General features: G+C 41.8%; 1 protein-coding gene and 1 long non-coding RNA gene across 25 annotated transcripts; both read left to right on the top strand.

Annotated features, from left to right (window-relative positions):
- Positions 1–2,375: 2,375 nt before the first annotated feature.
- On the top strand, positions 2,376–15,662 carry LOC126648428 (uncharacterized). The gene is made up of 3 exons (XR_007630803.1): positions 2,376–3,809; positions 10,710–10,772; positions 11,291–15,662. It is a non-coding gene; the product is annotated as an uncharacterized LOC126648428 (long non-coding RNA).
- Positions 15,663–33,542: 17,880 nt separating this feature from the next.
- CD96 (CD96 molecule) lies at positions 33,543–137,029 on the top strand. 24 transcript variants are annotated; one of them, XM_050332422.1, is made up of 27 exons: positions 33,545–33,961; positions 34,496–34,571; positions 34,811–35,061; positions 48,980–49,222; positions 59,936–60,114; positions 61,080–71,396; positions 72,883–73,006; positions 75,027–75,197; positions 92,268–92,396; positions 103,035–103,754; positions 104,131–104,446; positions 104,693–105,082; positions 105,164–105,362; positions 108,068–108,285; positions 111,234–111,659; positions 115,130–115,239; positions 116,727–116,949; positions 121,027–121,082; positions 123,313–123,403; positions 123,761–123,937; positions 125,158–125,211; positions 127,036–127,080; positions 127,968–128,042; positions 132,079–132,159; positions 132,919–133,008; positions 134,107–134,227; positions 135,278–137,028. In XM_050332422.1, the coding sequence occupies exons 14-27, from the start codon at positions 108,228–108,230 to the stop codon at positions 135,384–135,386; spliced, it is 1,716 nt and encodes a 571-aa protein (XP_050188379.1). In that variant the 5' UTR covers positions 33,545–33,961; positions 34,496–34,571; positions 34,811–35,061; positions 48,980–49,222; positions 59,936–60,114; positions 61,080–71,396; positions 72,883–73,006; positions 75,027–75,197; positions 92,268–92,396; positions 103,035–103,754; positions 104,131–104,446; positions 104,693–105,082; positions 105,164–105,362; positions 108,068–108,227; the 3' UTR covers positions 135,387–137,028. The 24 variants fall into 24 exon arrangements, with proteins under 24 accessions (XP_050188385.1, XP_050188379.1, XP_050188373.1 ...); XM_050332416.1 differs by having other exon boundaries at positions 73,188–75,197; XM_050332419.1 differs by having other exon boundaries at positions 73,160–75,197.
- The last annotated feature ends 5,559 nt before the right edge of the window (positions 137,030–142,588 follow it).

Here is a 142,588-nt window from a genome sequence, read left to right as displayed (position 1 = left end):
AAAGCTACTTGGTGAATTCTGGACCTAACAACGTATATTAGCTATTTGCAATTTTCTCGCTTAAAGAAGAGGGCACTCAGTATAAACTAAACTGAAGCCAGTTAAAATGATTTATGTGCCCATTCTTCAGAAGAAACTAGGATTTATGTTTCTGCTGTGGTTTAAACCCAGCTGGCAGCTAAGCACCCCACAGCTGCTCACTCACCTCCCCTCTCTCCCTGCCAGCCTTGTCAAATGGAGAGAAGAATCAAAAGTACAAGTTGTGTGTTAAGGACAACTTGCTATTTGAAAACAAGGTAAAATATGATAACAATAATAGTAAATAATAATGATAATCAAAAAGGGGAAAGAAACCCAAACAAACAAGTGCACAATACTGTTGCACCCCACCTGCTGACCAATGCCAGATCCCCTTCCTGAAGCCAGAGTGGCCTCCCTTCTGGGTAACTTCACCTGTTTTCATATTGGGCATGATATTCTGTGGTTTATAGTATTCCTTTGACCAGTTTGGGTCACTTGTCCTAGCTATACTCCCTCCCAGTTTTCTTTGGTATACCTCCTCTGAGACACACATAAAAAAAAAACAGTCCAGCAAAAGCCAAAACATCAGTGTGTTATCAACATTATTCTCATGCTGAATCAGAGACACAGCACTGTTCCAGCTACTGAGAAGAAATTGACTCTCCCAGCAAAACCAGGACAGGTTCACGGTGTTCAGCTTGGTATCTGACACAAATGGAGCTTGTGCCAAGAAAGCCGTTATGTAAACTAGAACAATGATCACTGAAGGTGGGACATTAATTAATCCTGTGGAGTGAATTTGCTCCTGCAAGTTGTTACTCCGTGACTTTATTCTGTAACTTTAAGGAAGTCACAAAAAAGTCTTAGTTTTATCATAGCTTAATAAATACTCAAACATACCTTTGTGAGTGTGATCCCAGGGTAGTGTTCCTGTCATGTCTTTCATGTGCAATGAGAGGACAAGAATCTCTTTATTAGATTCCAAATTAAGTGTTTTGGGTTTTTTTTTTTTAGTAAGAGATTATCTTGTCCAGCTTTTCAGCATCCAGGCAGAACAACATTATATTTTTGTCACTGATAGAACATATTGAATATTTCAAGCATTTTTTTACCTGTGAATAGAACATGTAGCTGAAGGGCTCTCAAAATTTCCTCTGGTAAGAGGTTAAATAGGGAATGGTCATGTCTTATTTGGAAAACAACTGAAGTAGATGATATATTGCAGGTATAGAACTGTGTTAATTTTCAAATTCTTTGCTGTTAACCTTTCACATTCAGTATTCAATGTAGATCAGAGCATCATTTAATGTATGCTACAGATATTTTACAGGGAACAGTTTTAGTGCAGCTAATATGAACTATTCCAACTGTGCAACTTTTTGATGAGCCTGTTGATGCAAGTTTGAAATAACTGGGATTGATGATTTTTAAATCAAAGTGCTAGCAGGTTTTTCAGTTTTGAGACTTAAACATTGAATTCCAAGCAGAGTGAAAGGAGTGACCTTTAAAGACTGACAAGTGCATTAATTCAGTATGAGAGTTGTTAAACTTTGGATTTGACAATGCTAAGGTCAAAACAAAATGCTTTAGAAGGAAAAAGACACCTTTTTTCCCTCCCCTCCATTAAAATTTATTTATGAAAATTACTTTCTTGTAGCGTGAAGTGTTAAGTCCCAGAGATGATAGGTGGCCTAAGTGGTTGGTTTTATAAGTGCAAGCCAAGTAATTAGTAAGTTTGCATATCCATTGCTCCTAGTAGTATATATTTTTTTCCTGATTTTACGTTTTCCTTTTTACTTTCTACAGACTTCAATGTCTTTAAAGAAAGATTACCAATAAAGCCATAGTTGTCTAGGTTTTAGCTCATGCAAGTCCAAAGCATGTGTTCTGTAATGTCATCTTGCCTTGAAATGGAAAATAAAAACATGCAGCTTTATTTTTTAAAGCATGAAGCTTAACCTATTAAAAGTGGTCAATGACACTTTTGAAATCAGGTTATGGTTTCATGAACTGTCTGAATTCAACCAGCTTTTATCTCTGTGTGTAGAGTCAAAACTGCAAGAGTTTTACATCCTGCTAATACAGGATGAGGCTTTGAGTTTGGTGGTAGAAGGAAGCAGCATTTCTCAGAACAAGGCTGAAGTAGCTTATCTGAGTATTGAAAGTATGTGAACTTCTTAAAGGTGTAATCTGTGCTATCACATTGCAGATGTGCCATTTAAGCAGACATCTTCTGTTGCTGTAGCAGGGGCTGTGATTGGAGCAGTCCTTGCTCTTTTTATCATTACCATCTTTGTGACAGTGCTGCTGACCCCGAGGAAAAAAAGGCCATCCTATCTTGACAAAGTGTGAGTATGTGTTGGATTTTTTTTTCAAATGAAAGCAATATATAGAAAGCATTTGTTCTATACAGGAATGTAAATGTCCGAGTTTACTTAATAGCTGTTCAGCTGTCATAATTTCAGGGCTGTATTTTCAGAGTAGAAAATATGAAATCTTATTTCTGTAAAAGAAATGAGATCATAAGAGTGACTTCAGAGGTAATATAATGCTTTATCTCTTCAGAAGGGTGTTTTTGTTTTGGTTTTGTTTTGGAAAGAAAATTTGTAGATTTAACTGGAGGGCAGGGGAGAGTTCCCTCTTGACTGATGCCACAGACTACTAGTTTGTTGTACCTGTGGGTCTAATTTGAAAGCAAATTGACCATGCTTTGCAGAAGTGAAGGCCTGCTAAGATTTATTCTGATATATTTGTAAAATTAAGCAAGCACCCACAGACACGTACTTAGAAATTACAGATTTAATGTGCTTTCTGGTTGTTTCTTCGAGTCGCTGGTGCAGACAGATGATTTACTTCTCTGAGCATCCAAATGGTCAAACAAAAAAGTCTGAAAAGACTTTATCAGTTAAAGTGGATGATATCTAGACCCTGTTTGGAGCATACATAAGAAGTGATGATGGCTTTAAATATCTTTAAATACAAGTCTTTTTGCACATGCAATACGCAGTGAACACTTAATGAGAAATGAAAATGTCTGTCATGTCTATAGATATACTTAATGAGGAGTAGAATTAAATAACTTAGGACCTTCAGCATAAAATAAGTTTCCTCATTTGCACTAAGCTAGCAAGGTGAGTCAAGTGTTAACTTCTGAGTAATTTCTGACAGGGTTAGAAATTCCATTTTCTTGTTTATTGGTTTGTCTTAAATTCTGTAGCTGAAACATATTTATATGAACAGTCTTAAACATTTAAATTCTTTTAGAATAATTTGCTTTCACTGAGAAGGTTACAATGGAAAAAGTCTTGCATGCAATAATTGATAGTAAGGCTTTCTCAAAGGCTTTTTAAAGAAAGGCTGTACTTAAAAAAGTTGCTCAAACTGTATCTCATAACCCAGAAAACATGATAGATAACAGTAGTCCCTAATTCTACTTAGTTGGAGTGTATGAGGGGAGGTTCAGTCTACTGTATAGGGTAAAGAGTAAATTACAGGTGGTGCTTTCCTGCAGAAAGTGTGTGGCTGAATTATTGCCAGTGGTGGATGTGTTACGTTACAATATTTCACGTCTGTCATTGATGAGTGAAAGGTGTGTGTTCCTGAATATTGAGTGTTGCTTGATTTGGCAGCTAAATAAATAATATCTGACTATTCAGTTGGACTCCACAAACATGACATGTCGTATTTGATTGTTTCTTTACTACAGGATTGATCTTCCACCCACTCACAAACCATCTTCATGTGAGGAGCGAGCATTCTCAGTCCCACAGAAAGAACCTGTGCTTCAGGTGAGTAAGTGGTTATATGCATTTTAAATTGAGGTAGGGAAAGCGTTAACTTTGTTTTATTATGTTTAATTTAGTCTGAATCTGCTTCCCAGGTCATGTATGGATCCTTTCAGTTGTTTTGCAACCAAGCTGTTTCCCCACGTATATGATATCTGAATCTCTTATCCTTGGTGTCCAAGTCATCCTTAAAGGTCAGGAAACAGGTAGACAGATCATTTTCGTATCCCTAACAACATTTGACAGACACATCTCCTTTTGACGAAGAAAAATCTATAGTTGAAATTTCATGGTGATTAAGAGAATATACATAGAATATAAAACAGTCTTCAGGGGGAGGGAAGGGGGGAAATATACTTGATAAACTTAAATAGTTACTTCATCATCACCTTCCTTGCTTGTAACAACTGACATTCTTTCAAGCTGTTAAGGTTTGAGTGGTAGGGTTATATTGGAATTTAGGCTGTGGCATAGCTAATTTACCAATGTATGGGTTTTGATTCTCAGTGAAGATCACTAAATCACTTTGAAATGCTTGCAGTTATGCAAATTGTAATTTTATCCTTTTTTTTTTTTTTTTTTTTTTTTTGCATTTATCAGCAGCAAAGGTTCCTGTACTAAATCTGAGACAAGTACTTGAATTTTTAGTATGCTTTCAGGGATGGCTTCATGTCATCTAAAGTAACACTGTCCAAGCAAGACAGCAATAGGTAGAAAAGTTCCTTGCCAACATCTAGTGTTTGTGTGGGTGTAGTCTGATCAAACAGGACCATAGAGGTGATACACGGGAGAGCCAATTCTAGCATATGAGACAGTTAAAATAAGTGGGGTACAAGGAAGGATAGGACTGTCCTTCTTTGTTCCAGCATGGTTTTGAGCTGGATTGGACTGTGAAGCTCCAGATGAATTTGGAAGGCATTTCTTGCTCTAGGCAGCATAGAGGAGATCTGTTCATGGGAGGTGGCTTCAGCTAACATCATTGATTATTATACTTCATAAAATAAACCAGTCTATTCATGAAAACTTGTGAATCCTGACCGTAGCCTCGAAAGCATCTTTTATATATATGTATAAAAATCAGTCAGTCTGATTTTTTAGATTTCTGGTTACACTGAAGAAAAGTTCCATCAGCTATTAGTACTTGTAAGAAATAGATTGTGATTGTTTTTAGTGGGATTTTTGTTCCATCCTCAGTACGTCATATAAATATTCCAACCACTGTTGTGCTGAATTATAAGACTGAGGTAGTTCAGACAATCATTTGTTTATAACAAATACCATTTTTCCAATACTCTGGTGTAGCTTTGCAGTTTTAAGGACCCATAGAAGTCTTTTTTTGGTAGAAGGAAAAAAATCATCCCCTACCTTCAAGAAGGATTTTGATGGCATTTTTAATGTTGAAAATACTCCTGCAGACTTTCTTTGTGTGATTGATGGTTACTAAAGCTCACAAATATCAGTTGCTGATAAAAAGTTTCCTCTTTCTCATGAAAGGAATGCATGAAATCAATACTGTGTGTTGCAAATGTTACAGTGAGTAATACTTTTGTATATTACTGCTGAGAAAAGCAAGAAACTCTTCTGAGATCCATTGCTACTTGATGATTGTAACATTATGAAGGTAGAAAACATTTTGTTGGCATAAAGTGTAGTAGGTTTTTGTTGTCTTGCTTTGAAGGTGGTACAACACCTAAGACAACACAAGAGAACCAGTGCTTTTCTGTGCTCAGGTTGGGTATCTTGTGCCAGCAATGTAGTGACTATTTGTTCTGTCACTACAGTATGCAAGAAATGCAATTTTTGATGAATTGTGCCTCTGCTAAGGCATTCCTATGCTTTAGGTACTTGTAAAAGATTGTCTTCTAGAATCAAAAGATACGGACTATTATGTTATTTCTGCATCAGTAGTGCTGCTAGATGGGAAAATGACAACAAAATGCAATTATTTATCCTTTATAGAGCTACTCGTAAAGTGTGTACTTTATTGTTTTCCTCTTCGGAACTCTGCGGCCTTTGAATTCTTTCTTGATTGGGATTATTGTAGCTTCTGTAAGTGAATACTTAAGAACCAAGAAATAGTAAAATGTTTTATTTAACTGTATTTTGTAAATAGAGAAAAAAAATCCTAAACAGACTGAACTGAATATTCATTTTCCTCAAGCTAGATAAATACAGTTTCAAGTTGTCTTGGGAGAGGAAGAGGAAAGATCTAGTTCTTCAGGCTGGATGTTAACTATGCTTTATTTAAAAATAATGGATGTTGGCATAACATTGTTAGTGTACCTGTCCTTCTCTCTCTGTGGAACTCCAAAACTGAAAAGAACTGGAGCTGAAGTCTGGGTCTTCCCATCTGATAGTACTTATGATCACATGTACTCTGTTAGCTTGAAGCAAAAGCTTCTGCTTTATCGAGCAGAAATGAATGTTAAAATAGTGGCTTTAGTTAAGAGGTGATTGGTTGCATTGTTTTGGTGCACCAAGTTGACACTTGGATAGCTGTAAAGAGGTAAATGAAACAAATTAGCAGCCTGTCTTGTCCTGTGTGACTGAATGTGTGTACTAACCATGTAACTCGTGTTCCAAGTGCTGTTGGAACTGTGTACTCTACCATGAATGAGAAGCATTCTGGTGAGCCTCTCACTAGGGAGTTCAGGTGTAAGCTTCTGGTTACACTGAAAACACCTGTAGGGAGAGTGTCACTGCATTGTCAGCAGCAATAGATGCTCAGCTCAGTCTGAGTGGAAATAATAGGCTGCACAGAGGTGCAAAAGTACTGTGAAACTGAGCACTCATAGTTGCTCTGTACTGGTATTTGCAAATACCAATTCACATATACAGTGAATCACTTCAGAACTGAGAAGAACTGCCTCACTGGGGCTGTAAAAGAGTGAGGCAAAAGTCCAAAACACAGGGATATTAAGTGGAACATGGAAAATACAACCTTATAGTTTAATTTACTGTGAAGACTGTTGGTTCATCTTTGTCACCTTTTTTATCAGCAAAGCTACTGCTTTTGTCTGGGTGTTCTTTTAATAATCACTGTCATGGAAATGCTACTCTGTTACTCAGAACTATTTATTGCGTGTAATGTGAAAGAGCAGTGAGCAGCCTGAAGGTTGGTTACGTCCTTGGTGAGAGAGGAATCTCTGCTTGGCAACTGAGTTTTTGAGACAAATCAAGAAGTTGAGCAATGGAAGAATTCCAGTGGCTTAAAGAGGATTTTTTTCTGTTGCGTAATATTTAAAAAAGCAGTGGGAGAGGGAGGGTGTACTAATTCAGGCAATCCTTGGAATCATTAAATTCACTGTTTCAAAGAATGTATTGCTTAGAAACAAAACTTCTTTACTTGCCTTGAAACGTGACTGAGATGGGTAGTCTTTGACAACGGGAAAGAACTGAAGCTATTAGTAGCTTGACAGGTGTTCCTGAAGGAAAGAGGAAAAAAACATTGTTTTGCATAATGCAATGCAAAATTCAGAGTTCTTGAAGGATTCAGAATGTAACAGGGCTCTTCTGTAGCAACAGAAAATAAGAGCAGATGAAGGAAAGTACAGCCCAGTAGGTAGTTCTAGCCGTGAGAAGACTGACTTTAGACTTGCAGCTTGGAGGAATGCCTCACTTATTTAACCACACAAAGAGGTCAAATGCTAAAGCTCTTTAACAGTAATATTTGTGTTCCTATTCCAAACAGGAAAGGAAATGGTGAAATTGTCTTAGCACAGTTAAAAGCATATAACACCATTTACCAAATGACAGTATTTCTGAATCAGACTGGAAAACATCACCCACAGTGCTCTTAAACCTAGCATAATGTTGATTCATTTGTAGACTGTGGTTCCCTTCCACTCTTCTAGTTCTTTTCCTAATGCTCTCCATGCAGATTAAAATACCTCTTCCTTGATGAAAAAGGCAGTATTATTGTTGTAATTTACCATAGACTGAAGAACTGTTTAACCAAACGAGACTGAATGAAAGGAAGCACAAAACGTTCATAGATAAAATCATCAATATTGATAAAGGGTCTTACAATAGGGGAAATGCCCAAAATATTGCCCAGATAGGGGTTAGAATGAGGCACAAGCCTTTTTTTTAGTGGATGCTTTTGTAATGAGATTTCTAAATCGGAAAGGTTGAGAAAAAACAGGACAGAATTGTTGGTGAGATAATTGGTTTAGGCTTTTAAAGGACTGTTTTAAAAGGAGCATGCTCAGAGTAAAAGTGTTTGTATGAAACTCTGCATAATGTAAAGCTAAGACGATGCTAACTACTGTTACTATCAGCACAGAACCCCAAGTACACTATCTCCCCTACACAGAAATAGTGTAGCTCAACACCAGTTTTGTTTGACAGAACCTGATGATTTTGGTTCTATCACTTGCTCCATGGCTGTAAACTCTATTCTCTGGCAAAGGTCTTGTCTTCTCATGCCATGTGAGACGATTTCCTTTGTCTCTAGTTTTAGTTGAATAAATGAACTAACTGGAATTTGCTCTTCCACTTTCCAGTGTTTGTCTTAATCATGTCTAAATCCACTGTTGGTAGAATGTCTTGAGCAGGAAGTTTGTTTTTTTCTCACAGAACATTAGCCTTCGGGGAAGATGGGGGGTACTTGTTTTCCACGTGTGTTTTGCCTTCTTGTGTGGTGAATTCATGCTCTTAGCTCAGATGTGAAAGAGCAGTGTCTCCTGGTGAGTAGTAAATCACATATTCTCAGAATTAGTCTGCAAATTGCATTTTAGGACTTGAAAAGCAAAAGCAGTGTGACTTTAAGGGCAGGAGGGGACATTTTGAAATGGAATTACAAGGCAAAAAGTTTAACAAACAAAATTTGGAATAATAGACCTGTGAAGATGGTGAATAATAACTGTTGGAGAAGTGGAGAAGGTAGAAAATATTAGATGATTTTAAAAGTAATTTTACAATGCATTTGGAGGTCATATTAAAAGTTACATAACTCAAAGCTGCTTCAAAACTTGAACTAAACAAATGTGGAAAAGTAAAAAGCTAAGGGAAAGGAGGAGAAAAGAAAGAGAGATGTTACTGAGATTGGGTTCTTTCCAAAATTATTTTTTTGGGTGAGAACCCCTGCAAATGTTACCTACCTGTATGAATACTTGTTGTGTGAGGGTTCTGCTCTAAGACCAGAGCTTTAGGTACTTTGTATTGTTGCTACCAATGTGAGACTGATGGGAAAAGAAGGAATTACAAAACAAAAATTATAGAATTGTGCAAAAATTGCCACTTTAGCCTGTTGTGCCCCTTTACTAAGTGTGGCATAAAGGGAAGAGCTTAATTAGAAGTGATGATACTGTAGTGTAAAATGTATCCTAAATCATAATTCTCAGTTGATGTTGCTTGGTGTGATTAAGATTGGCCATTAAGTCAGGCATGGTGTGATTAAGATTGACCATTAAGTCAGGCAGTTGGTGATTATCTGGATATTTGGAAATAGGCCAGTTTCACTCATGAAGTTGCTCCTTCATAATCGTGAAAAAAAAAAAAAAAAAATGAAGAAGGGAGATTTTGAGTCTTCTGCATTAACTAACTTCTCATCCACCAACAGCCCCAGGACGTCCTCAGGACTGCTCTCAACCCATTCTCCACCCAGCCCGTATTTGTGCTTGGGACTGTTCTTGCTCAGGTGCAGGACCTTGCACTTGGCCTTGTTGAACTTCATGAGTTTCCACCTCTCAAGCCTGCCAGGGTCCCTCTGGATGGCATCTCTTTCCCCCAGTATGTCAACCACACCGCACAGCTTGATGTCATCAGCAAACCTGGTGAAGCTACACTCAATCTCAGTGTCCATGTTGCCAACCAAGATGTTAAACTGCACCAGACTGGATGCCAACCCCTGAGGAATGACGCTTATTACCAGTTCCCACTTGACGTTGAGCCCTTGACCACAACTCTTCTGAGTGTGACCGTCCAGTCAATTTTTTATCCACCAAGTGGTCCGTCCATCACATCCATGGCTCTCCAGTTTAGAGACAGGGATGTCATGCAAGACAACGTCAAATGCTTTGCACATGTCCAAGTAGATGACATCAATTGCTCTTCCTTCATCCACCAACACTATTAACCCTGTCATAGACAGCCACCAAATCTGTCAGGCACAATGTGCCCTTTGTGAAGCCATGTTGGCTGTTGCCAGTCACCTCCTTATTTTCCATGCACCTTAGCATGGTTTCCAGGAGAATCTGCTCCTTTATCTCTCTGGGCACTGAAGTGTGACTGACCGGCCTGTAGTTCCCCAGATCATCTTTGTTTCCCTTTTTAAAAATGGAGGGTTTATTTCCTCTTTCCAAGTCAGTGCAAACTTCACTGGACTGCTATGATGTCTCAAATATGATGGATAATGGTTTAGTCACTTCCTGCACCAGTTACCTCAGAACCTGCAGATGTATCTCATCTGGTCACATGAACTTGTGCACCTCCAGATTCCTTATGTGGTCTTGAACCTCATCTCTTACAGTGGGTGGTTTGGCTGGGGAGGAGTTGATTTTCTTGGCAGTAGCTGGTTTGGGGCTGTGTTATGGATTTGTGCAAATAACAGTGTTGATAACTCAGGGATGTTTGTTGTTGCTGAGCAGGGCTCGCACGCTGTCAGGGCCTTTTCTGCTTCTTGCACTGCTCTACCAGAGAGTGCACTGGGGGTGTGCACAAGAGGTTGGGAGCGGGACAAGAAGTTGGGAGAGGGGACACAGCTGGAACAGATGACCCTGACTGACACTTATCTTCTTTTCCACCAGCCATTGGTTTATAAAAAGGATTCTAAATGGTTGTCAGTTAAGACACTTCCCAAGGAAGAGTGTATTTGGTGATGGCTGGTATTTTTGTATAAACCAAACCTGTTCTGCAGTGTTGAATCTTGACTTGTTTCCACTGTAACTTTTCTTCTTTCAGAAAGAACATTTTCCTTTGCAAAGCCAGTACAGAGAGAAAGATGCTGGGAACTTGCAGCACATGGTAAATAATAAAACGGCTTGAATTTCTAAATAAAGCTTTCATTTCATTTTATTCCTTAAAATAAGCTTATAAAGATGTTTTTCATGAACATAAAACCTTTGTCCATCCTGGTCAATAACTGTTGGAGGTGTGGGTTTGCTATCCATGAAGTGGGAAGTGACTATACCGTTTTAATTTCCTGTAGTAGTTTCACTAATTGAAATACCTAAACACTACAGCTTTGATTTTTTTGTTGAGTAACGTAACAAAGCACAGGAGTTGCTGACAGACATTTTCATAACTGGTGATTTGCTCATTAGATTCATTGAGCTTTAAATTCTAACTTCCTTTGGAACAAAAGGTTGAGCTTAACTCTATGTAGTTACTAATGCTTCTGTCATGTCTGTTAGTGATTCAAATTTTTAAGTTTGTGTTTCTTTATTCATAGGACTGTTTTGTTGCTTAAAATTTTAACAAGAAAAGGAATTGCAGGTTCTGTACATGAAATATGAAACTCATTGATTCTTGTGTGTGTTTAGAAAGCTGTGAATGGAAGGCAATTCACTTACGAGGCTGAAGAGCCAGAAGAACAAGAAGGTCTTCAGCCTACGTATCCTGTTTATCAACAAACTTACCACAAAAATTGGAGCAGCAGATACCCACAAAACTCAGGACCTGGAAGAGTCTACATCAATCCAAGGGAGCATTATGTATGATTCTGTACCCAGATGTCTCTAACAAGGGTTTTATTACCTGTTGACTGTATGACCCGTATGTCTCGTTGGCTTTCATCTCTAAAATAATTGGTATTTTTTCCTGTGGGAAGAAATTGCACTGGAGAATTTTATTATAGGTAAACTGCAAGGAATTTGAGACCTAACTTGCTTCTAGTCTTGGGCATGTGTTTGGTTTTGTAGTTTTATCAACCTGCCAAAAGAGGAGAGCCTTTTAGCTTTAGTCATAAGATGCATACCTAGATTAATTGTTTGACACATGCCAAAACGTAGCTAAGCTTTTTCCTTGGCTGTTTCTTGGAGCGTTCTCTCCCTGGATGGATATTTTAGAATAACTTTACCTATGTAAAAGTCAGTAAATATGAGCAAGATGGCTGAATCCCTTGTGACATTACTAATCTCAGGCTGAGAGTCATTTTATCACATTTTAGAAAACTTGGGAATCATTTTGACTGGCCTTAGCTATTGATTTCTCAACTAGCTCTACCTCTCCCAGTCAAATGAACAACTACACTACCTCTCAAATACTGACTGGCTGTTTCTATAAAGTATGCTGTGTGTCTTCCCACCTTGTTAAAAGTGAAGCAATAGCCTTACATCAGAAACTTTTTATTTTCTCTTGATTCTGCCTGTTGATGTCCATGCTGGTTTTGGTTTTACAGTTAGGTCTATATGAAACTTGGTTGGAGGAAGTAGATGACTAGACAGAGAGAACTTTCTGTAAGTGTCTTATGTGAAGCTACATCATACCAATCAGTTCCTATTTAGCCATTTTTCCAAGTATGACTCCTATTTTAAAGAGTTTACCTTGCTTGGTAATAAATACACTCCTTGCTTTCTTCTCAGTTTGCATTAGAACATCCTGGGATGTGTTATGTCTTAGCAAGAAAAGAAAGGCTTCAGTCAACCAGGTACTTTTCAGTAAAAAAAAAAGAATATACTTTGTTAGTGCTGAAATGAGCTCACAGGACAATCTTGAAATATTTTAAGACAGCAGAAAATAGGTTGGTGTCTAAAATTTGCTGGAGAAAATTAAATGGCTTGTGTATTCTCTAAGTACATGTACACTTAAGTACAGAATAATGATTTTCATTAGATGACCTGAAGACAAAATGTTGAGAAGAATGGATGTGTCATACTGAACTGGGTATTGTACAGAACTGAACATGAATTCTATGGTGTTAGTGTGTTCCTCTGCAGATGTTTGGGTTTTTTAGAGGCAAGAGTCAAAGCTGTAGAAGCAGCAGAGTTGAAAGGTAGCATAGTGAAATGTGCTGCAGGCAGGAGGTCGTTGTTAAACCTGTATTCAACCTGCATTCATCTCCAGCGTTGTAAAAGGTAATGAGATCCCTGTCCATGATAGGGCGAGGTAAATTAAATGTTTCTAGCTTGTTACAGGTAGCAGCTAGAAGATTATGGCTTAGTGCCTGTGTTCTTGATGCTGTAGAAGCAGATATTAGCTGTTCTCTTGCTACGCAGCTTTCTGTTGACAACTGAAGGGAAGGCAAAGGAAAAGGTTGTAGAGAACCTGTTTCTTGGGAGCTACCTTTGAACCACTGTCACCTTGCTTTTCTTTTAGGAACTGAGCACATTCATGTAAACTGAGCAGCTGTTTTAAACTTTAAAGCTACCTGCTGCATCTGAGGCCTAAAGAAGGACTCATATTTTTGTCCCCCAAAAATATGTTTTCCCACAATGTCAGTTTAAGCACCTACCTCTTTCCATGAGCATTGCCTCACCTTATCCTTATGTTACTGCAGCTCCAGAAAACATCAGCTCTCAAAACATGAAAAGAAAACAGTGTCTTGGCCAAACATTAAAACACATGGAATGGTAGACAATTCCATGAATGAACTATACCTCTTGAGATAATTTGATCAATATTACTGTGGAAAACTTCACACCAAAAATATTAGGATATACATTATAGAGTGGTTCAAACCTGTTGTTGTGATAACACTTCCTCTGCCTTCATCAGTACAATGAGCAGGTGATCATTTCAGTCCCTGTTATGTTGGCAGATGATGTAAAAACCAATTATTTTTGGTTCACACCTTTTCTATGGCTCTTTATTCTTATTTGCAGATACATTTTTGTGTGAAGAATTAAAACTTTGGGGCAAGGAGAGAGGGAGGAAGAATGCTATCAACAAAACTCTAGCTGGTTTTTTGAATTTGTAAAACTAACTTGAAAATGTAGTCCAACTGTGTTACCCAAGTTATATATCAACAAACTGCAGAAAGCTTGACTTGCAAACTACCCATCAGGATGTAATTTGCCCTAAAGTCATTAGCAAAATATATTATCACCTACAGGTTTATTACCTGTGAGAAATGGTTTCACTGTAATCTGTTCAGGGACATTTAGTGTGTTAGCTTTTTGAATTATTGCTTGTAGTCTTCAGTGTGGCTGGATTTTGGGGGAGGGATTTGGCACAGAATGCTCAGAAGAGAACAGAAAAAAGTCTGCTGATTAGGACTTCCCACAGAAAGAATTGTACATATAGAAGTAGGTTTGATCTGCTTTTTCAAGATGTAGAAAATGTCCTTTTTTTATTTTTGTACATTTTCAAATGCTTGTATTTGTATTTTGATTGAAATAAAAACATTCAAAATATAAAATTTTCATATGTCGTTTAGATTTGAGATTGCTTAAAGTATGGGAAAATGGATCCACTTTTTTGGTGATATGTTTCCTTCTCTCTAATTGCATATACAGAGTATGTGTTTTTTCCTAACAGTGCCACTTTTGAATGTCTGTGGTGTTGTCTGCTGAAATCCTTTCTAATATTTATTTTACATTACAGGAAGCGTATAGTACTTTGTTAAAATCTAGCACTTAGGTAAACTGAACACCCAAAATCACTGGTGAGGGAGGTAGGAAAGGAGGGGAAGAGTAGTAATTCACATCTCTAGCTTTGAGAAATGTAAGTTGTCCTCTGCTCAAGTATCTTTAAATTGTACAAGGTAGTCCAATTATAGAATGTATAAGATTTAGTATTTGGAGTATCGAAAATGTTTGTGCATACAATACAAGTGAAATCTAAGAAAATGTACTATTAAAAGAAGGGAAACACTAAATAAGATATTATTAAAGGACTACTACTGTTCAGTCACAAAAATTATCTAATGTATTGGGTACCCAGCTCAAGGAAAGCCCAATAAAAGGGGATGATTGTTCATGAAGAGCGGAGGCAAGGTTTTTACCTTCAGAGTTCTTAACTTTAGCTTCTTTCTGGCAGTGTTGCTGCTATTTCCATCTCCGAGTGACACAAATTCAGGTGCAGAAAACTGTACTGTTGAATAGATAAGTGATTAAAATGTATCATAATAACTTTTCTGATGCCACAGACATGAACTTGTTCTCTCTGAACCACTGCATTGTTTGAAGTCTCTGCAGGTGAGTGCTGTAGTAACAGATAGCAGAGCAGTCGAAATTGTTTTGACAACTAAGGTCACTTCAGAGGTTGCTGAAGAGGAGATCTAAAGCTCTGGGTGAAAAAACCCTCGAAGTATCTGTGGTCGTTAACTGCTCGATTGCCCTGTGGGAGGTAGCCTAGGGTTTTCTGTCCACCTGTGGCACTTACCAGAGTAGTAGAAGACTAGGTTTGACTTTTGGAAATGCATTTATTCCCAAGAGCAAAGCTAGTGCTTCCTTGCAGTTTACACATATAACGTATCTTACCAGTGTCATGAAAATATTAGGCTTGACGTTAATCAAGCAGCTCTGAGGTTTTCAGTGGTGTTCCAAAGCTGTTTTCAGCAGGGTTTGTGCAGTTGGTGGCATAGATCTCTGCAGTACTGTGGAAACTTAGAAGCACTTGCTTGACCAGTTGTTCTGAAGGTGTTTAAAGATAGTTTAAAGATGTTCTAACGATGTTCTAAAAAGATATGTCAAAGTTACAGTAAACTGTGACAACTAGTAAAAAGCAAAGGCAGAAGAGTGGTTGAATATCTCAGCAGGGTAACACGTAATAGAATTTCTGGTGTATTTGGTATATTGCTTAAAAAATTCAATGGCATTATAACCTACCAGCATTCATTCATTCATTCATTCATTTTTGTTGTCTTTGTATGTCCTGATGTGTAACTGAGATGATATACTTTGAAAATACTTGTAAGCAATGAAGAACTGCTAGGTAGGAGTGTCTTTTCTAATAAACCAGTGTGTGAAAGGACCTCATTGTGGAGAGTGCTTTCTGAAAGAACTTTGATTTTTAAAGTTTAGGCAGCTTCTAGAAATTGTTCTTGGTAATTAGCTTAGTACCTTTAGCTGAATTATACTGAATGAAAATGCACAAAAAATAGGTTGCGAGTCTTAGTAATAATTATTCAAACAACATGAACTCAAGTAGAGATGTGTTAGGCATTTTAATCAGCACTGACAACCCCTCAGTGAAACTTCTTCTAGTCTTTTGTGATCTTTACTTGATTTTATGCTATATCTAAATCTAGATCCTTCAATTGCCAGTAGAAAATTAATTCTGTTTGGGAGCCTACAAGCCAAGCTTGTGACTCTTTTACCCTTTGTATGACTAGTAATCAAGACTGTAAATTGGAATTTACCTCACAATTTTGGGACCAATTTGGAAACCAAGTAGACTCCAGCTTCCTCAACAGCTGAGAAGAATTTGAATTTCTGTGCAGGGCTGCACAGAGAATGCACAGAGTATGTGAAATATATTAAAAAGTCCTTTCCATTTGACTGAGGTTAGCCACAGATTTATTATATTCCAACTTGAAATGTACTCTTCCACTAGGTTATATTAGAATTATAATCCAACAGAGATTTACAGGAAATAACTTTTTTAATACTGACTGCCAGAGGAAGAAGTTTGAATCTTTGCCATTGCACCACACTTGAATTTGTTCCTGTTCTAGTAAAACTTTAGTGGGTTCTGAGTTTTTAGGATGCCTGGGACCATATATCAGGTGCTGCTCTTAGTGTAACTTGGTAAATCTGATGTCTTTGACTAAATCCTTGTCTGCCACTTTTGCTTCTGGTTCCACTCCAGTGCCATATGACTTCAATATCAATACTGTAAAGTAACTTCATTTTGCATCTGTGAGAAAACAGTGATATGGCTGTATTGGCTAAGGATTGCAAGTGAAGTATTTAAGACATGGCATGAAAGATTCCACTGTCTGGTTTTTTTCCCTTTGTCCTTTTCCCAGTGTTCAATTTTACTTGTTTATTATCGTCTTGGATCTCTGAATTCTTGTTCCTGGTGATCTTGCTGCATTAGATCCTGTCCCTAGGGATGTGTCCCTGCAGTTTCAGTCTCCCTAATACTTCATCTTGCCTGTCTCGTTAAGAAGTGTGTTATAGTCTTCTGTATGACTTCAGATATTCTGTATTCTTGAACAGCTCCTTTTCTTGACAGCAAAGTATTTAGGGCCAGTATTTGTTCACACAATTCAGCTTGTAGCAAACTCCAGAAAATTAAGTTTTTCCTGGTGATTTATGGCTTTATGCAGTATTAGGTCATGTGCAATGCAGCAGTGGACCAACAAAAGACGCTTCAGCCCTTCAGACCTCCCTGCTGTCTGGTCAGGGGAGAGACAGACACCTGTCTAAGCCTGGTCTCTGCTGCCACCATTGTATTGTACTCACAAGAAAAAGAGTCCACAGATCTCTAACTTTCCTGAACTGCTCTAATAATTTGGAAATAATTACTTTCAGGCACTATTTGTGGCAAAAGCTGAATTCCTTGTCAGGTGTGGTAGATAAAACATAGAGCAGTTGTATTTCTATCTTTTGAATAAACTGGCTCTTTCAAGACCAGACTTCAGCTGTGACTGCTCCTATTATGTGTAAAAACTGAAGCAGCCTGACTTTAATCCCACAACTAAGTTCTTTCCTTCTTTGACAGGAATTGAGAGGAAAGAGAGAAATGGCTGTGGGCAAATAAAGTGCCTTTGTTTTAGCTTTAAAATCCAGATTGATGGATAGAGTCAGTTGGAGATCCGTTTACACAGGTAGGCTAAGCAAATGAGCAAAAGGCTTAAGGTGGCTGGAGGAAGACACACACTGTTTCAGAGTATGCTACTTTCTTACTAATGCTTGTGATGTCTAGATGTGATGCTTACTGTCAGCTGGATCTGTTTCCTGTGGCCAGGAATTTTGCTAGAAGCCCTGGATTAGTAACCAAACACCAAATATTGGTTAAGGCAAAAAGTCTCACCTGTTCAGATGTATTTTGTATTGGCTCTTCAGGCAGTTTTAAAATTGGCTACTAAAAAATGGGTTTGTCTCCCTCTGCTCTGGCTTTTCAGGACAGTGTTAATTACTTTTCGACTTAATATGGAAATGTTTGAGAATCAGTGTTGCATAATTTTTTTCCTCCACTTTCATGTTGTGTAAAGACATGAGGGATGTGGAGTGTGCATTTATGTTTAAGTCTGAGGAGTTTTCCAAGTGGAAAATGGGTAACTTATCAACATCAGCTATCCTTCTTATAGCTGGAAAAATTACAATGATGCAACACTGCAGACGGTTAAACCACCTTACTTGCAAGTGATACATGACACAGAGTAAGCAAGAAAAAAGGCAAACACAGAATGGTGCTTGGAGGAAATGGTCCTGCTTGTACCAGAAGGCAATATTTAGACTACTTGCCTATTGCCTTCAGATACGTCCTAATAGCAGGAAGAACCTGGTTAATTTGGATGTTGATGCTACTTAGCTGATTGTCGTAGGTTATCCCAAAGCCAGTTTCCAGACGAAGTGAGATTTAGACTTGTCACTTTCAAATGTGTTACTATGTAACCACATCCAAGTTTCACCATCTGCTTAACGTTGGATCTAAATAGCTTTATTAAATTAAATAGCTGCATAGCTGCGCCCTAGTCTATCAAAAGATTCATCTAGAAAGCCATAGATAATTGAATTTCTGGTGTCACTGATCAGGCTCGAGTGCATGATTTGCACAGCAAGTGTAATTGACCCCATGGATATCTATGTGAAATAAAATGCCCAATGGATACTTGTGTCTAAAAGCATTGATTATACAGTAAGTGGTTTGAGTTACTATATTGGGAAATAATTCAGTCATTTTGAATTAACTAGGAAAATCTGTTCTTTTTAAGAGGACTGAGGGAGGGGGGATGGAAGAAGCTGCTGTCAAGACACAAAGTGGCAGCTTCAAGTAGAAAACAACGTGGACTACAATTGAATAGCCACAGCAAGAAGTGACTTTGTCTTCTCAAGCTTCAGCTTTCAGGTAAGTCTTTCTCTTGCAAGAATATAAACGAGCTTACCTGAAGACCATTCAGAACTTTGCAAGCCTTTGCTTGAAACAGCTATCAGGCTTTTGTGTTGAAAGACAAAGCACGATGGAGATGACTGAATGCTGCGGATGCTCACTGCACCTTTGACTTTCTGCCCTTACCGAGCTGTCTCTCTCTGCCTGGGAACCTCAGCAGGAGTGCTTGTGCTGCAATTCAGCTTGTCTCGACATTGGCAGTTGGAACTGGAACCAGATTTAACTCTGGACTTCTTTCTGCCTGTCCCCTTGCCCCTTTCTCCACCCCATCCCCTCTACCGAGACTTCTAGCAGTATTTTGGGAACTTTTTTTAATTGTAATGTTCTAGAGTTAAAGGACCCAATGTCAGTGTGCTTCTGAAATGTTGCTTTTAAAGAACCTGTGGCAGACCACAGGATGATTATCTACTAGCAGGCTAATGGATGCCCTGAGAGTGTTTGGAGCTGCTTTGGACTGACTCCAGCACCATTTGACAAGTGCTGTCTGAAACAGTCCTGACGTGCATTAAAAGGAAGAGCTTCCTTATGAAACCACACAGAGTCATAGAGTTGGTAGTGCTTTCTTTCTGCTGTTGAGGTTTTATTAGAGCTCACAGCATAATGTTAATTAGGCAGATAGCATCTTTATTTGAATACATGTAACTCATGTCTTTTGGTTCCCGGGAAGACATTCAGTAAAGAGGGAGGGGAAAAAACCAAAAAAAACCACTTAAGTGATATGCAAGTAAATTTGAATTTGAAATGACCACATTAAGGGCTATGCTTAATGCAGTTTATGTGGGAGCTGACTCTTTTATACTCGGGATATTTTAGACAAAATGTGGGAAGCTGGGCACTTACCATTATGCACCCGGGTATAGAGATGCCAAAGTTTGCAAAAAAGTGGGAGGACACTTTATTAAATTACATACCTTGGAGTTGTCCTAACTCTAGTGGACCAAGTTGCTGCTAATGCAAATAAAAATATTTCTTGTAAGCTTCCTACACAATACGCATATGACAAGATGCATGTTGGTTGATGTAGTTCAGGAAACCGTCTGTTCCCTGTCACAAACTCCATCTTGGCATTTCTCATAAGTTTAATTGTATCAATTAAACAGCATTCTAACAGCAAATGTTTTCTGGCTTTTATAACTGGAATTTTGAAATCCTCTAGGAAATCTAAATATTTTTCATATTTCTTCTGAAGCCTATTTACTACTTCCTCTTACAAAAACATAGGCTTGCTGCTCCTCTGGATTTAACTAAGCATTATTTTCTTTACTTGGAGGTGGAAATTTCACTTTGAAAGATCGGATCATTGTTGTACATGCTTGACTGACAGTAATTAACAAGCTCTAAACAAGAGCCCTTTATTAAGGGCTTTTTAATAACCCCTCCCCTTCCCATTGTGACTTGGAGTCTGAAGTATTTTTACTGAGTTTTGAGTTTTCTGTATGTCTGTGCATTTAACAAGTGTATTTTTTTTTTTTTAGTTACAGTTGATTTAGACTTACTAGCACGCCTGATAGTTTTGAAGATGAAACTGAAAAGAGGGGGTGGGGGGAACCACACCAAAAAAATTACCAAATTGGATGCTGGTATGTACTTCCACCCAAATGTCAAAAGTCCATTTTAAGGACTGCCTCTGAAGTCCCACTTGTTTACTGGAGCGCTAAACAAATGAGGCTAAAGGGAATAGTGATTGTTGAGGACTACTGTGCAGCTGGATAGCAGTCACCCTATCTCAAGATAGCTTCTGTTGTATTAAAGAACTTGTATCTCACCCTGATTAGTACCAGGAAGTAATTAAAATATAATCTGGCTCTCTTCATTAGAAATGTCCTTGAATCCTTTGAAAACTGTCAAATAAGTGTCTTCAGTACTGAATGTTCCTATAAATAAAGTAACAGAATAATATGGTCTATCAGATACTTTTTTTCATACATATTTGACTCTAATGCCAGCATGAGCACACCCCAGTTTTGTAAATGAAGAAGACTGAAAAGTTTGGGATATTTACAGACTAATAGGCCAGCAAGGCCTTCTGTAAGGCTGAAATTCCAGAAAGTCACCATTTGAAGTCAGCTGGTGAAAGGATAACGATGAAATCTTTATGTATGTGTACAGTCTGTTTAACTCTGAGCAATTGGTACATTAATACAAATGAGCTGTTTGCTCTGCTGTTTGGATTTCCCCTGCCTTGGGTTAGTCCCCAAGCTCAGGTCTTTTATTTATGCCAAAAGTATCGAAGGTACCTTTTTGCATGTTTCCCTCAGTAAATTGCTTTGCTGTTATTGAAATACTTCTTATTCAAAAAAATAGGTTGAGTGACCACATGGGGCTAATTGCTGTGACTACCTGTAATTGGTTTTATTTCTCTTCAATTAAAACAATAAATACTGGGACAAAGTGATGATGTCTTTTCCCTTAGGTCTGTACAGGTAGTAAAAGAAGGCTGATGGTTACTTCCAGGTATGTGGTCAGTGCTGCTACCCTCGTTAGGTCTGTGATTGCCTGGCATAACTGATGCTCAGTTTAACATTTGTGCAGTCAGTTGTAAGATACAGAGGATTATAAAATGATCTGACCCTCATGATGCAATGCTGCTGTGCCCCTTCAAGTGAATTTTCTTTCTTGGACTGTAGCTTTTCCCTCCTTTTGCCTATTTGAGAGAACACTGTGTGTTCAGTGAAGTTGCTTGGACCAAACTGAAACAGTCTTTTGTTTCCCAAATGGCAAACCTTGGAAAAAACACAGATGAAATTCTGATTTGAGATGATGCTCAAATTTTTCAAGGGAACCTAGGCTTCCTTTTAGCCTTTATGAAATCTGAAGTTACTTAGTTTTATTGTGACATAAAACCTAGTTCCACTTCAGGGTCCTGCTCAAATTCTGCATACCAGATTGAAAGGAAAAAAATGTCCTGCAAGAGGAATAAGTTGCATTTTATTTTTGTACTGTGTCAAGTTTGCATTCTTCATCAGTATCCTCTGTCACTCACGTCCTTGGCCCTCGTAGCCGTGTCTCAGAAATTTTTTCAGCTGTGGTATTTCCTAATAATTCTGAAATCTCTTTTTCTGAAATTTCCCATGGATTTTTTTTTCTGGTAAGTGAAAGTTACAGTCTAGCCAGAGTATAGATCTCCCTTTAATTATATATTTGTTGCTAATACCTTTTCTCTCCATTTGTGTGAGTGCACCTTAGGACAAAAGAGCGAGCTGAGGAAAGAAAATCCTTTAACATCAGGATGGCACACCTTCAGCAGCTGAAAATAATATTGCAAGGGTCTCTGTGCATTAAACATCCATGTAGTGTGGTCCTTCACAGGTATAGTGGCTGTGAGACAGCGCACTAAGTGTCTCTGTGTGGAGCTGGTGGCTTAGCAGGTGATTTTGGTTAGTGTGCCACCAGCGTGAGCCATACTGAGTGCAGACTGTGCATCCCACAAGTCCCTGCTGAGCACCGAGATGGGCTGTCAGTCCTGTCAGGCTGCTCCTGTGCCTTTGAAGCTAACCATATGGGGTGTGAGTGCAATTAAAGGACTACTTCTTTTGCAGTTGCTTGCAGTTCCAAGTGACTAAAAAAGCCCTGAGTACTTAAGGAATTGCTTAAAATATAATGAAGATATCTTAGTGAGCACAGGAAAAAGTAATGGGATGCTTTTCTCAGATAGAATTATACATGGTGCCAGAACAGCCCCTGAGATGAACTGATGGTCTGAATTTACAAATGAGGAAAAAGTTCCCTGAAAAAAAGTGTCCCACTTTAGTTGCAACTGTACACTTGCTTCATTTTGGAATTCTGGAATTTTTTGTCACCCTGAGTCCCTGCAAGAGACTTGGCCACTGCTGTCCTGTATTGGAAGGGCCAAGATAATCAGGGAGGTTCACATTGGGCTTCACAAACACAGAGAGCATCTGACTGTTCCCCTTGGCCTGCTGGCCGTGCTCTTACCGGGACAGCCCGGTAGGCAGCCGGCTGTGAGCGTAGCTGTGAGGGTGTGCTGCTGCAGGCTGGTATCCCCCAGGGCACCCAGACACTTTTCTGCAGAGCCCAACTGCTTTCTTGGTTCCTGCGTTTGTTTCCCATGTGGCTCAAGTCGAGCTCCTGTGACCGAGGAATTGAATCCTGCTATTTATGTGCTTGGTTTGATACCTACATGTGCTGTGCGTGTAGTTACAATGGGTAATGGTCACTAAGCTTTGGCCTTGATAAATGTGTTGGCTCTGTATTTCTAAAGTGAAAATTTGCTTTGTGTGTTTGGCCACGCTGTGGGTTTGTGCTTTAATTGTTGTCACACTGCAGGGGCATTTTTCGCTCTTTGCTGCCATGGTTATAAACCAAAGGTTATCAGCAAAGCAAACAGTTATGGAAGGTGCAGCTGCACTACAAGCTCAGTCTCTTAATACTGCCTTTAATACTACTTAATCAAGTCCAGAGACCTGCTCCAGCTAAAATATTGTATTTTTAAAAAAAAATTAAAAATTAATTATTTGTGGGTAGAAAAAGTTGAGCAGTGATGCTGCCATTTATTGCCCCTGTTTCTTCATAAATTCTGTTGTAAGGAGAGAATCACTGTAGCGAGTGATCACATAATCTACCACATTGTAGGAGGTAGCTTCCTAAGAGGATAACTTCTAGTAAATGTATCTATTGAAGAATCTAGCTAGTTTGTTACCTTTCTCATGTTTTGGGTAATTAATTTTTAACTAAGACTTTTTGCAGAGCTTTTCCCAGTTTTTGGGAAGCTGTCTCTAACTTGGTAGGTGTATTAAATTCCTTGTACAACACAATCCTCTTTCACACTGCTGTCCTTGAATCTACTTGATTATTGTTTTCAGATCTGGAAGGTGGAAGTCCTTGAAAGGAAAAAACATATGATATATATATATACATATATATATATACATATATATATATATACATATATGATACAGTGAAGTCTGCTGTTCTGCAGGTGTCCTTCCCTGTTGGCAGAACCTGAATGTAATCTGGTTTAGGTTAAGTCACAGGTGGGTTTTGCTCTCGGAGTTGCTGGAGCACCCAGATTCAGAGTTTATGGAAGAAGAAGTCCTGTTGAGGGTCAAGGATCATAAGTGAAAAAGGGCATGGCATGCTATTTGTCAGAATAAAGACTGATGTACCTCTATGTACGTGTCAAGTCTAGGTAACAAAAAAAACCAAACAAACCCCAAAATAGCAGCAATGCACTGTATACACACTGCAACCCCAGCTCCCAGAAAACAACCCTGGAACAGCATGGTGGGGTTTGGGGACAAATTGTTTATTATTTGGCTTCATAAGTTATTAGGTCAAGGTGTTGGCAAGGGGGTGGAGCAGGGGGATGACACACACTATGGTCCACTACAGAACTGTATAATTTTATACTCTGCTTTTTTATTCTTTTCTTAACTGTTGATCCACTCTGCGCTTTCTGAAAACATGAGATCTGACCAGCAAGGAAAGAGTAAAAAGTGCAATTTGCTACTTGGGGTTAGCGGCTCAGTCTAAGAAGACATTTCCCTCCCATCTGTAATGCTAGCAGTGTAAAGATGACCGTTCCCAGACTTTACTAAGGCTGCCTGAAACTGACAGTGCAAACAAGCTTGTGAATGATGTGATGAGCAGTGAAAGAGGGACAAGGATTAGTTTTAGATTGCTAGTTAAACATCCTAATGTCCAAGCAGACTTCTGTTGGAAACTCACTTAGGTAACATTTATGAACCTGGGGACAAATGCTGTCTGAATTGCCAGCAGCAAATGAAATCCTGGCCGCTGAATTACCCAAGCTGTAAAAGAAATCAGAGAGAACATGGGTTACTTGTTGCTTTAAGTGTAACAGATCTTGCACTATGTACCTCTCCAATCTTGTTAAGCACTTATTGTAAGTTTGAAATTTTTTGTGTAGTTCCAGATATTTTATCTGTAAAATACCTAAATAAGTAGTGGCCCTGCTTCCCAGAGAGCTGAAATACTTTCATCTCCCTGTTTTAGATGGTGAGTAGATCCAAAGCCTAGAGGGTGAACTGTTTCCCTGTTGTTAAACTCTTGAGCTCTGAGACAGTGGTATCTGGGGGAGGTGAGTGTGTGAAAAATGTCCCAATAAATTTGCTGGGACAAATGGAGTACTGAAGATCTTAAATGTAAGACTAGAAGGATATCTCAGGCTGTAAAAGTAAGCTTCCCCACCATCACTTGTAGTTGCTCTTATATTCACTTTCCTTGACTGTCATTACTTCATCTGTAAAGCTGTTGTTTCGTGGAAGGTTAAACAGGCAATGTCTGTGCTGGCTGGGGACATCCTGATTTCCAGCTTACAGGTGTATCTGGTAAATCCATTCTCTTTACTCTTACGGTGAGTTGTGTTCAGTTTGAGTTTTGCCTTTCTGGTGTGGCCTCTTAGTGCCTACGTACCCAATAGCTGTATTTTCCCCTTGCCCTTCACCTGGCTGGGTTAAGGAAATTGAGCTCTCTGCAGTAATACCAAACTATTGGATCTAACCCCCTAAGAGACAGATAATTCCTCAACCTTCAGATGGCCTGCTTTGTTGTGAGCACTTGTAAATTCGACTTTCAAATCTCATGCCCAATACACCATCTAATTTCACACATCTGTATTTTAGTTAATAGTATTATTTATTGAAATGCAGGGGAGTGTGGGATTTTTTTACTATCCAGACACATGGGAAACAGCATGGGGTTCTTTAGCTGCATGTGGTTCCTTTGCCACATGTGGTGGCATTATAAGTGTTCCCAGTGGCTGGCAGAGTAATTAACCTGGCTTTAATTATTTGAAATACTATATTTGGAGGAGGAGGATACATAATACGAACAATGAGGCATTAGGATGAAATTAATTCCATTAGAGTGGCCAGGAAGTCCTGTAGAGCAGACTTCTAGTGCACTTGAAAATCCTACCAATTAGTACCATGAGCTCCTTGGGCATTGCTCATGTCACTGGCCGGTTAAGCTGCTGGTTCAATAGAGCACCTTAAGTAAGTCAGGCATAGCTGGAACTGTAATTGCCTGTTTGCTCCCACCCAACATTCTGTGGCCTGCAAGGGACCTGCTGTTGGGGGCTCAGTCAACGATTTGTGCTGCTTTTAAAGCCTGATTATTTTTATTTTTTTTTAATAGATCACAGATCAAATAGATACTTTATTCACTAACAACAGCAGTGGGAAGGTGGTGGTTCTAACAGCAGTGCTGTCCCTGGAGGAGACTTTATTTCAACAGTGTGCAGCAGATACTGAAACTTTGTGTTTTACTGTAGCTCCTTCAGACAGTTCTGCTGTTAACAGAGCACAGGGGGTCTAAATGATCCACCCCAACCCCCCAGCATTTTGCACAGTGGAGCTACATCCAGTGGAGAGCCAGGGGCTGCCAACCTGTGCTTGGAGGGACTGTGGGGTTCCTGTGGCTCCCCCTGGCAAGATCAGGAGAGGAACCACAAGGACCACTGAAATAGGAAGGTTTCTTCTGGTGGGGATGTGTTATTTTGGACAAATAATGAGGTGTTTGCTGTACAGGCAAGAGAACCTAACCACTCTCATTAAGCTACATGGTGGGCAGAAACAGCTCCAGTTAATTTTTCAAAACAGCAAATCTTCAGTAGGGGATATTCAGAGCCAGACTAGAACAGACTGAGCAGCCATTACTTAATCCTCATGTTTAGCAACCCTGTACAATGGAGGCTAAAGTTGCCTGAAGATGAAAATTTGGATTTGGCTTTTTTGACTCCATAGTAGGTATTCTCATATTACTTATTAGTTCTTGTGAGGTTTTGTGTCTTAGAAAATAGCAATAGGTCCCCAGGTCCTTGAAGAATGAGGAAATACTGGCTACTTAAAGCTTTTTCAACATCAGTGACTCTTTACAGCCCACGTAGAGTCATGGTAATTCTGCCTGATTTTGCTATGTGAGTTTAATGCTTTGTGGCAGCTTTGATGTTGGCTAAGCATGTATTGTTCTGCAACTCAGAGGGTTTCACTGCTGGGCAAGTTATTAGATGTCTTGAGTGTGCTTCACCAAATGTACAGACTGTCTTGGGATTTTCCAGCATAGAAAACAGTCTAAAGCCTAGTTGCTATTTCTTATTATTAGGGCAAAATAGTAGGTGTCAGAGGCATGGTCAAGCCAGGCAAAGGGAAAATTTTAAAACAAGTTCTTCTGTAACATGGCAAGAAATAAATGGCATTTCCCCAGTAGCCTGGCTCTGTTTAGATGAGGATGGAACCTGAAGTGTTATAACCCTTGGTTTTGGCTGGTTTTCTAGCCAATAATGAGTCTGAAATACTGAGTCAACACATGACTAATCAGCTGCAAGCCCCACAGCGGAGGGCCAGGGAGGCACTGGGCAGTGCTCAGCCTGCCAGTTGCTGAAGCACAGCACAAGTTGGATAAACAGCTCCTGTCTCGTGGGATTTGCAGCCTGAGCGCTCCCGCTCATGGCGTAGCCAGCTATGCTGAGATCTGGGGGTTTGTGCCTTTCTTCCCTTTCTGAAACTAAACTTGGCAAATCAATGTTGCCATGGAGAAGCGCCACCAAATCATCAAGGGCAGACGATGAACTAATTAAATGTAGAAATCTGACTGCAGTGGTGATAATACCCCTGGGATATAAAACAGTTACCATTAAATTCAAATGGCCATTTTCAGGGAAGCAGTACTTCCTTCAATATAATGGAGTGCTGGCTAATCAACTATGATATGAAAATTTAGACACCCATGGGTGCATAAGCAAGGATGTGGATGCTCAGCTACTTATGAGTGAACAGACACATCTGATTTCTGCCTTCTTTTGCATAAATGTGGGTATAGGAAAATGAAGAAAAGGTCCTTTTATGCCCAGAGACATGCAAATGCTTGGATCACAAACTGAAGATATGTAAAGATTTTTTTTTTCTAGGTCGTTTTATTATTGGTCTAAACATGATACTCTGATGAAAGGAACTTGCTGATTGCCATGGGATTTCTATGTGACTGTTGTCCCTCTTTCTTTTCTTGTCTACCCTTTTTGGTTTTGTCTGGGAAAGTCCTTAGTCCTGTCTTCCTGTCCTAGAGGTGCTTGCTGAAGAGCATTATTATGGAGCAGAATGGTACATTTTTAATTAGAAGTATTACTTTACTAGAAGTGTTGAAAAATAGATAGTTGACAAAATACATAACGACATTAAACTAGTTTTTTAAATTAGTTTAGAGACTGAATTCTAAGGATTTTAAATTTTGGTAACATGAAGATATTCGTCAGTCTCATCAAAGTCACATCAAAAATGCTGGAAGGCTGAAGAAAGAAGTAAAAGATCAAGTTGCTTGTATCTCGAAAAGGAATTTTTAGTTGTTAAGGAAAGCAGATAGGCATGGGAGACAACCTGCCTTAGTCTGCAATGATTGAGGGAAGAGGAAAAAGGGAGACAGCACAAACAGCATAAGGGCTAGTGTGTCAGAAGGGAGCTGGGATGCCCTTTCAATGTACTCTTCAGCTCAGACCGTAGAGGCTCCTCAGTCACAGCAGAAAAGGGCAGAGAGCATTCCTTTACCTCAGGTTCAGAAATGCTTTTGAAGTGAAGGTCTGGGCTTTTTTAGAAGGATGCAGGGTTAATCCTTTGTGGATATAAATCTAAAGTGGCACATGTTGTTCTTGTCCAGGTTTGGTTAGACCCCCTGCACATCTACTCCTGCACCTCAGGAAGCAATGTCAATCTGTAGTTACAGTGGAGCCCAAATCAGCAGCGTGGAAGAATCTGGAAAGCAAGCATCTAGACCTGTTACTGAATAATGAAGAAAATTTCAACTAATCAGAAGACCTGTGAAAAATCCTTCACAGTGCCATGGCATGTTGAGCAGGATGCTTGTAAGGCTCTTTCAAGTGCTGGGTAAATTGAGACTTTGCCCAGACTGGCTGAAGATGCATTTCTGCAGCTGCTTTAGTGTTTGAGCTTCACTTTGGGTTCTAAAGGCGGATTTGTCAAAGCCTAATGAGGTCTCTCTGATCTCCAGCTGTGTGTGCTGTTACAAACAGTGCTGGCCTGTCTCAGTTCTCTGATGGCTGTGAGGAGGAAAGCAGTGCACTAATGAGGGGGCTTGGCTGTGCTTCCTGCCCCCCTCCTTCCATAATTAGTGGACTCCCTGACCAGGAACAGAGGGGTGCTGGGTGCTGTGGTTGGTGTTAGCTAAAGGCACGTGGAGAAGGTGCTGTGGGTAGACCTTGAATTGTAGGGCATAGGATGTTCTCCTGGCTAACATCTCTGGCAGGTGCCTTGATGAGACTATTGATTTTGGGGAAGTATATTCAGCAGGGAGTGCAATTCCACTATGTGCAGCTGTGAGCCCAGGACTGAGTGCACGTGGACTGGCTGACATCAGGTGGCAAACCTGTTCTGCTTCTGCATGTATCCTGCACTGAGAGGACCTGGGCTGTCGTTGCAGTGAAGTTCTGGGCCAGATTAACCAATAGTTTGAACCAGTGAGGCAAATGCTGCTTTCTCAAGACGTATTGACATACCAGTGCTTGAAAAACTAGTCAGTTTGAAGTGAAGTAGGGCTAAGAGGACACGTGAAGAGAGCAGGCATTTGCAGAGCAGCAGACCTTCCTATTTGTAGGTCATCTGATTTATAATAAATTGCTTTTAGACTGAAAAAAAAGAACAGCCAGATGCCTCTTTCTCATAGTTTTCTACTCTTTTTGCCCAGTTATTGTAGTGGTGCTGAGTGGAACAGTGCAGATTGAAGTGCATTTACATAGGATTCCTTTTTCTTATTTTCTGTAGCAATGAGCTCAGATATTAGAGTATCCATTTCTTGGTAGAACTCTGAGAAGGGTAGTGCTTGGAAATGAATGGAAAAACTCGTAGAGTCATTGAAACACTTTGAGGGTGTTTTGGTCACATGGCAACAGTCAAATGCAGATGAGTAAATAGCAGAACAAGAGATTTGTGAGAGGCTGCTGCTTGTGGCTAAGGAACAGTGAAAAGTCAAATTAGCATAGAAATAGGAACACATGGAAACAAGGAAATGAGGAAATTAAAGTTGCACCTGCACTGAACTGAACTGGTAGGATACAGTTTGTTTCTATGGACTGAAATAAAAAGGAGTTCCAACTAAGGTTGTGTTGGAAAGCACTTACCCAGAGGCTAATACAACCTTTGTGCTGCCAGAATAGCTCTGTTGGATTAAAAGCCGGGAATTAGCTGCCCAAGGTGAGCTCCTTATAGAGAACAGCAATAGAAATGCTGAATTCAAAAGTCATACACTGTCACATGGTAATACAGCAACAAGGGGAGGTAACAGTCACTGCTGTTGTCCTGCCCGATTAAGACGGAGAGGTTTGCATCACACTGACTTCTGGAGGCTAAAACAAGTTCACCACTACCTTGCTGCACACCAGAGGGGTCTCCTGGAGACCTTTCCTCCTTACCTGTGTCAAACCATGTCTCAAAGCGGCCAAGGCAGGTGGCAGGCTCATAAAAATCTGAAAGATAAAAAAATTGAAAGACCTCCAGCATGCTTTAGATCTGGCCTTGCATCATATATGTTTTTCAAAGACTGTTCTCTGCACAGAGTAGATTTGTACCAGCAGGCAAGAAAACCTGAAGAGAGTCCTGGTCTACTTTGTCTTAGCAGAAAGAAATTCTTCACAGGAACAGCTGGAATCAAAAAGATGTTAAGGTACAGATGTGGGGGGGTTTCCCCTGTTAACAGAAGATTTCTTTTGGTTCTTGGCATATTTTCGTAGTCAAGTATCATCCTTAATTCAGTTATGATCAACCTCTCCTCACCCCTTTTCATGAAAAGCAAAAAAAAAAAAAATCTTTCTCTATAGAGAGGAAAAAGATATTCAAGTGGTGTGTGAATAAGCTTGAACCTGAAACATTAGGCTATTTGTCTCTGTGATGAAGTGGTGGTTTCAGAGTTCTGGTGCTCAGTATTAATATATCTATCCCTGTTTCCAAATTCTGCTTATTTATGACAAGATACCCTCATCTCACTTGACTGTGTGATACAGAAGTTTCTATTTTTTTCATTTTGAAAGCACTGAAGTTTTTGGTTTTGTTTGTTTTTGTTGGTTTGGTTTTGGGTTTGTTTTTTTTGTATACAGAGTATAAGCTTGAGCAATAACTCTACAGAGTTAATCTAGTTAAACACAAATCTAGTTAAACTTACAAGTCCTAATCTATTTCTGCTAGAATCTGAAAATACTCCAGTAATTCTTTAGAGGGCTAAAAGTGGAACTGCTTCTCAAAGTAAATAGACTTCATTGATATAGTGGTTTGTTTGGGTTTGTGTTGCTGTACCCAAGATGAGAATCTGGCCAGGCTATGCCTTGTGCCGAGTGCAATCAGAAGAAACTACACAATGCACAGATGGGTGGAAATAAGACTATGAAATGGGAAGAAAAAGGAATTTTTCCATGGGCAGTTCTGAACCCCATCAGAAAATCTGGTCCATTTTCACACAGGGATCAGTGGCAGAAAAGTTAAACATGTTTTGGTGGCTGAGATTTATTCCCCATGAAGATATTAAAGCTCACTGGAAATTAGAGAAAAGCTCCTTAAAGGACAATAGTGCCATGAGGTGACGTATTCTGCTGCGTAGATGTTGGGTTTGAACATAAGCTTGCTACCTGTAAAAGTTTGATTTAAAATCTTCCCTCCTACTAAGGAAACAAATCTATTAACTTGATTTGTTTAGGCTTGAATCTGTAACTGCTATTATCTCTCCCAAAGCTTAGCATAATGATCTCTGAGCTCAAGGCAACCTGGTATGTGATTGATGCTGCACAGGACACGGTGGACTCCGTGAGTGGTGCTCATGGCAGCAGTGCAGCATTTTAGAAGTGTGAACATGCACATTAAAGAGCCCCTTCTTGTCAACAGCTCTAAAACACGAGTCAACCAATGCAGTCCTTGCACAAATCATTGGCAGGTAGAAAAAGAGGTAGAAAACCTGTCCCCGAAAAAGTTTTCCCACAATCTCCAGTGAACGTTTTTCTTTCATAATAACATTAATCTTACTGAATGGCATATTTGCCGTCTTTCCTACTGAATTATTTATTCAATTCCAGCACTTAGTTGCTCATTTGAAATCCTGTGCTGCCGTGCATACATCAAGGAAACCATTCAGCCTCAGGAACTGCTCAGGCGGCCCATATTCAAACAGCTTACTGTCCCCTGGAAAAAGGGTATTTTGGAAGAAGTGGTCTTCCTCCTTCCCACCTCCTTTGGAACTTATGAGTAAAGCAATAGGAAAATATTGTGTGGAAAAATGATGGATTTGGGCTCAGAATGGAAATCACAACTGTACAAGTTTTGGATCCTGCAAAAGGCTGAGGAACTGATAAATCCGTGTGTGTCGGTGTTCTCATAACATGATTATGATGATTGCATAGGATTGTCAAGAGAGAAACATCTATGAAAGATAAAGTCTGGCATGTGAAAATTCACTCACGTCACACTTGAAGTCATGTCTGAGATTTGGCTGACAGTGATGGTAAATGTGTTACAGGAAAGCTTTTCAGGGTAAAATTAATGCTGCTGTTGTGAATCCTGCTGTCCAGTGTTGTATTACTGTGAGTTTGTCCCAACAATTTTTGGACTGAAGTCTGAAACCGCTTAGTACTTTTCTGTTTTCTTATGACTTGATATAAGTCCATTTACTGCCATGCTGGCTGTATTTTTATTTTTTCCTTTAGACACTATCTTAATAGCCCAAGTGTCTGTTCCCGGATCTGTCATTTGTGAAAACAAATATGATGTATTTTCCCTGCACATCAACCACATCCATTCTGTTTCATTTCTCTAAATCAGTGTGTGGGAAGGAGGGATAAATTTTCCATTGTGTATATATATGTCCCAGAGGACAGGGCGTGTCTCAAAGTAAGGTGTTCAGACTCTCACAGGAGTGACATTGCAATGTGAGGCCCTCAGGGAGATGCTCTGATGTTCTAGGGAGTAGTGTGTCATAATCTGTACTTCTGTGTTTTGCAGGTAGGTCCTCTTTTTCATCACCCTGCTACTGAGTTCTGGACTACCATCAACAACTAGAGTAAAAGCAGAGCTTAAATGGCATTATTTAAAGGGGAGTGGGGGGAGGAATTAAAAAAAAAAAAAAAAGGAAGAAAAAACACCAGGCTCTATGTTAGAGTTTTTGTGCTGTCATTTGAGCATGAGTGATGATTGATGGCATTTAAAACTCACATGGGCTCAGGACACTGGCCTGGGGAGGCTGATCTGCAGGCAGAGGACCCACACTGATGTGAAGCCTGTACATGGTCCTGGCTTGTCATGGTATCACAGGGTGCCAGGGATGCTTGTAGATGAAGTTAGTACCATGTTGAGCTGACAAACAGCAAATTCTGTATATGAGTTAAAAACATTAATAACCAATGCTGTCAAGTGTGAAATATTGAAAAATTATATATTTCAGAATTTCTATAGCTTTGTTGGGAGGTTTTCTGCCTTGTTGGTGAAGATACTGCCATGAATTAAACTTCACTGGCACTCTGAAGATGCTGCTTGGTATGCTGGGCTTGCAAACAAAGATGTATTTGTTAGGATGCTGGTTTAATTGCCATTTAAATTGTTCTGGAAAGATAGTAGGGTGATATATTTTTCTTTGCATTGAGCTTTAAAATTATACCCTGGTAGAAATGGAAATGAGGAAAAATTATACTGACATAAAAGCATTTTAAAATAGCTTCTACCTGGAGTCAACAACCTTTTTGACGTGCCAGAAAACAATTTGTCTTGCCAAATTGTAGGTGAAACATGCCTGTAAACAGCACTGGAAGCTGGAAGATTGCCTCTTGGTGGCAAAATGCCACCCAACAGCCGACAAGCAGCGTGTTAGCCCTAAAAGAAGGCAGGGCTCCTGGCTAACCTGACTTCAGAGCGTGCCCAAAGCTGGAGGATTCTGCCTCTCCCCAAATGCCACAGCTTCCACCGGTGTAGTATGTCACTCCAGTCTTCTCACAGGCTGTGCTGGGCAGACATGTCGGAGGCAGTAAAGTCCAAAGATTGCACTGACTGATCTCTTGTGAAGTTATATCAAGAACAAATTGCAGGGGAGGAGGACCTGCCAAAAGTGCTGATCATGGAGCTCATACGTGCAGTTGCCCGCATGGCTCCAAAATCAAGTGGATCTGGACACTTTAAGAAACTACTCAGAGAACTCTTACTCAGGCTGAGATGAATTTTCCTGGGAAACCTTAAAATTAACATTTTGGGAGAAAGGTAAGCTTTTCAGTTAGTGTAAATCATGATACAGAAACCATAACAGGTAATTCCAAAGTCCAGGAATGTGTTAAAAGGGATGACTCATTGTGTCTGGTTTGTTAAAAATTATTGTGTTAATACTCAGTGTGTATTGACATAATCTCCAGGAAGTTTTCCAGTGGTGTTTTATCTCTAGCATTTTGGGATCAATAACACAAAATTACAAATGATAAAGCTTTTTATCTAATGGCTACTGCTGACTGGCTCAAAAAGAATTCCAGTCAACTAATTTTATTCAGAAGCCATTGTCTCTAATTGTAAGATGCTGATTAGTTATAATAATATGCTGCCAACAATTGATGAGTCATGCCAATATTCAGATCAAGAGGTTTGAACAACAAACCTAAATATAGCAGATACAAACAAACTGGAGAGTCTGAAGTCTATTACCAAGGACATTGCTAACACAGCTGTTGGAATACATGAGGGAATATAATAAAAATTGTTTGCAATATGAAAATGTCAGTAAAAACCTGTTGTTGCGTCTTACAGGGGCTGATCTGACGAACAACTCAGAAACTTCTAATTCAAGCAAGCCTTTACCTGTGCAGTGCACACTGGTGCCAAGGTACTTATTGCACATGAAGTTTAATTTTTGCTGGTGATGATCAGATTGGATTCTTCAAAATTTGTCATCATGTTCCCCTTTCCATTTCATTTCCGTTTCTCCTTTCCATTTAATTTTTTCCACTAGTAGAATAGGGCGTGAAGACTTCATCATGAGACTTTTCACTCTCAGAGCATGTAACATGAAATCTCGTATAGAGCCATGAGCAGTCTGTATGAGGATTCTTTGTCTTTGTTTAGATGTTCAAAAGAGGGACTGCAACTGGACAACAACTCTATAGAGGAGCAGAGGACATGGCCCAGGCATACAGATGTCTTAGTCAGCTCTTGTAGCTCACAGTGAGATCATGGAGGGTGCTGATAGATCAGTCGCACACCACCTGATAGCCTCTACTGACAGATGAAGGAAGGAGTGCCAGCTGCAAAAATTCAAGCAAGAAGCATGGAAGAAACAGAATCCAAATGTAACTTGGTGAAGAGAGGAGGAGCAGGTGAGCTGCTGGGCCATCTGGTAAATACAGAGGGGAGGGAGAGTCTGGAAGGACTGTGACTGGTGATAAAGGCATACTTGTGGGGGCAAGAGGCTGGAACATGGACATGCACGGCTTCCTCTAACAAAACCACCCAACCAAATGTTAGGGGACTGTATATATGTAAAAATGTTGCATCTATTCCCTTAGCTTTATCTCCTGATATTTTAAGTGGAGGGGGTTTGTGGATGTAGGTGATGCCTTTGATCCCAGTGCAGGAGAGAAAATATTAAAAAACTTCGCAAAATACAATAATGTTCCTGTTCAGAGTTTATATTTGAAACTGTCCTGGCAAGTAAAAACATTGCCAAACAGTAGCCTCACGCTGTTGCTTATATGGCTGCAAGAGAAATATGTAAAAACTTTGCTGTGAGCACGTGTTAACTCAGGTTATCTAGCATGTGCCAGGGATTTATGCAACTTGTCTCAGAGAGCTCAAAGAAGCCTCTCTTCCTTAAGAAAATAAGCTAAGTGTTTGACAGAGCAGCTATTGTTTTAGAAGAAAGGGTTGCATCCCTCTCAGCTTCATTTAGAGAATGGGACTTGCCTGAATTTGAGCCTCCATTTTTACCGCTGGGGAGTGGTGTTTCCATGCCTGTCTTCCCTCAGCTATAGCAGCTGAAGAATTAGGGCAGGATCCCAGAGGAATCAGAGGGCTGACATGAACCTATGTCTGGAAAAAGTGTGTCTCTTCTGTGCCTTGATTGCTGCACAGGAGCCTGACTCAGTTATGTGAATGTGAGAGGATATGGAGCACCATGAGCTGGCTGGTGCTCAGAGGTTGAGATGATTCTCTGAAGAACTTGTGGCCCCAGGAGAGATTATGACTGATGTACTGAAAAAAAAATGCTGTATTATACTGTAAACAGCAGATGAAGCACGTCCCTTGGCATTAAAGCAATGGGAGGTTTCCTTGCTCAGCCCGCTGGTTACACGCCAAGTAGGTCGATGGTTTGTTGTAGCTGTCTCATGGCATGTTGATCAAACAACTGGGTTCTATGAGGGGGATGAGAAATGATGACAGCTTTTACAAACTTGGTATAGATCATGCAGGAATTACTTTGGATGTCATATGAAGTTAAAGGTTCGGAGGACTTGTGGGTGGAAAGTGTGATTATTTCAGCACCAGAGCTAAACTGAAGGGAGAGGAAACACGCTCATTGCATATCCACATGCCTCAGTAGGTCAGAAATACATTTGTTTGATGAAGATGATATTTAGCTTTGGGGACGAAAGAAAAATGAGTAATGAAATATTTTCTTTGAATGTTACTTTGTACACACATGTTGCCTTGTATAAAGAAAAAAGGAAGATGTTAAGGCAATAAGAGAAACGTTAATCATAGTTTTCCTTCTTGGATAACTCTTAAGCAGCTGTCTTATTCATTGCTTCATTTCCACTAGAGGCCCATGAATTGGAATTACAGTACTTTTATAGCTGCATCTGCCTGAGCCCACTTTGGAAATCTTGGCTCATTAGCAGGAAGCCACTCCAAAATGCTCCACCTTGTTTGTCCCTGGCTCAGCACAACTAGAATGCAGAGAAACCACAGATTTTTCTCTCAGATAAACTGAAAGAAAGGACTGCTCTGTTGAGTTTTGTGCACATGGGTCATGCAGAGCAGATTCAGGTCCCCAGTGCGTGTGGTGGATTGCAACTTGGTTGCAAACAGTCCTGGAGGGTGAGTTTTGTGAGTGTGTGGGAGCATCCACAAAACTCGACTGGAAAAATAAGATCAAACTGTTTCATTATGTTTCTGTTGTTTGCTTTTTCCAGCTGGGCTGTTTACACTAGTATCTGTTTTTTAGCATTGCAACATGTGCGCTTCCCTCATTATTTTCCTCTTCTACCTCTCTGAATCAGCAGTGACTTGTACAAAGATGAAAGGGAAAACAATTCGGCAAGTACTCAAAGGCTCTTAAGGTTGAAGAAGGTATGGAAGCGGATACTCAAATGTGACTAATCCTGCTTTTTGTCCTTTGTCAGCAAGGGATGTTTTCAGCCTGATGCTGAATATGAGTCTAAAGCACAGGAAATAAACACAGTGTAGGCATGATGCCACACCAGCCAGGGAAGTTTTGGCTTAAATGCACCCTTTAAGGATTCTCAGGTTTAGACTATAGATTGTTCCAGTTGCTGTTGGAAATTTCAAGACATGTTCTCAGCTTCTCGATCAAGAGCTCATGTTACTGCACATAAACCAACCATGTGGACAGCCAGGTGTTCTCAGACCCACTGGAAACAGTAGTTTATACAGAAGACTATGGGAATAGTATCTGAGCTTTAAGGGAGGATCAACCAGTCAGTTGTGTTGAAAAGCTTCCCACCTGCTCCCTGCCATTCTTGGGAGGAAAGTAAAACATGCCAAGTATCTCGAGGGCGATGAATGAATGCCCGTACAGGACACTGGCTGGTCCAGCCACCTTGTGCCGTTATCCCAAAGTGGCATTTGCACATCTTCTGGGCACAGGTGTTCACTGCAGGAAACAAGGACTCTCTCCTGCACTTGTGTGTGTTTGTAGGCTCAAATCACAGATCATGGGGTTCTGCAGACAAGGACCTGGGAGTCCAGGTGATGGCCAGCCAGGAGTGCACCCTCATGGCAAAGGCAGCCATCAGCATCCTGGGCTGCACTAGGAGGAGAGCTGCCAGTAGGCTGAGGGAAGTAATCCCTCCCTGCTGCTCAGCTGGCAAGACTGCATCTGGAGAGATGTGTCCAGGGCTGAGCTTTCCAGCAGACAAAAGACAGGGACACACTGGAGAGAGTCCAGCAAAGGGTCACAGGGATGACTAAGGGGACAGACCATAGAGATGACTAAGGGGACAGAGCATTTTCACATGAGAAAAGGCTGTGAGAGAGCTTTGACTCATCAGCCAGGAGAAGAGGAAGCTTGTGGAGATCTTATAAATGTGTATAAATATCTGATGGGAGGCTCAGGAAAACAGAGCCAAACTATTCTCAGTACTACCTAGTGGCGGGACAAGAGGCAGTGGGCACAACAGAAACACAGAAAATTCCATCCAATTCCTTAAGAAAACACTTTTTTACTGTATGGGTGATTGAGCACTGGCACAAATGATCCAGAGAGGTCTTGGAGTCACCATTCTTAGAGGTATTCAAAGCCTGACTGGACTGTGTCCATATATGCAGTCCTTTGGAGCAACCTGCTCCAACTGGCTCTGCTTGAGCAGAGGTTGAACTAGAGGATCTCAAGGGTCTCCTTCCCCCCTCAACAATTCTACAAAAGCAGAGTTGGATTGGTCTGACATGAAAGCTTGAACAAAGACAGCTTCATTCAAGTATAAATTGGATTAAAGTGAATAGGCTTAGCTCAAAATGGAGCGACTGTTCTGATTTTGTAAATATATGTAACAGTAGAGGATCTCCTCACAGTCTTCAGTCTTCTACAAGCTGCACTCTGTGTGGTGCCTGGCATAATGAGGATGTAGCACTTCAGACCCTGCTGAGCATAGAAGGGTATGTTCTTCAATGGCTTTCTTCTTTCCTTCAAGGTCTCAAAAGATAGCTGTAGGCAATTACTTGCTTTCACAAATTGGACTTTTCTGGATTGCACCAAGTATTCCACTGTACAGGCTTTTCAGTATGTATTGAGGGGCTGTTTTGCCTGAAAATGTGGCCTTTTTTCTCTGCCATAAGGTGGTAACATCTGCTTCTCTAAACTATATTATACTTGTGGCAGAAAAAAGCCTATTTTTTTTTGGTTTATGCTGTCAGGACTTGACTGACTTTTTCACAGCCTTGTAGATTAAGATCCACTATATTTAGTCTCTGTGGAAGCCAGTTAGTCTTGGCAAATGAGAAGAAGATCTGCAAATACTTTACAGACTTCAGATGTTGTCCATGAAACACTGTGTTCAGGAGATGAAAGTGGACCAGCAGCTTCCCCTCCCACTCCTAGCTGGAGATGGATGTTGAGGGGATGCTTGAAAAGTCACTGTTCTGTGCTCTGCTAAAGCTGCAGTTTGTTTTCACCTGGTATATCTCAGGAGAACTGATGACAATTTTGACTGAAATTTGGTGGTGAACTTTTGTAAAGTGAGGCCATAACCACAACAAAGTGACAACTTTCATAGATGAAACCTCTATCATAATGAGCACAAATGGTAAACACGTCAATAAACTTGCAAGGTCTTGAATCCAGCAGAAAAGAAAAACCATAATTGGCTGACTAACAAGTGTGATAGGTGCCCAGCCAGGAATAGCATAGGATTGACTGACTGGTACTTGGTGTGTGTAGGACACCTTCTATTGGGGAGATGTACAATTTCCACCTTTCCAGCTGCTAAAGCCATGCTCTCCATCCCTCTCAATTTGATCTACACTTACAGAAGCAAAAGCAAACCAGAGACTGTCTGGAGCAAGTGTTGCTAATTAAAGAACCTGATGCATTTGCATCTATTTATAACTGGATCTGGGGTGGTAGAGTTCTGGGGTGTTTTTCTTAAATCATCTTTAAATTACCTCCTAATCATTTTCTTTGCCTATGAAGGGATGTAATTGGCCATGTGGGACTGGAAGCAACACAGACAAGTGCCCACTACATTTCAATGGCTTCAAGTACACACAAAGCTTTAGGACACTGAGACTTGAGTTATGATGCTCTGGGAAGAGTGGGATATCTTGGTCACTATGGCCCTATAACCTGCCTACTTTGTAAGGCCTCAGGACTGAAACTGCTTAGACTTTGTCTGATTTTGCCTTAGCCATCCTAGAGCTTTAGTTTTGTTTGCTAATCAATGACATTTGTTTTTCCTCATGATGAGGAAGCTGTTGCCTAATTTGTTTTGCTCTTGCTTAATTTTGTATAAGCATTAGGAATTACCTTAATTCTATACAGTCAATTATAAGAAGTAGTTATTCAAATGAAACATTTATTGCTGTAGCATAGAGTCACATGGGGTAATGTAGGTGTGGTATGACAGTAGAGGCCACAAAAAAAAGTCAGAGGATGTGGTGTCAAGGAGTAGAGACATGGGATGATAATGAAAGGGGCAAAGAATAATACTGGAAACTTAAGGTTATTGATGGCTCAGCCGTGCTCAGTTAAAGAACTGTAGAGCTGGACAAAACCAGTTTTAGTGGTAACAAAGAGAAAGGGAAGAGCTGTTCCATTTCTGGAGAGAGTTTCTTACCTATAGCAAATGTGGATGCAATAGCAACTTGCACATCAGTGAAAATAACATTTAAGCGTACAATTATCCTAGAAAATCTATTAAATTACTCAAATGTGGGCCCTGGAGGGAGAAGGTAAAAACCATTGATGGCATACTCTTCAGAAAAGGAGAGGAAGAAACCCCATCATGGACATGATGCTCCTTCTAGCAAAGGACTGGGGATGTTAACAATTTATTTCAAACTTGGGGATGTTAACAAATTATTTAAGACCCTGTCCTTCTCCCCAAGCTGATCTTTGAGGCTGACTTACTGTCCCACTTGATAGCCAGAGGGGCAGGATAAGGGAGAGCATAATATCAGAGAAGACTTTTGTATAACAATCTTTGACTGTATTACTGAGCTGTTCGTGGTATTGTTTAGATAATTGGGACTCCGAAGGTTGATATCATTGTAACTGCACTGTAATAACAGCTTAGTGTATTTTAGTTAGGCTGTTAAGATTTTAATTAGTCTAACATAGAATTCTTGGCTTCCCAAATGAGTTGTTTCCCCTTTTGCCCATAACAAGGCTTTGAGAGCAATAACTTGTCACGTGGGTACTACGAGGATGGAAGAATGATGAGTGTGTTCACAGAGCACAAAGGGCTGTACTGATGCAGCAAAAGAAATCACGGAGAGAAGTAGACAAAGCCAGAATGATCTTCAGCCCTATGACTAATGGTAGAATACTTGTGCTGTATTACTTATGTTATTTTAGCAATCTCCTGAGCAACCCAGTGGGAGGTGTTCCTGGTGATGTATGAAAGAAGCCAAAAAAAATAGCAGCTGTCTGAAAGAATTTTTCTGCCTTAGGTAAAGCAGGGATATGGTGAGGGGAAAAAAATGTTCAGTTGAGATAGCTTGCATAATTCATGCCAATTTCTGCTCTTAGTTTAGTTCACAGTTGATTGGCTTCATCCCATTTGCAGGGAGGGGAAGCACTAGATGTTCCTAGTATAGTCTAAGTTTTTTTTTCCAGACGGGTAATTTCAGCCGTGTGATAGAACTGAGAGATTGACATGAAGTTGGCATCAACTACAACCAGCCACAGATTTCCTCAAAGCCAGCTGACTGATCAGGTACAACACTGCAATAAGGGAGCAAGTAAGGAGATGTGAAGGACACAGCACTGTCCGTGCTGATTCTGACCTCCTTGAGAAGTACTCCAACTCCAGAGCATGCATCTTTCACATGAAAGCACTACTGTAAATAACTTCCAGTAGCTGTGATATTTTCGGATGATTTAGGTCCTGCACATCTGTCTTTACCTGGTACTGGCACCTGGAATTACTGAGTAAACAATTATGTTAAATAATTTAGAGCTACATATTGTGACTATTCCTAAGGAGCAGTCAAAACCTGATGTGTTTATTTGGATTTAATACCATGTCTTAGGCTTCTCAGAGAAGCTACTTCTATGCTTTAATGCTCTACTAACTTTCACTGAGACACTTAGTGGAAACTGAGGGTTGTTACTCAAGGCTGTGGAGAGTGAAATGTTCCTTGTTTACCTTGCAAATATTTGGAAACTAATTATTCCTTATATTCTCAATATCTCATTTTGAATTTGGGGAGTGTTTTATCTATAGGGTAGAAACCTAAAGAAAACAAACCCCAAAACCCCATAACACACCTCCCTCCCCCCTTCTCCCAAACCCCAAAAATACCAAACCAAACCAAAAATACCACCACAAACAACAACAAAAAAAAAGCCAACAAGCCCCAAACAAGGCAAATGTAAGCAGCTGAAGACTATGGACAATGTATTTGAGGTAAGTGGAAAGGGTAAATTCGGTGCTGACCTGGGAGGCTCATGCTCAAGGTGTCAGTGGTCACTTCTTGAGCAGAACACTGGGCAAGGCATGAGGTGCCCGAGCGCTGCCCTTGGACACGCACGATGTGCAGCTGGGACTGACCCCAGGGCAGCCCTCAGTGGCTTGGCTTCACAACGTGTGGCAGGCTGAGCCCGAGGCAGGAGGTGCTCCTGGTGTGCTGAATCTCCAAAAGAGAGCAACTCTGGATCAAATGTACCATTTGCATTGCTGAGGCTTACAGAATTCACTCTGGTTAGTACAAAAACCTGGCAAAGACCCCTGTGCTGTGACAGAGCTCTGCATCACGTAGCACCGGGCACCCTGTTTGCTGGGGAGACCTGAGCTCCACTGTCACAATGGAGACAACACTTCAGGCTCCATTCTTGGAGCAGGAGGGCTGCTAGGTTATAAATTCTTTCTCTTTGTCTACAAAGCAGGCAGGAGGAAATTGATCTGATCTAGCAGCAGGAGTTGGTACATTCCTGAGCTGAACAGCAAAAATCTTGGTTCAGTGTGTGTGGAAGAAGATCAGATAGTCCTGGTTCACTGACTGGTAACAAAAAAGAAAATGCTGGTTTCCTTTTATGCTCCATGACATCGGGGTTGTATTTTTCACCTGTTTATTTTTTCTCCTAATGCAAAGATGGACTCCCAGGTTAAAGCTGTGAGATAAGTACATGCTGCTCTTCTCCTGTAAAATGAGTTGATGACCTCAGTCTGGTGTGAGGAGATCCACAGTGTGCCCTTCTCATGAATTTTCTTTAATCTAGAAAAGAACATTTTTCTTCCAGTGATGCATCTGTTTTACTTTCCAAAGTTTACAGCGACACTGATCGAGTGTATTATTTGGTGCTACAGTAATGCAGTTTAAGAGAAGAGGAAACTTATTAATGATTATTAATCCCTTGACATCCACAGGTGCAGGTGGGTGGTAATTTGTTCTCCTCCAGTGCATGAATTATTCACAGATTTTTTTAGAATTTGTAGGTAGACATTAAATGATTCTTCTGTACCCAGATGAGATGAAAGATGGAAACAAACATAAAAAAAACAAGAAACAAAAAAGCATGCCTCTGCTCCAAAGTGAAAAGTCAATACATATTCTCATAATGATTCCAGGGGTTATATGCTAGAGCTTTGGGTCACGATAATCTGCCTAGTGAATCTGAGCAAAGGGAAGAAGTGGAGAAACACTTATGAAAAACATAAAGGAAAATTTAACAGGAATTAATGAACTCAGTACTACTTGGAAGCTGGTCTGACATAGATATATATTCCTCCCTCAGACAGTTTCTTGGAGAGAGAGTCTGTTTTAGAGGAGGTGGTTAGGCATAAAGTATAGCATTAAGTCTTCAGCCTTGGAGGTATGATTGATTTATTTGGAAATGATGAGTGATTATGTCCTAATGATGTTTTGAAAGACATGAAGTGCATTCCACTATGTGAGTGACCCTTGGCTTTAAATTCCAAGAGATGACAGTTACTGGGCACGTCAGTGAAGGGACAGAGGGAAACTGGCACACTGTGCCACTGTAATCACTGTGAAACTGTGTCATCTGTTTGATTTCAGTAGCCAATTCTCTGAGAAACCTGAGAAATCTGTAACTAGGGGGTGGGTGGTTGGGAATAGATTAACAGAAATGCTTTCATTGTTCTTTATAGTAGTAGTTTTGATTTTTTTTTTTTAATACCTCCTGGTCTTTGGCTGAGAAGCTGGATCTGTTTTGCTCTATAGCCAATTTTTGTGATTAATTCTTTCTGGTTTGTGGTACCTGGGTAGTTTGGTTATCCACAGTTCCATTGCTGTGTTGTGTTGTTGTAAGAGAATCCACTTAGCTTAACAGCTCTGGGGCTGCTTCTCTTTCCCACCTCATTTTCTGAAGGTAAAGATGCCAAGTAAGCAATAGTCATGATTCTTGGAGACCTCTGGGGATGTGTCTGATCAGAAACATCCTTAAGACATGGATTTTCCTTTCATAATAGTTGCTGAACACAGTATAAAAAAAATCAGATGTACTTCTTATAATTCCATCCCAGTAGTGTGACAACCAGTGGCAAAAAATCTGGGAAGTCTTTACTGTTGGAAGTCATCTCTCTCCAACACAAAGAGAGAGCATTAATGAATCATCTTGCTGTAATACTGAGAGTCCTTTTCAACTGTGAGGCTAAGAGCTTTTAAATTTAATTTATACCACGAGATCTGATTTCCAGCTACACAGACCTGTTGTGTTCTCGCTCACACTAATTGCAGCAAAGATGTAATAGTCAGTAGTGTAACTGGAAGTATTATCTATAAAGATGTTTACTGTTAGCTCATGTCTCAACTTTGCAACATAAGTACTGTATAAAGATCTGAGCACCACACTTTCAGAAAGAGAAAGATCAGTCAGAGGGATTGATCTAATGGTAGCCTTCAAATACCTAAAAGGATATTGCCATATAAAGGAATTTTACTTTTTTCCTTCATGTCCTTGGTGCACAGCATATACTGCAACACAGGAGGTTCAGGACTTAGGTAAAGCTTGCTAATGATAAAGGCAGCAAAGCCTCAATGAAAGTGGCATAGCTGTGGAGTCTACATTAATGAAAGTTAAAAACAAGCCAGGAAGGAGTCTGTCTGGAATAGCTATAATTAATAGGTGATGTTATCTCTGCCTTGCTGGCTTCAGTCCCTTCTTACGACACAAAATGATATTTCTCTCTTATATGTAATGCATTTTTCTCTTAAAACATGGTTAGTGGATTGTGTGTATTCAATTATAGTAATTTGTCAGTAAATTACCCTTCCATGTTCTGTTATTAACAGTACTGTGCAGCTCTAATGTGTGAAGGCCATAATGCATATTGGGAGTTTTAGCAGGCTATAAAAGCCTGTAGGAAGTCCTCATGCTAACAAGCCTGAATAATAACCAGGTAAGAAGTGTGAGATGGAGTATAGTTCTTTTTGCAGAAAGCCAAGTTTTCCTTAAAAAGCTATGACCTGAAAGAAGTCTTTTGAGTCCAAGTATCAATTTGGTCTTTGAAGAACTTAAGTAAGGCTGGAGATGGCAAGTTTTGCAGGATTTCTTTCTGTTTAGCCATCTTAGCAAATTTGAGCTCGGAAATTATCTGTTGAGAGAGATGAGAGAAAGAAGAACAATGCAACGCAGCCATATGGGCTCTGTTCTTACACATGGTTTGACTCTGCGGGGACATCATTCTCCAACCTGTCAAAGCTCAGCATCCAGCAAAAAATTCTGATGTAATGGATATTCTTTTTATGAGCAGTCAATTTGTCTGGAGCCCAGGCCTTTAAACTTGGCTGACAGGAAAATTCTCTATTGAGAATTGACTGGCAGACAAACAGCACTGGAATTCTAAGTATTTCTTATATCTCTGAAGAATCTGGGTTTCCTTTATAATACCTTAATTATAAAAGCTATGCTTTTAGGATTGCTCTTAATTGAATACACTTGTTTATTTTCTTCCTGGCATGTGGGTTTCCCAACTCCAGCCAACACTGTCTAGCCAGAGGTGTTCCCTGCAGACTGAAAATCATTTAGATGGTTTATTTTATTGTGTGCCTAACTTTTGTATACTAATACATGTATCACCTGATTGACCTGAATCCATCCAATGGATATATCAAATGTAGTTGGATTCAGTGGTCTTTATGGGTCCCTCCCAACCTGAGATATTCTATGATTCCACTGTTTATATGGAAAGGTCAATAACAAGGATGACACTTAAAAACTGACCTCACAGCTACTATCCTGAAATATTCTTTCACTGCTTGAGATTCCAGCTCAGAAAGATGAAGAGGAAAATTAAGACAACTTTTAGCAGGAACTATTTGTCTAATTTGCAAGTCCTTACAGTGCTGCTGAAACAGCACTTACAGGAGGGTAAAGAAATGCTGCCTGCACTTGAGACAAGCGCTGCAGCTCGAATCAAATGCTCATGATGTCTTCTCCTGGCACGGCTTCCTCTGTGCTGGCACAAACGTCTGATGAACAAATGCCTCTGATCCCAGGGGGGAAATTTCTATCCCATCTGGTGCAGCTCCACATCCTTAACTGTCAAACAGGGGACTAAAGGTTGTTTAGCATGAATGACTTTGCCCATGGAGCTTCCTTGTTACTTGGTTTATTTGTCACGCTGCATCTTCAGCAGCCTCTGAAACGTGTTTTTACAAAGTGCTCTGTGGAGGAAGAAAAAGTGTGGCTTTGAACAAATGCCATAAGATGGAGAGTCATGTCTGCTTCTTGTTTTGATCCCACTGCCTGGCTAGTTTAGAGGTTGTATGCAGTTCTGATGGATACACTGCTTTAACTCCACCTTAGCAGGGGAAATAAAATGGTAGCTTTGTCTACTCATCAATACGTTGCTGATAAAAGAAGTACTTGTCTTTCATGATTGGGCATGCACGCTGAAGCCCTGGCTGAAAGCCTTTTGTTCTTGCTTTAAACAAGGTGAAGGGAACAGAGAATGTAAAAAATAAAGTAAGTTTGATTGCAGCACAGTTGTTTTCATTACTTTGATTTTTTACACAAATTGACCGAGATGGAAACGAAGGCTGTTGTTTTCTAACGGGGTTGGTAAACATGCCATAAGTTTTTTGAAGTTTCAGATTTTGTGTAGTGAATGCACACAGAAGCCTTGGAGCTGGTCATTCTTGTGTGCTATATATCCTCTCCAATTTCACAATGAAAAATTGTAATAAAAGAACACAAAGATCTGTAATTCAGTGCTGCTTCAGAGGCTTTTCCTTTAGCTCTGAACAGAGTACTAATTGCAGAGATTTGACAGCTCTTAGGTATTCGTCACATGTACTTGCCCTTACTTTAGATGTTTAATTTAGTTGCAAAATAATTCTTCTTGAATTTGTAATTGTAATAATTGCCATTAATAACCTGGCAAGGTAGTTGGCCTTTGGCATTACATCAGGGGGAAAATGATAGTAAGATAGCTCGTCTGAAGATTTAGAAAGCTAGAGAACATCAGGGGGTCGGGGGCGGATGGAGGGGTGTTGAGGGAAGAGAATACCAGAAACAAGGCATCATGACAGGCATCTTGGGGTTTGCAGCTGGGATTTATGCAACAGGCTTATGCAATTTGGCTGTACTTCTTTGTAGAAGAAGAAGACAAGGTGTCAAATGCCAAAGAAATAATAGGGAGGATGAGGAAGACGAAGGCAGGAGAGTGTGAAATGACAGGCGGTTGGGAATATTTTGGAAGCAGAACGAAGCCACGTGCTGAGAGCTGTATCAGTGGTGGCTCATGCCACAGCAAAGCAAAAAGTATTTTTCCGTGGGTAGGCTGCCCATTTCAGTAGGTGAATAAGTCATCCACACTGAGGGGTGATGATGATCCTATGGCGGAAGGGGTGGGCTTCCCAAAGCAGTAAGTCTAACAGCAGCTGTCTCCCTTTCACTGATGGTCTGCTCCTGGTGCAGTGGCCTGCTGGAAGGCAGGGAAGACAGTGGTGACCTTGCTCTGAGGGTGCAGGAGAAGCAGGGCTGCCCCAGTGTGAGGGGGGTCCTGAGCTGGGGACAGCAGTGGACTCCATCAGGGGCCACAAGGTGATGCCCAGGGAACCTGTCTGGGACAGCAGGGCACCAGGGGCTTGGCCAAGCCAAAAGGGTGTCCTTGGGCCTGAAGATAGAGGTGGGCTGGAGGGAGCCAGGGTAGGGAGAAAAGGCTGGTGGTCACAGAAATTAATGCTTGTCTCCCTTGTGTCAGGAAAGATTAAAAGGTGGTCAGTCTTTTAGTGGTAAATGTGATCAACAGCTACCTAGAATGTTGTGTGGCAGCTGAGCCAGAGGGACTGGAGCTGTAGGTCGGATGGTCACTGGAGCTCTCAGGAGCTTCATGCTCATCCTTATGTCCCTGCCAGTCTACAGTCTTCTTGGGCATGGGCTGACTGTGAATCACAACCTGTGAATCAGTAGGTACTGTTTTGGGACTGGCTTGGGACATGTGTGTTGTGGTTTTGTTTTAAACAATCATGAAGATTGTTCCCCATTCCTGCCCTTCTTGCTTGCCTTGTGTGATGGTTATCACAGTAGGCAGAATACAGGGAGGAGGGACATAAGAGTCTGTAGGTTAAGCCTTATCTGTAGTTAAGCCCTTCCATGCCCCCACCACTGCTGTGAGTTCTGTGGCCACCAGAGGCTGGAGAGGCTGCCCAGCACCTTGTCAGCACCTGGCAGCAGGACACCCTCACACCCCTGGCTCTGGCCTCTAAAATGATATCCAGACTGATGCAGCCAGTGGTTAATCAGGACACAGAGAGCCCTGGTCTAGCAAGCGGCCTGCCCAAAGCAATTTCCTTCACTTTGTTGGAAAGGAGAAGCATCTGTCCTCAGTTCTCAGTGGAACTGGGAAAGTACAGTATCTAATTTTTCAACTGCCTGCGAGCAGAATTTAAATGCTACTCTATTCTTTAAAATAAGAGTTTGCATCTCATTCATAGAAGTTAAAACATTCCTTATTCACTCAATGAGGAAAAAAATTCAACTCTGCCTATCCCAAGCTGTCAAAGCATGCAAGAGCAGCAAACAGATTGTGGGTGCCATTAGGAAGCATTAATGTCTAATTGCTTCAAAATGGACCACAAGGGAAGATGAAAGTTATCTATTCTTGGTGCTGTTGTTGTTTCAATTGTCGATAAGCACATCAGCCTATGGCACTCATTTTGGCTGTGAAGGAGTATGATTGATTAATAAATGTGTGTTCCTTTGTAATCAGTTTCAGAATGTTGGAGTATTTTTGTAGCAAAGTCTTACTGGAGAATCTCAGAAACCTTTTTTTCCCTTAGTGACACACGTGGAATAAAAATGCATTTCTTCTCCTCGTTTTGAGTACCTGGGCTGCTAATGCATCTGTGTATCTTTTTTTTCACTTGCAGCACAGTCGTTTGAATATGTGACCTCCAATTTCTGTGCAGAAGTTGTATCTTAAAAGGCGAGACCAGACCATGTACAGAGCGAGCAGAAACAATTCACTGGCTTTTAAATCCAAACTGATGGCCTTCAATGTGGCTGATGAGTTTGTGAACAATGGAAAGTCAATGAGTTTGTTTGGTTTGAGAAAAGATGCAATACCTTGATAAAACACTGCAATGTGTCACCCTGTGATGTTCTGGAACACGGTGAGTGTTTAATATGATTTTCTTCCACCTGAACAAGCACTGTCAATTTGCTCTTGGACACTTATAATTTACTCCTACATAATTTCTCTTTCCTTGCTTCTACCTCCCTCTCTATATGTCAGGCATTCCTTGATGAAAAGGGGTGCTTATTGGAAAAAAAAAAATCATCTGATCAGGAATCCAAACCCTTAAAAAAATAAGGCTCAGTGCTGTGGAAGAAAGTTCGTAGCAGCCCAGGGCAATGGCCTGTGTAATTGCCAAGTCAATCAAGCCATGAAGCAGAGGGCAAAGGCTTTGATTTCTAGTCCTCCCATTTGCAAGTGCACGCTGGGCTGTCATTGCCTTCAGCCCCTACCCTTAAAATCTCTCAAGCTGCCTTTCTGCTGGTGATTCATACTTAGAAATAAACTTGCAATAAAAGCATTAGTATTTATTTTGAAATCACACTCATTAAGCTTTTCTCAGAAAAAGAAACAAGATTTAAAGGAACATTTTATCTCCTGGACATCTGACAAGAGACAACTTGGGTGACTTTGTAAGCTTTCATAATTAATAATTAGAAGAAGTACATTTTCTTTTCTTTCCATTGTTTTTTTCCCCACTGAGACAGTCAGTGTTATCAGTTGATTTCTCTAGGTTACTGGGGACATGTTTGGATAGAGGGCAGGTTTTGAAGCAAATCTACATATAAAATGTACTGCTAGTGTCTGATCTTTGACAGCCAAATAAACTTAGCTCACAGGATCTATCTTCTCTTTTAGACTGATTCCTTTAATTTCATTTGTTTCTTTTCTTTCTTTCTTATGAAAGGAAAACATGACAAGTTGGTCAGTGATCCAAAACTAGCTCAACTCAACAGAAAAAGACAGTAATTACTGCTTGACTCCTGGGATTTGTTTTAGGCCCAGCTGAGATTTTAAAGAGTGATGTGAAAACTCTTTAACATAGTCATGTTTTTTGATACCAAATCGCCTTCTGAGCAATCTCACAGAGTAGACAAAGACTTAGTGACCAGTGACGTAAACCTGCTCGTCACACTGATGACAGCTTGCTGCCCCAGACTTGGGAAGGGTTAGAGTTACAAGTCTGTTTGATTCACTTTCTGAAAAGAAATTAGGGAGTTTGGCAGTCAGCCTAGGACCTCAGTAAACAATATGAGAGGAAAAAAAGTTTCTTTTGCTGCTTTCTCAAGGGATGAGGTGGAGTCAGTGCAGTTCAAATGAGCTTTGGAAGCAGTAGGTGTCTATTCTTTGGACCAGAGTCACTGCACTAAGGCAGGCAGCCTGCAACAGGGCTGCCTTATGGGTATGATCTTACCCATTAAACAAATTCACACAGAGAAAGGTTAAGGTTGGAAGGTTCCTCTGGAGACCATTTAGTCCCCTCCCCTGCTCAGGCAGAAGGTTGTCCAGGACTGGGACTCCAAGGAGGGAGACTCCACAACTCCTCTGGGCAGCATGTTCCAGTGTTTGACCACCCTCACTGTAAAGCAATTTTATTTTTTCTGTTTGAGTGTAATCTGCCGTATTCCAGTTTGCACTCACTGCCTCCTGTTGACAAATATTGACAAATTTCTTCCATATTCTAACACATCTGCCGATGACAATTTTCCTTTTTAGGTCCTAACTTTTAATTTTCTTTTTCTACTTACACTCCTAGCCTTTTGTTTGCTTGCTGATTCCACTTGTTCTTTGAGGCTGCAGTCTTGTAACTTCAAAATTCCTTTTTTGTTGCTGGGAATTTGTTGTCCAGTGAGGCGAAGGCCATAGGGTAACAGAAAGTGTAAAACATACTTTTTCCATGTACAGGCAGCAGAACTTGAACATCTGGAGTCTGCAAATAAGTAGCATGTCTTGGTTATACTTATCAAAGCTGCTTCTTTACCAATGTGTTGCTGCTTGCCCCATTTTTTTCCTTTAGAATGTGTCTCTCAGTCCCTTCTAGGGTTTAATCTTTGGGTATGACCATCCAGTGGTTTTCTTCAGACTAGAGAAAATTTTTATTCTCACAAACGCCGTGGGATGCACCTTTAAAATTTTTATATGTGACTCTATATATTTTCAGAAGACTTCTAACCATACATAGATCACCTTGAAGACTGAAAATTCAAGTGAACTTAACCTCATGTAAAAAAAAATAAATTTTTAAAAGTACCCAGAAAAATCCTATTTTTGCTCTTGAGTGCTTTTAGAAAATAGTTGTCATTTCTTTCAAGGAGTTAGAAAAAAAATCTATATTTTTTTGATTTTTAGATTTCATCAGAGTGATTCCTCCATGTGATAAATTTTTCTAGAGAAGCAGGAACAGATTCAACCCTTATTCTAGGATTTACCTCTTATTTCATGAATATTAAAATATATATTGATTTTTCTAAAAGCAATTATCAGAGAAAAAGCCAGAAGGATTGCTGTCTTGACTTTGCATCTTTTAAATCCTAATTACAAATTTGATGTGCCACTCCATTTGAATTTAAAAAAAAAATTAACCACTTAGCTTGGAACTACATTTGTGTTTTCTAAAAATGCCATTTCCCTTCGCAGAAAGAAAGCAATTTTTTTTTTTTTTGGTGGTTTAACTAATATTTCCCCATCTGTGCTTTGCTTCTGCACTCTCTTTGTGGGAAAACTGAAGTCACAACCAGAATGCCTGGCAACAGAAGCAATGGACTTGATATTTATATTAGAACTGTAACACATGGGCATCTGTTCTCTCTACCCTTTCAAAGATATTGCTTCCAAGGACTAATATTTGGATTTTTCAACTATGGGCGGCTGCTGATAAGTAAGGTTGGTGTGAGCCTGGAAAGAGACTCTGCTGTAGCCCACGGGGACAGACAGAAGTGTCTTTTTCCAGCCTGGGGGCTGAGACGGTGCTGGGTTGGCCTCCTTGAAGTGAGGCAGAGCTGAGTGACCCTGAGCTCTCTTTCAAGCTGAGAGATCACTTCTTTCTGCCTCTGTTTTCTCTACACATAAAATAAGAATATTGAAACCAGTCTCATTTGATCAAATATTTTGAGCTCTACCGAAGGAAATGTGCTGATTCTAGAGGTTTTCATCAGTAAGACATGCACCTATAAAAGAGAAAGGACCAAAGAAATTTCGGTAGTACAGAACAACAGTGACAGGGAGGATGCATTAAGCAAGAGATGAGTATTCACCCTTAATACGTGTGACTAATCAAGATAATTATTTTTCTCCTGATTTAGGGTGAGATTTTTGCGGCAGCCAGCTTTCTGTTCAAAAGCAGTTTTGAATGAACAGGTGGGCTGGCATGGTGCACTCTGCCTTTTCCTTTGGGAGCTTAATACCTGTTATCCCAAAATGTCTGTACTCTGTGTTAAAAGTCTCACAGGATCTCAGTCTTCCTGGCGGTGAGTTCACTTCCTAAGCACACATATTCACACAGCAGGTGAATTACAGAGTGTTGAGGATGTTGCATTATTTATTATCTCCCTTCTGTGAGGTGTGTTTAAGGCTTAAACCCTGAATTGTGCCAGGATGAGATGGAAATACCTATTCCTGGCTACAACCGAAACTGTGTTGCCTGCCCTTAGAGCAAAGGCAGCAGAGATAAGCCTGTTCTCTTGCTAAAGAGAAGTTGGATGGTTTGCATACCTGCTCCTGCATCATTACTAGGAGGTAACAGGCTTAATGACCCAGATGCAAACCAAAAGCACCCTGTGCACAGACCCTTTCAGGAGGCACAGGAGCCAGGCTGCACCCAAAGAGGGCACTCCCTTTCTGCCCTGCCTCAGACTGCAGATTGATCTTGCCTTTGGGAAGTTTTTTTGTGGTATTTCTGCTTGGGTAAGAGCACTTTTAAGCGGTAGGCTGAGGGTTAAGCTGTAGCACGGGGAAGATGGGAAGAATGTGTCAGCCTGTTTTCTTCCCACAGTTTTTTTATTTAATTTTCAAATGCTATCTAAGACAACATTGAGGATTGCAATGCTCAAATATTTGTCTAGCAGGGGTTAGCTTGTACTGCTTGTATTTCTTGTCTTCTAAATACACCACTATGCGTTTCCACCATCTCTGCAGTAATTCCTGCTTAGAAATGAGAAGCTGACAGTCTTGAATGAGCTCTATGTTAATCACCAAACACGGGGATGAAAGAAGGCAAAATTATTTCTGTGCAGTGAGAGGTGGGAAAGTTACGCTGTTCTTGTACTGAGAGGCTTGCTTGCAGTGCTCAGGCAACAATACAAACAACAGTAGGAAAGAAAAATGCTGCACGAAAAGTGAGACAGGGCATTTGACAAAGGCTATGATTCAATGATAACCTCGACCTGAAATGTTTGGGAACTGACTCATGGATCTATAACTCTTAAATCACTGAATGAATCAACACCAAATAAAAGAGTTAGAGGTGCAGACTTCTCTGTGAGAAGTTTGTAAAATCCTTGGTGTGCTGCTTTTCACCTTGGAAAATCTTTCTCTCCTCCCCTGTACACACCTATGCCAGCTGGTAATTGCCTGAGCTGGAGAGGTGCCACAGCCCAGCACCTTACGGTCCTTCATCTAGTTCAGAGGTTATTGGTCCCTGAGTGTCCTAGAAATTAGAGCAGACAATGCCACAAAGCACTGGGGTGACAAAATTGTCCTTTCTTTGGTGAATAATGCTTGTGGCGTTTCAATTGCGTTGTATGGGTTAAAATCATCAACATGGAAACAGCAGTTCATTTCAGCACCAACAAAACTAACTTACTTGTCTTAATTTATTGGGTTTTTTAAAGACAAAGGTACAATCCTTCTAACTGGGGGAATATATTATTTGTTAAGTTAGCAACCAATCTGAGAAATCAATTATTTGCATGCCCCTATTTCATGTCATCGTTGCAGTTGGTGCCAACCTGTTTTTGTTTAATATCATTAGCATAAAGTGTAACCTTAGCCATATTACTTTGGAGTTTGATTGCTGATCTTTAAGCCTCTTTTGTAAATGGCAAAATTCTGAGGAGAAAGTCTATGACAGAAGCTTGCAATACATATAATTGGTTGCAGACAGCTAAAAAAAATCTCATCTTGAAAAAGGTAAAGCTTGTGGTAGTAAATAAATGTGAAATGGTGAGTGGAAACTGTGGATTAGCTAGTTCAGCAGCTGAATAGTTTAACGAAACAGTTGATTTAGAACTCTGTCCATAAGGCTTGGACTATCGAGGTAAATCTGAATCCTGCATTGATGGCCTTGGTGAAATTAGGTTTTTTGCTTTGTAGGATTACATATCTGATGAACAAAAGAAATTGAATTGGTATGGTTTGCTTGGGTTTCTCTGAGACATCTGGCTATAAATGCCATATGACATCTGATTTTTGGCTTCGGACAAAAACTCCAAAACAAAAATGCCTTACTTAGATAATACAAGGTGTTATGAAAAAATGGATAAATTCAGAACTGGTCTGCTTGCTGGCATACCTCAACATACTTGTTGATGGGAGGTTGTTTGTGAGTTTCTGGCAATGGATTCAGCATTGCTGAATGTTTCTGCCATTTTGCCAATGATTTGAAATCTGAGGCAATGTATACCTTGCAAATCACTGACTAACAAACTAAATATGAGGCTTCTGAGGCACTAGTTAAGACTGTCTACTTGTATGACTGCTTTGGTGATTTTTGGCTAAGCCTGTTGACTTAGCCAACAGTGAGGTAATACATTTATGTGGGAACTGAGCACAAGGGTCTGCTCAACAGGTGATACTCTGCCTTGGAAAGCAGTAGGCTAGAATACAATAGAAGTAGCTTGGGAAGTCCTATCTTTAGCTGGAGCTCTCAGGTAGTGCCTGGGGCAACTAGAGGCCAGCAGGATTTTGAAAAATGAAAAGTGAAACACCATGGAAGATGGTTCTGCCTTCATGTGAAGACTGTTTGCCCAGCTAGCTATCCTGCCTGTGGTTCAGTGTTCCAGTTGTGCTGACCAGCACAACAGTGCTCTAGGTAATTTAGAGTGACATGCAAAGCTTTACAATGAGACTTGGCAAGTCCTTCAGTGCTGTCATTGGAAGAAGGTGAGAGGCCTGATATAAGAATGCACCAAAATCCAGTGGCTGAAGGTCCATTTGCTTCATGGCTCCAAGTGAAACAGTCTTTGATGTATTGCCCTTTGGCATGCCTTTACCTATTGAATCACTTTGTTAATGTAAGGGTCAGGTCACCCAGGCTCAGGGTTTCAAGTGCTTGCCTTCAAGAGTTAATTCCCTTGTGTAGAACTTCTCCTGAAACAGTATGCGTTGGCTGTGGCTGGAGATGGGATGCTGTAGGGAAAAATGGTGGCTTCATATGGCAGAACATCTCTTCCTTTCAGTTCTGCAGTTGTGTGTCTGCTTAGAGACTGCATCAGACCAGAAGGCCAGGGCTGTGGAGGGACTTTCTGCTCGGGTGCCCTGGCAGTGATCTTTGGGGTTATTGATTCCTTCTGCAGCGTGGTGTGTATGCTGCGTTGGGATCAGGTGCGTGTTTTTGGTCTACTCAGCTTTTTGTCATTGCTAGCCCTGTGCCATGTCCTGCCTTTCCCTCTGACTTCCAACAATTCAGTCTTAGGGACTGACAAGATTCTGGTTTCCTTTTCCCTCTTCACATGGAAAAATGTTCTGGAAAGGTTAACTATGTTTGCTCACCCAACTGTCACTATTGTATGGGTGTTTGTTGGGGAAGGAGAGAGCAGATAATGATTACATATTCCAGTTCTAGGCAACATTTTGGAATATCTTGGCATTGATCTTCCAGTACTCAATTGGTTTTCAAATAATGTGCCCGCTTTGTGGGAAGAATTCCTTATGTATCTTGCTTATGAAATTCAAGAACTCTGCTCTCTTCATTTCCAAAGCTGCTGCAAATGCCTAAGCTGAAGGAAATTTGTACATTTCTTTAAGTACCAGACTTTGTAGGCAGTCCAGAGATAAAAGCACAAATGCTGCATCTTAATTCAAAAAGGTGTGATAAGTTTGGGGATTTTTCATTGCTTTCATTCCTTTCCTTCCAGTGATTAGAGACAAACATTTCATAGAATAGGCTGATGACTGGTGGTTGGACAGAGATCAAGCAAATCTAAGACTGTTTCTTTTGAGAAACAGATTTCTAGCCACTAGAACACCTATTTGAAGTTGCAGCTGCACACCTTTCTTTATTTCAGCAGTTAGGTTATTTTAGTGAATCATTTGCTAATTTTCTGTAGTACAATTGCTTGGTAGAAAATATTTTTAGAGAGACATGACCTCTTGGAAGCTCGTGAGTGCAGCTTACGACCAGTCTGTTCCTGTGACACATGAAATACATCCTAATCCACTAAGGTCAGATGGATTGGACACTTGCTCACAAGGGCAGGGTCTGCAGCCAAAAGAATTTATACTGATTAAGTGCTTTTTAGAACTCTTTGCATGAATTTCTAACCTTTAAATAAGTCACCCCTTGGGAGATCACTGATGACACAGCCACTTGTCTCAAAATTCAGCCGCTTGATCTTTATTGAACTTGATGAGCAAACATTTAAATGATAATTGAGACACTAATTAAATGCGGTGCCTGTTCTCCTGGTTGAGAATTGAAAGGAAAGACTAAATTATTTAATGACAATTTGGGGGATTGCAGGTCCAGATCTTTAGCAGACTTGGAAGAAAGAAGGGTTTGTTCAGATGTTTGAACTGTCTGCTGCTGCTGCCTAGTGCTCAGAACGTCACAGTTGATCCCCTGACTTTACAAAGGTATCAACTAGGATCCCAGTCACCACAGTTTGCTGCTGAGTGCCAGGATATTATATTTGCTCTGGTGAGCAGAATCGAAGTGTGGGACCTTGGCTTTGTTTTGCCTTTTCTTATCATTTTCATTGTGCAATCTTGACACTATTACCTGTCTGCATTTGGAAGTTCACATACCTTTTTAAAACATGAGCTGGTTCCTGACTGCAATCAGATTGTTTAATTTTGTATTTCAAATTATTCTATATTTCTTTAATATCAATTACTAATAAATTAGTTGCTTCTTCCTACATTTCCCTACCCTTTATCGCTGTTCATGTGCAACCCTACATTTCTGCTCTTTTTCCCTGTAAACATACTTATGGCATCTGTTAAGGTGTGAGGTTATTAGGCCTAATCAAAATGTCCCAAGCTCTTTAGTAAGTCACATGTTACTGTATTCACAAATGACTTTAGGTGACTATTCCTCCCAGTGCAGTCACGTACCACTGCTACCCTGTCCAGGAAGCAGAAGAGTGAAACACGTGCTTGGCACTTCCACAGGGATCTCTGAGGTAGGTAAAAATTTCATCACTGCCAGTGATTTGTGCCCTGTGCAGAACAGATTTGTTCAACAGGCCTGCACAATACTTATGAGCTTGGTACAGCGCCAGTTCTGCTTCCTCCTTTCCCATCCTTTCCGTACCGACAGTGTGCAGCAGATCAATTTCCTTCACTGGAGGGAGTCAGGAACTGCTATGGGAACAGATGCTAGGGAAGCAGATGGGGCAAGAGTTGATTTGGAGCAATGACAACTCCGTAACCTTTCAGCGTCAGCCCGAGATTGCGACTTTCCCTGTATTCCCCAGCAGAAGGCGAGTCCGGGCACAGGAGAAAGCACAGGCTTAGCACTGCACTCCAGCAGTGGTAGGTGGCAGCTGGCATTTTTGAGCACAGCATCCTGGCCCTGGAAAGGCAGTTTCTGCTGGAGCAGGGCTTTTCCTGTGTTAGAAAGGAAGTACCTCAGGCTTTTTTCAAAAAATGCGGCCATGTAGAGCCTACCAGCCCAGCAGCAATATGAACTCTTGTTTCACACGTGCTGAAACAGAGACTCTTTGTCAACTGATCAAAAGTTTCTTCTTTGATAAGGGACATTGACTCCCATGCTGTTTTGTAAAACTGAGTGAGAAGTGTGTGTCCCTGGCCACCCAGGAGGCCCAGGGCAGAGCAAGGTGTGACACAAAGATGCACAGCCTCCCAGCCACACAGCTGACACGCAGCTCCCCATGTGGAGCACAGCTGGGCTCTCCTCCATTTACACAGAGGGAAAGGCAGCGGTTTTGTTCCTCTTTGTCTTTTGTTAAGGGGCAAGGGGATGTTTGGTGTTTGTGTTTGCACATTTTGGAGGAAAAAAAACCCCAAACAACAACAATAAGGTTCTCCACCATGATTTATTTGGATGTTTCGTAGTATAGTGGAGAACTTCAAAATCCTAAGGACAAAAGTCTTCAGTAGCAGAATTAAATTTGCTCTTTTGGCTAGGTAAAATCCCATTTAAATGTTCTCAATTGAAAATCAGGATTTAAAACATTTAATAAGGCTGCAGGGAGTTCCTTCTTTCAAAGTATGTATCCCAGATACCCAAGGTGGTTTCTTCAATATATTACAATATATCGATTATGGCAAACTATGGGGTTAAGGCCAAACAAGTGCTTTTTGGGTCACACATTTATTCTTTCTGGTGATTGATAAACAAGAAGATTGTTAAGATTAAGAAGTACTTTGCCTTTTATTTAAAAATGTGCTTCAGACCTGTCCAAGTGACCATCAAAATAATTTATGTCTTTTCAACCTGAGTTTTACCTTGAAATATGTTTTAGTTAATGAAATTTCCTCTTCTGAAGTTGAATGACTGTTAACACAGAATCTGACTCAAAAGCTGCCTTCCTATGCATAATTTACTTATCAGGGAGACAATTATAACGTATTAGCACATACCCGAAAGATGCTTGGTCCCATTGTGATGAGAGGCCTTAAGAGCAATAGCATGGATGTGATGGCACCAGAAATAACATGGATGTAATTGTATATTTAGTGCATTTGTTCACAGAGCTCCCAAAAATTTTATTAAGTGACTGTCACTTGAGAAGCAACAGAAGAGCAAAAATAAATGACTTTGTACAGCACATCTTGATTTGCTGTATTACTCTTCAATGTAAAATTTTACCTTGTGTCTCAGGACCACGTGAATCATAGTGAGGGGAAGCTGACAGCTTCCTAATGCTCTTTTTGCATGAGCCTGTCTATCCCTTTTCCCTCCATTCATCCAAAACTAAACAGGAATCCAATGAGGTACTTGGCAGAAATGCTTTTCTGTATATATGTATACAGACCTAAATCAGAGACTTTTTATAAGGTACTGTGCGTTGGGTGACTTGGAATAAAAGTACTGTTCAGCTGATGGCTCGTGCTGGCAGTTCCTGTCATCTGTGTCAGCCGTCAGGTTTCTCGTGGTGCTAAGTGGAAGGTGAATGCCAAGTGGGCCTGTGTGTGTTACCAGCTGTCAGGCTGAACTTGAGAAACACGATTAAGGTATCTCCCTGCAGGAAGCTGTTCTGTCAGCTGGATCACAGCGTGGAGATGCTGTGATTTTCTGTGGTGGACAAAGGCCAGACTCCTCTGAGGAGATGTGGTCAGAGCAGAGCTTTGCAGTCCGCTGCAATGTCGAGGTTCCTAATGTGACACTTGTCACCAGCCAACTGCACATTCTCCAGGATGGGAGAGCAGTTCTGAGAGTTAATGCAATATTAGCACAATATTACAATATATGTCACTGTCACATGTTGGGCAGCTGTAGATTTACAGCTTAAGAAAAGATCAGTATCTATTGCTTGAGAAGGCTGATATCAGCTGATAAAGCTGGACTGTGTCATTATGAGAAGTCTGGTCTCATCTAAAACAGTTATGGAGCAGCAGGGATGGGTCAGCAGTTGGCAGTTTGGAGAAGAGTGTCACAACCTATGAATATGTTTTCTTACATCATTAGTGCAAAGAGACAAAGATGAAAACCAGCTGATAGGATACAGGCAACGATTACAGAGGAAATACTGGATGTTGGAAGAGTGGAGGGAAGCGATGCCAAGGTCCAGAACACCTTTGGGTGCTGCAACCACCTGAAACCTCCTGAAATCGCTCGCCACTGCTCAAACCACTTTTAATAAACAGGTAACTAAAATTCAAGCACTTCCTTTGTAACGCCTTTTGGTTTCAGAAAAGTCAATCACTGTCTGACAGTTCGGTGGGAGGTTATTCATCCAGGATTGCTTCACTCCTTCATGGAGGTGCTTGGTGAGCTGCTCTGCATGCTGGCAGGCTGCTTCAGCCAGGCATTTACAGCCAGCCTACAAGTGCCACCTGCTCTGTTATAATCCTTGCCTCGCTGAAGTCGCCAGCATCTTTCTACTTGATCTGCAGGGAAGCTCCCTCGTGTTGAACTTGGCTGCTCTTTTACGAGAGTAAGGGTTTGAGGAGCTGTTTGGCTCAGTAGCACTTGGCAACCTCAGGAAGCGAAGGCGTTCAGCTGGGCAGTGGACACACGTTCGTTCGAGGGGGGCTGCTGTGTGCCCCACCCTGCAGTGTCAGCTCACAGCGTGCCTGTGCCTCGGAGGCACCTGCTGTGCAGCTGACACAGCCCTCAGGCATCAGGCAGCTGGGGAAAGTGCCACAGGAGCTTTAGCAAGAAAACACATAATAGCCAAAGTCAAAGAGCAAATTGAGATATAGTGGGGGAGGCAGCTATTATGTTCTAGCTCTCTTTAAAAACAGTTCTGAGACGTGTAAGGTATTGTGTTGTGTTTGTTGCTGGATTTAAGACCGCTGACTGCCAAACAGTGAAGGTCACTTTGTGTTTCCTTCTTTAAGGCAAGTTGCTGCTGTTTATATTAACAAGGGAGCAGCAGTGCTGGCTAAATCCTGGCATGTTAACCTGCATCTCTCCTGGGGAGCAGGTCTCTGATGTGCTCCCTCAGGATCTGTATAGTTGGAGAGTTGTATATCATGTAGGTGTCAAGCCCAATCAGAGCTTCCTTGTCAGGATGTGTTAAGGCAGCTGCCTGCAATTTGTGTTACAGTGAGCATCTCTGCCAATAAACTACTTTTGCTCTCCCTTGTGCTGTGTCTGCCGTCTGCAGGGCTGCTGGGAGAGCTGCCAGAGGGAGAGAGAGCAACTGCATGCACAAAGGTGGCTGGGTGGCACCTCTTGTAATCTGTGTTCTGCACAATGTATTGACTGACTTTGTGGATGGATCCCAGGGGCTGAACACAAACAGCATGTACCAGAGCATGACATTTTAATCAGAGACAGGTTTAACTACTGGGAGCAGCTCAGGTAATGTCTACTTTAAAAAAAAAAAAAAAATTAAAGAAAATTGCACAAAAGAACAAAAAAAGGGTGTATGCTTGTGATTGCTTAGGAACTCTGTGTAGTTGTGCAGTTAAACATGAGATACAAATGAGTAGGTTGTGACAGGACCAAGAGCACTTTGAAGTAAAGCTGTAGTAAGTGCAAATTGGTGACACAAGTTAAGACACTGAAATAAGCTTTTTGCAAGCGTGTGTGTGCAGACACCAGGGCTAAGCAGTGGATCCTGGTCTACGCAGCACCATTCCTGCCAACCAGCTGTAAAATCACTTGGCTCAGGGGATAGAAAAGTGTTCATGCTGCAGGAGGTCAGGCTGGCAGGGAACTAGAGAGATTTAAAAGGAGGCGGCTGGAGTTTTCTCTGTATTTGCAATGATTGGGAGTTGTGAGAAAGGCGGAGCTCTTTTGGGGTTGGGTCAGCTCGCCCCACCAACACCTTGAGTAAGGGTTGAAAAATGACCACCTCAGAAACAGCAGGGAATGGTATCCTCCTCTTTAGCCTGTAACACACTGTGTAGCAGTGTTTCTGAGTTTGTGACACCCAGAAACGTAGCAGAGTTTAACCTTCTGTAGTAAATTCTCAGGGTCCCTGAAGAGCTCTGTTAACCTTGAAAATCTGTGTAGTAGGTTACTTTCTACCTGCAAAGTAGAAAGCACCGCTTATTCACAGGCATGAATGACACTGAGTCTGGTCCAGAGGCAGACTTGAAAGGACATCCATCTGCTGTTTGTGGGAATTTAACTGAGCAGAAACTTCTGAAATAACCTAAAACAGAGAGAATAGCAGAATTATTCCCAAAGCACTGCCTGCCTTCTAATTGCTGGCCACCTCCTTTTGTGAAAAGAAGTAAGAGAAAGAGTTCACACAAGCACGAGTGCTTGCAGACTTCTCTTTTGGGGAAAGCGGTTATCTTTCTTCTCTTGTTTTTGGACACTTAAAATGAGGAAAGCAACATATCGGACTGGAGAGAGAGAAAAACCAGGCAATGTTACCTTGGTATCCGATGATCAAAGGTATGACCCTCCTCTGCTGTGCCCTGAGAAGGCAGCAACTGTTTCCTGAGGGAACAGCACTTAGTTCAAAGCAGGAAATGTCCCTTCCCTCCCTGTGTGGCCACACGGACCAGGAGCTGCCTGCCTGCCTGCCTTGAGAGAGCAGTGCATTTAGCTTTTCCCAGTAGAAAAAGGGCAGCTTAACCAGTTATCCTCTGCCAATAGAAAAGAAACAGGGAGATGAGTCTCAGAGAATGATTATTGCCTGGGTAGTGGCATGGCTGGCACATATTTTCTTGCAAAGATCCAGTGGGCTACAGCTATTAAGTAGCAGGAACTTATAAAATTCATAGCCAGCTTTATCACTTGGCTTCCTTTCATCATTTTAAAAGTCTGAGATTTTGTTCTGACTACTGTAGTTTAAATACAGAACAAACCTATTTGTTCTTTTCATTCAACTACCATTTTACTGTGTGCATTTCAACACTCAAAATGTACTGGCTGCTGGCTGGCATTTCCATCATGTTGTAGTGCCTATATTCCTCTCCTGTTTCTAATGAGGCACAAAGTATAGAGAACATAAATGACAGGAAAAAGCTACAGTTTTTTTAATGACCAAAATCATATATATTTTAAATCTCTAGCCTGAGGTTACAGCACAACAAAGCAGGCAATGTCTCTTTCATCTGCAGTTTACTTGAAAACTAGGACTGAATTTCAGTCTCCCCAGGTGACAGAAAACAGCAGAGAGTCCCCAGTACAAAAGCAAAGACCCAGTCATGCACCATCCAGCACTGTGGAGTTGATGTGAGCTATCTTCCTAGAGTACCGTGATACCTTTCTTTGTAGGGGTAAAGCAGATAAGGGAAGGGCTGTCAGAGAGCCAAATGAGACAAAAGGAAATGAAGGAAAAAAAAACCTGAGTCAATACTGTGAAGATATTAGGGGAGGGCATTACAATATCTGATGTGAGAGATCTTATTTGGGACACACATAACATTTGCCCCAACCTCACCAGGCAAAAGGGTTGCACTGACTTTGCTGTCAGGAATGCTGAACAGCATTGGCTCATCTAAGTTCTTAATATACATCACACCTTTTGAATGAATTTTTGCACAGAACTCTAGGGCAATTTTCTGGGATGAGAATTATTTTTTGTCACCTGCAAATTGCACTTTTGTGAGGAGCTATACCGAGGAAAAAGTAGGTGAGATGTTGTTGGGGTGAGCTGGAGCACCAAGGCTGCACAGCTGACAAATGAGATTTCTGATAAGGAGAGGTGTAGAGGAAAAAAAAGAAGAAAAAAAGAAAAAAAGAAAAAAAGAAAAAAAGAGCCAAGTTCAGTTCCTGGTGATTCTAACAGATTGGTGAAATTGCAGGCTGTCATTGGGAAAATCCTGTTTCTCAGACAAAAATGGACAAGGGACACTGACATGAAAATGCCAGTGCAAGTCGACTTCTGAATTATGTTGTTAGGTTGAAGTAGTCTTCATTTGGACCTCAGCAAAGCATTAAGACAGTGTTTTTAGCAAGCTCATGGTTACTGTTTGCAATACAGTAACACTACAGGCATGTTCAAGACCCATTACACCAACTGCAATTTGCACAAGCAGAATACATTGAAGGTGTTGTGTAACTATGCATATATATGGGCGAAGGCCCCTGAGAACCATAAAATCAGTTTGGAGAGAGGAATGACAAGAAAGGGAATCAAAAGAATTGGCTCCTATTCCATCTGCAGAGTTGCACTTTAGGGAAAAAAATAAAATATCCAAAACTGAAAAAGAAATGCTACATAAAGCTCCAGGTTTCTCATCCCTTAACCCTGCATCCTGCCTATTTTACAGGAAAGTATTATTGGAAACGTCCAGTGGGAAAAGGTCCATGCAGTATCAGGATTTTTTTTGCTCTTTCTGGTGCATGGCAGAGTTGCTGTGTGATGATGGAGTAGAAGCAGCCCAAAGGCTTTTTGTATTTTCTGGACACACGGTGCTGGCACATGAATTTGTTCCTTGGGCTTGAACTTCCATTAAGTCAATGCATGCTGGGCTACTAAAAATGTAACAAAATTGAATTCGGGAAGGCGAAACCAATAAGAGATTTGCTGCCACCGGGAGTGTGAATCAGACCTTTTCTGCAGCAAAGTTGCAAACGTTGCCTGAATGTTGAGTGCACCGAGAGCTGATCACAGAGAGGGTGAACTTCTCCGCTTGGTTGCAGCTCTGATCTGATAGCTGGGGAGTACCTGTTTGTTCCTGTACTTAAGCAATTGTCTGCAAACTAGCAACAAAATGAAGTATCCACGATGCTTTTGGCAACTTTGAGGCAGGACAGCACGATGGGCGTTGCAGCTGTAGATGTATGCGCTGATATTAAGCAGTGCTTTTTGAGATAGCGTGCTGGATTTAGTTTGTATTTAAGTAAAGCTTTGGACTATCATTTCTGAGATATTTTCATGTCTACCTTTGATCTAAAATGTGTTAATCTAATGAGTGGGTAGAGAAAATGAGTTACTATGGGAACGATGTCTTTCTCTAACTTACTGCCCCAGCTGGCTGCTCTGGCAATCGAAGCACGCCGCGAAACGGAGCAAGGCCACCAGAGACAAACGTGCATTTCAGTCTGAGAGGGAGCTTTGGAGGTTGGGTTTGGGGTATGGAGGATAACAGCAGGCCTCTGGGAGTTGCATTGTGTGCTTAAAGCAAAATGAGAGGAAGAGGAGTGAGTTGACGTCTGACCGTGATAAGGAAAACCCCCAAAAGGGGGAGTCACCTAGTGGGAAGGAGATAGAGGCTCTGCTGCTGCATTTCTTGGGGTGTAACTGATAAATGATTAAGGACAGGTGTTAAAGCTTGAATCTTCTAAATCTATTCTGGTGGTAATTAATTAATTTTATAATTAAACAACTCCATGATCTGCAGTCGCCTCCTGTTTTCTGCTGCAGAATCACAGAAGAAACCATAAATATGAAAAGCATGGGTGTGTCTTCCTCTGACCTGGAGAGCAGTGGTTCCTGCAGTGGTGGCTCTCTGCCTGTGTGCTGTTGGCTGGGAAGCAGCATCCTGTATTGGTATTAAGTTTCCTCTGTTTGCACCTCCCTAAAATCTACTGCACAGTATGATGCAGTATGGAGAGGAAAAAGATGAGTTTCTTATTATTGCTCATGTAATTAAGGGGAGAACTTTTCTCTGAGTGGAAATGGTTTAATCTTCTCTTATTTGATTCCTGTCTTTGGTCTAGTGCCTGGATAAGGCCAAGAAAAAAACAGGTGAGCATCCTGCCTTAGCTCACTGCAGCATGTGAGCATTGGGTGGATGCTCACCCCAACTTCAACACTTACAGGTGAGCAGGAAATATTTTCTCTGGGCAATTTGTTTCTTTGATACCTTCATTCCTTACTGTCCAATATGTGTCATCTATTTTGCCTACTTTCTCAGGAAAAGGTTTGTACAACTTCTGTGGTTAAATAGAATCAGGATTCAAGTATTTTGATTTACTTTTTTTAAATAAAAAGTAATTGAAAAACAATCAGTGAAAAACATGTTCGAGATCAATATCGACAGTGTAAATCACGACACCAAACATTCAAATATTATCAAAGGCCTGCAACTTTCTGAATTTCTAGCCAGGTTTTGACTACCACTCTCCATTCCAATGTCTATCTCCAGAGCCACAAATTTTTGTACCTTTTTAATTTTTTTCAAGTTGACTCCTGCCCTCAAGGTCTCTTAATGTTCCCTTTCTTGCTTTCTAATCTGGCTGAGGGTCAGCCTAAGGAAGCTTCATCACTGCTAATTTCCTTCCTGCACTATGAGGTGAGACTTCTCAGCTGCAGGTCTTACACTGATGTAATTTACATCAAGGTTGCTCTCCTGGCTGCTGTCCAGTAGCATCCCTGTGGAGATCACCTGCCCTCAGACTGGTACCTGCCCCGTTTTTGTCACTGAGGGCCTTGCTGCTCCACCTACGGCTCAGGTGGTGCTCAGGTTTATCTGATTTGTGTCCCTGCAACTAGAACTTTGTCTCTCTGGGTGCAGTTTCTGAAGTTCAAAGTTCTGATTTTTATATGACTTGTTATTTGCTTATTTTGTATGTATGCATCCCTATTGGAAACCTCAGGGTGTTGTCTTTCAGCTCACTTGCTCATGAGTACCTAGCTGGGGTGGCCTGGGCTGCTTTTTCACGTCTCTTTGCAGGGAGGGAAGTTTCTCACTGTCTTTTGTGCCACAGGCACAACTCAGAGCTCAGTAGGGTCACACTATGCCTTTGAAGCAAGGATTTAAAACAACTGAGGCTGCTTTTCTTCCATTTTGAGCCTCACAGATGAAAACAATAGCAATAACTAAAGAACCCTGAGATGAGTTTTGCAATACTTGCCCTCCCAGTCTGCACAAGTGCAACTGCAGCATCTCCCTACCTGCCTTCAGCAACTGTGCCTCTCCACCTCTGGCACGTTCCCAAGCTCTTCTCCAGAGAGCTTTCTATGATGCAAAGAGGTCAATAATACAAATAATTAATGTCAAGTGGCTGTCAATAGATACTGGGTCTAAAAACATAGCACATGTAAACCCATATTAATTAATTGCATCCCACTGTGAAATTTGAACAGTAAGCAAATCAGGAGGGATGGTGTGGTGATAATGATCAATGCTTAGTTTTTCCAGAGAGATGTTGAGAAGCAGAGCAGCTTTGGCACAACTAAGTCCTTCCTGGAGTGGGTTTATCTCTCCCCTTCATCTGAAATAGAATTTTTAAATATTTGGTAGTTAATACCTGCTTTGCAGAAAGTTGAGGTGCTCGATCACAATATTAATATTTAAAATACAAACCCAGAAATTACATGGGAAAGCATCAAAGGAGAAATTATATTTTTATCTTGGCACACAGATTGCTTTCTCATGTGATCTGATCTACATTCTTGCTGTTTATATTTCATACTTAATCCTTGCATCTGGTGCATTTGGTCCAATCCAATCCTCTGCTCTCAGAAGCATTTCAGCATCTTCGGAACAAGGTGGAGGAGCAGGGATCTCATCCTGGCACACACACAGGCCTTGAAGGAGGTAATAACAAACAAGACGTGTCACTCAGACCAAGTCTCCAACTCAACCCTGCTAAAAAGAGCACATCTGAAAGATCTTTTTCATACTGACATATGAATGTTTGTGGGGTGGAAGCTGTTGGGGTTTTTTCTCTGATATTTGGAGCGCAGATATCTGATAGTGTGAGGTTCTCTGTGTTTCAAATTTTTTTTTGCAAATGGAACAGTGGAAGAAAGAGCTACAGGAATAAAAGTAAAAGCTTTAGAAAGGCTGTATTTTTTAATATACAAAGTAATCTCACTAGAAATGATCAAAGAGGAGACAAATAGGGAAACAGAGTAACATATTTTTACCTTTAGAATAATGCAGTTCTTTACTCCAGTGTAGAAAGTTTTCAATATAAGGGTTTTTTTCTTTGCACACTCAATCTAACCCAAGTCCAGGCTGCTGCCCACACCAGTCCTTGTCTCTCCTGCAGATTCCCTGTAGTTTCAGGACCCAGTGAGAGCACAGTGAGAACAATCTCCTTTCTGAGGGCAGTTTCTCAGGGTGGCAGGTGACCGCGAGCATCGGTGCAGGTACGAGGGCATGGAGCTAATGTGGTGCGAGGAAGCTGGAAGGGAGTGGGGTGGCAAAGCCAAGGGGAGAGAGAGCCTGGTATTGTGCTGCCCAGGGACCACCCTGCGCTGGATCAGGGCTGGGGGTGCATCACCTGAAGCTCTTCCCTTATCTAGCAGTGAGCATCATTTCCTAAGAGCGGGAACAGCTGGCTGGATGAGAGCTGGCTTTTCATCTCCGTGCCACTCGCAGCCCGGCACTTCCAAGGCAGAAGCTGTCCAAGTTCAGCAGCTAAGGAGAGAGGAAGTGCTGAGGGGTGGGATCCTGCTGCCTGGCCATGAGCATGCAGGAGTGTGTGAAATAGCACGTTCAAGCACGCAAATCCTGTTCTAAGGAACTGTGCTTTGTGAGAGGAAGGGCTGGGAATCACCACAGGTTTTCCCATGCATCCTCCTCGTGTTCTTCCTTTGAACTCCCTGGCTTCTGCAGAGGAAAGAGGACATGGCAGATATCCAAGAACAGCATTTTCTTCGTTAGCATCACTGTGAGAAGCTAATAGGTAAACATCTTGTACCTGGGGAAGGAAAAACGTAAAGGAAGAACAGGGAGAGGAAAAGAGGCAAGATATGTAGAAGTGTTTAAGAGTTAAGGAGCCTGCCTGTTAGGCGTCACTGAACTGGAAGTTGGTCTTGCTATGAATACAAGAAAAGTTCTCCAAACCAAGATCTTAACTTTGGTCATGCCAGATACTCTTCCAGCCAAGCAGTACAATTTGTTGAGCACAACAATTTCTCACAGATTACTCTGCGGAGTCCCTTTGGATTCTGAGAAACTGAGCAGTCTTTCCTCAGTCTCTGGTGGAGTAGCCAGTGTTATCAAAACATGGTGAGCTGCAGTAATTCCTACAATTACTCATGACTGATTTATCACTTGATTGTAGGAATTCAGTATAAATAGATTTTTTTTCCCATCTCCCTTGCTCCCTAATTGATTATTTTTTTGAATGCTGAACCTTTGAGTTTCTCTCATAAAATAGATTAGAGTCATTATAGCTGTGTGCTTTTTAATCATTCTGCAGTATAATTACTGTTGCTGCTGTTGTCTTCTGGTTTACTCTGTTTCTTTATTAGCAGCTCTTATTGCCAGAAGCTTTAAACATTTAATAATCTGTCAAGGTGGTAATTTGTTGGGGTTTTGTTTTCTGTTTTTAACTTGAAGAGCTTTGCAGGGATATCTTCAAGCACCTGGTCTGCCCAGATGCTTTAATATTTGCTTATCTCTGTCTAGTTGGCCTTGTGGTGTTTTTAATTGACCTTCTTCTGGATAACCAAAGTTACCCATTCATCACATAGAGAATGTAAGTCAGTCGCATGTAACTGTATCAGGCAGCAGGAAAACAGACCCTCCAGAAACAGTAATGAGGCTGATGGCCAGAGATGACACATAGGCTGTCTGTTGGCACCAGCAAAAGAACTTTATTGCAGCCTGATACAGCATTCACAGTAAATGCAGGCTGTAGTGGTTTTCGTAATGTGGAGGGATTACACCACCATTTCTTGTCTTTGGGATTTCAATTCAGGGTCCCTGCAGGAACACAGCCATCCTTCTCCCCGAGTTCCCATAGGCTTTTCCTATGCAGCATGCCAACATGGAGCATCTTGCCTTTCCCAAATGCCAGGTGAAGCCAGAGAGTTCACAGGTAAAAGGCTCTTGGACTGCAATTCTTGCTGACCTGAGTGTAAGCTGCAGGGCTGTGGCTCCCCAGGGAGTCCTGTGGGGCTGCTCCTCAGCAGCTGGTGTGTCCCTCAGCCTTCACCCATGGCTGATGGGCAGGACTGATGAAGGAGGGCAGTTTGCAGCAGTGAGGACAGCAGTCTCCTCTGGGGCCAGAGCCATGAGCTGCAGCACTGCCCAGTTCTCACGGAGTGCACAGCCAGGACACCCTGTGTCCCACCGGGACAAGGCACGGGTGGCTCTGCTGCAGCAGCTGCTCCTTACCCAAAGCACCTGCTGGAGCCATCAGCCTGGCTTCTGCACGTGCCCCTGGGCCCACACCGTGGGCATGGGGGCTCAGAGCTGGGGCAGCACTCTGCAAGGCAGCTTTTCCTGTGCCCGTGAGGTGATCAGAGACTGGACAGCATCAGAAAGGGCTGGAGGATGTGAACGGTTTGGTATAGATTACTGAGACAGGTGACACAGTGGCCTGTCGGTAGGTAAATGACTGTGGTGGTGGGAAAATGCTCAGTTCTCCCCATCCTCAGGGAGAGTGGGTTTCCCTGCACTAGAAGTAAAACTAAAACTTCTCGGTGAGGAAAGATGGTGAAGCTTGGAAGCAGAGTGTCCAGGGACCTGGTGGCATTTCAGCTGCTGGTGGTTTCAAAAGAGTGCGCGTGACACAAGAGTGTCACAGTGACACACAGAGGATGGGATCCTCCCTTCTGGCAGGGCAGCAGGTCAGGCTGCCTCTTAGTTCTCTTACCCCTCCCACTTTCTGAGTGTGGAAGTGCAAGCCAGAGGGAACAGAAATGCCAGGATTTGCACATGCTAGTCTACCCTAAAGATGGAAACAAAAACACAAAGTTGGGTTGTGGTTTTGACGTACACAGAAAAGAATAAAATCCAAAGGAAGACAGCAATCATTTATGACTGAAAAGAAAGAAGAGTACAAAATTACTTTTGAAAAATAAGGTATTTACTTATATTTTAAATATCATCTTACAGATTTATATTATCTTCACTTTATAGTTGTGTGTTGGGGAAATGGTTGCTTTACTTTTTCCTAGCGTTCCTTCAACCACTTTGAGGTAAGCTTTTTCATTAATGGAAATGACTGTATTTCTTTTAGCACTTTGTCTGTGCCTTATTTCATCTTGTCAGAGAAAAGTGGAAGATATTAATTCTTGGGGTTTTTCTTGTCTATATGATAATCCAGACAAGATTCTGACAATTTCAGTACAATAGCCTCCTCTCAGGAAAGCTTTGATTGCACTAAAATATACTCTGAAGTGCTAATCTCTTAACCTTCTAGAGTTCATTATTTGGACAGATAAAAATTGAGTTTAAAATTACCTAAAAGGTCTTCTTGCCAAGATATAATCTAGTTAAAATTTTTTCAAATTGAATTATGTGGATTGTATACCATGTATTGATTAAAGAAATCTTCTTAATGTAGTCATATAATAAGACTCTTGACATTATTTTTTTTTCTCCTTTGATGGAGTTGGTTTTTAACAGAAGCTTCAGCATTTTGTTCTGTAAAACTGTCACCATTTTGATGGCTTCTTAGCTGGACAAGGCTTTGACCTCTGGACCAATTCTACATTTGAGGAAAACACAACTGCAAAATTATCTAGTCTAGTGCCACTTGTGAAAAAAATTTCTCATATTACACTGACATGAAGAAGCTGAAGGCTGCTTTGGACTATGTCCTGAAAGACTGATTCAGTGGCCTTGATTCAAGATGCATCCTTTGCACTTTTAAAATCAAAATTTTGGTAAGTGCTGCTGTCAAATGTCCTTTTTTCCATCATAATTATAATTATAATTCAGTTCTTTTTCAGACTGGAATGAAATCAAACAAAGGAATAGTTAAATACATGAGAAAACACATTCAGCTATTACTCATGTTTCTGGCAGGTGGGCAAAAGAGTCAGGCAAGTTGAAGTCAAGAGCTGCTCTGTGGTGTTGGATAAAGGGAAGGGTCCCAACTTTATCACCGCCTTATCCAGTCCCATCCTTGTTTTGTGGATGTGTAAACTCTACAGCCACAGCCCCCTGTCAGTGTTTATGTCCCTGGGCAGTGTTTTAAGTCTTACCATGGACCTTAAAATGAAATTTGAATATGCAAAAGCATGAGTCTTTGAACTCTGTGTGACCTCCTCCAGTTGCTTTTCTTTTTAAAAAAAGGTGATTTCAATAGTGATACTGGTTTTCTGACGCTCTGTAGCTCGTGTACAAAAACTGCTCATCAGATTTGATTGAGGGGGAAGGGAATAGGTACAAAAGGGAATGTGTTTAAAAGAAGAAAAAGGAAAAAAATATTTTGGGGGGGTTATTTCTTAAGTGTTGAAAATATCATACAAAAAAATTTTCTGCTTGGCAGATCATAGTCACTTAATTGAGACAATGACTTGGTTTCAGTAATAATAAAAATTTAAAATTCAGTTGTCCTTTTCTTTTAAAAGATATTTTGTGGCAAACCTGAAGTTGACAGTATTTGTTCGATTCATTGTAATTACTAGAAATGCTTCATCTATTCAGAAGCTTTCGTGACACCCCCAGGGACTGCTAGGCTTTAATAAAAGTTGTTTTTATCTCTGATTTTTCTCTCAGATGATTTCCCCTTTTCTTTTCTCACCATGCCTAGATTTTGCTCTTACAGTGTTAATTTTTTCACTTGAAAAGGTAACCGTGAAGCAACGGTGTTTCATATCTTTTATCTGAATTCCTAGGGTCCAATTCTTATGTAGAACTAAGCTATTTCTTGTTAAAATAATGTTGCAGGTTTGCTGCTGAACAAGCTGAATCAATCAATAGTTCCTGTTTGATAGAGTAAATAAATGATGTTGTGGTATGTGATAATCTCTGAGTTTTCCCACCACCTAACAGAAGGCTCGTACTGACGTGGGAGTGTGGAAATGGAGGAATTGACAGGCCCAGACAAATGAACAATTAAGTTGGTGTACTGAGGTCTGTGGCAAGGCAATAGAATAAGGTAGAGAACGTGCCTGGAATATCAAAATCTTACATGCTAGTTTAAAGTGTCCCAGGAGAACTGCTGGACACATACTGCATGAAAAGCAAGTGATATTCTTGTTCCAGCAGATTAAGTTGCTTATCAGCAGCCTAAAACTTAGAAATATGGGAAAATGAGCCCAGAAAAAAAGGATGTGTTCGGAAACATACAACATATACATGTGTTTGGAAGAAAAAAGAACATATGTGTATATATTTCTAAAGCAATAATCCATTTATTTTCAGGAAATATATTCTGAATCAACCTGTGGTCAAAGAGAAAGAGGCCTGAGGGGTTGCAAGAGGAAAGTACGGCAGTTTCCAGCAGCAGGTCCCTTGCTCCCAAGTTGCAGCCTGGTTGGTAGTGCTGGTAAGTTATACAAGTCACAGACTTCAAATGTCACCATTATCCAGCCACATCTGCGGCGTCACGAGTGGTAAAATGACAAAAAGAAGTGGATATACCCACAGTATCTCTTGCTTCTGTTTTACAACTACACTGTAAAATGTTCTATTCTATTAGTTCTTTTTTAAACAATTTCCCATGTCAGGAAAAGCAAATGTGTTACCGACATAATACACTGCCTTGCACCTCCAGTTTGGACAGAAGAGATGCATCAGCAAGTGCTTGAGCAGATGTAAAAGCACTGCTAAAGGAATGGACCCAAATGAGGATCTAATTTCAATTTTGGGGTAAGTTAATGTGTTTGCTTTGGGATTACTTTTTTTTTCCTTCTGAATGTATTTTTTCCCATAATGCCAATAAACTGCAAACAGGATGATAGAAAACAAACTGCATTGTGAGTCATAAAAAGGATTATTAACTAAATACCAATTGTAGGATCTACACTGCCAATGTGTGAGCCAGAAAGCACATCTTGACTGTACAATTTTATTTCTATTTTCGAAGAAGCAGCAGTTAAAAAAATCATTATCACTTGCGTCTGAGCTGATCATGTTTGATTTGGATGTCACTGGGATGCAATAAACAGGAAACCCCAGGGTGCCATTTTACTAAGACAGTTTTCAGAGAGGAACCACAGTTTCTGCAGCAAAGCACTGCTGATTTACATGGATTTTCTTGTCACATGTTTTGGCAAAATGTATCAGCTTGTGCTTCTTAGCATCAACAAATAATACTTGACTTGCAAACGAGCTCCTGGCAAGTACCCAGCCACAGGAGGCTTGGAGACTTGACTGTATAAAAAAGACTTGCATTTCACCAATTTGTGAACTGGCACAACCCCTGCCATGGTCGTTTGGAGCTGCTCTCTGATCCTTGCTCTTGATTCTTGGATATAGAAGCTATTTAGCCTGTTAGCTTTTACCAAATTCCAAGCAATGAAAATTAAACATTTATTTTTTCAATTTCCATGTAAATGCCTTGAAGGGCTCTCAAGTTCATTTGTGCTCTCATGTTTGAAATTAATCTTTTCTACCATGTGACACTGGTATCTTTTCCCTCACTTTGTAGGCCTTTCAAAATGTTCACCTTTTTTAAAAAAAAAAAAAGAAAGAAAAAGACAGCTTACTTTGTATTTTTCCTGTGCAGTCTTCTTGTTCATAATGAGTTTAAATATAAGGAACATAAACCCATCTGGAAATAAAAATTATGCACTAGGTTCACTTAAAAAAAGTAATTACATTATAATCAAACTGTCACTTTATGAGATAGTGGGAGATGAAATACACCATAAGCTGACAAAAGAAGAGGACGACTTGCTATTTTAAATATCACACATGGTACAAAGCAGTTGAAGAAAACCTGAAGTACATACAATGTAATCAGGAAAGCACTTGGAGCCGGGAAGGTAAAACTCAGCACTAGGACCAGGGAGACAGACAGGCTTTCTCCTGGTGGAATGGGGAACCTTCAGCCTTATGCAGCTCAACACATGTGCAGGCTACTACTGTCCATGGACTGACAGTCCAAGGGTGTTTGGACACAGCATGGAAAACACTGGCCTGTGATTAGGAAACACACTGAATTCACACGTTGTGTTTTGCACAGACTTCCAATCTGCCACTGTGGCAGTTCTTGAGTTACTGTCCCTGTTCACCTTACTCAAAGGACATGTGCCCCACCAAGCTGTCAGCCTGTATTCAGCAGGGGCTGATTCCTGCCTCAGGTTAGACATGCAAGCCAACAGGGAAAATCTGAATGTGTAAGGAATGGTCTTTGTTCATGTTTTGCTGTTTCCTGTGGCCCCTTCAACCTGCCTTGGTGTGGACGGAAATGCCTCAGTTTGAGGTGAAATTCATGGCCCTGTGTAGCCACTAGATGGACAGCAACATTCAGGTGGGAGTGTCCTTCAGACCATCGTCATATTTGCCTCCTGAAGTATTTCTTTGAGGTTTGAATCTGTTCCCTGTTTTCTGTCCTCTGTCAGCAGGGGATCCTTTTCACCAGCAGCCCCGGCAAAGATCCTCACACTGACACTCGAGAGCAGGCTGGTGGCGAGCGGTGGACATGAATGTGGGGCACAGGGACAGACAGAGGAGCTGGTGATGTGATTTTGGATGCAGCCTTGTCTTTCCAGCAGGAACCATGGAGGTGACAGGTAGGCGACTGCAAGTTTATTCTCATGGATGGACAGAAGCTGGTGGAAGGTTGGTACCCAGGAGAACAGCTCTTGCTGCCAGTAATGCACTTAATGAAAGAAAAATTAGTTCTCACAAAGGGGCTTTCTTCTGGTAACTGAAAAAAGCTTCAAGAACATGAATGGATTGAAATTCCTGGGTTTGTAGTCTGATTTTGTTTCTGTTCTAGAGATAGAAATGGTGACATACTGGGATGTCTATGCTGTGGAAGTGACACACCTGATACCTTTATTCAGTGCCTTGCTTTTCTCCTTTCATGCTATGAATACAGTAACAGAACAGCACAGCTTGCTGTGCTGGCCAAGCGTGGTATTATTTTCTATATGCAGTGGTTAAGACTTCCTTACACTTTGTGTATTCATGACACATATCTATCTGGCAGGGTACTGAGAGACTCAGGAAAACAGAAGGTGGGGGAGCCCACTGGAGACTTCCAATACTACAGCTTGCTTCTTCAAATTTAAATCCCTAATTTGTTTGAGTACAATTAATTTATTTTTTTTCCTAATAAAACTGGAAAGATTTCAGTTCCAAGAACATGAACGTGAAATGAAACTTCGTCAAAAGAAATAATAATAAAACCTTGTCCAAATGCCTATGTAACTGCGTAGCCTCTGTTTTGACAGAAATAGCTTTTGTCAGAAAGAGCTTTTGACAGCAGCTCTCCCCAGATAAAAGTAACAGTTTTATAGCTACTGTTTTTAACTTCTGTCACCAAATCTCAGCACAGGCAACCCCACTCATGGAGTGCCAGCAGTGGATTGCTGACGGGCTGTAAATTGTGGATTGAAGGCCTCATGGGCTTACATTTAGCATCGTCCTCGTTTCATGTTACGCTGCTGTTCCTGCCAGTAGAGCTGGTTAAAATGCCATAGTATCCTTTACATTAAATTCATGCTCCTATAGCCTCCTTTATCATGCAAGGTGTGCAAGATATTTCAAATTAAAGGGGGGAGGGGGGGAAAAAGCAAGCCTCAAACCAACCAACCAAAACAATCAGTATTCTCATGTCAAAAGATACAAGTAAGGCTTTCTTGATTTTGACAGTGCCGATATTTTCATGAGGTCACTGTGGCTTGATGAGTATAACAAGGCTGTTTGGAACAGAAACTGCACCGATCCCAGGGTCTTGGGCAGTCTCAGCTTTCCCCATTTTTGTTCTGCTGCAAGAATGAAGGCAGGGATGCTGGTTCATGTCCATGCCCACCTTGCTGCACACATCAAGGCTTGCTGTTCAAACCTTGGATTTGTAGCAGAGCCATGGATGGAATTTGTGTTCCCTGGTGGATTTGAATCCTTAAGTAAGTTGGAGGATTAACATGTGCCACACGTATTCACTCCTTTTGGGACCCATTGCTTCTCTGGCTTTTTCTGCTCATATTCAGATTGACCTGAACTTGCAACAGATGCTGTAAAAAAGGCTCCTAAATATATCAAAATAGATCTGATGGTGCTCTTGTTCTTTGGGGGTTTGGAATTTTTTTGTTTGTTGGTTGGTTTTTTGTTTTGTTTTGGGTGTTGGATTTTTGTTGTTGTTGGTGGTGGTGGTGGTTTAGGGTTTTTGGGGGGTGTATTTTGTTGGGGTTTTGTTTCATTTAAAAAAAAAAAAAAGCTGTTTAAATAGCTGGGGCTTGAGTTAAGTTGTAAGGATCTGTTTTGCTATAGGTAAGCTTTGTTGCTTCTGCAGAGAAATCTGAATCGAAGAAGAGTTATGAACTTTTAGATAACAAACAAAACCTTTGAATCTAGTATTGTTTAGCTCTAGCACAGAATTATGTAAGGCTTTTACTTCTGCTCCTAACCATACACAGAAGGCATTTTTTTCAAAGCTAGCAAGCAGCTTTGGAAATGGTGTCAAAGACTTAACAATAAATGTTCTCTCTGGCTTTTGATTTAGCCTAAACTAGTCATCATTAGAGTCTCATAAACAACAACATCTTTCTGCTATTGAATCTCCTTGCCCTATGAAGATCATAGCAATGCAATAATTTAGCTGAGATAGATGCGACACTGTAAGGCCAAACTATGTTTTATCTGCCTGCAGCAGCTGCTGCCTAGCAGTGTAAACACTATGCATGATAAAGAGGAAAATACTAATTTTCTAAAAAATGAAGGCTTTGGGTTTTTTCAGAAGTGGAGTCATGGAGGTGTGCAAAGACAAAATGACCCATCTGGGCCTGGAGCAATGTTCTTGGGATGTATCCCAGCTCTGGATGAAAGTAGGTGATGCTGCTGATCCATCTTAACTTGAAAATAAGAGTGGCAAAATGACTGTAGCTATCTAGGGAGTTTGCACACAGGCTGTGAATTCTGGCCTGACTCAATGACCTTGTTTTTATATCTTGATAATGTTATTAGTTTCTTTTCTTTCTTTTTTTGTTTGTTTGTTTCCTCCCACAACACCCTCTCTTGTGTTAATTCCTTCACCTGCTGTTCTGAGTGTAAAACAGACACCTGTGGATGAGCTGGTCTGTTAAGATCTTTTTGGGGTCTGAGGTTTTTTCCTGATCCTGAAAGAAAGAGAAATATTAGAGCTTTGTATTCCTTCTCTGTAGGGGACAGGGCACAGAGTCTCTGGCACCACAGCATAAAGGACTAGACTTGCTTAAAATGTACTAACAAAGCAGTATTACTTTCTAGTAACTGGATGCATTTTCTCCATATTTTTGTTGGAGGTGCTACAGGTCCCTCAACTGTCACCAAAGGTCTATGCTTTTCATAGTAACCAGCCTTGCAAGTGCTAGTCTTTTGAAAACTGAAACCTGCATCCCCATTTTTGAAATGGCTGAGCATCTCTGTCTCTTTGGATCATGTTGCTCTCCCCTTCTCCATCCACCCCAGCATGACTCTGAGATTGCTTTACTGTCCATTGTCTTTACAAGAGCCCTTGTGAAGAGTGGTGAGGCTGGTAACTCACATAGCCTCTTTTTGGTTTTTTTTCTTCTTCAAGCATGCTGGGACTGAGGAAAATTAATATCACACTTCTTATGAACCTGTCCTTATGGCAGATGCAAACCCTTCTAAAAGCATGTCAAAACAACTTGTTTAAGTGTGGCGATTTGCTAAAATGTAATAGAATGGAAAACAGGACAAAATCATACGAAGACTTGCAGGAAAAGAGCTTTGGCTGTATTTGCAATCTCAAGATTTTAAATAGAATATCAGCTCAGAGGTGTGTGGTGAGTTGTGATTGCAGAGAAAGCAAAGAGCAAGGCTTTAGGAATCAATCTCTGACACATTTAAAAAAATCCATCTCTGCAGTGTCTTTGCCTGTAAGAAAGCTGCCTTCCATGTGATCCCCACTCTTCAAGCAAAGGCAGCAAGGATTGTTGATCTGAATGAAATAAATCACTGATCTTAATATAATATTGGAATGAAATATGCTCTAAAATTCAACCTGTGTAGGCCTAAGACTCTTGGTAGGTTTCCCTTGTTCAAATGAGAAGCTGCTGATTTGTTTGCTTATATTTCTGCTGTAATCATCCTTGTCTTGGTAAAAACACATCATTCCAGTTTTTAGTCTATAGGTTAAAGCCAGAATGCCTAATTTTATTAAATAAGGATTTTATCCTGATTATAAATCAGGGGGTTTTCTGTCTCGTTGTAAAATGCTCATGGCTTCATTAGAAACAATGTGGGCTCTTTACACTCCTGACTTGACTTAAGATGGATGTGTAATGCAAAACAATAACAGTGGGAAAGGCTCTCCCATTCTCACCTAATGCATCTGGTGAAAGGAAACCTGCTTCATTATAGGACCTAATAAGAAGTTTAGGTAAAAAACCAAAGACTTAAAAAAAAAAAAAAACTTTATTTTTTTTGCATGGCTACAAAATTTCTTGATCCTTTTGGTCCACATTGGCAACGAGTTCTTGTGTAATGTAAATCCTATGACGCAACACATCAGTTCTGACCTTAGAAATAAGCAAAAAGAAATAAGTGGAAACTTGTCCACAATAACATTTAATCTAATTATTTGTTATGTTAGGACTTAATCTATTTTGTCTGTTGTTCCAGTGGAGTCATTGCCCTGCATGCCCAACCCAAATTTCCTAGTAGAAAGTGGCACTCCCCTAGAGTTTGGCAAGTGTCTCCAACTCTACTCAGAAGCCTGTGCTAACCCTGACCTTATTGTTATTCTGATACAAACTTAAGTTCTTTTTCTCCACAAACCATATCTGACCAAGGTGGGGGGGTTTGCGATTAGTTATCTATAACAATGCAAAGAGAAGAAATAAGTCCAAAATCTGAGGCATATATGTATTTGATATGTGGGTTTATGGGGTTTTTTGGGGGTCAGATTTCCCTTCCCTTCAATGCTATTAATTTATTTGATGAACCTCTTAGTTCAGTCTTGCCAAACTGCTTGCTTTGGTGCACGATACTTGCTTGTTATAAGCATGATTTGCTCTTGCATATCCCAAGTGCAACCATTCCAAAAGGGGAAATATGATAAATAGAAAGTTAGCAAAACTCCAGGAATAAAAAATAAAAGAGTTTATCCAGAGTCCCAAGGGAGCTTTTTAAGTACAGAACATAAAGCTAGCAAGTTGCAGTTGCTAAGACACATGGATGTCAAGGCTCAGGAGAAGTGTCTACCTAGACAATTAATAACATAAGCAAATAACACCCAGATATGAAACTGCAAATAGAGTCAGTCCTTTAAAAAGGTTTTGCATATTAGCACCATACCCTTGAAATTAATCTTTCCTCCTTTAGCATTCTCATATCTATTGCAAGTTAAGTTGCTATGATATGTGCTGAACTACCTTTCATGCCAATGCTGGCATGCCATTCTGTGAAGATGCTGATGAAAGAAGAGTTCATTTTACATGGAGCTGGTGTGCTACATGAGTGTTGCTATGATCATGTCCAAAGGCTTGACTTTATGGAAGCTGCCAACAGACCTGGTTGAAAAAATACAGTATTCTGAAAAATAGCCCCGTCTTTTTCATAGCCTGCCTAATTAAAAAGCTAATTGAAAATCAGCTCAGTATGACCTTTCTCCCTGCAGACATGATCTTTGCTCAGGCTTCAAGTGCTGCTTTTGAAGCATCAGTATATGTAACAGTGGTCAGGGACTGAGACTCAGAACACACAGCATCCATTTGAAGCCCCTACAGGACACATTTGAGAATGAAAGCCTGGACTGATTCAGCCTTTATTTGTCCTAAAGGCACCACGGAAATATAAAGCAGTTTATGGTTTTTCCATCACGAAGACAGATATGAGAGTCCTTGACATGGAAATGAAATTTCAGGTTACAATAATGAGAAATATATCACGAGGACATGATAACTACCCAGTAAAATGCATGAGCTTTTTAATGGGCCTCTGTAGGAAAGAAGTTGGCTTAGGCAAGCCATAGGGTCCTTAAGACTCTGTACCAGTGAAGGTTCACATACCAGCCAGAGGAAGGTAAGTGAGGTTGAACGGTAGAGCCGACAAGTATTTTTGTGATAAAAGAGTAACAGCTAACAAGCAATAACAGAAGCACAGTGTTACTGTTACTGTTCCTGTTGTTGCACAAATTCCCAAATGAATAACTGTGGTGAAAACAAGCCAAAACCATGTCAGGCCACTTTCTGAAAATCTCACCAGGTCAGCAGCCCGAAGTCCCCACTATTTCCTGTTAGCAGCATACCTTTTCATTCCAAGCTGCACCTCCATGTGGCTAAAGGTGTGTTTCAGAGCTGCAAAAGGGGTTGGGTGAAAGGTGGTGCTGACCTACTTTGTTAAAACATATTGCCTGTGCAGTAGATCCATGTAGGGTTTTTTTCTGCCTCATCTGTTACGTTCATGAATTCTTTTATTTGTACTAGCCCCAAAATGATGCTTCCATTGCTATTACTTTCCTGTTCCACTGAAGCCAGTCCATCGCTTTCAGACCAGTCTGTGTCCCCAGATGTCAGACTTGGCCCCTGGCTCCTCTCACCTCTTCCCAGCCTGGCCTGACACATCCTTGAGGACTTGGTGACACAGCAGCACTGCAGCCTTTACCTCACTTTTGTTCGGGCTTTGATTCCTCTGTGCCAGACCCCGCTTCAGGCAGCAGGCTGGACTGGAGACACCTGGGGTCCCCTCCAGCCTAAATTATCCTGTGTCTCTGTGTCAGATCCCACAGTCACAACGCTGCCTTGAAGCCAGGATGGCTTTGAAATTGGCACTTTTCTTGGCATGATCTAAACAAGCTGCCTCACTGGGATATCAACGACTGCAATAACCAGCTCTACTAGGCTTGGTAGGTGATGGAGGGACCCTGTCCTGAAGGAAAACAGAGGAGAAAGAGGACTCAGATTTGTATGTAGAGAGCTGAAGGACGAAGAGGTGAAGCTGATTCCCCAGGCTTACAAAAGCCTGCAGAAGCTGAGAACAAGAGTTGTGGTATTTGGAGTCTGAAGTATCTCTACGTTTCTTTTCACAGCTACATGGGAAATCAGATTTTTTTCAGGAATAAGAGCTGTGCTGGCTTCCTTGTGGCAGGACAAACTGTTTTCCGAAGCATGGAAGATAAGATCATGATTTACAGCTGAACTTGGTAATGGCTGAGCTTCTTATTTGTTAGTTGCCTTACTTAAAATTTTTTAGAAGTACTGTCATAATGTCTATGGAGAGGATAGATGTGTAACAGTCAATCTGATTTATGCAAATTAGAAGTGGGAAAATGGGCTTAGGTAATGGGGATGTCATAAATATCTCTGAGTTATGAACTGATGTATTATCAGAAAGGTCAGGAGCAGGACACAGTGGTTGCTCACAACCTCGTATTCATCATGAGTCCCTTCACTAATCCCTTTGCCATTGGTCCTTTTGTACCTTTGAAAATACACTGATTAGCAGATAGCAGGAAATGGTGTCTAGAGAGGATCAGACCACAAGTTAAATTAACTCTACCACAGGTGGATAACTCCACCTGTATTGGTGTTATGGTGTCAGATGCAGTGTATATTCAAATGCATTTCTCCAAGGAGAAATGAGGCCCATGGGTGATTGCTGTATCACATAATCAAATAATTGTTCTTTCAGCCTGCTGTGGATTGCCAAGAGTCACTCATGCAGGGAAAGCATCAGTGTGTGCATGAGAGCCACCACACAAGGCTGAGATCTTACCACAGAGGCTACATGGGTGGGGGCTGTGTGAGCAGCCCGAGCAACAACTAGATGTTGTAGCTTGCTTTACTGGATTTTTAGGTTGGCTGTCGTGGGCTGCAGATCTGAGATTGTGCCCTGCCTTTCACAGGAATGCCTGTGGTGATGGTTGTGGTCCCTTCACTTACTGGCTGTGTGTTCAGGTTTCTATTCTGAACTTGGCAAGGGCGATGTCTGCAAGGGGCCAGCTATTAAAGGAGGAACTCTCACTTAGGTGTCTCTGTAAGGAAGGAGTTCAGATGGGGAAGGTAAAGAGCAGAGATTCTGCCTGCGGTTCACAAAAAGGAAACTGTGTCAGCAGAGAGCACGGGTGTGTATGGATACACACATTCCTGCCTCAGGAATGCATCTGGGGTGTAAGTGTATTAGATTTGGATGCCCATAATCACAGCTATCCAGGGATGGATGGTTATCAGGAATCTTAGGGTGACTATGCATTTCTAATGTTTATACAGCAGGACTGAGGAAAAAACAAAATTGTTACACACATCTAGCAATAGAAAGGGTGTATGATGTTTAATGGGCAATGGCTTTTTTGTTGCTGCAGAGTACTAATTAGTAGAATCTTTGTAAGCTTCTGGAAATCCTTAGATATAACAATATCACTTCATTTTTTTTTCTGAATTTTCCTGATTATTCTGCAGCAGGAAGTATTCAGAGGGCATCGAGTAAATTAAAAAAATTAAAACAGTGTGTGGATGGGCACACATACAAATAGCTCTCTATCTGAGAAATCATTTTTTGTACAAAATTGTTGAACTATTTAACCCTAGTTTCTGAATAAGTTTGTTGCATTTACGTTTTGGAGTTTATCTTACTCAGTTAAACTTCATCATAGTCAGTAAGTTGTCTCTCAGGTCTCACTGAGGGGCATAACATTGTTAATTATTAACTTTTTCTCCATGGATACTCAATCACTTCGGGAACCTTGAAGTTTACTTTAGAGTTAAGAAAGTTAACAGTGTTCAGCTCTAAAGGGATCATTTTGTTCCACTGCAATTAGTAAACAATTTGGAAAGTGTGGATTTTCTTCGGAAGGAGCTACTCTGTGGGCTTCTGCTCAAGAAGCTGATAATGAAGATCTGATGCCTAACGTTTAGCAGCTGATTTAATGTCGAGTGATTAATTTTAGGTTATGGAGATTATTTGTAAGTTTAAATCAATAAGAAAGAGTGGCTTTCCAGGAAAGTTTCTATTTGTGGGTTTTGTCATTGCCCTGTTGACCGTGGCTTGCTATTGAGTATGAGTTATCACCTGTAGATGCTGATGATACAGAGGTTATGAAATAGAGTACCCTTCTGGGATGCTCTGGTTCAACAAACCTATCACTTCACATTTCTCAGTTCTCTTTTCCTATAAAACTGTAGCACCGCTTCCATGGTCAGGTGAATTTGTCTCACTGATAGAATACTCCATTTAGCACAAAACTTTTAGCATATGCACAAACTTTATGTGATCCAGTGTAGAAACCATCAAGAGGACTTCTGTACGTTCAGTCTTACAGCACTCAGGCCATGCACACGTGGACAGAGTGCTTAAAAAAACCCCAAATCAAAACAAATTATTTGAAAGCTTATCCCATTGATTGATTTGAGTACCCTTTGAGTAAGGGACTGTATAGGGACTCAAATCTCTTGAACTGGATGGTTGTTTGTAGCCTGGATGGCAACAGGATTCTCCATTGTAAGAGCCTTTGTACCAGCACTGGATCCACAGTTATTGATTATCTAAACATGAAGCACCAATCCGTTCAAGAGATGGTGACCATTTCTGCATCTGCTGGAAACATTTCTACTATTTCCAAGAGCCTCACCTATGCAGAACTTGGTCAATTATGCAGCAGGAGGTGTCTGGGGAGTCCGTGGGACAGCCAGATCCCCACCCAGGATGGTCATCAGCACACCGAAGCACAGACACTGCTCTACGCATAGTAGGGATCTACCTGGGGAAATCTAGCATTTTCCAAAATTCCTTCCTGAGTAGCTCCTGAGAGAGTTAGTCATGTGTGTTGCTGTGATGATGACTAGGAGGGGGTCAACACTGTCCCTCATGTCCATTTTTGTCTTACCAGTCAATTGATTCTTCTGTGCAAAAACTAACCAGGAATCTGCTAAAATCCTGGAACCCAAGGAATTAAGTACATACAGACACTGGATGTACAAGCAGGCACGGACTTGATTACACCACAACTATAATTATAGAACAAACTTGAATTTCTTCCCACAATTCACAAATAAATGAAAAGCAATGTCTCTTGCCACATAGTACACATAATAGTAATTTGCAAGGTGTGTTTCCATTCTTGCTGGTGCCTCAGGAAATAGTAGATGCTTGCCTTTAAGCTCACACATCAGGAACTCCTTCATTTCTGTCATCACTAGCTAAAATAAGTTGTTTACATCACCAAACTGAAGCTCAGTATATCTGCATGCAAAATATTGTTGCCCGCTCAAAACACTGTTCTCATATCCTTTGTAAATTGAAAAGACAGCTCCTTCTTAAGCTGTGGGTTCAATTTCAACATGAATTAAATAAAAGCAGCAACATTTTCAAGTTAATGCTAGCTACTTCACCTTTAATTTCTTATTACTTGTGACACAAACTTCTGTAACATCAGCAGTTGTTTATACTGTTAAAGTTGGTAAATAAAAAAAAAATTAACAGGGCTGATAGAAAAATATCTGAAGAAATTATTGGAAATGTCTTGACAGTTAAAGAATCCAACCTAAGATGCTTCATAAAACGTTAGTAATCGTTCAGTACTTTTGATCTGCACCTTCATGTGGCAAAGGAGTAAAAAGCCAAGCTAATGTCAAGCAGCCTTTGGCAAACATAAATGAATGTATAGACGCCACACAATTCAAATTGACAGTTTCTGCAAACAAAGGCAATTCTACACTGTTCAATAATTGAAAAATCCCTGTGGCATGAACGTACATAATGATGGGCAGCAAAAATACTTCATCTTCCTTGCAGTGGTTGTTGTGGGTTTCATGACTGGAGCTTGTTGAATTATTCATTGAAAACGGTTAACAGTTCTTATTGTGGATGTGGCTCTTTTATGCATTCAGAAGCCAAGAGATGCTGTGGTGCAGTTAGAAAAGGCTGTGATGAGATCCTTGCTGGGTCATTTCCAGTGGCCGGATCCATAACGTTGAATGAGAGAATCAAAATGTCCTTTTGCAGAATCACAACTGTAGCTTTTAAAAATTCTTTTTTTCTCCCTACTTGTATTTAGTCCGTAGTTTATCACACAATTAGGTGCAATACAACTGTCTTTTCATCCTGTATGCTGCACAGCTCCCCACGTGGACTTACTGCTCCCTAGACATGCACCATATCTGGACACACATCTCTGTTCATGGATCTTCATGCGTATTTAGTGATGTGAATACACAGGCTTTTAACCCATTCAAGACTTTCCTTGATAACCTGAAAGACAGACAAATATTTCTTTTAAGTGTATGTGAAACTTGATTTCAACTAACTGCCATGCCTGTTCAAACTAATCATTGAGAGTTTTGTTTTAGCAGGCCACAGTTTTGCTCAGGTCACCAGCTTTAGAATCATAACATCACTAAAGTTAGAAAAGACCTCTAGGAACTTCTAGTCCAACCAGTAACCCAGCACCACTGTGTTCCCTACTAAACCATATCCCTGTGTGCTACATCTAGACATTTTTTGAACATATTCAGGAATAGAGATTCCGTCACATCCCTGAGCAGACTATTCTGATGCCTGTCCGCAATGTCAGTGACAGAATTTTTCCCTGTATCCAATCTAAACCTTCCCTGGTGCAACTTGAGGCCATCTACTCTTGTCCTGTCACTTGTTGCCTGGGAGAAGAGACCAACCCACCAACCCTCACCTGACTACAACCTCCTTTCAGGTAGTTGTAGAGAGATAAGGTCTCCCCTGAGCCTCCTTTTCTCTGGGCTCCCCAGCTCCCTCAGCTGCTCCTCATAAAACTCTTGCTCCAAACCCTTCACCAGCTTCACTGCCCTTCTCTGGATGCACTCCAGCACCTGAATGTCTTTCTTGTAACGAGAGATCCAAACCTGAACACAGGATTTGAGGTGTGGCCTCACCAGTGCTGAGTACAGGGGAACAATCACTGCCCTGACCCTGCTGGCCACAATATTCTTGATCCAGGCTAGGATGCCTTCAGCCCTCTTGGCCACCTGGGCACACTGCTGGCTCATGTACAGCCAGCTGTTGGCCAGCACCCCCAGGTCTGCATTTTGGAACACAAGTTCCCAAAAGGAACAAAGCAAGGCAAGGAAAAAAATGTATATACTTCTTCAAAAAGTATTTTGTTGGGCATCGGGCAAGCTATCCCCATCAGCTACTGCCCAGTTAGGCTGCAAAGCAATGAATCATCCAAAAGCCTTGTTGTTTGTGGCTGTCACCATCTTTGATGAAGTACAACTACATTGTGATCATCTCATGTATGGACAGCACATTCAGTCAGCACTGTTGCAGGGAAGGGGAGAAAGGCTTGTATATTTGGTTGTGATGCCAGTAAAGAGCATTATATGTTCATTTCCTCCACTTTAATTTGTAAATAAATGGGCTACAAAGGCCAGATCCCTGCTTTGAGTGGGGTCTTGTAAAACACAAGCAAACCACTGATTCGAGAGAGGACTTACCCACTGTTTTAATAGTTCTTGTGTGTAACTACTTTTTTTCCCAGAAAAATATTTCTAAGAGGCCATAAAAGCTTCTGTCATTAAACTTCTGCGATCGCTCTCTGCAGCATGTCTTTTTTAAATTGAAAATGCTTTTCTATTTTCCCACAGTATTGAAAGCAGGATATTTTTTTTAGTACATACTAGGGTGTCAAGAACTACATGCTTGAGAATTATATCAATCTGCAATGTACCTGGATTTTCAGAAGAGTATTTATGTTACTCTCATGCAGAGTCGATGATTGTTGTCAGGTTTTTTTTGGAGATGGGAAGGGAGAATTCTATATTTTTCTCTGTGTTTTTTTAGAATTTGGTAAGCCATTTGAGGATTGTTTTGTATTATAAGCCTCAAAATTTCATAGCTAAGAAGGGCAAGGAAAGGTCAACACTAATAAATCATAAATCTACATGTTATAAATTTGAATGACAATTATAAAAAGCTTTGTATTCTCTAGGGGTGGAGAAGAGCAAGTGCTAATAAAAAACCCAACAACCTAAAGCTCTTTTTGAGCTCTAAACATTCAAATATGTTCCTTTTAGGTTGTGCATTAGTCACTGGTTGTCCTATAATTTTCTGGGCTCAGTTTTGCAGTGTCCTAACTATGCTGTATTGTATTATATTCCTTGAGCCAAAAATCACAGATATCTGCTCACGTACACATTTGTCAATGAAGCTGGCATGTACAATGTGTAAGGATTAAAAGGAGACAATCAAAAAAAGGATAGAAAAGAAAAAGAGACTTCCAGCACTTGGAGAGTAAAAGAACTTTTTTAATTTTTTTAATGTCATTAAATGTTAGCAAAAGATTCACAAGGAGTTTCAAATAAATGTTTGAATAACCCAAGTAATTTAAAGATGACCAAAGTAATTGAGAAATCCAGCTTTTAGTTTAATCTGAGGAAGAAAAATATTTGTACAACTGAATGTTACTTTTCAATATGTGAAAAAGGAAATTAGCATATAACACTTCAAGCTCCAGCTTCTTCTAATATTTAAAACCATCCTAAATGTAGAGTTTTGTTTACATGAAGCAAAATTAGTTCCTTTCCCCACCCACCCCCTATTTGTGGGTGAGGTGGAATAAATGGGCTATCCCAGCCTCAGTTCCGATACCTCATGGATCAAATCCACCTGGAACACAACTCCAGTCATGGTGGAGCAAACCTCTGTCTCCTTACTGGTGCTTGTGTCAGCTTGTCACTGTGAGAGTAACCACCAGGGCACTGCTCTGCCCCTGAAAAGCTGTTCCTTGAATGTTTTTTGTTTCCTCATCTCGCTGTCCCACCAAGTTCCCTCTTTCATAAGTACTGTGACCAAGGGGTGGCTCCTTGCTAGGGCTGCTTTCAAGGACAGCTTAGTCTTGATGTTTTCTTGTCTCTGGAGTTTCTGCTCTTGGCATCCAGCTCTCAAATGCCTGAGAGCTTTCCCTGTTCTCAGAGCATCATGATACCATGCTGCAATAACTCACGGTGAGACCTGCCTCAAATTCATAGGTGAAACATTTCCAGAGATAAATATTGGGATAATAGAGTCATTACCTAGGCTTTTTTGTGAAGAGGAGATCTTCAAGAACCAGTTTTGGTTTGTTAGTTGGTTGGTTGGTTTTTCGTGGTGGGTTTTTTTTTGGGGGGGGGGGTGGGCTGTATGATTTTTTTGTTGTTGTTGTTGGGTTTTTTGTCCCCAAAGCAATAAAAGAAGAAGCAGTAAAAGAGATATGCTGCTTCTAGTGCCACAGCCTGCTGTAAAGGCAAATGTTTGTGTTCAGTGCTTCAGTCAATGATTTGAACAGTGAATTTAGTTGCTAGGGAAAGGGGAATCTTCTCTCCCTTCACCACTGCCTCTCTTTTCCCCAAGAAATGAGGATAAACAGCAAATAACAAGACTTTCTTCGACCTACCCTTGCAGGGTGTTTCAGCACTGTTCTTAGGCACAAAAGGTATCAGTTCTCATTTTTGTCATTTATCAAAGTTACACTGGAAGCTGTGGATGCAGATTCCAAGGTGAGGACACAGCACAGGAGATGGTCAAGTCTAAATGCTGGCCTGAGACTCAGCTGTAAGAGCTCCAATAGAAGCCAAGGAACAAAATGCAATAAATAAGTTGACTTTTCCACCATAGAGTAAAACCTACTGAAATCTTTCTGTGGAAAATCAAAGTTCTGGTGCAGTAAAATGCCACATTTTTGAAAACAGGGCTTCAAACATACTCAGTACAACCCAGAGCTAAATTAAAGTGATGACCTTTCCACAACTTAGATTTGGCTGGGATGAAATAAGCTTTTTTGGAGACAGGCACATCCCTTATAGAAAGGGACATGTTATTGAATTCTCATTGTACAGGAGATTCTATTGATCCTTTCAAGCACTCCCAGAGAGGTGTCATGAACTGGAGCAGACCCTCAAGACTGTATTTACTCTGAGCAGTCTTCAGAAGTGGTTCATTCAGGGTTAGGATAAAGGCACGTTATTGCTTTTCTCCTGGTTTCTTGTAGGGTAAATGAAAATTTCTGTACTTCAAAGCTGTCAGTCTAATGACCCTCACCAGAATTAATACAGCTTTTATGGAAAATACGATTTTGTGTAACTACACCATGAGGAAAAGAGGACAATTAAGAGGAAAACAGGATATAAAATTATGCCTTCAGAGATATAAATAAGGCACATAGCATTTCTTAAAAAAAAAAAAAAAAAGGGAGGGGGGAGGGAGAAGTGCATGCGATTTTTCCTGATGGTAGGACTAAGCCACCTGATTAAATCTGTGCAGGAGACAGTTGTGATTTTTTTGAGTGAGGCTTCATTGTTTTCTTTAAACAAATGTTATTTAAATAAAAAATCTTGCAGCAAATGTCTCAGAAAAATGACACTTTGATTATTTTTCCCCTAATTAGGGGAAAATTGAACTTCAGGAAAATGGTTGGAGCTGCAGCTTTCCTGCTGTGGGATAACACTACGCAGTTTTCTTAAGGCTAGATCAGTATTAATTCAAGTCTTAAAAGTCTGAGTTTTTGCCACAGCCTGTTGTTTGTTTTGGGTTTTGGTTTTTTTTTTAATTAATGGTGCTTTATAAGGATGTATCAGTCTACTTTTAGGCTTTGAAACAGAAGATGATTGGAATAAACAGGTTTTACATAGCTCTACATGTAAATGATACATGGAACAAGAAAATTAAGGTAGCACATTTTTTTTCCCAGCACTACTGCAAATAAAATGACTGTTTATCAATAAATACATAATGCACTTTATGACTGCATTATAAACAGTGGGAGATGAATGAATTTCATTTACACAGACCAATGATATTGTGCCAGTCATTATATAAATCAAACCTAGGCAGAGGCCTGTAAGCTTTTGCTGCTTCACTGATTTTTATTGCCGTACAAAATGATGACTGGAAACCATATAGAACAAGGCAAATTAAGAATCTATTGGGGTAAAAATGCGATTTGGAAATGAACATCCTCCTGGAAGCTACATTCATGAGCCGAATGCCGTGCGAGATTTTATCTTCCATGCACAACATGATGATATTCCTGTGCATATATGGTTAAATTAATTTTGCCTTAACAGCATAAAAATGTAGCTGGCCAAAATAGATTAGAACTGAATAATGTGTTGGATCACATTTTATTTAGATGGGGAAAGAGGAAAATATTTAATTTCAGCCTGGAAAGATATTGAGCAGAATAAATGATTGAGTTCAAACAAAGAGACTGTGCTTCCTGGAGATTTTTTCTTTTGTTGCATGAATGAATTGATCTGTAAATTCATGACAAGATGATGATTTTCTCAGTTACAGAGCAGTGACAAGAAAACAAAATTATTTCTCTGTGGTCAAACAGGAACTTCTCATCCTGTTGGAGTCCAGTCTCACTCTTTGAAGGATTATTCAGTTTCTTGGGGTTCAGCCAGTCAGTTTGCACTGTTTGAGGCTAAGGTGGGATGAAGTAGTTAGTGTCCTGCAGGATTTCTCTTTGAATAAACCCATCTTCAACTGCAAAATGCTCCTGCCTGTTACTAAAACCCAGCTTGGCCCACAGCAGATAAGTGGTTGGCTTCGAACTAGCTCAGCTGCGTTGCACTATTAACCTGCCATTTGCTAGTAGGATTACACCTTCCCTTTTTAGCAGTGTTTTCAGTTCACCTGTAACTACTCTGAGCAGATGGAGTCAGGGCCATTGGCTCAGGGCTGCCAGGCTCGTCCTTCTGCTAAACATATGCAGCAGCTGCTGGGGCCCTGAGGATGCTGTCCCCTGCACACAACCCCAATAAACTCCTGCAATGGAAGTTAGATATTTGTTAGAATGTTGCAAGTTAGATAAAACGGTAGGAGAAGGGTGGTGGTTTGGGGGTTTTGGAGGGTTTTTTTGGAGATTTTGTTTTTGGGAGTGGGGGGTGTGTGTGTGTCTTTTTTTGTCTTTTTTTTTTTTTTTTTTCTGATTCTACTCTTTTACTTCTCCTTGCCCTCTAAGTGTTTCTTGAATTTTGGTTGGGTTTTACTTTTTTTTTTTTTCCCCCCCAACCACAATGCTGTGGAGAATTATTCAGCCTTCAGCTATTTTTTATAAAAACTTTTGAAGAAGATATCTAGTGCATGTCTTAGCTTAATGTTTCAATGACAAAAACCCCTTCAAACACAGCAGGCAAATATATGCAGTAGAAGATTTATTTTGATGGCTACTTCTAGTTTCAGTCATATAGATACATTTTAATCCAATATTGAGGCATTATTGAATTGAACTGGTAATCATTTAACCGTAAACTGAGATTTAAATGCCTTTTAAAATGTAATTGCTTATTTCTGCTGTTAGGTATTTCACTGCACCTCTTCAGTATACCAGATTTCATTTGTACCTGTTTCTGCTCAATAATTAAGTAGACATTGTCTGCTGTGCTACACATTTTGGCCAATTTGCCCTTCTAATGGCAAGGACTCGCTTCTCTCTCTACCTTTGTGGTGGAAACATCCCAACGTCAGGCTGCAATGAGTAGGTCCCTCAGAGGCTGATGGCACCCTTCTCATGTGCCTGAGCTTCCCACAGACCTGAATGGAAATCTCAGGGAGCTTGGGAGCTAATTTCTGCTCACAGCACCTCATGAGGATGGAAAACAGCTTCTTCAAACTGCACTTAATAAGACAAGTTTATCCTGAAAATGCATTTAATAACTCCTGTGTTACTGTTCATTACTCAATAGCTCACGTAGTCCTGTGGGTGAACAGAACATCCTGAAGAAGTACACATCCCACTACAAACAGAATGGAAAAGAGATGCATTTCCTCCAGATGTTGCAATGTCACCTCCATGCAAGACCATCAGAGCAGTGGTAAGAAGTCTTCTTTGTCATGAAAGGGCTGACCTTGTTGGTATGCAGGGAGATGGATGTTAAATGGGAAATGATTCCTTCAGAATGTGGGATTTTGCTGAAATCATAGAGGGAATAGATACCACTTCACTAGAAATCGCTGGACTAGACTGTTTTTATTAAACAGCAGAACAATTTGACTTAACAAAACATATAAGCTAAGAATACTGAAACTCTGGTTTGTCCATTGTAGTGGACAAGTTTTTACAAGTTTTGTGGATCATAGATAAAACTGTTCATAGATTCTTATACTCCAGAAATCTCATGTGCCCAACTGTGTGCCTGGTTGTTTGTAGTTTTTACTGTTTTATCAACTGGTTTTGTGAAAAATATCCCCTTTCCTTTCAAATCTCACTTCTATCTATGAACCACTGTGGTTCTAAGAAACAGTGGCATGTTCTTAATTCAGACACATCCTATTTGGGCAACCGGATGAAATAAGGGACAATTTTAAAAAAAAAACAGTAAATGATGATTATTTGCTAGGTGTCTATCACCTGATTTTAGTAGTAATAGAAATGTCTTTGGGTAAGTTTAGTGAGTTCAATCTGGTTGAAATAAAATTGTCAAAAGAATTTTTTTCCATTTGAGTTCTTTGTGATGTGATTCAAATCAGATGTTTTAAACAGTCAACACTTACAGAATTTTAAATTAGCAGAATTTTAAATGTCAGTATAAAATAATAAACCCTTTATTTTACGGAGGAGAAATAAGGAGTAAAACTCTTCAAGGCAGTGATGATCTAGTATATAAAAGTAGAGTTAATTTTAAAAATTAATTCATGGAAAAAATCCCCACTGTTTCCCCTCTACCTCCTGGCCTACCCCCAAGTGGAAAGTGAAAGTGGCAGCTACTATGGTAAAACATTCCTTGGTCTGTCTATGTTGGAGAAAATGAAAAACCATTAAACGGATAATAGAATAAAAGTGCAATGAGATGTTCAGAGAATCCATCAATAAAAGGATGGCAAGCAATTGCTAAAGACAGCCCTTTCTAAATGTAGCTTTATTGCCAGAGGATGGAAAATTGAGAGAGAATGTGCAAACAATTGAATTTATGGTAATGGCATATAAGCGCATTGTACCACCAAAGCAAAGCTCAGAACAAACATAAAAGACAAAATACACCAATGTCCCATGGAAACCCTGTGTTTCACCCATTATCTCTTGGTACTGGAAGCTGTAATATTCTGATATTAAAATCTAATTCATTGTAAAGTGCATTAGGAGGAGTGAGGGTGATGTTCTGCACTGTGCCTGCTTTAAGGTGAATTGTTGGACTAAAAGCGATCCGAGGCATGAGCAATGAGCTGCTTGCTCCTGCGTACTCAGGACAGCTTTGTTTCTTAGCTTCAGTGATACCTGGACAGTCTGATGGTCTTATCTTGGCAGTTTATGGGTAAATTACCTTGAGATAATTAGAGTCAACTTGAATTTTATGCCTGTTTGAAAATGCACTGTCTCTAGGTCTGTTGAACCAGCAGAGGTGACTGCTAAATGACAGGCAGGAAGAAAACTATGAACTGATGGGCTCAGAGGTGGAGCCTCCCAATATACCCAGGTAAATTGGAAAGGGGAAAACCAACCTCTGCTGCAGGTTACAGATACATTTTCTGGACAAAACCACAGCCAAAGCCTTGACAAAGCTAAAACTCTGTGGTTGAAAAACCACAGGCAATAGCAGACTTCCACTGTGAGACAGACTGCACTCAGCGGTCAGGCCAGGGAGGGATGGGGAGGGCTTTTCTGTAAGGCATGTTTTGATTTTTACGTGCAAAGAAATTACTGGCAATTTGTTTTCAGAGAGGTTATTTCTGTGTGGGTTTGCTTTTTTTTTTTACTCCATGTCCCCACCTCGTGGTGTCAGCAGCCTGTTTCAGGAGCCCTGCCGTCCCTGATGACCACGCGTCCCTGCTTCTGCTCTGTCCACGTTGCTGCTCACATACAACCAACCCTGGTTCAGTGCTGCTGGCTGGACCAGGGAAGGGCCCCAGCATTAAATGAAGTCTGGGATTTACTTTTTTCTAATAGGTATAGAACAAGCATGATATGTTTGGGTGTACTGTGGGTAGAGCAGTGGGTATTGATGGCATTACCTGACTATGTTGCTAACACATGGTATGTTGAGAGTCTAAAGGTAATTCTCTGCTAGATTTATCTGAGGTGGATTTGAGGTTGAGGATAGTGCTTAGAAACAGAACAAATGGGAATAAAATACCCCAGGTCAGTACAGGTTTTTTCAGGACACAGGCTCTCTCTGAGATGGGCATAGACATTGCTGAGCCTAAGTTCAGTTAAACTGTTTTTTCTGTAAGACCTCAGCAAAGACTGAACCTTCAAACAAGCTTCCTGTACTGAAAAGTTAGAGGTTGGAGAAACAGAGCAAAAACATCTTTGTAAATAACAACAACAAAAATTAAAAATCTAGTTTCTAGGAGTTACTCCCTGGGAGTTTCTTCAATAGCAAACACTAAGAGTGGAAGACAGAGAGTTTTGAAAATGGTAGAAGGTTGCTATGAGGTAACCAGCACTGAGATACCTGCTGGTTTTTAAAGCAGTATGGGGATAAGAAGAGCCTAAAGATATCAACTGGAGAAATGAAAATAAATAGCAGCAGCCTGTCTAAGCCTAGCCCCACGGAGAGCAGAGCCTGGAGAATGCTACTGAGTGTGAACAAAAATCTGAGGGTGTCCAGCTGATGGCCCCACTGAGATGGTGGGACAAGCTTATCACCAGGCAAAATACTCTGTTAACCCAGAGTCTGGTTTAAAGATAAAACCGTGGCTATAAATGGCTTGGGCTCTGGCACAGCTTGTGTCGCTCTCCCTGAAAACATTTACTAAAAATGTAATTAGCATGTATTACAGTGTTGCCACTATTAATGACTCTACCTTTCCCGAAGTAAAATATTTCTCATTTATGAGGTGGATTAGGTTTTTTTGTTGTTGTTTTACACAGTTTTTGCCTGAAGCATAACAATTGTTATATCTCTAAAAAGCCCATAAATGACAGAGGCACAGCAATGTGAGTTCTGTTGAAAGATTTAGGCTACCGTTCCAAGAAGTGTAGTTGTCTTGGCAGCAAACAAGGATTTAAGTACCTTTGAGACATTTGCATTTAATTGTGGAGGAATGGCATCACCAGCTGCAAAAATGTTTAACCTTCAGAAATGCTTGTCTTACTCATTAGCCTCTCGTTGGGGCACTGATTACAAATACGAGGGCTGGGAGAGATATCTGTAGGGTGGCTTGGGGGGCAAGGAGAGCCACGGGGGTTCAGCTGAGTCTGGCCCTGGGTGATCTCTGGGATCATCAAATAGTCCATTTCTTCCAGTAGCTAAAGGTCTGAGCTTGGTAACATAATGTTACAGGCAGCAACTATCTGTACCTTTAGCTGAGAGGGGAAAAGTCACAGGCCTGATAGAACTGGAGAGCAGCTGTGGTGCTGTTGAGGGATGAGATGGTGTCTGGCCATGTCCCTTTACTGGGCACAATGATTGTGTCATGTTGTTTTCCCCATTTTCACCTTAGGTATAGAGGAGTTTCATGCATCTGATATCTGAGGAGCAGCCCTGTAAGTACGTCAGAGTGCATGGGGAGTGGGGAAGAGGTATTTTGGCTTCAGTCAGAGAGCAGCTCAAGATCTGTATACCTTTTGTAAATTATTTTTTCTTTAAATTCCATTTTCCCAATTATTTTTTATACTAAGAAAAAAATTGGGTAGCCCTGCCTACAATTTTTTGAAAAGCAGCAACAGAAATCAACACAGATAAAATCTTTCAAACTGTGAAGCCTCTCTAATTATGAATGCTTCAAAACTTGTTTGTGAGGAAGCTGTGCTGGACTTTGCAAGCACTGATAAGCAGCCAGGGCTGCTGGTTTCTCCCCAGGAGCTGCCTCTCCCACGAGTCACCACCAGCATGGTGGCGGTTCGATGAGCTCTGCCAAGGCTGGCTGCATGAAATCACCAGCTAGTCATAATGAGGGCTCAGCAGGCTGTCCTTGAGCCTTCTGCCCCTCCAGTTCCTCAGCCAGGATTCCTAATTTACTCGGCTGTCTTTAAGCACAGGTCTGATTCAGTATTCTGCTTGTCCCCAACTTTCCTGATTCCAGTAGAGTGGCTGAAAAGTAGCAAACACAGTGCGGCACCTCCTGGTGTCCAACATGGTAGAAATTCCCGTCTAAAGGCTGGATCTGGGCTTTCTCTTTATATAAATTAGATTATTTACAGAGAGCCTTCTTCTCACAGAGAACACACAGAGAACCGTGTGTTTCCTTGTCAGTCACTGACTTCTGCCAAGTGCTCAGCTTTCATTCTGGGTCTGTTCACCATCAGCCCTATCTTCAATTTATTCCATATAAACTGAGATGCTGTAATTGAACTTCTCCAAGTCTGCACAGCCTCGTCTTAAAGTACGCCAAATGCCTTATCCAGGCTTTGATTACTTCTCTGATGGACTACAGACATCCTGCTTGTTTGTTTATTAGGCGGCTTCTTATCTTGGCTGTAGGCTTGGGAACTCCATCATTTCAGTTGCACAGGTCCAGTAATTAGGCTTCCTACTTTTCTGGTCTGACTGGTGCTACCTTAGCCCATATGAAGGGAGTAGAAGAAAGAGATGTAGGAAAGAGAACGTTATCAGGGGTAGCAGTCAACAGCATAAGGAGAACCCTGGTCACACACATGCTATGCTGAATCCTGTAAAGCTGAGTTGTTGAGCAGTACCAAAAGATACTAAGACAAGGCCAGAGACCAAAAAGATGAATGCCAGGGATTACCATTTCACCAAAAAAAAAAAAGGCAGATAAATTAGAATAAAAGAATTTTTTCCAGAAATTTTTGCCTAGCAGGACAGGTTGAAGCAGTAGCAGAATGCCCCATCCTTGGGAAATGGTCAGGATCTGGTCGGACTGGGCTTTGAACAGCCTGACCTAGTAAAAAATGTCCCTCCCCACAGCAGAAGGTTGGACTAGATCATTTTTGAAAGTCCCTTTCAACCCAAACCAGTTCTGTGGTTCTATAAAAACTGCTTATTACCTTTTTCCACTGTCAACCCATACCAACTAAATATTCATTGAAAGATGAGCTTGTCTTGGGGTTGCAAATTTATGTCTGAATCTTCATCAAATGGCAACATGCACCTAAAAGGCTGCTAAAAGTACAAATATTCTGATTTTTCACCTGCAATGATACCTGAACTTAGAAAAATATTGAAGATTTACAAATGCCATTTATCCCCTGGAGAAGGGAGCCTGACTTGAATGCATTTGAAGGCGCCGCAAATTAGAAATGTTTTAATCATGTATTCCCACTGGTAAGCACACATAACAGCAGCAAATACTTGTCCAGATGGATGGACACAAGAATCAGTTTTGGCCTTAAGCTGTCACTGCTCCTGGCCAGTCACATATGTCACCGGTGGGTCTCGCTGACATGTCATCTTTCCTTGCTGAGAGCATCCAGGTGTCTTCAGCTGCTTGCCAACCCTTCCCTTCCTTCACTGGGTTGCTCCCAGTCACTCTTCAGGCTGTGCCAAGCACATGAGCCACTGGAGAAGGTCCATCTGCCAGCCTTTCACAGGGGAACAATTTGGGGCTCTTTCTCTGGAGGTCAGCAATACTGCCAGGATCTTGAACGATTTCAACAGGCTACAGGAGCCTGACCAAAAGGTTAAATCAGACACTTGCCTGGCACAGTTTTAATTGCTCAATAGGACAGTGCAAGATACTGCCTGCCAGTGCTGCTGCTCATTTAGCTGCCCTTAAATGTTGTTCAGGCAGGAAGGAGTTCTAATAAATTATTGCTGAGCAGGGACCATGGATATAGTGCTGTGTCATAGAACAGGACATTTTTAAACTAATCTCAGTCTTTCTGGGTCACAGTTCAGCTTTTTTCCTTTGAACTCCGGAAGGGGAATTCAGTCTATGCTCAGTGTGAAGGTGGGGCTTCTGTGCCCTTTTGGCCGAGCCATGAATGCCTTAGTTTTTCACATAGAGAGGCTGATGCTGTAACTCAAATGAGGAAGCTACCTCTAAGGTACAAACCAGCAGGGGAAACTGGCCTTTATGTGCAAAGTCTGAGACCCAAAAAAGAGTGACTTCCACATGGAGCTTCCACCCTCCTGAAAGTATCTGCTTTCTGTAGTAAGATAAACTGTAGCAGACATAATTGTAAGGCTAAATTCTGATAAAGTCTGGAAGAAGGCAGGTGAAGTTCTGTTGTTAAAAATACAATGGGATATTACAGAAGGGCATTCTGAGTATGATGATCATATTGGCAGCAAAGCTGCATCAGGGCTCAGTTTTCAGAGTAACTTAAGCACAAGTTTTTGGTGCCTGCTTTGAGCAGCAAAAAAAAAATGCCTGTGTTCTGGCAAGCTTTTTCAGGCCCAGAAAACTGGGTGCTTAAAACTGACCAAGAGCTATGTAGTTATGGATTAAACTACACAGGCACAAAACGTTTCCTTCAACTAATTCTCCAAGCAAAGGGTAGGGACCACGGATGCCTGCTGAGCTTTCTCACTGGGAGGTCACAGGAGACTGCCAGCAAAAGGTGAGGCCAGAGGTGCCCTCACCAGCCCTTCTCCCCACACCACAGTAAAGGGTGCAAGCTTTGGCCCATGTCTGTTTTGCACATGAAATTAATAAGACTTGTCATAAAAAAATATGCTTGTTGGCCATCCGTGTTAATAATTGACTTAACGAGGATCTAACCGCCTCTAGCCCATCCCAGGGAAGTTAATTGAGGGGATTGTGTTTATAATCTGCCTTGAGAGTCCTAATCTCCCGTTCTGATGCTGCCAAGTCACGGATTGATTGATTGATTTCCGTCTCTTGGAGCAAAATAACAGCCTCTTGAGGCAGACTTTGGCAGTTTCCCAAAGAGAAAGTACACAGCATGGGGAACCAGGGAAAGAAATATAGGCTTTTCTGCGGTGTTTAAAAGTGGATTGCTGAAGCCTGCTTCCTAGAAAATGTGAACAAGTAAATGTCAAGCCCTTAGGTTAGCTTCGGGTCCTATGAAAAAGTTTATTGTTAGCAAGGAACTTGTGTTGTTTTGTTTAGACAATGGATGGTGAAGTTTTTTCTGAGAATTGATGCAAGGGGTTTAAATAATAAACCAAAACTGGTCATCCCTGCCTTTTGAGGGGAGATGGGTGAGGTCTTGGAGAGGTAACCCTCGCCTAGGCCTGGGGACCCCATCTCCAGAGGACCTGCCTGACTGCTTGAACTATTCTGTAATGGAGCAGGTCAGGGGGTGGCAAAACATGATTCTGGTGAGAGAAGGAAAGGGCACCCATAGAGAAAGACTGCTGAAAACTGCAACTGAAAAATGGACATGCTGGAGAACCTACCAGGAGATCTAATTCTTCATTTTTTGCCAAAGTCAGATTAACTGAACCTAACGTATTTTTTGGTTAATATTTTTTTATGGATAATAATTCTAATATTAAGATAGATAATATACTTTCTCTGTTCAATATTTTATCAATTTTGAAATAGCTGATTAATTCCCTGAAAAAACCTAATTTTTTCCTGTGGGCAACCAGCATTTGATGTAGGTGCCAATCCAATAAGGCTGTACTTTTTGTGTTCAGGGAAAGTGAGCAATATTCCCTAGAATTCCAAGGAATACACTTGTTGCACCCAGTGTTTTCAAACCTGGGCAGCATCCACACTGGTATAATAAAACTTACCTTCTGGGTGAATGGAGCACATCTGCTTCTTTCCCTCTTTGTTTTATATGTGGGTTGTTAAGAGCTTCTACTGTTCAAACCACTGAACTATATATGAATTTTCTTTGAACTTACATTTCTTACATTTCTTTCATTATCCAATTTGCTCTCTTCAGCTTTTTGGGAATGAGAGCCAGTGCAAAGCAGTAAGCCTGACAGGGAAGTCCAATATCTGAGGGTGTTATGAGATTACAGCCCCAATCTAATAAGGATAGATTAGTTTTATTTCCAATTTAGCCATGAGCATTGCTCGTTGAACCAGATATTAAATCAGACTTCTAAAATTGTACCTGTACTCTGAGCAGCTGGTCAGCTGTACTGATCCCCAGGCTCAGTACTTTCTCTTGCATCCTGAAAGACCACGACTTGGCAGAAGCACTGCAAGCCAAATGTGTCTCTGGTGTATTCAGCTAAATCACTAAAGTGAGCCTGAAGTGATTTTGATCCAGCCTCCTGCAAACAGATCTACAGTGCTTCTAAACTTGTGTTTTTCATGCAATTCTGTAATGGGCTTTTTTTCTTTTCCCTTCCTTGACAATCTCTTTGCTGCACAGTAGCCCCTGTTAGAGAAATACGCCGTGTGAGTCGGTGCCATTCTAAAGGGGGAAAGGATGACCAGAATGACCACGGCTGCTGTAGTTTGCATGACGTTTGGTGCTTCGATGGCCATGCAGCTGAGCAAGGGGTAGGGAGGGGAGAGTCCTCTGGAGAGTCTGATTCACATCAAGCTGACTTTGTTCAGTTCTGCAATGAGAGGTTTTTTTTCTTATTTTCAATTAAAACGTCAAATAAACTACTTGATTTGGGATCAGTCACAGTGCAGTTCTCCAGCTTACTGACTTTCAGAAGTCTTACAATGTGCTTATTTTTTTAAAAAAATCCAATTACAGTACCAGACTGAAATTAATTTACTGAATCATTGATTTTCCAAGGGGTAGAAGGTGGCTTCAACCTTTTGAGGAAACAAGACTTGGGTAACATGAGTGGCTTCCCTTGTCTACAGAGTGGTGATCTTTCTGGGACACAGTCTGGAAACATCCAGGAGCCACCCATCGGCTTGGGCAGTTAAACCCACCCAGCCAGTGTATATTCATTTTGAAAATGGAGGCAATCATGCAAAATAGAAGTTAACTGCTCTGCTAGAGGTCTCAAATGATTTCATTGCCATTAGCAGCATTGCTAGGCTTAATCAGCTGTGGAGAAGTTAAAGCATAACCTCATTTCAGGCAGAGGAAGAGCGGTGTTCAGTCGAGTGGTGCCTGCGTGTCAGTGGGTCACAAGCAGGCTCCTGGGAATGGCTAGGGAACACTTCAGTGACTGGGATGGAAATAGTATTGAGGACAAAGGGTCAGACTGGGAGGAGGGCTAAAGGAGATGACTGCTAACCTACTTTTTGTTCACAACCAAAACTCCAGTCCAGGTAATACTCAGGGATGCTCTTCATTAATTGATTGTCCCTTCTCTACTTTAAACAAAAAAATGTGTGAATGGTGACTCTTTTAAATCCCCACTAGCTAGGATATGAAGTTTCACTGAAACAGGAAATAGCAGTGCAGGGTTTTCCTGTTTGTTCTAGGAGGTGACAGACTCATCTAGAAACTGAACATCTATTTCACACAGGCAGTGACCCTTACAAACCAACCAAAAACTGGAAGTCTTTCTTAATTTTGGTGCTTGCTGAAACTTTAGGAAGTCATATGGAATGTTGAAAGCGTTTTCTGTTAAAAACTATCTTAATTCCCCATCTTTTTCTTCAGCTACTTGCCCAAGAGCACTCTGGAAGGAGATATGTTTTCAGTGCACATTGCAGCCCTAAAAACTCCTTGCAGGCTCCTTAGGGCAGGTTCACATTATGCCTTCAAGCACAGAGTGAACCAGAAGGTTTCACATCTGAAGTAGCTACATGTTACTCTGCTTATGGAGTGGAAAATAACATTATGCAGAAATATCCAAGAAGTTTTCTACTCTCCGTTTTACCTTCTAGCTACTCCTGGGCTGTACTTATCCCTTCTAACTGCAGGCTGGTAACTCTGTTGAGATTCCCAGATTTAGGAATGCACTTGCCCTACGCTGTGCTCATCTGAGGTGCACTCACCTTTGTGTTGCCTTCTGGAGATGACTTCCCCTCTTTCCAGGACCTGGGGGAGGTGTCCTGCTCTGCAAGACCCCAGGCTAAAGCACCTCAGGAGTCCAAACAGGCTCCCCTGAGATACATTTTCTTCTCTGCACAGTCAGGCTCAACATGAGAAACCATCTCTGCTTTGCTTTTCTCATTTAAACTTCACCACCTTTCCTGAAGAGACAGGGTGTAGTGGACAAGTTTATAGATGGGGAAATATCTCACTTTCCCATGGTTGCTTCTGATAGCATGAAAGGTATTTATAGGGCTACAAAGATACTGCATGCAAACAAATTCCTTAACATCTGATGCTTTCAAAATATTTTGCCAAAAAAAAAAAAGAAATCCAAATTATGGTTCTCAATGTCACTGTTTTGTTGTAAATGATTTTTTTTTTTTGTAATGAAAAGTCAGCTGCTGCCCTCAAATTGTCACTGATACTGTATCTGAAGTCAACTTTCACGCATTTAATCCTTTCTATTTGATGTATTTCTTCAGTGGTGAATTCTAATCAGTGTGCTGTGTTGAGCTCAGGACAGACATCCGTGTCTTTGAGAAGGTACTTGCACACAATAGTATGGAGGAATTTAAATTAATCAGGGAGCCAAATCCATTGGAGATAGTCTGTACGGCAAAATGAGCTGTACAACCCATCTAGGTTTATACCACTTTGGATGTGAACTTAAGCTTTTCAATTCTGACCAAGTGGCCTGTTGCTTGTCTTGGTAACTCCCTCTGTCATGCAGATCTCAAGATAAAGCCCAGCAAGCTGCATCTACAAAAAGGACTTTCAGAACAGACTCCTGTTCTCTCTTGCTGGCATGACCCACAAAAGCTGCTCCAAGCATTGTCTCTGAAAACGCTGCCAAAGTGACCAGTGGATGACATGGCCCTTCTGGGAAGCTTCCGTGGAAACCTTAACCTAACAGGAGCAGGTGTTTCCCAGCACTGGCAGCAGGTAACTCTTTTTTCAAAGCTATGGCTTCCATTACCTTTTGTTACATAGTTATTAACCTGCATCAAAAAATTTTAATACAGAATGTGGAAGATGAGATGTGCAAGTGATAGCCTTTAGCTGATGTTGTGTAAAACAGGGGGGGAAAGCACAGCTTGTGCTGTATCTGGAAAAGAGAGAGGCCAAAGAAAGCAGGGCTGGTCTCACATGAGCATTCCAGTTAATTTTGAAAATAATGGCTCTGTAGTCTTTCATTTTGTTGGAAATAGCTGGGTGGCTTTCACACAGAGGTTTTGCATTGGTGTGTAGTTGCTGGGTCAGTGTGCTTTATATTTCTTTTGTTTTGTTCATTGGTTTCACTTTTTATACTCTGCTTTTTCAGTAACTTGCACTTTGCACCATGAAATGCACAACAGCTTTCGTATGGTTCCTGATGGACAGTCATTGATCAGAAATGGGATTAAATGGGAGCAGAGGACTGCAGGGACCTGTGGCTGGAATGGCAGAAAAAGTGAGGGAGCTCATTCTCCTCCATTTATCCCCAAATATATGCTCTCCTTTCTCGGAAACATGACTTGTCAGTTAGGCCTTCTAGTTAGAAAAACTAATGAGAAGGTGGAGCAGGGAGGCATCCAGGGCTGAGCTGTTCTTGGTTTTCTCCCAGTAGTCTGAGCTGTCAGTGAAGGAGTAGGGAACAGAAGTCCACTCAGATCTTTGAACATCTCAAATCGTTGTTGTGTGTGTGTCTCTCTGTGCTGCAACACCTCGGCTGGAACCAGGGCTGCGCTGTGTCAAACACAGTGTGTAGGTAGGTGTGCAGCCATGAGGGAGGAGGAGCACAAGAAGAATGCAGAGTGAGAAACCCTCTTCTCTCTTCCCTCACACAGAAGAGGCAGTGCTGCCAGCTGCAGAGAGGCACCAGAGCTAAGGGTGGGAAGGGGGAGACTGAGGAACCAGAGGCGTCACTGGAAAAGCCCAGTGGATATCCCACTGCAACCTCAGTGCCCTGTCCCCTGAAATGCTGCACCCACCCATCCACCCTTCTAGCCCATGCCACCCACTCATCCAACCCCCCTGCGAGCTGCTGTGGTCAAAGGTGCCTGCCAGCTACAGAGTCATTAGCACGAGTTTCAAAGAGGTTCAAAACCAAAACACAGCAATGAAGTGGGAGCTTCTGTGCCAAGTGCCAAGCGAACCTGAAAGGTTAGTTTACTCTTTCATGAAATTCCTGCTTCAAAGTCTCCATCTCTTTTTCACCAGGGACCAGCGCTTTCTTTAAGCAATGTTTAGAGGACACCAGTCTGCAAGGGTAATCATCCTCGCCTCTGGCAGGAAGAGCTCGTGCACTAGCATTTCTGAAAAGGCTCTCTTTGTGAATAATTGAATTTGTCTCTGGAGTTCAAGATTTCTTTTTCTGTGGGACTGACTGCAGCTTTGCTTCTTCCTTAGGTGCAGCTTACTGTAATTGAGGCAGAAAAATTGTATTGCAGTGAAGGGTTTTGTGAGCATAATGCATAATACGGTGATTGCCGTGGAAAGAATCATTTGTAGTGTTCCAAATGCCTCCTCCAGTGGTGAACAGATCTGCAGAAAATAATTTGAGGATCCCCCACTGCCACCCCCTACTCTCACTCAAGGGGAAAAGAATTATTGCTTCCTGAAGTGTCCCTGTGCAGCGGGCAGAGCCCCGTGCTACAGTGCACTACTGGGGACCCATCCTGGATGGTATTCAGAGCCCATCGGTTCCTGCCACTGCCTGGGACACAGGGAACTAACATCCAGGTCAACTGCTTGTCCAGCCCAAAAGAAAATGCTGGGATTCACATATCCACTGACAAGGTATGTCACTTGCGTGGGCACAGCTTCTTTTCCCTAAAACCTCCCAGCCTTGCAGTGATTTCTGGGGTCTCTCTGGAACAGCGGGAAAAATCTGCACATCCCAGTGCTGAGACAATCATCCCTGTAGCTGCCTCACCAAGGAAAAGCCAAATACAGAGATATACTCCTTCCAACTACCAGCAAGGTCTGCTGTCCCTGGGCATGTTTCACTACCACCTCTCATCCCTGCCATCCATAACCCGGTGTGTGACATCCAACTGCGGCATCTACAAAGCTGCCTGTGAGTAACTTTTCAGGAAAGGGGTAGCAGGGGAAAAAGCTCTCATAATAATTTGCCCTGCTGTGAGCAGGACCTCAAGTCTTGCTGCAGGGAGGAGGTGTCTCCCTGCCAGCAGGCTGAGGTAAGTGGTGTCTCAGAAGTGGTTTTTGATGTCATAGGCAGAGGCAGGGCTTAGCTGTTCATGCACATGAATGTCAGTAGCAGGGTGAATGACTATTTCAGGATCTGGGCTTAAGGTAGGAATTGGGGCAAAACTCAGCTCTGAATCGAACAAAAATCCATCGAGCTGAGGGATTTCTTTCTTGTCTGTCTTTCATCACCAAGCACAGCAACGGCGCTGGGTGGCTGCATTCAGCCAACACAATGGATCGTGGCAGCAGTGTATTTTTAGAGTATTATTTGGGGAGGGGGAGGAGAGGGGAACAAATTCCAAGGGCAACATACAGTGACATAGTAACTCGAAAAAGCTGCTCGGGGATTTCTGTGGCTATTGAATATGCCACACAGCACTCGGGCTGTCTTGTCAAATTGCGATGTATATTTCAGATCCATAAAAAGGCTCATTTAAGACTGTTTTGCTCCATGTTACACAAAATACATTCTCTCATGGTACAAAGCTTACATGACCTGATCAGCAGGAGAAGTAAAGGTAACTGCAATCATGAATGAATGCCCAAATTTTAGATTAAAGTCCAGTTTTCTTTGACTCTAGTATCTGCAGGTAATCTCTGGGTTCTTTGTGGTCTCTGCTCTGAACTGGAAACCAGAACGTAACTGTTTAAAATTTTTACTCCCTTCTGTGTCTGTCAATTACAATGGCTTGACTATTCTGTTCATGCTCAACCTCAGGACTTGTTGATCCTCTGGGACAGATCTTTCTCTCTCTATCGAGTTTCTAATGACAAGCAGAGGTTTCTTCCCCAGAGACAATTCCTTTAGCAGTAACCAGGGCACCCAGTGCATTTAATGAGGTAGAGGAAGCAAAACAAGGAACTGTGCAAAAGCATTTATCCTCCAAGAAGTGTGGAGCCTTGACTGCAGCCTCTCCAGCACTTCTAGCTGTTCCAGCTGGAGCCTTTATCCCTTCTGAACATGCTAGTGAAAGATTGTGTGTGCACAAATTAGGACAGTGGTATTGATGCTGATTACATCTGGTAGTAGCGGAGCCCCTGGTGGTCTAGCGGTAAAGGCGCCGCGCTATCACCGCGGAGACCCGGGTTCGATTCCCGGTCAGGGCCACTCCCGGGCAGGTGGGGCTCGTTAGCCCTTAAAGGCAACCCACCTACGTCCTGAGGACCTCGCTGCCACTGTCCAAGCTCGCTTGGCCCCGGCAGATGAACCTTAGGATTAAAGGGTGGGCTCAGTTCCGCGCACACTGTGTCTCACCTAAAAAATCCAATGCGCAGGCTGGAAGGTGGAAAGACCTTCCCCGGATCTTCGCTCGCGAAGACTGGCCATTATTATTACATCTGGTAGTGCACAAAACAGGAAAATGACTAGTGAGGACTTAGTTTTTCACTTTGTACCTTGCATCCTGGAGCAATGAGGAGCTGCGTGGTGAGCAGATGTCAGGAAAAGACATGTCAGGACCCAGACGACTGAGGGATGGACCAGCCACCCAAGAGAGGGCACTGCTTGTAGAGAGAATAGTCCATTTAAGGGACTGTGATACTTACCTTCTCTGCCCTGGTGGATGGGCTGTAATCATCTCTCTCCCAAAATCCAAAGGGTGGGTTGTCCTTAGCCCCCCAAGAATGGAGCCAAACACCCATCCCACCTCGGGAGGAACCAGCAAAAGCCTATGTCCACGCTGTGTATTTGAGGTGTCCTGCCCTGCTCTTTTTGGTTTTGGGGAAACAAGTACGCTAAGCAGGAACTCAGACCTGCTTCCTTCTGAAAAGCTGCCAGCAGCAGATCCAGTTTGCATAAGTCCTGCCTGCAATGAGGTGCTTTGCTGGCAGGTGCCAAGCTTTTGGAAATGCAGTGTGCTTCGAGGACAGCTCAGAAGGATGTGCAGGTGACCTGCAATAAAGACAGGTGACAGGACTGGCAGGAACCACGCTCTTCTGCCTGAGGATGCTGCCGTCACCAAAGCTGACAGCTGAAGGATGGTACAGGGGTTAACCACATCAGGGGATGTTGCCATGTGTAATGCTGTAATTCTTCATCTTGCGGAAAATAATTAATGGTCTTCTCAGGAACGAAAAGGGAAAAAATGTGAATGTAGAAAACTCTCAGTTCACTCTGTTATAATTTAGGGGAGTGGTTTTGTTATTTTGCTGGGGTTTTTAAAGATACTGAGTATAGAGATGTCTAGAAATAATATATCTGAGATATTTTGGACTAACACACAAAGGAAATGAAGCTGGGGAAAGAAAGCCTTTTTTTTTTTTTAATGTTAGCTACTACGTAGTACACAGAAAACACAGAATCATCAAGGTTGGAAGAGACCTTTAAGATCATCAAGTCCAACCACTAACCTAGCACCACCATAATCACCCCTAAGTCATATCTCAAAAAAATTATATATTCAACCTTAGACACCTGACATATTTTTGAGAGCATGTAAACCAGTAAACTGCTTATTCTGAGTTTATCTGAGAAGGCAAAAGGAAAAAAATTGGTCTATAAGATGAGCTTGCAGTGTAGACAACGTTTTCAACTTAAAGGTTTCACAAGATGTACTAATTTTATCCCTCTGGCAGGAAACTGAGGCTTTCACATTTAATGAAGCATTTCTTTGAAGTCATGCTAAGTGACTGTGTTGCGCATCTGCACGGGGCAGACCATCTCAACTTCCTTTTCTGAGAGCCTGATGGGAGCACCAAGAGAGCTACATACTTAGCAGAGCTTCATCAAGTGAAGATGGAAGAAAGGTGGCTCTTCTCTCTCTTTTGTTTCCTCTGGGTGCCCAGCATCACAGGTAGGAGTGTCCGTGGGACACCTTGATTCAGTTTATGATGGAGGGTCGGGAGGGGCAGGCTGGGCTTTGTGTGTCTCACTAGTGTGTCTCACAGCTACTGGCAATGATTTACTGTTTCCTGACAGCTTTCTAATCACCCTAGTTATAACATGCAGTTAGTAAGGACTAAGTGGCTTGTGCTGACTAGCAGATCACTTCATTCAAATTGCCTAACCTGCCAGAATAGTAGATGAGATCAGCTCATGTGTACTTCAGGCAATGTGTGCTCATCTCAAATGGGCCAAAATGAAAACTGCCTTCACTGAGAAAAGAAAAAAACAACACCTCTCTCTCACAGCCATACCTGTGTATGCAGAGAGAGGAAGAACTGAAACACTGCAAGGTGAGGAAAAATTGTACAGCTGCAAAACTTTAAATAGATTCTTCCCTTCTCCTTCCTTTCCCAGCTCTATGTGCTGTGTTAAAGGCTTGAGAAACAAGTTTGTCATCAGAGTAAAACTTTCAGAGAAGTAGAGTAAGGAGGGCTGCATCCCTGTCAGAAGGAGTTTAAACCAAAAACAGTCCAAGGAAAACCAAGAAAAAACCTGATATTCTCAACATCCTCCACCTACCACCCCCAAAAGTCTGATCACGTTCCATGCAGGAATACTTACTATCAGCTAGGAAGAACAATTTTGTAGGATACACATTTTTCCAGTTAAGAAAGGAAGAACTGCATGCATCTGACTGGCATGGTAATATGCATCTCAGAATCTGACATAACCTATTCTTATTTTCTTCATCACTGAGGTAAACTGGATTTTAAAAGAAAGGAAAAATAATTCATATGTGTATTCATACAAAATAGAAGTTCTTGAATGCAAAGAAACAAATAGAAGCCTCAAGACATGCACAGGAGAGCAATACTAATTAGAGAAAAATAGGACTTGGGGTTTTTTTCCTGAGGATGAAATCCTCACTTAAGTCACTCAAAGATGAAAGTGGTCACCACCATGCCCTTTGTGGAGGTCAGACACTTAAATGTCTGTGAGTTACTCGAAGAAATTTCATTTGGAATACACGTATGAGCTAATGGACGGTATTTGATTTGGAAAAACAAAGTTGACGTAAAATGAGAATGCTTATATTGAGATGCTAACAAAAAGTTAAGAACACTTTCACTGCATGAAAGGGTTTCAGTTAAAGTAACCTAACGTGCTAGGCTCATAACAAATAACACAAATTAAAATGTTGTTTCTACATATATAACTTTTTCATCTTAATATAATCTCCTCAAGCGATAATGCATAAGCATTCTTTACATGATTCTTTGACCTCATACACCACCAGCATGAATATGAGAGTAAGCTTGTTAGTTGTCTTTTGCCTGGTAGTCTGATCATAAGATTGCTAATTGCTTTTTCCTTTTACTGGTGCAAAACTTGCAGTGAAATCAGGGAGCATTTCCTATAATAATCTCCTTGGACTGACAAAAATAGTTTTCAGTAATTTTTCTCACAACACTTGTCATTCAGGTTGGTTTTTATTTACCCACTTACATCATCCTATCTGTTAGAATACAATGAAAAGATTACAACAGAGCAAGTGCAGCAATGAAACAACAGAGATTAATGTTGGCCATGTCCATTCAGTAGCTTTGTTCTCCCCACACCTGGTATCTGTGTATCCATGTCGCACTTCAGTGGATAGGCACCAAATCTCAGCCACCTCTGAGGGGACGTGGTGCTCTGCCCTTGTTCCTTTTCCCTGTTCAATCAGAGCTGATGGTGCACTGTGCCCCTGTCTTGCTCCTGGCTGAGCTGGCAGAGTGTGGAACGCACTGCAGGTACCATCGAGGTTGCCTGACCTCTGACAGGGCATCCCCTGGCTTAGGTGCCCCAGAGCTCTGCACTACACGGCAGAGCAAATGTCAAAGCAAGGAAATGGGTACCCGCTTTTTTCAAGTACAAAGGGTGAGCAGTGGGCACCTGCTGCTGTGAGGAGCCAGCAGTGAGCCTGGTGGGACTGCAGGGCAAATTCCCACAGCAAATATACGTTGATATTATGACACACAGGGAGGATAAAATCCAATGTAGAAGGGGTGTGACAAGTCTGTGTCTAAGAGGAACTGCACAGCTCATTTTTTCTGTGGACCTGCATGCCCTTTTGGAAAAGGGACTTTTTGTATATGGCTCTGTGTGTGTGATTGATTACTTGTCTCACTACGACTCCCCCATCCATAAATTCTTCATCTCCTTGAGTTTGTCAGTACCCTGCATACGGGGGTTTGGGGACTGCAAGACTCTTACTCATAGGAGGGAGAAAGGGAGATAAATCAATTTTACTACAGCAGCAGCTAAACCAAGTAGTACAGGCTCCTGCTGAAAGCCCCTTCATTTCATCGATCCATTACTCCTTTATATGGCACACTAAGGACTGCCACCTGCTTTATGAAATTAATTGAGGAAGAAACCATACATACCAGGGCAACTCTCTCTGACACTGAGACAGGCACTCGTTTGGGCCATGCAGGAGATGTTTAATAACGTGGAGGTAAAGGCAATGGCAGTGGGCAGGAGGGCCGCTGGGGAGTGGAATTATCCAGCAGGGATAACTCATTTGTTCTTGCAAAAAGAGCTGGGGAATAACTGGGCCCAGCTTCTGCTTTATTTATATTACTTGAAAGATTCCTATTTTCACAGAGGCCCTTAGAGCTCCCATTTCTCTCCCACAAGCGTGACAGCAGCTCTCTGCCCTCTTCTAGACACACATGCATTTGCTTTCCTAGTTCTCTCTCTGCAGTCTGTACTGGTGGAGATTTGCTGTAAAACTCCTCCCTGGAATGCCTGTGGTCACAGTTTTAGGGTCTTCATAGTTGTCTGTGTCTAAGGCACCAAATCATGTCAAAGATGGCTTAAAGCTTTGTTTAAACATTACTTGCACTGAAAATGATCCTGTTTGTTTTTAAGGCCAGTCTAGAGATGTCCTTACTGAAACAGAAGTGGTCAGCGCTCTGCCAGGTACTGACGTGACCCTGGTGTGCCTCTTCCCAAAATCACGCACCACCCACATAATACAGACACAGTGGTCCAAGACCGAAGACAGCCAGTCTACCAAAATAGCTGTTCATCATCCCATTTATGGCACTCATTACTTCAAATTTTCCAAGGCTTCTTACAATTTTTCAGTGTCCTTCAGCACAAGGAAGTGCTGCAGCCAGGATGTCACAGAATCTTTGTGTTCCACCAATCCAAACGCCCCGTCTGAATGCAATCAGTGGGCTCTGCATCTGAAAAACGTTACCATCGCCCTTAGCGGGCAGTACGAGTGCAGTTTTGCTACTTACCCATATGGGACAAAGGCTGCAAAAATTCAACTTATTGTCAAGGCAGAAGGTAAGTGATGACGAGTGAGATGTTGCTTTATCCTAGTGGGTGGGGGAGAGTATGAGGATAGACAAACATTTCTTGGTCGGCGATGGTGACCTGTTTGGAGTTTGCAGTGGATGTCACTGAATGTCGCTGCTACAGTTTCCTGTTTACCAGGCCCTCTCTAGTTGTTGTTATACAACTCATGATTAGAAAAGCTTATTTGTTTGGAGGAATATGAAGTAAGGCCAAAAGGTGTTGAGATGGGAAGTTCCCGCATTTTTATTTTGGAGAAACGTGCTGCGGAGAACACTGGATGAGCAGCTCAGGATATGGCAGGACCAAGGATGGTGGATCTCCAAACCAGGCTGTGCTGCTGCTATGGGCGTGCAGCGTTGGGCATCAGAAAGAGAAAACACCATTATCTGTTTGAGGCTGAGGGCTGGCATCTGCAGGGCATGCTGGGTGTTAGCTCAATGTCCCCACTGTCAAAAACACACTGAGCAAAACAGGGGATTGCTTAGAACAATCACGGGAACAGAGACTTGGCTGCTTCTGTCAGCCGAAAGAAAGCTGGAAGGCAGCATGACTGTTCGTGGTAAGTAAGCCTCAGGGGAGTGCGTGAACTCTAGGGAGGATATTTAAATTATCCCAGCAAAGGAGCAAATTGATTTAAATAGGTGGTAATGGATTTGACTACAAATTAAACAACAGTGGCAATTGTTAGTGCAGCAACACTGGGAACAGCTATTTCATGTCAGCAGTGAGGGCAAAAGTCCAAACTGCTGTGAAGATGGAGCTGGGCAGGGACACTGAGCAAGCTTGCTGTTGTGCACATGGGGGACTGGATTTGATGACCCCAGAAACCTTTCCCTGACCCAGGTTTCTGCTAACAGCCCAAGCAGGATTAAAGTAAATGCAACAAACCTGGCATGGTTTCAGTTCAGAGCTGCAAAACCAACATGCTCACTCTGCTTTTGCCCAGGGCTGTAGGCGTAGCAGACGTTCAAGGGTTAGGAGCAGGGTGGGTGCAGGTCATTTCAGGGGTAGCAAAGGGCAGCTGTGCTCCCACTGCCCTTTTAGCTTCATGATGAGGCCAGACTGGTGGCAGGAGGGCCATTGGTACCCATGCTGGATCAACAGAGGTCTTGCAGCTGGAGGAGGTTCTGTGCAAGACTCATACGAGGGAATGTTTAACCTGATGGCCCCTGCATGGCGGTGGCTGCAAGCAGGTTAAGTTGGCGACACACTTCAGGCAACCCTGTGGAACCTTCCTGCCCTGATGAACTCACAGGGGCAAAATGAGAGCCAGCACCTCTGTGCAAGTCACAGAGGATGGGTGTTTAAACAGTACACGCTGGATAACTGTGCCAAAGATAAAGCTGCTGCTCTACCTGCAACCCCTGTACAGAGGTGTGTTATGGTAGGTTCCCCCTGGGGAATTTTCCTGTGCTTCACAGGGCAGAGAGGCTGGATCAAGGGGAGTACAGTGAGGTACAAACAGTGCTGGTAACCCTGTGAAACCCTCCTGTGCTTCTGTTCCTCATACCATGTTTCTCTGTCTCTTCCCTAACACAATAACAGTGCTAATCAGGCATCGCTCCTTTTCTCTTGCTGGTGCCCTCAGTTGATGTGGGCATGCTCAACACTGTTATTGCTATCTGTGTGTTAAGTGTGGGCAGCTTTTGTTCATACTAGCATCGCTGTGGCTTTTTTCGGTAGCTGCATGAGGTAGTAAGCTGTGATACTGATAGCTGCTTGCTTAGAGAGAACTAAAAAATTCAGTTTGCTACCTCTTGCAGGTTTGTATTTTAAGGTAGCCAGATCTTTTTCAATGAACCACTTCCTCACAAAAGAAGGTAAAACCCCCTTAATCCAGCCTATGAGTGGAGTGGATAAGGGTGCTAGTGACTCACAAAGTAGTTTCCAACTACGCCAAACTGAAGTGAATCCAGATGGATTCAGCTTGTAGATACTGCTAAAAGCCTGCAGAGCAGCAGGCCTGCACAGGACAGACAAACACAGAGGACCATAGCCAACAGACTGTTAATGGAGATGGGAATCAGAGTTGGGGGGTGGGAAACAAGCAGGTGGGACATGATTGTGAGAACAGGCAGAGACTGTTTGCAGGCTGACCTCCTGGGGTGACTACTCATCTCCGTACTTACTGTATGCTGCATGGCACTTTTACATGCTAGAGTGTCCCAGCAAAGTCTCCTGTGCACCTTTCTTCCTGGAGAAGCTATAGATTTGCTTCTTTTGTCCTTTCCTTATCCTTTCTGCATTATCCAGCCCATTAGGTGTTCTGCACTCTGTGTCCTGCTGCAAGAGCTGCTTGGTTCACTCTGGTGAACCATGCAGGAAAGCTGCTTCTGCCACTGGATCTCCTGGTCACAACTCTGGGCTCTGCCTTTCTTCACATCCCCGTGGCACAGGCTGTGTGCTGGCACCATTGCTCTGTGCTTGCATACAAAGCACAGACACAAAGGAAGTTACAGTCACCACAAAGTCCCCACTGACAAGTAACGTGACAGTCTGAGACAGCTAGATATTTTCACTCCCCTCAAGACAAAAAATAAAAGAAATGCATATCTACTCTATCTCAACATGCAAACCAGAGCTACCAAGGGAGCAAAGCTGAAGAGTCTCCCTGTGGTGTGTGCTGGTGCCTGCCTGCAGGGAAGAGGGAAGGCAGGTCACAGCAGGCAGGGAGGATGGCACAGCAGGCCACACTATCACCCTCTGCACGGCTGGGGGTCAGAGAGGTCAGTGCTGACCACACCACTCACAGCACCTCCAGCCCATCACCACTGCTCTTCTGTTTGAGTGCACACATGCACACAGACCCGACTTCTGAGCCACAGCTGTGCTCTTTCCAGTGCACCACTCCGCCCTCCCACAGCAGGACTGGAGCCCTGGGCTGGGAATGGGTACGGTAGGAAATGCTGAAATGCCTTTTCAAACAGATAAGAGTAACAAGTTTTCTGCTTCTGGAAGTGGGCAGGTTGGAGAATAACAACAGGAGCACTTACCCTGAAAAAAGGGGTTAACCTGACATGCTGAATACCCTGCTTATTGAAAAGAAGGTCTGCTGTTATCTTCAGAGGAAAGGAAATGTGGGTGCACAAAAGTGATGTGGAGGTTTATTGCTGCAGAAAGAAAAAAAATGTTAGAGAAAAATTGAAGCTTCAAATTATTCTCAGCTCCAAAAGGAGACATCTTGATCCTGCAGTTAGGAAAAGCTTTTATAAGAATTACCAAAAAATTCAGGTAAAGCTGTGAATTGAGCCATGACACTACCTCTAGAATCAGACGTAGGGCTTTCACTTAACAAATGTGTCTATGGGTAATGGTTGAAAATTACAGTTCTATTCTAGTCAAAAAAAGTGTCTGTTCATTGAACAAAAGACTAGTCAGCATTGGTTTTCAAAGCACAATGAACATCATGTTTCTGATTTTCCTTCTTGGGCTTTTTGTTGTTGTTACAATGATAAAAGAGGAGCAGCACTACCTGAAGAAAGTGTGGTTAAACCAGACTTTAGAAATTCCATGCCTTGAGGACACGATCTCAGAAGATTTGTCCACTTATCCTTTGAAATGGCTAGTGGTAAGTATTTTTCATCTCAGGTATAAAGTTTGGAAAGGAATACAGGGTATTTTTGCAGATTGAAATAGAAATGTTCTACTCTAGTGTGTCCTGTAGAACTTGCTAAACAAAGCATATCAGTCACGTTGGACTGTGATAAAAAAGGGAGAAAATATAAACATGGGCTTGCAACATACCCACCATAATAGCTGAAACAAAGAGGTAAAATTCTTTTTTTTTTTTTTTTTTTTTTTTTTTCAATTTTCAGGACCACACACAGAGCAGGGCCATGGAAAGTGGCAAATATAACAGAAGTAAAATATTTCTTGTGTTGGATTTCCCAGGGATTTTTTTTTTTTTTTTGTAGTGAGGCTTTAGTATCTGAAAAATACATGGTTACTGTGTAGGGTAGTAAGATACCAGGCTGCTTTGAGATAACAAAAAAAAAGGTACTGACTAATGTTTTTGGTTTTGTTAACCTCTGTGTCACGGATGCCCACTGAAGACATGCAAACCTAGTTATCAAGCTAACCACATGAAAAACTATTTTAAAGCAATTTGCTGTGAGATGTAAAGTTTGCTATATTTTTGTACTTTATCTCACTCTCTGGATAAATATTTATAAGCATGTTTTAATGTAACCTTTTAACATTCATTTCAGCATACAAAGATAAGTATCAGCGAGCAGTTCCTTGAGCTTTGCCTGTTCATTTATATCTGTTGTCACTGAGGAGCTGTAACTGTTGAGGGTTTTCCTAAAGGTGATTTTCAAATATTTTAGGTATTTTAACCTTTTGTCCTGGTTCATTATCTATTTAGATCTCCCCTATGCAGCGCATTCTTAATATTGAAATTTTAAGGGAACAGCCTTGTCCTTCCTAATTTTTAGTTTTGCTAGTTCACTCTACAAAGTGGTCAAAGAAAATGGAAAAAAAAACCCATGGGTCAGCACAATGACATATGTGGATTGCCATTGTCATACAGAGTAAAGCTTGCAAATATGTACTGGCACAGATGTCCAGGATGTACCTCTATCTGTAGGCTGTACCTATGTCTAAGGGTTGCTGCCACACAGGCAACAAGAGGGGATGACTTTTGCTTAGTATTGTCAAATTCTAGCTACTTAAAATTCCCAAAGAGCAAAGTTTTTCTTGAAATTTCAGTCGTGTTTAGCATGTATGGGATGTTCAGCATAACTTAAAGACTGTTGCAGTGAGAAAGCAGCTCTGTTGGCCCTCCCTGAAGGATACAGAAATCAGGATTCATCAGACACAACTATTTACTCCATATTTTTATTGGTAAGAAGATGACTGCTCTTGGTGTTGAAGTTCTGGGAGAGAATGTGTTCAGGAAAAAAAATAAATGTTGCAAGTGTCCACTTACTACTACACAACGCTAAGGGTGAGAGGGAAGATTTTGATAGTGGGAAGAGAGCTGGCCTACAAAAATATTTTTCTATCTGTGTGTCCAGTCTGCCTTCACTATACGGTGGGTTTTTCTTTTCACAGGGTGACAACAACAGGAAAGAGGAACTTGTGACCAAGGAGCCCTCCTGTCCTGCCGTGTACAGGAACAGCAGCTCAGTGTACGGGCAAAGAGTCCGCCTGGGTCTGAATAACACTCTAAAGATTTTCCCCACCAAAATCACTGATGATGGCAAGGTCTTTTCCTGCCACGTGAGGTATCACCCGGAGAGAGTCCAGAAGAGCAGCACCACTGTGAGAGTATATGGTAAGGGGCTTATGCCAAATGCCTGCTTCCTTGCACTTGGGTGGGTAACACTCCTCTCTGGTTCTGATGCCAACAACTTGAAACACACTGATTGTTTTTTTTAATATAAACATATTTACATTGTAATTTTTTTCAGCTGCAGTGAGGTAAAATGTTGGAAAATAACCCTGTAGTTCTTAGAGGAATTTGAGGCCATTCCTTCAATTCCTTCAACTTCTGGCATGACAAAATAGTAGAGTTGTTGCACATGTGTCACCCCCACGGGCATGTGCATGGCCAGTGTCTTACCCTGATGTGTAGGCTTATGTTTGCAGGTTACAGGTCATCAAGATCTCTGTGCCCCAAATGACCGTGCTGCCTGTGGTTAGGAAATCATGGCCAAAAGTTAGTAAGCAGTTTGGAACTACTGCTGTTGCAAAGTCACATCCTCAAAAGTATGTGATATTCAACTGCTGCCAAATGCTCTGGCTCTGAAAATGAGGGTCCTGAGTGGGGAGTCTCCAGCTGGTCAGGAGTGATGGAGCCTGTGAACTGCAAACATGTGGGCTGGCATTTCATGCTGGAAGCCTTCCCCATCTTCAGTTACTTTTTCTGTTCCCTTTCTAATGGCTTAGAAACTACTCTACAATTGCTGAGGTACAATTGAATCAGAAAAATGCTACCCACTTGAAACCCAGGCTTTATTTTCTGTTTATAGATCTGTTGGTCTGGAAAACATATTTCCAAAGCTCCTAAAATAAATGAGTGTTGAACAGTGGGTCTGTCAACAGTCCCTTGACTGTAGCTGATTGTCCAAGGAAGCCCACACCTTGAGGGTGGCACAGCCAATGTGAAGCTGATGCTCTGAATTCAAAGGAAGGTTCAACAGGGAGCAGCAAAGAAAAAAAGAAAAACGTGTCTGGGGGCTGTTGGTCCCTGATGTAAAAGAAATAAAAATAGAAGATAATGATCTGAAATCTCCTCTTGCGTTTGCATGATTCAGACACAGGTCTTATTTTAAAAAATCAACATTTGTCAAATAGAGACAGTGTTACCTGGGTAATTGTTCCAGTATACTAACATACTTGAACTCTCCCTCCCCTCCATCACTGCTGATGCTCTCACCTTGATTTCTGTGTCTGTAAGAGGTTGCTATACTTGGTTTTTCCCAGAATTACTGTGAGGTGTGTGCTTGTCTGCGTCAGCATATGAGTACAACAGGGTAGAGAGGCAAACAAGAGAAGGCAACTGTGGCCCTTGGTGGTGAACAGTCTGTGTATTTCCCAGTAAGTGCTGGCTGGCTTTGAGGGTGCTCTGCTGTCACCCTGTCCCACAGGGGTCCTGAGGGCAGGGTTAGGTGCAGGGGCTCCCTGAGAGCCATGAGGTTTGTGGTGGGTGCTGAGGAAAGTCTCTCAGACTTCAGGTAAATGGAGTCTACATCTTGGAGGAAGTGTGCTTTCATGATCCCAGCCCTTCCACATCTGATATTTTGCAAGTAAAATAACTGTTTTGCATCCAGTGTCACTCTTTTCTCTTAATATTCCCTGAAGTGATGCTGCTTATGACTCCATCAGACTGACCAGCCTTTCTCCATTTACCTCTCTTGTCCTGCAGCAGGATGTGAGGCCAAGAGCAGAGGGTTTAGAGCCTCCCCTGCACCAGCACACACACCTGTGCACCACTGGCAGGGCAGAATAGGCAGAGACAGTGGCCAGAATAATCCAGAACTCTCCCGGTGACATTCAGGCACAAAGAGCTTTTTCAGATAACAACACCTCTCTTGTTCCTTGTGCTTACCAGGGAACGAAGAAATGAACTTTTATGTCCTAGCAGTTAGATCCATCCTCAAAGGGCTGGGACAGAATCTAGAGATAGTATGTGTATGCAATGTCACCAGCACATTATATTGGCTATATCTGTAGTCTTGGCCATTAGCAAGGACACAGCTGGAGAGCAAAGCCCAGCTGAAAACTGGGGAGATTTTCCCATCCTGGCAATCCCCCCCCCACAAACTCTCATGTAATTGAACCCCACAGGATGGGTGTTACAAAACAGGGGAGAGGGCAGGTGATGTTGCCTGCAGAAAGCTCCTTGTGCAGGGCCACTCTGACAAATGCTTCAGGCAGGGCTAAACACAGCAGAGACAGACCAAGTCTGAGGGGCGATGAAGTGGCACTTCCTCACAGTTGAGAGCTGGGCAGGAGAGGATGGGAAAGGCCTGAAAAAGCCTCTCAATGAAGTTGAGAGTCTTCATAAGTTGAGTAAAGACAGATGTTTGAACAAGAGAGCTTTTTTTAAGGGGGTACTTTTGGAGTGAAATACTTTAAAATATTTCTTTTCTAGAACAGAGTTCTTTCAGATACAAGTTTCTCAGAAAACATACGGCCTTTTCAAGTCTAACTTCGCCAAATATTGATTTTCCCTTTCTGTAACAGTAAAAGCTCAGCAGCAGAAACTGCTGAACTAAATATTGAATTTTCACTAGAACCAAAACACTGGTAAATATCCTAGCAAGACAAGTGAATGTCAAAATGTTAACAGAGGCTGAGATGTTAATTGGAAAAGATCTATTAGATTATCCAGAGCTATGCATGAGAGCTGTGCATGACAGTTCCCCAGCAAACTTGTCTTCTGAAAAAGCAGAAGACAGCTTCCAATACAGATGTGGAAAAGTGTGCCCATTCTCATCAAAAAAACAAAAGGAAGATCATGCACTAGACTAGACATCATTTAGTCTCCCAGACAACTTTTTGCTGAGATTAGAAGATCCCATTTATCAGACTTTTTCTTACATCTGAAAAAGTATGCTTGTCTTCTGCCAGCTCCACTACCATATGTACAGTTTTGGCAGGGCAGAAACAAGAAGTAAATCTTAATATATTCATTTTCTGATAGGAAGAATCTACCAATCTACCCCCCAAAACAAAACAAAATAAACCAAACAAATGAGTAAAGAGCAAAACCAAGAAGGAAAAATAAAAAAGGAAAAAAGGAAAAAAAAAAAAGAAATTTCATCCGAAAGTACCCTGAGTTCAGAAAACCATAAGGCCATGATAATTAAATACAGGTCATGACTAGGCATAATCCATCAGTCACATTAAGCAGAAAAGTGGAAATTAAAAAAAAAAAAAAAAAAAAAGAAATCAGGAGAGTTCATAGAGGATTGGCTATATAATACAACAGGGAAACTTGAGCAGTTCAGCTCAGAGGGGAATGTAAGGGAATATAACAGGGTAAGAAAAAAGAGAAAACTGTCTTAATGGTAGAGAATAAACTGAGATTTAAGTTGGAAAGAGAAAGAATTACGGATCTTCTAACTAATCCAAGGACAGCACTTGTTTCCAGTCCAGTTTCAAGGGTCAGAAAAGGCCAGAAGTACAATTTATCTGAGGTTTTTGAGATTTTTTTTATATATTAACACAGTTTCAACAGTCCTTACTTAACAAGTCAGTTAATATTACTCCAAATCAGGGATCCCAAAGGCTTATAGAGCCTGATAGCTTTAATTTATACAGTCAGCTGCACCCAGAACCAAAATGCTGCAAAACCAAAAGAAAACCCTTTTTCCGTTCCGTGTGGATGTGGTCATCCACAGCCTGCTGCTCTGATGTGAAGGTGACCTCTGGGCTTCCTGGCAAGGCAGGAAGCATCTGTGGTGTGACACTGTCACACATCTGTCCAGGTGACAGCATGTGGGTGGCTGGCACCCGAAACCAATCAATGTCTTTGGGGATGCCTAAAGCCTTTGGAGATGGCTTTGACTGGCAAGCACCCAGAGGAACCAACAACTGGGGTGTGTTTTGTTTCATTGGGCCCAGGAAGGGTGGCTCTGCTGCCAGAGCCGTGACTGCAGGACAGTTTCATCTTGTTTCCCCAGCAAAGCCACCCAGTTTAGATAGGCAGTGAAATACATCACGAATCCTGTGGCAGTAGCTGCTGATATATGCTTGTAAACCACTTCCTTGACCTCAAATCTACATGTGTGGGTAGAGTTAGGATTTAATTTCCATCCTTTCTATGAAACAAGGCTGCTGTGTCTTATTAGAAGCTGTGATCTTCAGTGTCCATTTCAGTAATACATATATGTTTGCTTTCCAGCTTACCCCGAGATCTCTGTTAGTCTGCAGGAGGGCTCGGCTGGCACCTCGCAGAAGGTGAGCAATTTTGGAGCAAAGAGTAAGGCCTGTGACTGCCTTATAGTCACCACAGCACCCCAGCCAGGCAAGCTGAGCAGAATCAGACATGGGTGGGACATCTAAACTGACCAAGCACACAGGGCAATGGGCACGGTAATGACTTAATGTCAGCTGTTCACGCCCTTTCCATCCTCACAGCAGTGAACTGCTTCAGTGAGCACAACTGTGACCTAGCTAAGGGCTTCCCTGCTGTGTGGTCAAAATCTGATTTTATGTTAGCCCTAGGGAAGACTCCAGAACTTCAGATCAAGAGGCTATGTGGTTTGCAGGGGGCTGCAATTCTCCCTTTCCCTCCCCATCTGTCAGCTACTACCCAACAGTCTCGAGCTGCTCTCTCCACACCACATAAAATCCCTCTCTGAAAAAAGTCACCTGCTAACCAGGATGATGCTCCAAGGAGTCAGACGGAGGCAGCTTCTATCTGTCCCACAGCCCCCTGGGACAGGGAGGAGCAGGTGCTGGCTGTGGGAGCAATGCTTGGAGCACAGACACGGCCAAACATGCTGATGAAAAGGTGGTGAGTGTGTTGGGCATAATGTATCACACTGCAAGTGTATCTCATCTGGGGCAGTCAGATGCCAATAGAGCAACTGGATCTCAGTGTCTTTTTAAAGATGAGCAATTACCCATATGTTTTAGGGGCTCTGTTTTCTCACATGCTTGGTAATGGCAAAATCTAAAAGTCTGCAGATCTGCAGTGGCCATACTTGGCCTAAAACATGTTTGTGGCCCATATGACTGACTAGCGAGCCACTCTGGCTACTAGCTAGGCTGCTTTGCTTCCTGTTCCATCTCTCCAAGTTGAAGCTTTTGATCTGTGAAAATTAAGGTTTTCCTTGGAAATAGATCTTATGGGCAGGCAGAACCTTATACTAGCCATATCCATCTGCTTCAGACAAGCCGTGAGTCAAGCTGGTTCTGCAAAACTGACTGGTGTAATTTTCCTGATGACCTCTTTTCATGTGTGGTGTTGGACATTGCAGGCTTTTGTCTGCACTGTCCTGTTGAACAGAGCAAGGGTGCTGCCAACATGGGACTGGACAATAGTCCAGTCATTTCTTCATCTTCAAACAAACACCAACTCCTTTACTTCTCTTTTCTTCTTTTTCTTACAGGGCTTCAATCTAGTGAGGATATTGGATTTATATTTCTTCATAGGAAGCATTTATAAAAATATTATGACCTAAACTTGCCTGAAAAATAAGGGAATAATGAAGAGAAAATGGGGGAAAGCAATTACACTACGAGTTCAGATGCTATTTACCGTGGCAGGAAAAGAGTTTCAGCTGGGTAGTTTCAGTCTTTGTACTGAATGATTGACTCTGCTGGCTGCAATACATCAAGCTTGCTTTCAACTAAATGTGGGAGCCACTTTCTTCGAAAGTGCGAGCAAGTGGGCCTTGCGCTGTATGAGTAGCACGTGATTTGTTTTTCTTTTTTTCTGTTTAAAAGGACGAGTCAATTTCTCCTATAACAGTGCTTAGTAATTAGCAGTGTCATAACCTGCTAAATAAATGTAATTGGGAACATCCAGGCAGCATGAGGATGAGACCTCCCACCTTGCTAGTGCCCAACCCTTCATCCAGCCTTGACTTTGAGGTTCTTCCCATCTATTGCTTGATGAAAAATTAAGTGGAGCACAAACAAAGATTTTTGGAGCAATTGGCATGGAGTCAGGACTACTGCATCTAAAGCATCAATTTCTGCAAACCTCCTGCATATTATGCCCACTACAAAGGTATCTAATTTTGTATATTAAACAGCTAGGCAGTCCTTTTCATGGGATTTGTCTCTCCATCTGCCTAATGAAGGATGTTGATCAGAAGGTGTTTAATTCTCCATACACACGCTGCCCATTACCGACTCCAGTGTTTTTCCATGTGGGTGTTCATCACCGGGGACAGGAGGGTGGGGATCACCCTACATCTCTCCAGCCAGAGACAGGGTTAGAGAGAGTTGGAGCCCTGTCATCCAGAGCAGTGGGGGTGTCCATGGACTCTCATTCAACAGTGCCCACAGCCAGAAAAATGAAAGGAGTGGGCAAGAAGCACAGTACAGAGGAAGCAAGTGTTTCCTTCCAGAGCAGGATTGTGAGTTATCAAGCACTGTCCATAAGGGAATTTGGAAGCTGGCAGCAGGGTGAGGACATTGGAGGCTAACCCAGTAACTGCCTTTTCCTGCCCCACAGCCCAGCGTGAGCTGTGTCGTGAGGAAGGCGTTTCCCAAGCCAAGCCTCGTGTGGTACGTGGACAGAGTGAACCTGCTGGAGCAGCCTGGAGGTAAAGCAACCTGTCAACAGGACAATGGCACAGCTGTAGAAGTGATTGCCAAGAGAAGTGGTGGTCGCTCATCTGTTCCTGCCACAGAGAGCCTGTAGGTGTCTGTCTGGGTGAAGGGGAGAGTGTCAGACCTCCTCAAAGGGAACAGATGGCAAATGGCCGGGACCACAGACCCCTGCAATTGCAAGGGATGGGGACCATGGTTTGGTATAACCACACTGTTCGTGACAGATCTTTGGTAGTGTCTCAGCAAAGAAACCTGCATCTGTATGAGCTTGCTTTTCAGTACCAATATTATGCACAGCTTTGATTTATGGTCTGGAGTGAACAAGAGAGTCTTTTTCTTTTTCCCCCAAGAAATCCTTGTTGTACAAGAAGACTTGCAAGACAGTGAAGGTTTCTATCAGATGAGATCAACGCTGGTGCTGCAAGGGACCCAAGAGACACACAAGACATTCTCGTGTGCATGCCTGTTTTCTTCCCTCGGGAGTGAAACATGGAATATTTCATCAGAGGAAATATTTGTTTCATTCGGTAGGTTTTTCGTAGATAAAACACATCTGAGATGTTAAGAACACCAAACACATGTGTTCTCTGTTATTTAAAATACTGAAGAAATGCCAAGAGTAAGGAAGCTTTATGGTACAAGTTCATCTCACAGCTTGAACTTTCTGGCAGGTTTTTTAGCTCAAGTCTTTGCTTAAACCTCTAAATGAGCTAAGAAACTCCTGCACAAACAGAAGATGCCTGTTGTTTGTTTAGGCAGTATCTTGCTGTACTTCCCATACCCAAAAATAGATTAGCATAGCCACATGGCACCAGTGAGCTATTATAATCATGTGTTTCCCACTGAGCACTTGTGGCAAAAACTCTGCATGTGTGCAATGCAGCTCCCTGGAAATCCAAACCCTCATATCAGGGCTGTGTTATACATCTTCAGTGAAACTTGCGAAAGGACGAACCATTTTGGGATGATGGGGAAACTCCCCTATAATCTGTACTATAAGGATTAGCTACATGGTTAGGGAAGTGGGGATAAATACTCTCCTGCTTTTTCAGTGAAAGTGGGAGACTCAGCATTAAAGAGGGTTTTGACACTTCTGAGAATGCAGGGGGGCTGGTGAGAAGAGCAGACAGATTTCCTTTAGCACCCTCTTGTGCAGGTCTCCTCTTCAGGTGCAAATGCATAGTGACACCTTTTTTTTTTAATTATTATTATTATTATAACTATTATGTATACTCCTTGCTGCACAGATGACAGGACTGAGCTGCTGACCCCTTAGCAGCATCTACTGGTACATCACGTACCTTGGCAACTGCTTGCAGCTCGGCTGTGTTCACTTGTGGCTGGGGATATGCTTATTGGTAGGTTTTTTCCACGAAGTAAGACTGCATCAAAAGCCAGGGCTGAGTCCTCTGGAAACATAGCTTCATAGGGAAGGGAGAGAAATCACCGTTTTCTCCAAAGTTACTCATTTCACCCAACTTGTAGTTTTGTAGAAATATCTTCAAATTGGAGAGCCGTCAATTAAAGCGGTCCAAGTTCTTGCCTGCAGGTCATGCTAATGCTAAGATAGATCCACTCGGTATAAAAACATTAATGTATTTAGATATGACAGAAAGGAAAGAACCACATTAATTCTCAGCCATGCCTTCTGCAAAGGTGCACAGCACGACACAAACCCAAACTAAATTTCTGCCTTTATAACTATTTTAAAGACCTGGTTTCATCTTTCTCTTTTCTTTCTTCACAGACAATAAGTCTAATGAAGCCTCATCTGAAGCTTTTACCACCACGGTTTCAGAAGGTAGGATAAATTAGAGAAGAATAAAATAACTTGGGTTGTGTTAGAGGTGTCTATAAATTCCTAAAGCTGTTGTAACACTTACTACCCTAAATAGCTAGCAAAAAACCCTTTCCTGCAGCTATGACTTCGGAGAAAATACAATAAACAGATATTTTGGTGATGTAATCTATCATAATTAAGACCAAGTATAATTAAACTCCAGCCTTGAGGGGCACATAATGTTATTTCTGATGCTTCAGCTGGCATTTGAATATAGCTCTTTCAGCACTGAACTAATAATTAAAAATAACAGCTCTGCTAACGGTTCCACCTTCTGCTTAAGTACACAGCCAAGATCCTCAACACTTTTGCCTAATTAAATAACTGATAGAATGTTTCTTAATTTGTGTAAATGTGGTAAATCTGTGCTCTGCCTCTGCAAGTTTGTCTTATTATCAGCTTATTGCAGACAGACAAATGTTCCCTCCACACCTCAGCTGAGGCCCTTTGCAGACGTCTGTCCCGGAGCAGTTTGTTCTGCTCCTCACGGGAGGCAGCTGCACTGTAGCAGTGGGTTACGGGAGTGTGTCAGGGAAATGTTGTAGACAGAAGGCATGAAAGGAAGGGTGGGTTTCTGTGTAACAACTTCTGCAAGTGCAGGTTGTGGCAAGCCCTGGGAGTTCAGCCAGTACCTCACTGCACTCCAGAAAGTCATGCCAGGTATTGGGGGGCCCTGAGAGAGAGACTTTATTTTCCATTAGTCTCTGCAAGGTGATCTCTCAAAGGAACCCTGGCAGGTTGCATCAGGTCACCACTTGGCTTCACCCTGCACACTCTGCAGACACTCACTGGGAGCTGGGCACACCTCAAGGTGCCCACTGACCTGGTTTTCAGACCTGCTGCACCTTTGGTAAGGAGTCCTTTGTGTCAGCCAGCTACTGCAAAATCCCTGCTAGTGCAGGCAAGGCTAAGACGGAATGCAAATGGAAAAGCAGCAGTCAAAGGCGGTACAACTGCTTGCACAGGAAAGCATCTGGAGAGTTGACAGTTACCTAGGTATGTTAAGATCTGATCTGCAGAAGGTTGCTCCTACCCAGTGCCCTCCACACATGCCCAACCAGACAGAGGTACTTTCTGGCTGCCTTCCCAGGTGTGTTTTTCTAATGGAGTGTGTGAGATTCCATGGATTATCTCCTTCATGGAGCCCTTTGGGGAGACAATCCATCCTCCTAACCTACTCAGGGAGTACTTTGCCTCTTCTCCTGGGGAAATAAACAGCTGAAAAAAGTGAGAGAGCTCTTAACTCAGGATATACATACTGCTTGGGCAGGATGGTGTCTCTGCCACACTTGTCGCACTTGTCTGGGTGGTTAACAGTTCTTTAATTACAAGGAATAACTCCCATCCTCTTCTCTGAGGACTCAGTGAGCACTTTTCAGTGCAAGTGGTCTCTGAGATTTCCTGTCAGAGTTGCAGCCTCTGAAGTGCCTCGTGGATGGAGCTGTGCAGGTGCCACCAGCAGGTCATATATGTTATTTACACCTGTGCTAATAAGGTGCCTCTCTTTGTATGGAATAAACCCATGTGATTCACTTGCGCTTTTTAAGTTGAGGTGCCAGGGGCTCCAAAATTTTTCCCCCAAAAACCTGTTTCCCTAGGGATTTCACAGCACAGTTACTTCAAGTGCTTCATGTCCCTCTCCAGACCACTGAGCTGAGTTGTGTATTGAAAGATTATTTGGAAATTAAGTGTGATCTACTTTCTCACTCTTGAACCTTTAAATCACTCACTTTCCTAAAGCAGAATAAACATCTTCCTTATGCTGTTTGCTTTGATTTGTTATAGACCTTGGTAACTCAACACTTACATCAGCTGTCATGACTGCTTCAGGTAAGGAGGAAAAAAATAGAAGCCTTCATTATACAATATATGTAAGATCTCTGCTTGACCACTGCTTAAATGTCATGTACACAGAGCCAGAGGTGTGCCAGGGAAAGGTCAGTGTGCTCTGGTACTGACAGTACCTGTGTCCTGCTGTGTGGGAATTTGTGAGCTGTGAAGTTATTCAAGCAGAGATCCGACAGAAATCTTCCTAAAACTGTCACGTTAGGACAGCATCTAAAATGGCATCCTGAATATTACATCTTATTCTTACATATTTTTATAAAATGGAATATTATGCCTATAGAACCTGTAAATAAATTTGTCCTATTATGACAGAGAGGTGCATGTGACAGAAAAGTTAAAGCCACCACTTTTCCTTGATCCAAGAGCAGCACGTCATTGCCATTCATTAGTTATGTAAGATAGCTAACTCTGTTTTACCAGAGTATGCACATGGGTAACTACATAAAACTCTCTTCAGCAACGGAGAGGGAAACCCACAGGTGACCTCCTGGGCTTATAGGGCTGTGGCATGTTGTCATGGACCATTTCTGGAAAGGACCTGGATAAATGGGGGAGCACCACTATCAAGGGCATGTTCCATCCCACAGCACTAAAACTGCACCCTGTGCATAAAAACATAAATAAATGATGTCCCCAGCCAGTCCACGGGAAAGGGCCAGTATTAATAACATCAGCCATTTGTGAGTGCCCCCTGAGTTTGTGGGATGTGTTTTGAACGTTGAGTCTGATAACAGAATTTCTGCTGCAGAGTCTGCGTCTACCCAACAGCTGCCACAAGCTTCAATCTAGGTTGTTTTATGATTTATTAATATTATTTTCTAAAGAACCTATCAGCTAAATGTGATACCATGTAATCTGTTTGTCTTTAGAGCCCCAGTCGACATCTTTGGCCTCTCTGGATTTCACAAGTCAAGCAAACTTGGCTCCTGCTTCCACAACAAAAGGTAATCAATTAAGCCAAAATGTTTTCTCTATTGTTTCAACAACGTAGGAGAAAGACACATAAACACAATAACCATCTTGCACTTTTTGTAACAAACAATTTACTGTCTCCTGAAGGCCTTTTCCTAGTGCATTATACACTAGGAAGTACACTAACCACAGTCAGTGTAACCACAGTTCAAAAGTAAATATATGAGAAAATGCTGTCTTGATTTTACCTTTTTTAATGCTCCATTTAGGATATATGCATTAAATTCGGCAACTGAACAGACTTCTAGTATATATTAATTAGTGTTATTGTATTGTTTACAAAGAATACCTATTCTCTTTAATTAAATATCATACCAAAACAGAATTACATTAGAGCTAGAAAAAGTGCAACCCAAACATCAGAGCGCAGAAGTCCAAATACAAAGCAACAATAAACAAAATATTTACAACAGATAAGTCAGTAATTTCTTCTTTGAGTTGGCAACACCGAGGCCAGTGGAGGGCAGGTTAATGCTTGGAAGGGTTTAACCTCTCTTCCTCAGGGAGAGGTACATGCACCAGCAGCTGGACAGTGCAGCAGCAGCAGCCTGAATCAAGAGCAGAGGAAGCTGAGAACCTCCTACCTTCGGGTCTCAAAATACAGGGTTAATGCCCAGCAGAGTGCATTTTCTTGCAGCTCAGCCTGTCTGCAAGCACCCTTTTCTTTAAAGTCTCTTTTGAAGCCCAGCTGTTGATCCCTGTAGGACTGGCTGGTTTCAGGCAGCAGATGGAAGGGTGCTGGGGCAGAAAGAAGAGGTGTGCTCACTGCCACAGCTCCTGAAAAAACACACACGTGGCACACACTCGTCACTGGACACAAAGAAGCACATGCAAAACTGCAGTGCAGGCAGCACAAGGAGGAGGCAAAGTGGCAAGTTGTTGTTCCTCTCCTTAACAGCACCACAGCTTGGGCTCAGGAATGATCCACCACGGAGGTAGCCACCAGCAAGAGCGGATTTGTAACCTTAAACCTTAAAGTTACTCTCTAGCAGAGATAAGAGAGCAATGTGAAGGGCAGTGTTTGGGGTAATACTGGAGGAAGACACTAAACACAAGGCTTCGTTGTGGGAGTTGAATCACTCAACATAAAGCCCTGGGGCACACAGAGGCCAGATGGAGATATGCCAAGGCAGGAACACAGACTGCAGTGGCACTGAAATGAAAGTTTGCTGCGTCTCATGCTGCCGTCCCTATCCCCAAAGCAGAGACACTTGCCTGGCTGAGAGCAGAACAGCAAACTTGCTTGTCCAAGTGGACTGAAAGCCCTTCTGTCTCAACAAAAAATTTAATGACAAAGGCTATAAATATACAAAGTGAACAGAGAAGATTCTCCTCGCTGAATTATACATCTTCACTGGCTGAGGAGGCATGAGGTCAAAGGCATAATGCAAGCTGGAGCTGAGCCATTTTTCTTCTGTAAGTAACCCAGGAAACAACTGCCTTTTAACCACTGCTCCTAACGTGTGGCAGTTGCAGTATGCCAGCCTTGGATTAGTGCTGCTCCTCTCTGGCTCGCTCTGGTTCTCACACTGGTGCCACCATCAGCTACTCGAGCAAATCCTCTGGGCTGCAGCTGAGTCAGGATGCCAAGTCCAATCCTGCTGTTTTAGTCTACTGGTTTGGTTCAGTTCCTGTTATTTTGCAAGTTTTTAATGAAAATCTAAGAGACATCTGGGAACGGATTCAAGGGAAGAGTGGACATAGAGAGGCAAGAGCAGGAGCAGGGAAAACAAAACCAAGGCTATTAAAACTGCAGCCTGATCTTTGCTTAGCTTCCACTGTTGCTCTATGTCTGAGCCCAGAGAAGCTCAGGCTTTGAGTGATGGGTTACAGCTGCATTTTACCTCCTCAGGTTTGTTTAGATGGCTTAATGATATTTTTTTCCAAAAATGAGACAGTTTTTAAGAAAGATGAACTCTTTTTAGTAAATGTGAAATAGTTCTTTTGGGAAAATAGAGGTCTACTCGCTAGCCACCATCTGTGTTTAAATATCAGATAAATGGCTAGCTGAGCTCTGGAAATCTTAGCACCTGGCTTAAAGGCAAATGTTAAATAAATTGCCTTTTGGCATCAGACATTGCAGGTTTGACTCCCGTACACTAACTTCTTCAAAACTTCCCTTTGCTAGTTGGGAAAACAGTTTTGTTTCCCTGGAGCTGGTGACATCCTGTCTAGATTCTGATTTATGTATTTTTGTTCATCGCTGCTCTGGCTTCAGGACAAAACAAGCCAGTGCACTTGAAGCTACGGAGCTCCACCTGCAAACTAAGCTGAAATACAAAAATGCTCCTAATGTTTTGTCAAAGTTTATTCATCTATCTCAGTCGAGGTTCTAGCCTGTGATAGGCTTTCAAATGGAGTTGTGTAGTGCTTGTTTGAGGGCAGCCAAAAGTCAGGTGGAGTCACCTGTACCAGCTTTTCAATACTTCACAGAAACAGTTTCCCTGTTGAATTCTGCTGAGTTAGAAGACAAAAGCCCGAGTTTCCAAGCTGTCAAGGATTTGCAGTGGCAAAAGAGGAATGAAAAAACATTTGAGTACCCTGGTTTCATTAGACACATTTATTTTAATAACATTACAATTGAGAGAGTTGCTAGGCAAATGTAGTAAGTACTGAAGGTAGTTTATAGATGAAATAAATTGCCACAGAAGCTAAATAAAATCGCAGAGTAGCAATGAAATAATGAGATAATATGGAGCAATAAAGGCTGGCTAATAGAACATTGAAAGGCAGCCTCATTAAAGATCAATAAATCAATAAAAAAATCACCCTAAGGTGAACATTTTTTTCAGAAGTCTTTCCCTTTAGAAAATCTCTGCTTAGCAGCAAGAAGCCCAAAGTGACTTTCTTTTTTAAAATCTTGGTTTGTCTTTGTGCTTTTGGAGCAGGCAGGAATTGTCAGTGTGCTTTTGCATTTGCATGGGAGTCGTCTTTCAGCTGAAGTGCAAATGTAGCAGCCGCTTTCTGTTTTCTGAATATATTTTTGGTAACGCGCCAGTGCTTATTTACCCACGTACAACCCACAGCCACACATTTAGACCACAACCTTGTGGCAACTTCTAGTGCTTCACAATTCCGCTCTTTCACAGCTTGCTGGTGGCAATCTTTGCTAAAAGCATGCTGAATTACACTAATATTTGCAGGATATACCGTGCGTTGCACCACTCATCCCCACATCCCTGCCATTGCTTCCCTACACCTGGGCCTGCCTGACCACTGGCTAAGAGATAATGGCCTTGAAGGGTCCTCAGTGCAGCAGCTGTAATTGAGGGGCAATTTCAGAGCACAGGGGCACCAGGGAGCCTGCTGAGGCATACCAACATGTGTCCCTGTGCTCTCCCAGGGCCACTGGGCTCCTACAACAGCGATTACCATCATCATTTCAGTCGTCTGAGGCTCTAACACAAGCCATTATGTAAATAAGAATAAGTAGTGCTCATCAGTGTGCTGTACAGAGCACAGTGCTAGGGAATCTCTAAGAGCATGTGCTGCTTTTTTTTTTTTTATAATGTATATATAACTTCATAAAATGCCAGATCTGCCATGCTTGTTCACATAAAATTTAACATCTAATGACCAGAAGAAAAGAACTGAAATAATATCCAAAAGTCTCAGTGACTTTTTAGAGTGCCCTAAATTTGGATAGGTTTTCATAGGGCTTTTTACTGCATACACACATACATACCTACAGATAGATAGATATATAGATAGATATACACACACACAATTCACTGTTCAATTTCAAATCAAAGCCAGCATCGAATAAGAAAAAGATTTTCCTGGTTCTTTCTGGTGTTTCATTCATATCATTTAAACAGCGGTTTTGGGTTTTTTCTTGGATTTGTAAATCAGCAATTACCAGAGACTTTCAGGTTCCTGTTATTATTTCATTTGTTGTTTGCATCAGAGAAAGGCCAAGAGTACAAACTAGCCACAACTGAGCCTAATGAAGCAGTCACAGGTACAGGCTTGGAAGATAATTGAAGGACATTATTTCTTTTTGTACAGATTTGAATGATTCCACCACGGAATCTTCACAGAGCCTCAGTAATGCCACTCGCTCCTCTGAGAATACAACCCTGACACACGGTAAGTGCCGTGGCAGCTCTGGAAATGCTGTGCCATTGTCTAGTTGTGGATTTTAGGTATTATTGTAGAAGCTGTGAACATGGAGGTGGCTAGAAAAAACAGAAATGTATCCTTAGGCAGCACCAATTCAGACACAGGTAGCTTAGCTCTATTAGGAAGGGCAAAGTACTGCCTACGAAGAGATGATAGATTATTTTTGTGGTTCAGACACAGCACTTGACAGAGGAGACTGAGGTTTTGCTGAGTTGTGACAAAGGCAGACTCTTTGTGCTGCTGCTAAGCCACTTAATAACTTTAGGTTTTTCATTACCATCAAAGAGGTAAAGAGCTTATCATTCTCTCAGACCACTGCACAGCTCAATGCTGGCTTGCTGTAACATTTTAAAAGGTGTTTTCTAATGGATTCCTTCCTTGCTTCCTTTCTCCCTCCCTCCCTTCCCTCCTTCCTCCCTTCCTCCTTCCTCCCTCGCTCCCTCCTTCCTTCCTTCCTTCCTCCCTCCCTCCCTTCCCTCCTTCTCTCCTTCCTTCATTCCTTCCTCCCTTTCTTTTCTTCTAATATTCTTTAATTTGATAGAAGGACATTTTTTTTCTAACACCAGGCTTTAGGCCAAAAATGTAGGCATCTTGCCAAGAGAATTTTGACACCCTGATTCTGGAATTTGATTTCCAGTTTTCAGCAGGGTGAATAACAGTGGGTTCAAAAGATAATCTTCATTTTAAAAAAGTTACTAAAAATATTCTGTGCCCATACCTTTTTAGGTAATCTGTTCTACAGAATCACAGACCAGACAATTTCAGTTACCAAAGGGAAAGATTTCTTTACTGCCAGCAGCCTACTCAACAGTACTGGTGAGACATTATCCTACAAATCCCCATTCTTTCAGCATGCCATTGCAGAAGCACAAAACCTGGAGCATCATATCCGTTTGACCAGAGGATTTCAAAAAAGGGAAAAGAGATGAAAAAGGAGTCACAGCTGCTGTGTCTTCACACTGCAGCCTGTTGCAGGCTTTTGGCATTCCAGCCTTCTCCCTCCATGTGCAAGCAAAGCTCCAGTGCATGTTTTCTTCCAGTCACGCTCTTGTGCCCCAGGGAAATCTTATGGCTCCTGTGGTGCGGTGAACTTGGTGCCAGGCCACGGCACAGGCTGCCACAGTGGGTAAGACCCAGGCTGGGTGACGTACCAGTACAGCCAGCCTTGCACAGGTGTGTGATGCACAGGGAGGTGACACCAAGCTGTATCACCCAGGGACCTTGTGCTCCAGCCCCCTCTGGCACCCAGACCACTGCTGCACCCTCCACAGCAGCTGGAGGAGTACTGTGCTCCTTCTCCCCTTTTCCATACCCAGGACTCTGAGGGCACCTCTGTCAGCCACCAGCACCCCCAAGGGTGCCTATGCAGAAGGGGGTAGGGTGGGATCCAAGCACTGTGGTGGGGAGAGGCTGGAATGGGGCAGGGAAGCTACATCACCAACAACAGCTCTCCCCAAAATGCAGCTGAGCCCTTGGCCAGACATTTTGGCAGGGTTTGGTGTCAATGGTGTGAAAAATAACCCGTGGGAAGGACAGCTGTGGTGGGTAGCTGTGCCCAGCTGTGAATTGCTTGCTCCTCACAGAGAAGCTCACAGGGGAACAGAGAAAGCCAATGGGTTTTGGATGAAACGCTTGCTGGACTGTGCCTGAATAATCTCATCATGTGATCTGATGGGTGGCTGAAACCAGCTCAGTAGTCCCAGTCAGAACAAAAGTGGGTTAAGTCCATAAATCAGAGCTGCAACAGCCAGAGTTTGGGATCCTCAGCCTGGGAACGTGACCGTGTGGTGGGGATTTGGGGCTGCACTGACACCAGCACTGTGCTGGGGGGAACAATGTGCACAGGCAGCAAGCCCACATTTCCCTCCTCTCTGAGGACATCAGGATGAGGTCTGACTAGCGTGTCCCCTACAGGTGAGAGGAACACAAACACCAGTCGCTTCCCCTGGCCGACAGTGGTAGCCGTCCTGCTCCTCTTCTGCAGTTCCCTAATAGCTGTGGGCATCAGGAAATGGTGTCAGTACCAGAAAGAGATGTAAGTACAAGTGAGGGGAGCCACAGGGGTGGGAGGCGGGGCAAGATGGACAGCACAAACTCTAACCCAGCTGTTTGGACTTACACCTTTTCATTTGAGACGACTCACAGGACACAAGGCCTTTAAGTACGTGGATTGGTAATGCTTTTTTTTTCATACAGTAATATGAAAAGTGGAGTGTTTTCAGTCCTTTCATCTGTTTTGTGGGTTATCTTTAAAATAAACTTTAAGAAAAGAGCTGCAGTGCAGCTTCAGGGTGCAAGGGAAGAATAACAGTCGATTTTTGTCCCCAGAGCCCCCCACTTCTATTAGCCTCCCTGCCAGCTGCTTTTGCTCTCTCATTTTCCATGGTGACTTGAGGACATGTTTTAATGAAATTGTACTTCTAGGGCAGCTCTATTTGAGTTGTGAATAATATATGTGAAAGTAGGATACCTGAAACTTAATCTCAGTCAAAGAAGCATTGAGTTTGTAATTATTACCAAAGTTTAATTCACTACTAACACACTCAGAGATCTACTGGTAAAAGTAGTATCTAGGAGATAACAATTTTCAATCTGACTAATATTACTTAAATGTTGGAAAATTCATGGTGAAAATGAATCATTTATCATTCTAGAAAACCCTTTCAAAACACAACTACAAATCCTGTATATAGAAGGGGAAAACAGGGTCGATTTTTTTTAATGATTTGGGATGGGACCGTTATTTATCTTGACCTATAAACTGACCAAAAAAAGAGTTACAAGTCATTAAATATACCTTCAGAGAGTAGTGTGAGCAAAAGACCTCTGGTTTTGAATAGTTCATCAGAACCATGTTCTGTTCTTTGAAAATATGAATAAAGTAAAATTGCAAGGTGTGATCTGAGAAAGCCAAATGAATACCAGGAGGTGTGCTGGGGTTATAAAACAAAATCAGGGAAGTTGCAGTATGTAAGAGCTAGTGTCAGGTGCTCTTAGTGTCAATCTACCCCCTCCTGTGATCATTTTACAACTGTCTTTTATGCAGGTTTTTGTGTGATAGTGCCTTTTTTCTCTTCTGTTTCAGTATGAACAGACCTCCATCTTTCAAGCCACCACCACCTCCAATAAAGTACACCTCCATGGTGGAGTCTGATGGGACTGCCCCATCCTGCCACGAACTAGAAAACCTGTAACATTGCCTACACCCCTTGTGTACCTTGCAGAAGACTGACACAGTTAAAAGGCTCTGCCTTTAGAACAGTGACTGCAGGAGCTGGGTGTTAATGACCCATATTAAAATTCAGAGTGCCTACATGACATTACTGTTGGAAGCTGAGCATTCCTTAGGACACTTCATCCTGTCTATCTCCATATATGCATTAAGTTAACACCGTTGTGTCACCGTGAGATTACACCTGCTTAATTTGAATTAGATGATCAACTGGGAATTTCCTGTCTTTTTAATGGGAGCAGATTAACACATCACTCCTCCAGCCTGACTGAAGAGTGTTGAAGCTTCTTTTTACTGAGTGCATAGAGATGACAGCTCTGACGTATGGACACCACAGTTACAGTGGCTTCACACAAGTTTTTTGATACCTCCACGAGTCGTTCTTGCAAATATTTTTTTCAACTGTGGACTAACATGACCAACTTAGTATTTTCTATCACTGTGAAACCAAACAAAAAACAATCAGCATTTTATACAGAAAGAAAATATCCGCATCTCTCAGCAGGGGGTTGCAGCACAGGATCACGTGGAGGCGTTGGTGAGATGAAAGGTCATGGTGCAGGCCTGGTGCAAGTGTTTGTGAGGAAGATTCAGTTGCCATTGGTGAAGTCACAGAAAACAGTCAACTCTGGGCTCATGCATAAGCCACGTGTGGGCCAGAGACTTAAGGATTGAAGTGAACAAGCCTAAAGATAATGGAAAATTCTAGTCCTTTTAGAAGTGCTGTGCCTTTGAAACAGTGCTTACACTTGAGTCTGCTTTTGTGGAATTATATTTTTGATACCCATTAAGGAAAAAGAAAAAAAAAAAAGGAATATAATAATTTTCTTCTCCTTTGGTTTTAATGAGTTTCTGTCATTTGCTGTCTTTCAAGACCTCAGGGGAAGTTTCCCAGGTGGTTTAAGCCTATGAAAGAGGTGATCCAGTCTTACCCCTGTCCTACCTGGGCTACATATTTCCTTGCACTGACACTAATGAATAAGTGATGGTGCAGAGGGGGGGATTGGCTCAGCTCCCACTGTACAGTTCTCAGCCAGGTCAGCAGCTGTGTGATCACTAATGCAAGGTACCAAATCTGCAGCAGTGTGATCCTACATTACCTTCAGGCAGCCAAGAAAAAGGCCCTCTAAGCTTGTTTGAAAATTTATTGTTACCAGAATGGTATTTCTGTAATTAATGCAAATCAGCTAAAATTCAATCATGTCAGGCTCAAAATTGATATTCTGATTTAGGAATGGGATTTGTTTTATTTACTGCTAAATGCTGGTCGATGAGTGTCAGGGTTCAGAGCACTGTATTTCTGGGGAATTTAGATTAAATTAATTACTTACTGGAAAGAATGATCTAACAGCCTTTTTTAGAGTATTTTGTTGTATTATTTATCTTATACTACAACCAGTCCTAAATCTGTCATCTGTGCTGAACTGAAAACATTTTCTGTCCTACAAAACTACACTGACCTTGCATGCATGAAAGGCTCAATGTTAATTTGAGCGTTTCTTGTCTGCGTGGGGTAGTAGAAGCAAAGTAGTTTACCTTTTGTCATACTATCCATCATTGCAAAAGAAGGCAGCTTTTAGTCCTTAAAAAGAGAAAGTGGGAAAAACCCGTGAACAAACAAACCAACCCCACAAACAAACAAACAAAACCCAGAAGGGTAACAATATTCGAAGGGGTGTGGAGAGCCAGGACTTTCCTCCTTGCTCATAGATGAGGATGACTGCCCTTAGCATAGCTGTCGAAGGAGCTTATTTTATTATCTCGGATATTTTAATCCCCACGGTTGCTTCTGGCCAAGGATGTTCCCTCTGCCCCTGAACAGTGCTCAGGGGGTGCCGCCGCTGCCTGCGGCGGGCGCCCCTCCCCGACCCGCCCATTCCCGAAGGATGTTCCTGCTGCTGCTGCCGCCTCCGCAAACGAGGATGAGCAGGGTGACGATCCCCGAGGGACTCCGGCTGGCTGAGGAGCGCTTCCAGCCTGTCCGGGAGGTTTTCCAGGGAGCCCCCCGCGCTGGGGACGCACCGGAGGCAGCGCAGCCGCGATCCCGCTGCTGAGCACCAGGCGGAGCGGCAGCGCCGGGGAGCGGGGCCCGCTCGCCACCGCCCCATCTCATCCCGAACCGCCCCGTCCCGTCCCGCCGGGATCACCGCGCGGGTGCGGAGATGGCCCCTGCCTGCCCGGAGGACAAGGAGGGTCCCTGCACTCCCACGCCGGCTTCAGAGAGGGAACCAGGGCACCTGGAAGAGGAAATCCCCGCCCCCAGATGCCCCCATCCTCCTGGTTTTCTGCAGCTAAATTGGGTGTAGGATAGTTTATATCTCTGTTTGACTCCACCTGCTCGGCACCAGGATAAACATGTAGCATACAGTTTACTCGAGAATTGCGGAGAGGTTCAAAATTAACCCCTGCTTTAAAGAGGAAAAACAAAACAAACAAACAAAACCAACTTCCAAAAAAAAAAAAAAATTAAGCACTTGACTGCAGCAACCTCAGCTGCCTCATCCCTGGAAGGGTTGAAGGCCAGGCTGGATGGAGCTTTCAGCAACTTCATCAAGTGGAAGGTGTCCCTGTCCATAGAAGGGGGTTTGAAACTATATAACTTAGGGGTCCCTTCCAACCCAAACCGCTCTCTGATTCTGTGATTATTTTTGGCAGCAGCTGCCACTGTATATACGCTGAAATCATTCAGCCTGGACTTGGGTTCTGTCAACCCTGGAATAATTTGGCCCAGATCAAGTTACCAGATGCTTGAAGATGGCTATGGGAGTGTTAGATAAAAGCTTTCCTGTAAGAGTAAAATTTTCAAAGCTTGCTGTGTGGGTACAGAAAAGATTTTATAAGAGAGTCTTGAATGTTTGTTGTGGTTTAACCCCAGCTGGCAACTCACTTCAACCAGTGGGATGGGTAGAGAACTGGGAGAGTAAAAGTGAGAAAATTCGTGGGCTGAGGTAAAGACAGTTTAATAGGGAAAGCAAAAGATGTGCACAAGCAAATCAAAACACAGAATTAATTCACAACTTCACATGGGCAGTCATCTCCAGGAAAGCCAGGCTCCATAGTGTGTAATGGTGAATTGGGAACACAAAACCCTGTCACTTTTAATGTTCCCCTCTTCCTTCTTCTTTCCCATTTTACGTGCCAAACATGACACCATATGGTGTAGGATATCCCTGTGGCCAGTTGGGGTCAGCTGTCCCAACTGTCCCCTCCCAGCTTCTTGTGCCCCCCAAGCCCACTTGCTGGTGTGGGGGGTTGAGAGGCAGAAAAGGACTTGACATTGTGTAAGCACCAAAACATCTCTCTGTGTTATCAACACCGTTTCTGTCATAAATCCAAAACACAGCCTCACACCAGCTACTATGAAGAGAATGAACTGTACCCCAGCCAAAACCACAGTGTCACGTTGCTAAATGCAAATCCATGACACAGTGAAATCTGTACAGCAGACCTGAGTCAGAATCTGAGGTCGTGTATAACATGTAATGTAATACTGTGAAATTAGCTGGGTGTGCTGTATGCGGTCTTTAATACGTGCATTACACAGCTGTAAAAGCAACACACACTGGAAAGCTGAGCAGCAAGGTGGTTTTATGCAGAAGTGGTTTCCATCTGCTTCTGAGGAGATGGTAAATGTTGTAGAGTAAAGGGAAAAAAGGACAAAAGCAAGGAATTGTTTTCAGGATTTGTTTTCAGTTACTATTGTGCCTTGTGAAGTCACTGGCAGGGCCTGGGGACTTCAGCGGAGTGAGTGACTTTTCCCAGTGCTCCCTGGCTTGTATTCCTGCTGGTTGCATCCAGGTGGTTCTGGGCCCTGCTGACAGAGAGCTGGGAAAGGCTGCCAGCCCCAAGCCCACACGGTGCGTGGGGCAGGCTGGTGGTTTCCACCTCTCCGACAGTGGAGGGCGCAGCTGTGACTGACTGAGAGGATGCCCTGCTCCTGGCACACCTGACAGCTGTCCCACAAAGCCGTAAGCCTCCTGCATTACCTTCTGCCTCACTCTGAATCACGCGTCCTTTTTAAACTGCACTGCAATGTCTTCTCTTACAAGTCACCTTTGGGTCCCGGAAATTAATTAAGCTTGGCTTGTTTATTTAAGAAGCACCCTATAGTTTGCACGGTGTGTTCCAGTCGTTGGAATGCAGGTGGAGGTGTGGCAGTGCCGGGGAGCAGACTGTGGGAGAACACAGGGCTGTGGGAGAGAGAAGGCTGCCTGGCCATCCCAGAGCCAGACTCATTAGACAGCAATTGCTGATAATAGGCTTTGGCATCTGGGATTTCCTGGGAAAACAGCCCATCTTAATAAGGACCCACAGAGTTTTCTCTTTTAGGGAGATGTTTCCCTCATTGCAGCTGTGTTGAAAGCTGCTGAAAACCTTTGGGTTTGTTTTAATGTATGTGTTTGTTTTACGAAGCTGTGCACAGAAATTATGCCTGTTAACCTGCACAGGGTATTAGTTACCTTGTGTAGCCTTTGCTGGATTTAAAGCCATCACTTAACAGAACTGTCAAACATTAGAAAGATCTGTGCACACTCCAGAATAAGCAGTATACAAAAGAGAATAATTTTTGTATTATTTATTGTTTATGTTTGTAAGTAATTCTTCTTGACTTGGCAATTAACTTTGAGCAATAAGCCAATGGAAAGCTCCTGAAAAGCTCTGCAGGGGAATAATGATTACTTAATCCCGCCTAAGGAGATTTTAATGGAAATAATATCAATTCATATTATATTTAGAATTATTCCTTAAAGACAAGACAAAGCTCAGGGAAGTCCACAGTAAAGATTATTTGATTTCAGGGAACATCCGATTATGTCTTTAAAACTACTCTTCCAGCTGTTTTCTAGCCTGTGATGTTTCATCTCTTTTCTTTCAGTCTCCTGTATCAGGTTGCCCTCATAAGAGTTTTAATCAGAGGAAAAATAACGTATCTGTTTGCCCCTTGGTTCCTTTCCAAACGAGAGGATTTCCAGATTGACTCTGGCATCGTACACAGCTTGGAACACCCTCATGTGGTGTAAATGAAGTATTGAATAGCTCGCTGTTGTCAAACATACGACTCACAGATGCCAGGGCTTGGCTTACAGAAACCAGCAAACAAAGGCGAGAGAGAGAGAAGCAGGTAATATAGTGATATAAACTGACACTGAGGCTATGAGTGATGGACAGATAAAGGAGGGGGGGGGAAGGAAGTCAATAGCACAAAGTCTATATTATATGACAGACATCTAAGTGTTTGCAATGGACTTAGGAAATGCAAAAATTGCTGCAATAGTGGTTTTCTGACTTGCTGTAAAATGGAAAATGAACACCCCTATTTGGTCTATTGCACTTGAAGGAGCGAGGTTTTAAATGCAGTGATGTCTGCAGAGCTTTGTGGTTGAGTGTGTCTGATGGTTTTAAATGTTAAATAATTCCATTACAGTCAGGGTAAAAATGGTAATGAACAGCTTGGAAGAGTCTGAGTATATTTACATGGAATGTTGAGCAATTAGCTTCTCTCTGTGAGAGTGAATCCTGCAGTTTTCTTCTCATCAGTAGCAAAGTGACCTTTAAAATATGCAGATGACACAGAAGCTGTTTCAATAACTTATTTGATCTATTGCCTGCTGATGAATTGCACATAAGGATTTGGAATTTACATGGCACAGTAGATTTTGGGCTGAAATGGAAGATTTTGAAAACATTAACAGAAAGCTTTTTAACAATGGCAAAGCATTCTGTTTAAGAATGAGATGTGTTACCAGGGTACTCAGTGGGGTAAGGAAGGAGGCAAAGCTCCCTGTAGCACTTGATACTATCAACTTCTTTTTAGTTGCTTTAAAGCTTTTTAAAAAGTTCACTGATCAGGATTTATATTCTGTATATGACAGCCCAAGAACTGCGTGTTAAAATTGAAATAAATCACATTTGTGTGTTTGGAATTGGCTAACAGTGAAAACCATATGCCTCTTGGTGCTTAAATAGCATCAGCCTGATCTGCACAGCTAATCTTTTTACTATGCATTTGAAAACAGGAGGGTTAGGAGTGTGGGAACGGGATTTCAGCTGTTAAATTGTCCGAGCTGCCTCTGACATTGGCTTGTGCTCTGCACCCAGGCAAAAGGGAATAGCTGAGCTCTCAGTAAATCCACATAAGGCATAAATATGGCTATATAAATATGGCTATATAATCTGCGAGGAAAAATTGATAGTAAAGTTTCAGTCAGGCCATCCTCACTACTGACTGTGATTCACACGTAAATGCACAAGCAACATGGAAAAATACAACACCCTACTGACCTTGATCTAGAATTAAAAAATGTCAATAATATGATGTTTTTCCTGCCTGCTTAGGCATTCATTTTTGCAGCCACTTAAACACATATTTGAAGTGGAGCATTTGAATGGTCTCAAGCGACAAGATCCTACATAATTTGTGGGTTTAGTCTGTGGAAAATAAAATTGTATTATTAATGCACATTTGTTCCCTCTGGCCATTGAAATTAATGATCGTAATTGCAGGATTTGGTACTGATTACAGAAGAAAATTACAGAGTTTTATGGAGATGGAAAGAGGTTGAGGTTTTGGTGGAGGGAACAGGTAATTTAATGCTCCTCTTTCCTAGAAAAGCACATGAAGGATTTTTTGGACCATAAAAAAGTTTTGCTAGTGGTTACTGTGGGCCAGTATCTATGCATCACATGTGATGCTCACAGCTGAAATCCCTGTGCTGAATGAATGCATCTTCTCCTTCCCTCATCATTCTGATTTTGAGCTGGTGGTGTCTAAATGCCCTTTGCAGCTTGAAGATCTAGCTGCAAGATCTTAACCACAAGAGCCAGGGTGTACTCATGCTGCACATGATAGCCTGAGGATGCTGAAACCAGCTGTGAACAAGGGAGAAAGCTGCTATGCTGTGGTAGCACTGAAGTACCACAGTGCTGTCACATCCTTTGGTACTACTAAAAAGTGATGGCAAAGGGCCAGAGGTTTTTTTTGGAGGCTGTGAAGGGAAAAGGTTTGAGACTCTCCCCCTCCAGCTTTAGCCCTCCTCTTTTCTATCTGATCTGATGGCAGAGGACTGCTAAGACCTGCTCTCATGGTAAAAAAAGTCTAATCAAGACTCCTGTTCCCATACCAGAGCACACTTTACCTGTTCCTATTCAGACTCCACTCTCTGC

The sequence above is a fragment of the Myiozetetes cayanensis genome, unplaced genomic scaffold, assembly GCF_022539395.1.
Source record: "Myiozetetes cayanensis isolate MyiCay16 unplaced genomic scaffold, myiCay2020 scf5-8, whole genome shotgun sequence".
NCBI classification, from domain to species: domain Eukaryota; kingdom Metazoa; phylum Chordata; class Aves; order Passeriformes; family Tyrannidae; genus Myiozetetes; species Myiozetetes cayanensis.
Note: the sequence above shows the minus strand (reverse complement) of the source record. Positions and strands in the feature narration are given on the sequence as shown.

Bases quoted from the DNA above. Each gene is read 5' to 3' on its own strand.
- CD96 (XM_050332414.1), top strand. From the start codon at position 108,228: ATGGAAGAAAGGTGGCTCTTCTCTCTCTTTTGTTTCCTCTGGGTGCCC. The intron at 108,286-111,233 runs GTAGGAGTGTCC...TTTGTTTTTAAG, and splicing joins CTGGGTGCCCAGCATCACAG to GCCAGTCTAGAGATGTCCTT. The intron at 123,938-125,157 runs GTAGGTTTTTCG...CTTTCTTCACAG, and splicing joins GGAAATATTTGTTTCATTCG to ACAATAAGTCTAATGAAGCC.